General features: G+C 46.5%; 1 protein-coding gene and 1 long non-coding RNA gene across 2 annotated transcripts; one reads left to right on the top strand and one right to left on the bottom strand.

Moving 5' to 3' along the window:
- Positions 1-15,655: 15,655 nt before the first annotated feature.
- On the top strand, positions 15,656-23,646 carry LOC134966975 (uncharacterized). Its single transcript, XR_010188755.1, has 3 exons — positions 15,656-15,695; positions 18,535-18,603; positions 23,610-23,646. It is a non-coding gene; the product is annotated as an uncharacterized LOC134966975 (long non-coding RNA).
- A 3,522-nt stretch (positions 23,647-27,168) lies between these two features.
- Positions 27,169-124,598, bottom strand: LOC134966974 (free fatty acid receptor 2-like). Its single transcript, XM_063943983.1, has 2 exons — positions 124,408-124,598; positions 27,169-29,398 (listed from the first exon to the last, which is right to left on the bottom strand). The coding sequence occupies exon 2, from the start codon at positions 29,380-29,382 to the stop codon at positions 28,423-28,425; it is 960 nt and encodes a 319-aa protein (XP_063800053.1). The 5' UTR covers positions 29,383-29,398; positions 124,408-124,598; the 3' UTR covers positions 27,169-28,422.
- Between the last annotated feature and the right edge of the window lie 19,581 nt (positions 124,599-144,179).

The raw sequence follows: 144,179 nt of genomic DNA, 5'->3' as shown, positions 1-144,179 counted from the left end.
AAGCAATCTAGTCAGATTGCTTAGAATATCGCTCCGTGAGTATCCCCCTTTAGATTTAAAGTGGGCGTGTTATAAGGAGGACACATCCATGTCCTATAACTATGTAAATAAGCTTAAAGGTTTATTGACTGCTGACTAGTGCATGAACCCAATACAGACAACTCTGAGATACTTTCACCATCAGATTCTTTTAAAAACATTTTACCCTTTGTTACCGTAGTTTTCTTGAGTGGCTCAAATTGCCCCAAATCCTCAATCCTGTGTGTAGGCTATATGGCCCCATAGAGTGGCTTAGAACTTTTATGGTGCGTCTTTGTACGCAAGCGGTTTCGATCTAGTCGTCTCTATACAAATATCAAAGGCTGTGACATTTGCATATTTTCGCATATCCACTAGGTACAGCATCGTAGTCGTGGCAGGATTTGCATCTGATTGAGGCCCAGTAATGTTACAGTATATTCTCAGGGACTTTGTTTGTCTTTAAACAGAAATGGCTGCAATCTGCCTGCATTTTACAGCAATGCCGAAATTGTCCAGTGCTGTGATAATGCCGATTTATAACCTTATAACATTCAGTATATGTGGTGTCAAAGTCAGAAAAATATCACGCTGCACGTTGCCATATATGCACCTCATGCGCGTGCCTGCTGCATGTGCACATTCTCTCCCGTGCGTGCGGATACACGCAGCCGCGTGATGGCGCCTCGGCCATGCGCTCGAGCGCGTGGTATGTACATTTACGGTAGACTTTGTGTGCGTCTAGCGGGCGACTCAATCGTTTAATAATAGAACCAAATAGCTCGTTTTATAGATAATGTTCCCCTTAATGATAACTGTAAGTTTGGTTAATGTGACTTGTTCACGGACTTGGGAATCCCTCTTTACGTGGTACAAAGGGTCTGATTAAGGCTGAACAGCTGTGTCTGGTACCTAACTGAAGAGTATTTTAATAGCAATAATCCGGTGTTGGTTAGGTAAAGATTAATCGCTCCTGCGTGTAGTTATGACCATTAGTAGTTTCTGGACATATTCTATATTTGCAGTTCATTATCCATGCGGCGGGAATCCGGAGATTCCCACCCACCTGAGCTGTTTGTAATAGTCACAGCCCACCTGTTCAAACTAACCTTTGACCTTTTGATATGATGCGAGGAGACATTCCTGTGTCCAATGAACAATGAGATTGTAGGTCCCTTTGTAGTATACTGTACTCAGTGTATATAAGGTCAGCCAGCCTGAACAGCTCTCCCACTCTCTCCACAAACGGTTTTCATATTGATTAACTCGGGGCTGGTACCAGGCTGCGCTGCGATCGTTCCCAGTGTGTGTGTAAGTAATTCTCTGTAATCATCTCGCTCTTTGTATTGTATTGGCCGCATTTTCTCTCTCTCTCTCTGTTTAGTTTAAGATTGTAACGTTATTGTATATTTCTGTCTAGATATTCTGTTAGAATTATATGTTAGTATGTAGTGTATGACTTGTAAACTGTTTTACCCCTTTTCAATATAACTATAAGCTTGTTAGTAAAGGTGTTGGATCCTTAGCACGGTATCGTGTGTTCATTACATTGCAGAGAGTAATAGGAGCGTCTCGATCGCTCAAACAGCTTTAGTGTTCACAAGGTTAAGCAGCGTTGTATCGCTACAGTGTTTCAGTACATAGGTTTACTGTATAAGAATATCCTTTCTGTGTGTTACATTCAAGGTTTACTGATTGTCATCTTGTGAGCGTCAGCGCCGCTCGTGATCTCCTCGTGGTCTCGAGCGTCCGCTACGCTGATAGCGTAGCATTACGGTTGTCGCTCGCCTATAGCGTGCTCGACACCACGCATTAAGCTGTGAGCGAGCGTGCCGCATGTGCGTCTCGATCACGGCCTAGCGTATGCTACGCTAAATACGTGCCCTTACGGTACCCCATACGCCAATTGCGTACTGTGTCTCTTACCCATTATTGTAAAGTTATAAGGTAATCTAAATCAGCATTATCAGTGGGTAAGAGACTCAGTACGCAATTGGCGTATGGGGTACCGTAAGGGTATGCACTTAGCGTAGCAGACGCTTAGCCGTGGTCGAGACGCACATGCGGCACGCTCGCTCACAGCTTAATGCTTGGTGTCGAGCACGCTATAGGCGGCCGACTACCGTAATGCTACGCTACCAGCGTAGTGGACGCTCGTGACCACGAGGGGAACATGAGCGGTGCAGACGCTCACGGGATGACACTCAGTAAACCTTGTATGCAATACACTGAAAGATTGAGTTTGTACTGTAAACCGTACTACTGAAATACTGTAGCGATATAACGCTGCTTGACCTTGTTAATGTGAAAGCTGTTTGAGCGATTGAGACGCTCCAAATACCCTCAGTAATGTAATAAACACACAATACCTTGCTAAGGTTCCAACACCTTTTCTAACAATATTTAGCTATGTAAAAAGGGGAAAACAGTTAACAGTTCATACACTACAGACTAACATCAATATCTAAGCAGAATAACTACACATAAATATACAATAGCGGCACAATCGCAAACAATAACATACAATGAGAGAGAGAAAGAGAACGTGGCAAAATACAGTCAGAGAATAAGTTGGTTACAGAGAATAAATTACACACCGGGGAATGATCGCTGCGCAGTCCTGGTACCAGCTCTCTAGTTAGTCAATGATGAAAACCGTTGTGGAGAGAAGACTGAGCTGGCCAGGCTGGCTGTTCTTATATACACTGCGTACAGTACACTACAAAGGGACCTATAATCTCATTGTTCATTGGACACAGGAATGTCTCCCTGCATTATAACAAAAGGTCATAGGTTAGTTTGAACAGGTGGGCTGTGACTATATCGAACTGCTCAGGTGGGAGGGAATCTCAGGATTCCCGCCGCATGGATAATGAACCGCAAATATAGTAAATGTCCAGAAACAACTAATAGACATAACTATACGCAGGAACGATTAATCTTTACCTAACCAGCACCGGATTGTTTCTAATAAAATGTTCTTTAGTTAGGTACCAAACACCACTGCTCAAACCCTGTCTGACCCTTCGTATCATGCAAAGAGGAATTCCTCTGTCCAGGGACCAGTTACAATAGACAAACTTACAGTTATCATCAAGGGGAACATTATCTATAAAACATACTATTTGGATTTACTATGTAACGATTGAGTCACCCGCTAGACGCACACAAACTCTACCGTAAATGCACATACCACGCGCTCAAGCGCATGGCCGTGGAGGCGCCGTCACGCAACTGCGAATATGCGCACGCACGGGAGAAAATGTGCACGTGCAGCGGGCAAGCGCATGGGTTGAATATATGGCAACGTGTAGCATGATATTTTTCCGACTTTGACAGCCCACCCTTTGGCAGTCATCAATAACTGCCACTTCCTAAAACAGTTCAAAAAAAGAAAAATATATGTCATCATGTAAATACCTTTTTATGATTGGGTAAAGGGAGGAGAGGAGAAGGTGGGGAAAAAGGTATGACCTAGTGAGATAGTAGAAGCATGTATGTATGAATCCATGTTTGGGGGGTCATGTATCATCGTGCCGTACGTGTTTTAAATCAAGCTTCGAGGTATTGCGAAGTATACATTTGAATCCTTCTTATCCCGTATTAAGGGTCTGTGGATGGGCTGTCAAACTTTACCGAGCTCTTTTCGGCTTTTGGTTACAACAAATGGGGGAGCACATTTAGTTGATGATACATGAATGGGGGGATATGTGAGTGCTGATATCTGTGTCTATATTCCCTGTCGACTATGTGTGTCATTACCTGAAGGTTGTAGAGATGAAGATAAGAAACAATCGTTATAAATGCAGTCGTAAACTATGTGAGTTTAATATGCATTCGCCGATTGAGGTCTTGTCTGATGTCTTGTCTTGATGTACATGTTGTCTGATGTCTCTCGGTGCTTTTGCTATAAATGGTGACAAAAGCTTTTCCATTGTCCAGAAAATTACAGTCACTAAAATATTTGGGCTTTCGTAAAAAGTTAAAGTCACTAGGGATATTGGGGGCTTGTAGCATTAGTTCATCAATGGTCTGTATAAAAGAGGTTGTCAAATTCTTCTTCCAAGCGGATGTCTTTGTACCTTGGAGGAAAACAAAGGAGAAACGGGTGAAAGAAACGGACCGTGGAATCACATTTTCATCACAACATTGTCTCTATCGTTGGGTCATAAATCAAATTTGTTGTTGTTGTTACAGTGTCCTCGCTCCTCAGACTCATCACTCTGGTACTACCTTTACACTTCGTTAAAGTTCGAACGCATCTAAATATCAGGCCAACCAATATGACGACTCCCAGAATACACAAGAAAAATTTCCCTACGTCCATTATAATACCTTGGGTCCATTCTCCTAAACCAAAGAACCAATTTCGTGGGTTCAACCATGACACCCAACTGGTCAGCTCATTACCCACAGCGGCGAGAGTGAGATTATGCCTCCTTCGGAACTCCCACTTCAATTGTAAAATGTCATCCATCTTTTGGTCTATGACCTCGGCCGGGTCCTCAGTGCTGTTTGTAATATACGTGCAGCACTTTACACCATATTGAGTTGCTAGGGTAACACAATACCCGCCTGTCACAGCTGTGAGGTAATCATCCTATGCTGAACCAGTTCTGTTTTGTAGGCTTGTAACTCTTTCCCAGTGTACCTGAACGTGTCGTCATACATTTTGGTGATATTGTCTAACAAATTTGCTAGCGCAGATATATATCTATAATTTATCACTCCTCTGGCGGTACGAGTGATATCTAATGCGAGTAGGAATTGAATCCCGGTGGATTCATGGATCACATCAGAGGCCGGATGCTCTGTCCTCTCTATCAGGTGCCGTTTAACGACGTGCTCGTACTGAGTGTGAGTATAAGGAGCTTGGGCACTGCGGTGAATATCTTTCATTTTGTTATGGGTTACAGTCATTACTTCAGGCAGTACTTTTCCAATATAACACAATCCCTCTGAGTTTGGGGCAAGCCACTTATACGCCTTCCTCCCGCATATGAAATATGCATCATCGGGGAGAACATATGGGACTGAGTATGACATTACCATGTTACAAACTTTCCATGTGAAACCTCCTAACCCTAATTCTCCCATCTGTTTAGTACACGTATCTGTTTGTACGATATGTGCACAGTATCCTGGTGATACTTCTCCAACTCGCATGGTCCTACTTCCTAAAGTGTACCTATACCGGAAAAATCTTCCATGGTCGGCTATCTGGCGTATAAGTTCTGTGTCTATGGGCATTCTGTCGGCTCTGTATGAAAAGGTCATGGTTTGATTACTCCATGACACTTCCCAATTTCCCGGCTTTCGGGGATTGGAAATGTTAAAGCATACTAAAGACCTATCCACATGATACTGGTGGAGCTTCAAACTAGGAGGACTAGAGATATTAAACCTCTTGTCCACCGGCCTCCCACCACTTAACTCAAGTACCTCTCCTACAGTTAAAGGGAATGGTACTAGTCCTGATTTGCTATGACCTTGAGGTACTTGAGAGCATACCCAACAGTCTGTCTGGTTTAACACTTTACCCACTAAGGAGTGATAGTCACTCAATGGATGCCGGTCCATGTGGATATTAAAACTGGACTGACATTTCTTGATGCACCCATCCTCAACTATATTGTCACAGTGCCTACAGATGCAGTTCTCTTCAGCTAACAATCCTTCACAATTCCTTCTATTGTCAATGCTACCAGATCATTTTCTGATACTCGCCTTTACTCGGAGATTATGTTGCTCTTGGAAAACTACGCCTCTGTCTCTGTCATCAGAACCCATTCCAGATCCTTTCTCGACCTCCATGGTACTCTCGCCGAAACAGACTGCTCTGGTCAACATCATGGTCAACAGGAAAATCCGGATCACAGTCTCTTGGGTCAAGTCCATCTTATAGGAGGAAAAGGAGAAATTTGTAATGGGGGTACAAAAAAATAATTGAGGGGAAAGAAAATTGTTACGATGTCTTTTGTCCTCTAGTCTTGTTGTTCTTTTTGCTCTGCTGTCATCTCAAAGGTGCTGTCTCTCAGTCTTCCAAACGAACATTCTGGTGATACAATATTCCTTCCAAATCTGTGATCTTTCTGTAAGGAGCAAAAATCTTGCATTACCATTTGTCTAACTGATGTGTGACATACCATCTTCAAAGCATGAGAACATGAGAGAGAAGAGGAAGAAGAAAAAACAAACGAGAGAGAGAACAATTCATATATATGTTACCTAAAACAACAAACAAAAAAAACATTGTCAGATCTTCCGTTCACCATCAGGCTGTCACACCAACACATCCATTGGTATCTTTGCGCAGTCCCCTCCCCACCAGTATTTCCACACTTCACCCTTTTGTGCCTGGCCAGGACACACCGATGTCGGTAGGTCACACTGGGGTTAGGTAGACTTCTGCAAAGACCAAGTAGCTATGTGATGTTTGAGTTCTGCCGATGAACGTCAGAGATGGGGAAAAAGAAACATTTATAGATAAATTACAACGTTTTACCCGGCCGTTCCTGTGTCTACAAGGAACTGACCTCCCAATATCATTAACTGTACCCTCAGGCTTACCATCAGTCCTAATGATCACCTTCCCTGACTGCATCTTATGGGTGTAGATCAAAATTTTACATATGTGGTACCTGATTACAATTTTGTGTATCCTGACTCTGCTCATGTTCTTGTCTAGGGGGTCTGACTTTATGTGGGCTGTTACAGTTGCTGGCGTAATGCCCTTCCCTTTTACACAAATAACAAACCTTGGGTTTCCTCCAAGTGCCAGTGACCTGGGGTCTTGGTTGATTTGATGCCTCCTCAAACGCTTGGATGCTCATCACCATCAACCGCTTTCCCTGTACTTCCCTGATTCCTTGGATACCATGGTTATGTTGTTGTCTAGGGGGTTGATATGACTTTTGTCTACTTCTTGATCTACAATCTCTTGCAAAATGTCCCTCTTTGTGACAATGGTAACAAACTACCACATTTGAATTTCTCACAGGGGTTTGGGTCTTAAGCTGGTGTGGCTTCGTTGTCAGGGCTTGTCTACTGATTGTCGTTTGCTTACTGCCCTGTGACTCCAGATGTCTTTTGATGTTCCACTCGACAACGGCTGGGAAATATTTTCCTAACTGTCGGTTGATCTGCTTAATACATTCCTGAATGTGTTCCTCCATTTGAGGTACTTCTGTGTCTAATTTACAATCAGTAATAAATTTTGCAGGGTCAACACTGGAGGGCAAACATGCCCTCAGCACTGTCCGCCAACCTTTGTTGGTGGGTTCTGTGGAGTTTCCTAGTTCTTTAATGAACCTCTGACATGCAACTAGATCTGTCCTAGGATCAGGGAATTCAGACATAATTGCTCTCAATTCCATCCGGGACCAGGGACGGTGCATTGCACTGTCCCTGACGGGAATGATTCCCTGAGCGTCAGTCTTCCCATTGGGGACTGTGATCACCCTGACAGGATTAAATTCAATTACATCATCTTGTGTTGGTTCTACAATATGAGGTACATTTGTTTGTGCGTGATATATAACACCGTACGTACCTGTGGACACGACCTCACCTGACCCTCCGTTAGGGGGTTTGATTACTGCCTTTACCGATTTGGTCGCATCCACCTGGATGTCTTGTGTGATGGCTGCTGGAAAAGATGCCGACATCGTGCTGGGCTCGCTTTCTTGCTGGTAATCCTGAGGGAAGTTTAACATGGAGTGCAACTTGCACGGGTTAACAGTTGTACATTTAACAGTTTTACTTTTATCATTGTTACATTTGTTACTTTTATTCTTATCATCAATAATACAGTTGCTAAGTGCATTTTTATCATACACCAGTGTGCCACTCTCTGTAACCACCTTCTCTCTTGTTACCATATTTTTCTTACCACAGTGAGAGTCAGCTGTGTAAGCTAATCCTCCTTGTCTCTCACCTTCCCGTTGCCATAACTGTAAACAATCATAATGTCTGATTCGTCTCTTTGCAGATTTAATGAGACCTATCCTTCTTTTTAGATTTTTCAATACCTCAGGGTTCAAACTGCCTACCCGGGGAGACTGTTCCCCATCATCCTCAGTCATTCATTCCCATTCTTTGACCTGTGTGTGTGATTTTTCACACATTATACCGTGCTGACCCTTTGGGCCAACAAATACCAACGTGAACCCTTGTTGGACGTCCCTTCTTTGAGCAATTGGCCCCCATCGTTTGCAGACATCGATGTCTCAGCGAATTCTTACAAAACAAACCAAGGTTGCCCGCGGTAAGGCGACGGTGAAAGTTCAACTAGTGCCTTCACTCACTTAACGCCCCAATTGGCCAATACGAGTTCCAGCAATGTGCCCACCACTGGTCGTACCCAATTCGCGGGATCTTTTTGTAACCTCTATTTACTGGGGCGTGTGGGAGTATGCTACCCTCCCCAGTAAGTATTGGTCGTTGGAGATTTCCTGAGTGAACAGCGAAACTCCCTTAAAATAACAAAAACCTACACAAATTCACGTTAGAATGTACAAATAGCGTTTTAATGGGTATCAAGGTATCAAGGTATCAAGGTAACAAACTAATGCACACAATTACGTGCGGTCCAGTCGCACTGCGCATAAGTAACTTAATATTTATACGCTGTACGACCAACAGAATCGGTTGTTTAGGCTGCGAAACCTTCAGCCGGAGCTCAATCTATATGGGTACTACGCAAACCCCCCCGGGCTGCGCTTAAACCTTCGCAGTCCTTTTGTCTGCGGATACTACTTGCTCCTTTTTCCTTGTATAATGTTAACGCGGGCAAGCCAGTCCCACGCCACCAAGTGTCCACTCACCTGATGTGGTCTCCGACGGGATCCCGATTTCTGGGTTCACAAAATAATACCTTTATTTACACACTCACTCCTGTTCATTCATATACACTCTACTCTTTCTGTACAGAAATTCCTTTCATACAGGCAGTAGTCCAATCCCAGAGGAGTTGCAACTAGAGAAGGATCTATTATCTTAAAATTTTGGACACTGAGATTGATTTTGCGCTATTATCGCGTTGCCTCCATATCGCCTACTAAAACAATACTATCGTGTGATTTGTATTATGTGGGCGTACCCAGACGCTCCGTTGCGTAATATACGCTCCGTGCGTCGGCCCTTGCGTCGCGTACGCTAGTCCCACCCTTTGTTAGAGACACGTGTACGCAAGCCAGGTATATCCACAGAAATACAACTAACATGTTTATATCAATGTAAATGATCTTTAACTGTAATCATCTACCGAGCACCACACAGATCTTTCCTTGTATCTTTAGGCAAAGCCATGTGCGTGTTTTACAAATTACCCCTTAACGTATTATTTTTACTTTTAACTACCAATAGCAACAAATCTTTCTCAGCACGTTATCAATTATAAATGGCAAACAGGAAGGTGAGATGTGAAAATACACAAATGAAAAGAAATACGTGTGTGTGTGTGCGTGCGTGTGTGCGTACGCAATGTGTATCAAACAGAAATAAAACAGTTTTAAAAGACAATAGCGTACTGTTCTTACCTTCCGGTTCCGGATTCCACCAGCACTCCTACAGCGTAGCGTAACAGACGCTTATCTAGTCAGCACTACTGTATCCCTCACCGCCAATACGGATACGAAGCGATACTGCCTTCCCGCCCTTGCTGACAGATAAAGTCTGTGTTCGCTAGTGCGGATATGTGGAGGACGAACGAGGCCCCAATTGATAATGCCGATTTATTACCTTATAACATTCACTATATGTGGGTAAGAGACTCAGTACGCAATTGGCGTATGGGGTACCGTAAGGGTACGCACTTAGCGTAGCAGACGCTTAGCCGTGGTCGAGACGCACAGGCGGCACGCTCGCTCACAGCTTAACGCTTGGTGTCGAGCATGCTATAGGCGGCCGACTACCGTAATGCTACGCTACCAGCGTAGCGGACGCTCGTGACCACGAGGGGAACACGAGCGGTGCAGACGCTCACGGGATGACACTCAGTAAACCTTGTATGCAACACACTGAAAGATTGAGTTTGTACTCTAAACCTTACTACTGAAATACTGTAGCGATATAACGCTGCTTGACCTTGTTAATGTGAAAGCTGTTTGAGCGATTGAGACGCTCCAAATACCCTCAGTAATGTAATAAACACACAATACCTTGCTAAGGTTCCAACACCTTTACTAACAATATTTAGCTATGTAAAAAGGGGAAAACAGTTAACAGTTCATACACTACAGACTAACATCAATATCTAAGCAGAATAACTACACATAAATATACAATAGCGGCACAATCGCAAACAATAACATACAATGAGAGAGAGAAAGAGAACGTGGCAAAATACAGTCAGAGAATAAGTTGGTTACAGAGAATAACTTACACATCGGGGAATGATCGCTGCGCAGTCCTGGTACCAGCTCTCTAGTTAGTCAATGATGAAAACCGTTGTGGAGAGAAGACTGAGCTGGCCAGGCTGGCTGTTCTTATATACACTGCGTACAGTACACTACAAAGGGACCTATAATCTCATTGTTCATTGGACACAGGAATGTCTCCCCGCATTATAACAAAAGGTCATAGGTTAGTTTGAACAGGTGGGCTCTGACTATATCGAACTGCTCAGGTGGGAGGGAATCTCAGGATTCCCGCCGCATGGATAATGAACCGCAAATATAGTAAATGTCCAGAAACTACTAATAGACATAACTATACGCAGGAGTGATTAATCTTTACCTAACCAGCACCGGATTGTTTCTAATAAAATGTTCTTTAGTTAGATACCAAACACCACTGCTCAAACCCTGTCTGACCCTTCGTATCATGCAAAGAGGAATTCCTCTGTCCAGGGACCAGTTACAATAAACAAACTTACAGTTATCATCAAAGGGAACATTATCTATAAAACATACTATTTGGATTTACTATGTAACGATTGAGTCGCCCGCTAGACGCACACAAACTCTACCGTAAATGCACATACCACGCGCTCAAGCGCATGGCCGTGGAGGCGCCGTCACACAACTGCGAATATGCGCACGCACGGGAGAAAATGTGCACGTGCAGCGGGCAAGCGCATGGGGTGAATATATGGCAACGTGTAGCATGATATTTTACCGACTTTGACAGCTGTCACTAACACATACAAGGGGAGATATATCAAGCTTTGGAGAGACATAAGCTGGAGAAGTGGTCCAAAGCACCTATCAGCTTCTAACTGTCATTTATCTGGCACAGCTTTTGAAATGACAGCTACGTGCTGATTGGATGTCTCTCCAAGGCTTGATACACTGTATCACCCCCAGTGTGAGATAAATTAAACAAAATGCAACTGCAGTTTGGGGGTCATTCCGACCCGTTCGCACGCAGCGGTTCTTCGCTGCGGTGCGAATGGGTCAGAACTGCACATGCACGGCGCCCACAATGCGCACGCGTGTCGTTGCCCAGGCAACGGCCAGAAGAGAGAAGAAAGTGATCGCTAGCGCGATCGCAAGAAGATTGACAGTGGGGAGGCGTTCCGGGGCGTATACTCACCGTTTTCCGGATGTGGAGATCCGAATAGAGGCGTGTCCAGGCGTTTGGAGGGCGGTTGTCTGACGTCAATTCCGGGACCTTTGTCGCTGGATCCATCGCACAGGGTAAGTAACTGCAGGGCTAGTCTTGTTCTGCACAAAACTTTTTTAGCATAGCAAGGCTGCACAAGCGATCGCAGCCCTGCTCTGCTAAAATACACTCCCCCATAGGCGGCGTCTAGTTAATCGCACGAGCAGCAAAAAGTTGCTACGTGCGATCAACTCGGAATGACCCCTTTATAAGGTAATGGGAAAAGCTAAATGCACGACCCTTCATAGCAGCTGTAACAACTTAGATTTAGGTTCAGAGATCTGTAAGAAATTTAATTATACAGTACTCAGTGCTATTTCCCAATGCTGCCTACTGCACGTTCGCTTGGTGTTTTTTTGCTATGACATTTTCAGTGCTTTCATATCTTATTAACTGCAAAATCAATATCATCGCTAATGCGCCCTCAGGCAACTTTATTTACCACAGCAAAATGCATTGATTTTTCACATGTCCTCCTATAAATGTCACTAAATAATATGCCTGTCTTTCTGGCTGTCCTCAGTCTCAGCATGAACTCTGTGGGGGTCATTCAGATTTGATCGCTAGCTGCCGTTGTTCGCAGCGCAGCGATCAGGCTAAAAAGCAGCATTTCTGCGCATGCGTATGCACCGCTATGCGCATGACGTACGGGTACAAAGTCCTTTGCGGTTTTGCACAGGTTCTAGCGACGTATTTATTCGCACTGGCGGCCGCAAGAAGATCGACAGGAATGGGGCGTTTCTGGGTGTCAACTGACCGTTTTCAGGGAGTGCTTCGAAAAATGCAGGCGTGTCGGGGAAAACGCAGGCGTGGCTGGGCGAACGCTGGGCGGGTGTGTGACGTCAAAAGCCAACCCTCCAACGTTAGAATCAACGCACACGAAGAGTGTGTCCAGTGCTGGTCTTGTTTTGCACAAAATGTTTTTGCAGGCGCTCTGCTGCACAGGCGTTTACACTTCTGCTAAGCGAAAATACACTCCCCGGTGGGCGGCTAAAAACTGCTAGCGAGCGGTCAACTCGGAATGACTCCCTGTGTTCTCTAGATAGAGATACGTATTGGGCCTAGGGGGTGATTCCGAGTTGTTCGCTCGCTAGCTGCTTTTAGCAGCATTGCACACGCTAAGCCGCCGCCCTCTGGGAGTCTATCTTAGCTTAGCAGAATTGCGCATAGAAATTTATTAGCAGTTTCTGAGTAGCTCGAGACTTACTCCTACACTGCGATCAGTTCAGTCAGTTTAGTTCCTGGTGTGACGTCACAAACACGCCCTGCGTTCGCCCAACCACTCCCCCGTTTCTCCAGACATTCCCGCGTTTTTCCCTGAAACGCCTGCGTTTTTCCGCACACTCCCATAAAACGTCCAGTTTCCGCCCAGAAACACCCACTTCCTGTCAATCACACTACTATCAGCAGAATGATGTAAAAACTTTGTTACGCCGTGAGTAAAATACCAAACTTTTGAGCTAATTTACTTGGCGCAGGCGCGCTGCGTACATTGCGCATGTACAGTTTGCGACTAATCGCTCCGTAGCAAAAAAAAATAACGAGCGAACAACTCGGAATGACCCCCATTATTCAGTCCTGGTCGCACCAGGCTGTTTTTTGCACTGCTGCGACCAGGTAATCGCCGCCTACAGGGGGAGGGGGTAATCGCTTTGTAGGGGTGCGATCGGCAGTTTCTGCACAGCCCAGGACTTTCTCAGCCGCTGCGATGATCCTGGATGGACCTGGAAACGGTCGGGCACGCCTGTGTTTTCCTGGACACTCCCAGAAAACGGTGAGTTGCCGCCCACGGACGCCTTCTGCCTGTCAATCTTATTGCGATCGCCGGTGCGATCGCTTTCTTAGTTAGATTCGTCGCTTCCCAGCGACCCCCATCGCCGGCCAGCGATGCACCTGCGCATTGCGGACTGCACGCATGTGCTGTTCAGACCCGATCGCAAGGCTGCGAAAAAAGGCAGCATGCGATCGGTTCGGAATGACCCCCCATTGGCCTTACCCTTCTTTGTAATACATGACTATACTTACATTACTATCCCTTTAAACTGGGACACTCATGAATTACACAGGTTCCGTGGCTGGCTGACTTCAAGACTACATTTCACCTGGTTTTAATCAGCCATAGAACCTGTGTAAACCATAAGTGTCCTGATGTAAAGGGATAGTATGGTAAGCCTATATATGACACCTCTGCCCAGTGGGGCCAAGATAATAAGAGAATAAGGTGGACATTTACTAAGCAGTGATAAGAGTGGAGAAGTGAGCCAGTGGAGAAATTTCCCCATCAACCAATCAGCAGCTCTGTATCATTTTATAGTATGCAAATTATAGATGTTACTTCAGTGCTGATTGGTTGCCATGGGCAACTTCTCCACTGACTCACTTCTCCGCTCTTATCACTGCTTAGTAAATGTACCCCTAATACAGACTGAAGGGGGGATGTATCAAGCCTTGGAGAGAAATAAAGGGGAGTAATTGCCCAAAGCAACCAATTCATGTTTGTCATTTCAAAGACTGTGCTAGATAACAGATGACAGAAGAACATATGGTTGCCTTGGGCAACTTCTCCACTTTATCAGTCTCCAAAGCTTGATACATATCCCCCAGAAGCCGGAACCTTATATTCATGTGTTTAGTAAAAGTACCGAGATACAAACTCATACATCCCAATTTTGTAAATGTGTAACTCTGGACATTAAGGGGGTCATTCCGACCGGATCGCTTGCCGCAGTGCGCCTGCGCATGCCAGCCATCATTGCCTAGCGACTGCCTCTAAGGTCGCTGGGCGGGAGGGGGATGGACGGCGGCGTTAAGCTGCCGTTTAGTGGGTGCAGTTCGGCCAACGCAGGCGTTGGTGGACCGTTGAGGGGGGCGGGCCGCGGCAGCTGCGTGACGTCACACACAGCCGCTGCGACCCGGGGCAGCGAAGAGGTTCTCCCGGCCAGCCGCAGGAGGTGCGCTGGTCGGGAGTAACTCCTGAGATGCAAAAGCTGTGTGATGCTTTTGCATTTCTGCGGGAAGGGGAGGGGGGGGGGCTGTGCTGGGCGTCCCCCCTCATGTCTGAGAGCCTGATCGTAGCTGTGCTAAATTTAGCACAGCTACGATCAACTTGGAATGACCCCCTAAGTGTGACCCATGACTGATATATTTGCCACATCTACAGGGTCCTGCATTAGAGTAACAGAAATCCTAGATCAGTGCTTCCCAACCTTAGCCTTCACGACACACTAAAAGTCCAGGTTGTTATGAGCATAGATGGCTATTAATTAAGCCACCTGGGCTCAAATATGGCTATCCTTAAGACTTGGACTATAAAGGTGTGTACACACGGTGAGATACTTGCTATCTCCGATTTTGACTATGCGATTTCCCTTATGGTGTGTACACACGGCGAGATATTTTCTTACGATTTTGATTATATCGTAAGAAAGGTTAGTGCAGATCGCAAGGTGAAAGTCACCTTGCGATCCCGATGCGATGATGATGCGCGGTCCCGCGAGGTCGGCATCGCAAGCCTAGATAGACTGTGCAGGCAAGTCTATTTTGTCTATCTCGTAGAAAAGATAAAATAGACACTTAGCCAAAATCGCACATATATCAGTATCGCAAGAACAGTCATTACATGCTTGCGATGCCGACCTAGCCCCTGTTGCATAGTGAGAATCGGGGTTAGCCCGAATCTCACCGTGTGTATGCACCTTAAAACTCCCCCAGAGCCCAGATAGCACAGATTTTGACTATCTGTACTTTCGATTTTGTCTATGTACGATTTTGACTAAGTGACAATTTTGACTATACTTTGTACTAGATAGTATACTAGTGTAACCCTACCCTCAATACCTTGAACTAGAGCTGTCTATGTATTCTATTAAGGGATGGTTACCTAATATCTGTGCCTCCACCCAAGCTAATTATTTTAGGCTTGCCCGGGTAAGCCCTTTCCGCTTTTAGTAATGAATTTGCATATCAATATGTCTATAAATGTATATGCGTGCACATTCTATACAGTATTATACCTGTTCTTCTGTTTGCTTTCCAGGATCTCCGGATGGAAATTTCAAGTCACATTACATATGGTAAGTATAAGTAAAAGTATTTATTCTTTCTCATAAAGGTTTAGAAGAAATTTAAACACAAAACACATTTCACAAGCATAGTAAAATACATCACTTTTCCAATCCTGTCTCACTAATACCCTCCCTTTTCCTTAACCTATACAGGTTATTTGCATGCAATACAAAAAAATCTCCTTTGTTAAATAACACCGTTAGGTGTTTGAGTGACCCGGGTACTCTTTATAAGATAGTGCACTATCAACCCGATAAAACTTATAGAAGAAACAATAAATGATTCTAAATACTTAACATCACACTTTAGTAATAATATTCCTCTTTCCTTTCTGTTATTTTTCAGTCTGTGAGAGAAAGGTATGTATCTATACAGAATGCTACTGTAACACTTGCTGTCTAATAAGTTGTAATATATTGCCACTTATGTTTCTCTTTTGTCAGTTAGGTGAAAAGTATCCTTTCCTCAGATGTAACTTGTATTAGCAAAAGACTACTTCCTTATCTGCCATACAAGTAATAAAAGTATGGTTGTAGCTGTACAATTCTATACTGAAATCCTTGGAAGTGGGAAAATACTTATTTCTGGCAGCTGTATTCCTTTCACAAGCTATATGTCGTAGTATTGCATGCTCATCATTGTCCTCAATCCTGGTGTGGTGTAGCTTAAATGTAAACTGTCTCTTTAACAAGGAGAAGTCTTGGTTAAAGGCACTTAATGAAATATGCTGTGGTTCTTAGTTAATTTAAATACTCCAATTTTTAAACTGCCAGTCTCTTTGCGATTAACATACAATATGGCTGGGTTTTAGACAATAAACTCTTCAATGTGAGTGACGTAGGGCTAACTGACTTGGCTTTTATCCGCTATATACACACTGTAGGTGTGATATTAGTTTCTGTCTCTAATAATCCTCTGGACGGCTTAATGCTGCCTCTTTCCTTTGCTTAAACAGTACTTTATAGCTGACCACTGACAAAATCATAGTTATTTGAGCATATTATTATACTCCGTTCCACTCTTAGTGACAACCACAGTTATGTTGCTGCTGGTATTTGGTGTAGGTAGCGGGTTAAATACACCAACACCTCTGCTCACTGATGCTGCAGTATAAACTCTCCTGCTCTCCTTCCTTTCTTTCTTAACATGCCAAAGTATAGTTCACCATAGGCGCACTGTATATATGCTCTGCTTAATTAATGCTGCCTAGCACTGTTGTTCATATACTTTGAATATGATTTACTGAATAATTTATAGTTAATTATACTTTGTTGGGCTAGGCTGGGGTGTCAGTGAGGTGCATGATAGTTTTTTCACTCACGCTTTAGTTGTACACTTCTGGTCTCCCTGTATTCTTGTGAGAAAAAGACTCATCTTGCGTCGGTCGTTGCCATGGCACTGGTCAGCTTCTCTGCCTCTTCCGGTCTCCACACCCCCCGTTGCTATGGCGCTGATCAGAGCTTCTCTCAGCCTCTTCCGCCGCTGCTCCCGGCTCCAACAGGCCACTGCATGTACTCTGCCAGACCACGCTGTCCTCCTCTGCCGCCTGGACAACCCAGCAAAACACAGCAGGGAACCGATCTCCCGTTCCTCTCCGCCGCTGCTTCCGGAGGGTGGCTGGCAGGTACCTCTGACTCCGCTCTCCGCTTCTCCGGCCGCTTTGTTTTGGCCGCACTCTCCGTTGCCCTTTGCCGGCTGCACTCCCCTTGCTCTCTGGTCACCGCTCAGCTCTTAGTGGCGCCAGAGGCTCAGGTGCTAGCACTCCAAAGGGGGATCAGCATTCTGACTCTCCGCCAGCGAGGAGCTTTATTTATACTCCTTCAACTCACGGCTCGTGCCTCCCTCCTTCCCGCCTAAGCCACGAGCTATACCCCCCGGTCAGTAGCGCTCGTGAGGCGCTCGTGGCATTCTGGATCGTTCTGCCAGAGCGGTCATTGCCTGACAGATAGACCACTGACAGCCCCACTAAGTCTATACAGCCTCTCTCTATCTCCTATTTCATGCTACGTTAATAAGAGCTGTTCTATAAAAACTCCTGCACCCACAGCACATTTAATAAATAAATTACAAATAGTTAACCCCTTCAAATCCATCTATATACACATATATTTACATATCCATACATACACAAGCAAATATATATATATATATCAATTAACATCACATTTCTCCTTTTAATATAACTTGCGTTAAATATATACATAAATATATATATATATATACCTCAGAAATATAACACTTCACATATTAATAATCCAATAGTTATATTACACTCTCCCCTTGGTGATTCATTTCAAAAAATCCTCAAGCAAATGGATCACCAATTTTTTATTTATTATTAACTCTAAGTTTGTATTGGTAAGTATCCATAGTAAGGCCATATATCTATCATATTTGGATGTATTATTCTGGGTACAATGCTAGGTATTCCCAACTCATCATAAGTAAGCATAGATGGGGGTTGACATACCCTTTTTGGCTTATCCCATATCTGCTTCTTCTCTATTTCACTATAAGGATATAAAACCCTATTAGATTCATCTGATACTCTTGAATTTTCAGCATTACAATATTCCAGATCTCCTTCCCAGATATTGTCATCATTAAACTCTTGAATTTTACCTCCCACATGTTCTAGGGGACCCTCAGTAACATGGTCATCAGTAAATTTGTCAAAATCTAAAGACTCATCTTTATAATAATATCCTTGTATCTCTGGTTCATCATCTATGTCATCTATGATACTCAATTCATTATGTATTACATTTCTATTTCCCGTTCTTTCATTAGTTGTGCTGGTAGTATCGTTTAGTTCAAGCCTTTCTAACCGAACTTCTTTCCCGATAGGCAAAAGATGCTGCCTATGATATGTCAATATCCGGTCATCTCCCGCCTCAAGCTTGATCTTATATACAGGTAAGTTTGAAAGTTTCTCAACAATTACAAAAGGATCTTCCCTCCACCTATTTGAAATTTTAAACTTTCTAGGTGTTCCTAGATGTCTTAATAAGACTCGATCCCCTGGAACTAACTCATGGTCACGGACTTTCCTGTCATATCTAGTTTTATTTTTTAATCCTAATTTCCTGGCTGCACATTCAGCGATATTATAAGCCTCCTGTAATTCTTCTCGCAACTTCCTTATGTATTTTATGTGGGAAATAGCAGGTTTGTCACTAGTGGATATCCCCATACATACATCTATGGGAAGCCTGGCTTCCCGACCAAACATTAAATAATATGGAGAATACCCTGTGGCTTCATTTTGGGTACAATTATATGCATGAACTAACCGGTCAGTATGCCTTTTCCAGTACTTTTTATCAAAGGGGTTCAATGTTCCCAACATATCCAATAAGGTTCTGTTGAACCTCTCAGGTTGAGGGTCACCTTGAGGATGATAGGGAGTTGTCCTAGATTTAGTTATTCCACAGGTTACACAAAGCTCCTTTATTAGTTTACTTTCAAATTCTCTGCCTTGGTCAGAGTGAAGTCTGTTTGGAAAACCATAGTGGATAAAAAATTTGGTCCATAATGTGTTTGCCACTGTTGATGCCTTTTGATTTGGTGTAACATACGCCTGGGCGTATCTGGTGAAATGATCAGTTATCACCAATATGTGGCATTTCTTTCCTGGTTCTACTTCTAGTGTCAAAAAATCCATGCATATCAAATCCATAGGCCCACTACTTTTAAAATTTACCAAAGGGGCAATTTGTTTAATTACAGTTTTCCGAACTATACAATTTCCACAGTTCCTACAATAGGCCTCTACTTCTTCCCTCATTCCAGGCCAATAAAACCTATCCGATATTAGCTTAAAGGTTTTGTCATACCCTAAATGGCCATGGTCATTGTGTAAAGCTTTCATTACTGTACTCCTATGCTTTTTAGGCAGTACTAACTGTTTCCTTTCACCTCCTTCAGATTTCTTAGTTACACGATATAATAACCCATCTGTTAGGAATAACTTGTTCCTCTGTCGCTCCAATAACTTAGCTTCTTTGGTAACTAATGGGGGCCTAGAACTCCAACTCTGTTTCATTTTGTTTATTACATCTCTTATGTCTGGATCTTGATTTTGATCATCCTGTATCTGGCCTCTCCGGAGTCTAGGCAACCCTTCTAACTCTAAATTACTCAGCCAACAATATGATAATGGGATAGCTTCAGAAGTGGCTCCTAGAGGACTCAACATTTCTCCTGGCATCATTTCCCCAATTTGTATTTGATGACATATCCCTTTTACATCTCCCATAGGCACTTCAATCCATTCTTCTTCAACGTCACTACTACCCTGGTTGGGGATCCTAGACAACGAGTCAGCATCAATATTATTTATTCCAGGTCTATATTTTAGAGAGAAGTTATACAAGGCCAATGCTGCAAGCCACCTGTGTCCAGTAGCATCGAGTTTTGCTGTTGTTTGTATATAAGTTAAGGGGTTATTGTCGGTGTGTACCTCAAAAGGTACACCATACAAATAGTCATGGAATTTTTCTACCACACACCACTTTAAAGCCAAAAATTCCAACTTATGGGTAGGATAGTTCTTTTCACTAATGGATAAGCCCCGGCTAGTAAAAGACACAGGTTTCAGTTCACCTTGGTGCTTCTGATATAATACCCCTCCTATTCCTTCTAGTGAAGCATCTGTGTGGAGAACATATGGAAGGGTTGGATCAGCATATGCCAGGACTGGAGCACCCGTCAGTTTTTCTTTTAGAGCTTGAAAAGCCATTTCACATTTAGGATCCCATCTATTTCCAAATGGTTCACTTGGTTTGAACCATTGGTTGGATATTGTTTTAGTGGTTTTCTTTTTATTATTTGGGGGATACCCTTTAGTCAAATCAGTAAGAGGCTTTGAAATTTTAGAATAGTTCGGGACAAAACGGCGGTAATAACCACAGAACCCTAAAAAAGATCTAAGTTCTTTCAATTTAGTCGGACGGGGCCAATTCCTCACTGCATCAACTTTGGCAGGGTCAGTTGACACTCCTTCCCTACTTACAATGTGTCCCAAATATTTCACAGAGGACCTACATAGCTGGCATTTATCGATGGATAGCTTCAATCCTCCCTCTATTAATCTATCCAACACTTTTAATAGACGGGAGTTATGTTCGGCTAGGGAATTTCCGAAAACAATAATATCATCTAGATAGACAATAACTTCTCTGTAATTCATGTCCCCTATAACTTTCTCCATAGTCCTTTGAAAAGTAGCAGGAGCTCCCTTTATACCTTGCGGCATTTTTAAGAATTCGAAGAATCCCAATGGGCAGATAAAGGCTGTTTTTTCTCTGTCTTCTGGGCACATAGGAATCTGATAAAACCCATTTCTTAGATCAAGTACTGAAAACCACCTGCTCCCTTGTAAACAATCTAATGCCTCGTCAATCTTAGGAACTGTGTACTGGTCTGGTACAGTTCGAGAATTTAGTGTCCTATAATCTACACACATACGGATTTTTCCATTTTTTTTTTTTGCTATCACAATTGGAGAGGCATATGGGCTGCGGGACTCAATAATGATTTGGTTCTCCAGTAATCCCTTCAGGTGTAACCGAACGTCCTCAAAATCCGCAGGTGCTATCCTACGGGAACGTTCTCTAAAAGGACTTATATCATTTAACTTTATGCCATGCTCTACTCCTTTTGCTTCTCCTAAGTCCCATTCTCCTGTTGAGAACGCTTGTTTTCTATATTCTAATTCTTTAATTAGAGAAACCTTGTCTTCTTTTACCATGTCACTTTCCTGAAAACAAACATCAAATTCATTCCCACTTTCACTGAGATTGGTTCCTGGTTGTACCAGCAAAGTATGTCCTACATCCATAACTCGTCTATCTTCATCCCGGCACCAATTTGATAGTACATGGTATAATTGAGTGTTAGTCCCCACAATCACAGGGGGCCCATTTCTTTCTCCCTGAATTTTAGGACATATGAGAGCAATAAAGGGTACTTCTAAAGGCTCTTCAGGTGTTTTCCCATCAAATTCAAGGGTTACTTGTACATAACCCAAATAGGGGTACTTTTCAACACTTAATCCCCAGATGACTAGCCCACTAAGTGGTTGTATGGGTACATTTGATATATGATCATTATACCATGTTTCAAAAATTATAGATACTTGGGACCCACTGTCTAAAAGTACTTTACAGTTAACTCCATTAATAGATGCAGAAACTATGGGGGCAGGCCCCAATAGACCCTCTGGCACCGTCCCGTTCCACCATGAATTCCCCATTGCACAGTTGCTGACTTCTAGGGGGACTGTGAGGGGTTCACAGCCCTCCCCTGTTCGTTTCCCTGCCCCGTAGAATTTCCTCTATGTGCGTTATAATTTGTTACCGAAGTTCTTGAAGATGATCCATCATTATTTGCATTACATTCAAACGCTCTGTGTCCCATTCTACCACATCTAAAACATCCTCTTCCTCTATTATTGTAAGAGTTTCCTCTTCCCATGCCTCGATCAGATGAATTGTTATTACTCTTCTGAGAAGAGTTTCCTGAGTTTCTGCTACTTTGAGAGGCTATAAATTGCTCTATTTTCTTATTTTGCTCTTCTATCATTTTAACTACCTTATCTTCAAAAGGATTTACTTCTATAGAGGGTTGAACGACCTTAACCTTTTTTATTGTTTTTTCTCTCATTTCGATTAATACTTCTTCCTGCTTTACTTCTTTTAACAATTCGTTAAAAGTAGGAGTAGGTTCCCTTGTTCCCGAACATCTAATTTTCTGGGCCACAGAATCAGTTGTCATGGCTCCCCTCAATAACTGCTTCATTCTACTTCTATCTACTTCATCCCGGGTAATTCCACCCTTTTCTACTATCTTGTATAAAAGTTTGTCCAATCTTATTAAGTAAGCACTTAACTTTTCTCCAGGTTCCTGGAAAGTATGATGCAACCTAGATGTTAAATCCCCTACATCTTCTAAGGTACCATAGGCATAATCTAACGCCTCAAAATATGTCTCAAGAGTAGCTTGCGGATTACTTCGTCTAGCTGCCTGTATTATTCCCATGGCAGGCCCCCTTAAGCTTTCAACCACTCTTTGCCTTTTTATTTGATCAGGGCATTGCCATTCCTCAGCTTGCTGAACAGCAGCTTCTTTCCAGGACTCGTACATTTCTTCACCTAGTGGTACAGGTACTATCCCCGAAAATATTCGTAATCTTCTATAGCTCCCTTCATAGTGCCAGCGTTCTAACTGGGTAACCACTCTATCTACCATTGTCTCAAACTGTGACCCATCTACATTTGCACCATTCCCTTGTGTATTACTATTTGCATTTTCCCTTTCAGGGGTGTCCACAGAAGTGGATATGTGTGCATTACTGGCTTCCTCATCTTTTCTCTTAGGCCAGATAATATACCACCGCCTCCCAATTTCCTCATTTGCCATTATCATCATTGGGATCATACATGGATCTAACTCCTTTTCAGCTTCTATTAATATAGCTATTTCTTCTCTCCATTTATCCACAATCTTAGGTCTTTTAACCCCATATAATTTGTCTATAATTGTTCTAATGACTTCTTCATCTGAAAATTCAGAGAAATTTCCTCCTATTGCTATACATTTTTTAGGATTTTTCTCTTTTTGCATACACCAAGTGTATATATCCTCTTCTGTTAAATTCTCCATTCTTACTGAACTCATATCTCAGCAGACTTGCCTCCAAATGTAACCCTACCCTCAATACCTTGAACTAGAGCTGTCTATGTATTCTATTAAGGGATGGTTACCTAATATCTGTGCCTCCACCCAAGCTAATTATTTTAGGCTTGCCCGGGTAAGCCCTTTCCGCTTTTAGTAATGAATTTGCATATCAATATGTCTATAAATGTATATGCGTGCACATTCTATACAGTATTATACCTGTTCTTCTGTTTGCTTTCCAGGATCTCCGGATGGAAATTTCAAGTCACATTACATATGGTAAGTATAAGTAAAAGTATTTATTCTTTCTCATAAAGGTTTAGAAGAAATTTAAACACAAAACACATTTCACAAGCATAGTAAAATACATCACTTTTCCAATCCTGTCTCACTAATACCCTCCCTTTTCCTTAACCTATACAGGTTATTTGCATGCAATACAAAAAAATCTCCTTTGTTAAATAACACCGTTAGGTGTTTGAGTGACCCGGGTACTCTTTATAAGATAGTGCACTATCAACCCGATAAAACTTATAGAAGAAACAATAAATGATTCTAAATACTTAACATCACACTTTAGTAATAATATTCCTCTTTCCTTTCTGTTATTTTTCAGTCTGTGAGAGAAAGGTATGTATCTATACAGAATGCTACTGTAACACTTGCTGTCTAATAAGTTGTAATATATTGCCACTTATGTTTCTCTTTTGTCAGTTAGGTGAAAAGTATCCTTTCCTCAGATGTAACTTGTATTAGCAAAAGACTACTTCCTTATCTGCCATACAAGTAATAAAAGTATGGTTGTAGCTGTACAATTCTATACTGAAATCCTTGGAAGTGGGAAAATACTTATTTCTGGCAGCTGTATTCCTTTCACAAGCTATATGTCGTAGTATTGCATGCTCATCATTGTCCTCAATCCTGGTGTGGTGTAGCTTAAATGTAAACTGTCTCTTTAACAAGGAGAAGTCTTGGTTAAAGGCACTTAATGAAATATGCTGTGGTTCTTAGTTAATTTAAATACTCCAATTTTTAAACTGCCAGTCTCTTTGCGATTAACATACAATATGGCTGGGTTTTAGACAATAAACTCTTCAATGTGAGTGACGTAGGGCTAACTGACTTGGCTTTTATCCGCTATATACACACTGTAGGTGTGATATTAGTTTCTGTCTCTAATAATCCTCTGGACGGCTTAATGCTGCCTCTTTCCTTTGCTTAAACAGTACTTTATAGCTGACCACTGACAAAATCATAGTTATTTGAGCATATTATTATACTCCGTTCCACTCTTAGTGACAACCACAGTTATGTTGCTGCTGGTATTTGGTGTAGGTAGCGGGTTAAATACACCAACACCTCTGCTCACTGATGCTGCAGTATAAACTCTCCTGCTCTCCTTCCTTTCTTTCTTAACATGCCAAAGTATAGTTCACCATAGGCGCACTGTATATATGCTCTGCTTAATTAATGCTGCCTAGCACTGTTGTTCATATACTTTGAATATGATTTACTGAATAATTTATAGTTAATTATACTTTGTTGGGCTAGGCTGGGGTGTCAGTGAGGTGCATGATAGTTTTTTCACTCACGCTTTAGTTGTACACTTCTGGTCTCCCTGTATTCTTGTGAGAAAAAGACTCATCTTGCGTCGGTCGTTGCCATGGCACTGGTCAGCTTCTCTGCCTCTTCCGGTCTCCACACCCCCCGTTGCTATGGTGCTGATCAGAGCTTCTCTCAGCCTCTTCCGCCGCTGCTCCCGGCTCCAACAGGCCACTGCATGTACTCTGCCAGACCACGCTGTCCTCCTCTGCCGCCTGGACAACCCAGCAAAACACAGCAGGGAACCGATCTCCCGTTCCTCTCCGCCGCTGCTTCCGGAGGGTGGCTGGCAGGTACCTCTGACTCCGCTCTCCGCTTCTCCGGCCGCTTTGTTTTGGCCGCACTCTCCGTTGCCCTTTGCCGGCTGCACTCCCCTTGCTCTCTGGTCACCGCTCAGCTCTTAGTGGCGCCAGAGGCTCAGGTGCTAGCACTCCAAAGGGGGATCAGCATTCTGACTCTCCGCCAGCGAGGAGCTTTATTTATACTCCTTCAACTCACGGCTCGTGCCTCCCTCCTTCCCGCCTAAGCCACGAGCTATACCCCCCGGTCAGTAGCGCTCGTGAGGCGCTCGTGGCATTCTGGATCGTTCTGCCAGAGCGGTCATTGCCTGACAGATAGACCACTGACAGCCCCACTAAGTCTATACAGCCTCTCTCTATCTCCTATTTCATGCTACGTTAATAAGAGCTGTTCTATAAAAACTCCTGCACCCACAGCACATTTAATAAATAAATTACAAATAGTTAACCCCTTCAAATCCATCTATATACACATATATTTACATATCCATACATACACAAGCAAATATATATATATATATCAATTAACATCACATTTCTCCTTTTAATATAACTTGCGTTAAATATATACATAAATATATATATATATATACCTCAGAAATATAACACTTCACATATTAATAATCCAATAGTTATATTACACTAGATAGTCAAGATTGACTAGCCTTGCGATACCGACCCCACGGGAGCGCGCATCGGGATTGAATCGGTATTGCAAGCTGCCTAACACCTTGAGATGTGCACTAACTTTCCCTAAGATTTTAACTATATAGTCAAAATCTTACAGATTTATCTCACCGTGTGTACACACCTTTAGAGTGCCTTGCGGAACATGATTTGGAACACTTGTCCTAGACCATTTGCAATAGCCCCTCCCCACTGCCTCCCCCCGAACAAACACCTGTTGTGATGTAAGTACGACAGGAAAGGCTCTGCCTCACCTGCCTCACCCCACCGCACGTCACTGACAAAATTCCTGACTGATCATGGGATAACCCCACCATAATTTGGCAAACCAGAATGCTGTAGATATTTGATGGCGGAATACGCAAAGTGTTGCATCAGTCCCTTCCTGTGCAGCCATGATCATACAGTGAGAATTATACATGTTAGACTTGCTGGGCCAAGGCAAAGCTGATGTCAGCCGTTGCCAGGTAAATGTTATGTTTGCATGCGTTGCAGAAATGCTTACTAAATAAACATATAATTAGTCAAGGCTCTGTGCTATCGTTATTAAGGCATATCACTGTTTATATAATTTCTGCCTGAATAGCGCATGACGTGACTGTCAACTCTTCAGCTATACTTTATACTTTTCTTTTTTTACATACAGGATACAAGACACCATGATGTGTCATTAACACGGCTTTCCCAAGGCCCCCCCCCCCCCCCCCCAGTGCAGCTTCTAACTCCGAGATGAGAATACAAGAAAAGTGTTTTGTCACCTCTTGTGTATCCATGACACGGTCACCAAAAAGATGGCTGCTGTAGGCTTACCATACTATCCCTTTAAACTGGGACACACATGAATTACCCAGGTTCTGTGGCTGATTAAAGCCAGGTGACATGCAGGTTTGGCGTCAGCCAGCCACAGAACCTGTGTAATTCATGAGTGTCCCGGTTCAAAGGGATAGAATGGTGAGCCCAGTGGCGCCACAACGTGGGTGCGGGGGGTGCGGGCCGCACCCGGGTGTCACCCTCTGAGGGGTGACACCAAAGTGCCGGCTCCTGCTCAGTGACAGGAGCTGGATGCTGCAACCCGGCTCCTGCCACAGCGCAGAAGCCAGCACTGCAGATTCAGCAGTGTCCGGGTGAAGGCCGTATCCCCCGACCCACAATATGCCGAAAACGGGGGTCGGGCCGGGAAGCGACGCCCCCTGCCGCGAAGCCACCCCCCCCTTTCACCTGCGACCGCACCGGGTGTTATAACAGTAAGTGACGCCTCTGGGTGAGCCTACATATGATGTTTTCACGTTGGAATATCCCTGAGACTTCCCCATTGCACGGGGAGTTTGCAGTAGTCTCTTGATCAGATGGGCAATCACCGTGAAGTGTAAATTAGTCACATTGCAAGGATTAGAAATGACGTATTTATTGAACGTCACTGTTCACATGACACATATCATTTGCGTTTATATTGCATTCTGACTGGACAATCTGTAAAATAAATTAAGGATGTAAAAAATAAAATGTATAATACCTAAATACCTGCGTCCTGCGAGGGGTAGGTGTGACTGTAATGTTTATGTACATAACCATCATTTTGCTATCGTACATGAAACCTTATTTTTCTGCAAGTTTGCATTCATTGATAGCAAAAAATATCCTCAATAGACGTCAGTTGAACTGAACAGCAAATGGTCAGGTACTTGATAGCGTAACATGTCTGCTTTCCAACAAAAGGCTTTCATGAAACATATTTGGTATAAACGTATTTTCCAGTGGAAAATGGTCCATGTGAGGTTAGGTTACTATTCCGCATAGATGATGATGACGTCGCCCCAGCACATGACGGGAAAGGTCTTTTTGGCGAAGCAGATCTAGGCGCTACCAAATCCATAGTACTTGAACTGTGTGAGAGCCATTGGGAAACACAGCAATTCCCTGGCCTCCTGTTAGGTAATATTGTTTAGTTTGGGGTGAAAGTGTTTAATACGTTTTTTTTAATTTACTTTGGGGGGGACATAGGCGGGACATAGTGTCCCACTGTCCTGCCCTTGGGCCGCAGTGTGCAGTGTGGGGGAAGACGTTTGGGGAGCACGGCATCTAAACAGCGCAGGGGGTGAACCTGGGGGAAGTCCTTCATGATGCCACGCCCCTTTCCAGCAACGCAGCACCTATTTCCTGTTTAAGGGCTGGCACAGCGGGTCCTGAAGTCAGGCTCACACAGCAGGGTATGCTAAGATGAGTGCAGCAAAACATACTGTACATTGTCTTCCAAAGAAGTCATATTTAGCTATAATTGTATATTAACTAAGAGTGGTTTGTGTGTTACATTTACAACACAAGTAGACTTTAGACCACTACATCCCATGACTACACCCACTGTAAACAGGACAATGGCACATAGTTACTCTCCGACAGGTCAACATGTTTTGAATACTACAACGTCACAATAGTGGTATCCTCCAACTACATAAATAATAACCCAGTATCAGCACTTTGTGGTGTATATCTGGCTATCGGATATTTCCAGTCTTATGCTCTGCTTTTCCATGATCTTATGCAAAGTCGGGTTGGAGTGGCAAATGTTCAGCCGCATCAAGCAGCACTTGCAAGATTGTTGGACAGCAGTGGAGGAGAAGTAGAAGATGATGGGGTCCAGGCTGGCGTTGAAGGTACTGAGAAGCAACGCTTTCTCCCTCCATTTTAGGTTCTCTTTCTGAGCAAATCCCACCAAATGAGAGACATTGTATGGTGCAAAACATACGGCAAAGACGCCCAGAGTGGTGAGGACCAGCCCGATGGCTCTCTGCTTCTTCTCCCGGTGGATGTGTGGTGAAGACACCAGGATCCTGACAAAGCTGCCATAGCAGAAACAGGTGATGAGGAAAGGGAAACAGAACAAGACTAGTCCCAGCTCTAGACGAAACGGCAGGAGAACCTCCAGTTGCTTCTCTGTGAAGTTATCATAGCAGACTAACCTCCCAGTGGCATTGGAAGCTTGGTGGTACTCCGTGACATAGACAATGCTGCAGTGGGCAAACGAGCAGACCCATAGGAAGCCACTGACGGCGATAGCGTAGCTGGGCTTGCGGTAGAGTTTGTATTTCAGGGGATAGGCCACACCGAGATACCTCTCTACGCTGACAGCGGTGAGGAACAAGGTGCTGGAGTAGATGGTGCTGAAGTAGAAGAGTCCACTGAGCGGACAGAGGAATGAGGGCATTGACCACTGGCCTTGCAAGACCTCTGTTACCTTGAACGGCAGAAAAGCCAGGAAGGAGAGGTCGGATATAGTCAAGTTGAAGAGAAGGATTACATTGGGTGTAGACTTGATCCGTAGCTTCCGAATAAATGCATGGAGGGCAAGGAGGTTGGCTGGAAATCCTGTGATAATCGTTACAGTGTATACGGCCAAGTAAATATATTTCTCTTCTGCTGCTGGTGCCATGGTGCCTTCATATCCTCTAGGAAGAAAAATAGGAGAAATTAGCATTAGTACATTCCACAGAGAACACAAGTCATAGAAGTCTGGCTAGAAAGAAATACGCCATCAGATGTCAGATGTGCACAACCTGTTGGTTAGGTCTCCAAGTGGGGTCCCAAAATGTATTGATATTTTGTCATTTAAAACATCAAAAGTTACCTTTTCACATAGAAGCAAATTAATGCAATATTCACATTCAGTCTAAGTTTCCAATCCGGACCGCTTATTTATAGAACTGAAAGACTATACTGTAAGTGGGTTTAGTTCAATAGGTCTACATTAAAAAGGTTGACAGGGAGATGGTCGACAAACTTTTTTTTTTGTGTGTGTTTTTTCACTTTCGCCCTACTAAAAAATCCCTATTAGCTCGCCGCGCTTCAGACAAGGGTACTGGGGGTCATTCCGAGTTGATCGTAGCTGTGCTAAATTTAGCACACCTACGATCATGTTCCCAGACATGCGGGGGGACGCCCAGCACAGGGCTAGTCCGCCCCGCATGTCAGGGCCGCCCCCCGCACAAGTACAAAAGCATTGCACAGCGGTGATGCTTTTGTACTTGTTGAGTAATTCCCGGCCAGCGCAGCTCCTGCGGCTGTCCGGGAGTTGCTCGTCGCTGCCCGTGGTCGTAGCGGCTGTGTGTGACATCACGCAGCCACTGCGGTCCGCCCCCAGCACTGTCCAACCGCGCCTGCGTTGGCCGTACCGTGCCACCAAAATGGCGGGCAAATGCCGCCGTGCCGCCCCCTCCCGCCCATCGACCGCCTCTGCCTGTCAATCAGACAGATGTGATCGCTAGAGAACGACGGTCTGCTGTGAACAACTGCAGCGAGCGATCGTGTCGGAATGACCCCCCACTATTCCCAATTGTAGCCCATGTGTATGAAAAAAGTTGAAAACAAAAACAAAACTTGTGTCGACAATTGTCCTCACAATCTTTTGAACCTGCTGACCTTTTGTGTTGTCTACCTTTTACATGTTGACCTTTTCACCACGTCAACCTAATGCATATTGAATGTCGACCTTTTTCCTGTCATTTTAAACATCAAAAGTTACCTTTTCACATAGATACCACTGCGAGTCTGGGAGGACCTAGCACCTTCCTCTGACCTGGCCTATCACGCTCCTGTGTTACACTATGTTTCCTGTGCTTCCCAGTTGCAGAGTGATGCAGGATAGAGAAGCCTCGTTTATCCTGACACTTTTTTTGTCCATACTCATGTAGATTTTTTTCTTCCACTGTGGAACACAAACCAGAAGCTGTTATCTGCCCCGGCTTGTGAGAACTTCCCGATGCAGACAACTGAGAGCACTGCAGCTTGGAACGTTGGTGTCTGATGTGACCCTGCCGGAACCGCAGGCCATCACTACACACAGGCTTCTCATTTCTTTTCAGTCCCACATTTTAGGTAAATGGTGCCAATCCCCTACACTGCAATCTGTCAATAGCACACCACCCCAGCCCAGGGACATACACTACCTCTGCAGGCCCACAGAACTAAACTACCTCCCTGACCACTGGGACCTACACTCCCCACCTACCCCATCCTCTTAGACATACACTACCCCCCCCCCCCCCCTGCCCAGGGACATATGCTACCCGCCCTACCACCTCCCGAACACCACGGCACCACAGATATACACTATCTCACCAGGCCCATACACCCAAACTACCCCTCGGCCCAGGAACATGCGCTCCATATCCTACCCCTGGCCCTCTTGACACAGTACCCCCCTAATTCAGGGACATGCACTGCTCACCATACCCCCAGGGACAAACAGTACCAACCCCAGCCCAAATGACATACACTACCTGCCCCCCCTCCAACCCAAGGGATGTAGATCACCCAACCTGACCCCCAGCCCCCAAAATATACCAACATCAACCCAGGGCCATCTTAATGTGTAGGAACACTGGGCAGATGACTAGGGACCTAGGGGACTTCAAGCAGGGGCAGGTGGTGGTCACACAATCAGAAGGCAGAATTCTCTATCTGCCTCCCAGCCTGCAGCTGGCCAATGAATGGCTGTCAGTATGCCGATTGTTAGATGGCTGAGGCTATCCACCAATCAGAGTGCTGGCAGCCAGTCACTGTATGGAGGCATGTGCAGAGACGGCACGGGGCTGCAGGAGGGGCATGTTATATGGTTTTTTTATTGGTTCCCTTGAGTGGGTGGTGTGAAGACACAAGTAAGACTTTCACTGTGCTCAGCCTGCACCTTATGTCGCACAGTGTTAAAAGACACGCAATTACTTTACTATCCCTGCTCCTACCCCTGAACTCCACTAATTTACTGGTAATAAACTGACGCATCATAGGGGTCATTCCGAGTTGGTCGTTAGCTGAATTTGTTCGCAGCGCAGCGATCAGGCTAAAAAATGGCAGTTCTGCGTATGCGTTTGCGGCACAATGCGCACGCCCGACGTACGGGCACAATGAAAAAATAAGAATTTACTTACCGATAATTCTATTTCTCGTAGTCCGTAGTGGATGCTGGGCGCCCATCCCAAGTGCGGATTATCTGCAATACTTGTACATAGTTATTGTTAACAATTCGGGTTATTGTTGTTGTGAGCCATCTGTCCAGAGGCTCCTCTGTTATCATGCTGTTAACTGGGTTCATATCACAAGTTGTACGGTGTGATTGGTGTGGCTGGTATGAGTGTTACCCGGGATTAAAAATCCTTCCTTATTGTGTATGCTCGTCCGGGCACAGTATCCTAACTGAGGCTTGGAGGAGGGTCATAGGGGGAGGAGCCAGTGCACACCAGGTAGTCCTAAAGCTTTTCTTTTGTGCCCAGTCTCCTGCGGAGCCGCTATTCCCCATGGTCCTTACAGAGTTCCCAGCATCTCTGTAAGGACCATGGGGAATAGCGGCTCCGCAGGAGACTGGGCACAAAAGAAAAGCTTTAGGACTACCTGGTGTGCACTGGCTCCTCCCCCTATGACCCTCCTCCAAGCCTCAGTTAGGATACTGTGCCCGGACGAGCATACACAATAAGGAAGGATTTTTAATCCCGGGTAACACTCATACCAGCCACACCAATCACACCGTACAACTTGTGATATGAACCCAGTTAACAGCATGATAACAGAGGAGCCTCTGGACAGATGGCTCACAACAACAATAACCCGAATTGTTAACAATAACTATGTACAAGTATTGCAGATAATCCGCACTTGGGATGGGCGCCCAGCATCCACTACGGACTACGAGAAATAGAATTATCGGTAAGTAAATTCTTATTTTCTCTGACGTCCTAGTGGATGCTGGGAACTCCGTAAGGACCATGGGGATTATACCAAAGCTCCCAAACGGGCAGGAGAGTGCGGATGACTCTGCAGCACCGAATGAGAGAACTCCAGGTCCTCCTCAGCCAGAGTGCCAAATTTGTAAAATTTTACAAATGTATTTGACCCTGACCAAGTAGCAGCTCGGCAAAGTTGTAACGCCGAGACCCCTCGGGCAGCCGCCCAGGATGAGCCCACCTTCCTTGTGGAGTGGGCATTTACAGATTTTGGCTGTGGCAGGCCTGCCACAGAATGCGCAAGCTGAATTGTATTACAGATCCAGCGAGCAATGGTCTGCTTAGAAGCAGGAGCACCCAGCTTGTTGGGTGCGTACAGGATAAACAGCGAGTCAGATTTTCTGACTCCAGCCGTCCTGGAAACATATATTTTCAGGGCCCTGACAACGTCTAGCAATTTGGAGTCCTCCAAGTCCCTAGTAGCCGCAGGCACCACAATAGGCTGGTTCAGGTGAAACGCTGACACCACCTTAGGGAGAAACTGAGGACGAGTCCTCAATTCCGCCCTGTCCGAATGGAAAATCAGATAAGGGCTTTTACAGGATAAAGCCGCCAATTCTGACACACGCCTGGCCGAAGCCAGGGCCAACAGCATGACCACTTTCCATGTGAGATATTTTAAATCCACAGATTTAAGCGGTTCAAACCAATGTGATTTTAGGAACCCCAAAACTACATTGAGATCCCAAGGTGCCACTGGAGGCACAAAAGGAGGCTGTATATGCAGCACCCCCTTGACAAACGTCTGAACTTCAGGAACTGAAGCCAGTTCTTTCTGGAAGAAAATCGACAGGGCCGAAATCTGAACCTTAATGGATCCCAATTTGAGGCCCATAGACACTCCTGTTTGCAGGAAATGCAGGAATCGACCCAGTTGAAATTCCTCCGTTGGGGCCTTCCTGGCCTCGCACCACGCAACATATTTTCGCCAAATGCGGTGATAATGCTTTGCGGTTACATCCTTCCTGGCTTTGATCAGGGTAGGGATGACTTCCTCCGGAATGCCTTTTTCCTTCAGGATCCGGCGTTCAACCGCCATGCCGTCAAACGCAGCCGCGGTAAGTCTTGGAACAGACAGGGTCCTTGCTGGAGCAGGTCCCTTCTTAGAGGTAGAGGCCACGGGTCCTCTGTGAGCATCTCTTGAAGTTCCGGGTACCAAGTCCTTCTTGGCCAATCCGGAGCCACGAGTATAGTTCTTACTCCTCTCCGTCTTATAATTCTCAGTATCTTGGGTATGAGAGGCAGAGGAGGGAACACATACACTGACTGGTACACCCACGGTGTTACCAGAGCGTCCACAGCTATTGCCTGAGGGTCCCTTGACCTGGCGCAATACCTGTCCAGTTTTTTGTTGAGGCGGGACGCCATCATGTCCACCTTTGGTTTTTCCCAACGGTTTACAATCATGTGGAAGACTTCTGGGTGAAGTCCCCACTCTCCCGGGTGGAGGTCGTGCCTGCTGAGGAAGTCTGCTTCCCAGTTGTCCACTCCCGGAATGAACACTGCTGACAGTGCTATCACCTGATTTTCCGCCCAGCGAAGAATCCTTGCAGCTTCTGCCATTGCCCTCCTGCTTCTTGTGCCGCCCTGTCTGTTTACGTGGGCGACTGCCGTGATGTTGTCCGACTGGATCGGCACCGGCTGACCCTGAAGCAGAGGTCTTGCTTGGCTTAGAGCATTGTAAATGGCCCTTAACTCCAGGATATTTATGTGAAGTGATGTCTCCAGGCTTGACCACAAGCCCTGGAAATTTCTTCCCTGTGTGACTACGACCCAGCCTCGCAGGCTGGCATCTGTGGTCACCAGGACCCAGTCCTGAATGCCGAATCTGCGGCCCTCTAGAAGATGAGCACTCTGCAACCACCACAGGAGAGACACCCTTGTCCTTGGTGACAGGGTTATCCGCCGATGCATCTGAAGATGCGATCCGGACCATTTGTCCAGCAGGTCCCACTGGAATGTTCTTGCGTGGAATCTGCCGAATGGGATTGCTTCGTAAGAAGCCACCATTTTTCCCAGGACCCTTGTGCATTGATGCACTGAGACTTGGCCTGGTTTTAGGAGGTTTCTGACTAGCTCGGATAACTCCCTGGCTTTCTCCTCCGGGAGAAACACCTTTTTCTGGACTGTGTCCAGGATCATCCCTAGGAATAGAAAACGTGTCGTTGGGATCAGCTGCGATTTTGGGATATTGAGAATCCAACCGTGCTACCGCAACACTACTTGAGATAGTGCTACCCCGACTACCAACTGTTCCCTGGATCTTGCCCTTATCAGGAGATCGTCCAAGTAAGGGATAATTAAAACTCCTTTCCTTCGGAGGAGTATCATCATTTCGGCCATTACTTTGGTAAAGACCCGGGGTGCCGTGGACAATCCAAACGGCAGCGTCTGAAACTGATAGTGGCAGTTCTGTACCACAAACCTGAGGTACCCTTGGTGAGAAGGGTAAATTGGGACATGGAGCCTTCTTCCAGGTTCGCAATCACCGCTCTGAGTGACTCCATCTTGAATTTGAACCTCTGTATGTAAGTGTTCAAGGATTTCAGATTTAAAATAGGTCTCACCGAGCCGTCCGGCTTCGGTACCACAAACAGCGTGGAATAATACCCCTTTCCCTGTTGCAGGAGGGGTACCTTGATTATCACCTGCTGAGAATACAGCTTGTGAATTGCTTCCAATACCGCCTCCCTGTTGGAGAGAGACGTCGGTAAAGCAGACTTTAGGAAACGGCGAGGGGGAGACGTCTCGAATTCCAATTTGTACCCCTGAGAAACCACCTGAAGGATCCAGGGGTCCACTTGTGAGTGAGCCCACTGCGCGCTGAAATTCTTGAGACGGGCCCCCACCGTGCCTGAGTCCGCTTGTAAAGCCCCAGCGTCATGCTGAGGACTTGGCAGAAGCGGGAGAGGGCTTCTGTTCCTGGGAACTGGCTGTTTGCTGCAGCCTTTTTCCTCTCCCTCTGCCACGGGGCAGAAATGAGGAGCCTTTTGCCCGCTTGCCCTTATGGGGCCGAAAGGACTGCGCCTGATAATACGGCGTCTTCTTATGTTGAGAGGCTACCTGGGGTAAAAATGTGGATTTCCCAGCAGTTGCTGTGGCCACTAGGTCTGATAGACCTACCCCAAATAACTCCTCCCCTTTATAAGGCAATACTTCCATATGCCTTTTGGAATCCGCATCACCTGACCACTGCCGCGTCCATAACCCTCTTCTGGCAGAAATGGACAGCGCACTTACTCTTGATGCCAGTCGGCAAATATCCCTCTGTGCATCACGCATATATATAAAAATGCATCTTTTAAATGCTGTATAGTCAGTAATATACTGTCCCTATCTAGGGTATCAATATTTTCAGTCAGGGAATCCGACCAAGCCACCCCAGCACTGCACATCCAGGCTGAGGCGATTGCTGGTCGCAGAATAACACCCGTGTGAGTGTATATATTTTTTAGGATATTCTCCTGCTTTCTGTCAGCAGGTTCCTTTAGGGCGGCCGTATCAGGAGACGGTAGTGCCACCTGTTTAGACAAGCGTGTGAGCGCTTTATCCACCCTAGGGGGTGTTTCCCAACGTGCCCTATCCTCTGGCGGGAAGGGGTATGATGCCAATAACCTTTTAGGAAATATCAGTTTTTTATCGGGGGAAACCCACGCTTCATCACACACTTCATTTAATTCTTCAGATGCAGGAAAAACTACAGGTAGTTTTTTCTCACCAAACATAATACCCTTTTTAGTGGTACTTGTACTATCAGAAATGTGTAAAACATTTTTCATTGCCTCAATCATGTAACGTGTGGCCCTACTGGAAGTCACATTCGTCTCTTCATCGTCGACACTGGAGTCAGTATCCGTGTCGGCGTCTGTATCTGCCATCTGAGGTAACGGGCGTTTTAGTGCCCCTGATGGTCTTTGAGACGCCTGGACAGGCACAAGCTGAGTAGCCGGCTGTCTCATGTCATCAACCGTCTTTTGTAAAGAGCTGACACTGTCACGTAATTCCTTCCATAAGCCCATCCACTCAGGTGTCGACTCCCTAGGGGGTGACATCTCCATTACAGGCAATTGCTCCGCCTCCACATCATTTTCCTCCTCATACATGTCGACACAATCGTACCGACACACAGCACACACACAGGGAATGCTCTGATAGAGGACAGGACCCCACTAGCCCTTTGGGGAGACAGAGGGAGAGTATGCCAGCACACACCAGAGCGCTATATATACTGGGATAACACTATACAGAGTGTTTTTCCCCTTATAGCTACTGTTTATATTATTACTGCGCCTAATTAGTGCCCCCCCCTCTTGTTTTACCCTTTTCTGTAGTGCAGGACTGCAGGGGAGAGTCAGGGAGACGTCCTTCCAGCGGAGCTGTGAGGGAAAATGGCGCCCGTGTGCTGAGGAGATAGGCTCCGCCCCCTTCCCGGCGGACTTTTCTCCCGCTTTTTTCTGGAATCTGGCAGGGGTTAATATACATCCATATAGCCCTGGGGGTTATATGTGATGTATTTTTGCCAGCCAAGGTGTTTTTATTGCTGCTCAGGGCGCCCCCCCCCAGCGCCCTGCACCCATCAGTGACCGCAGTGTGAGGTGTGCATGAGGAGCAATGGCGCACAGCTGCAGTGCTGTGCGCTACCTTGTTGAAGACTGATGTCTTCTGCCGCCGATTTTCCGGACCTCTTCTTGCTTCTGGCTCTGTAAGGGGGCCGGCGGCGCGGCTCTGGGACCGGACTCCGAGGCTGGGCCTGTGTTCGGTCCCTCTGGAGCTAATGGTGTCCAGTAGCCTAAGAAGCCCAAGCTGGCTGTAAGCAGGCAGGTTCGCTTCTTCTCCCCTTAGTCCCTCGATGCAGTGAGCCTGTTGCCAGCAGGTCTCACTGAAAATAAAAAACCTAAAACTATCTTTTTTCTAAAGAGCTCAGGAGAGCCCCCTAGATTGCACCCTGCTCGGTCGGGCACAAAAATCTAACTGAGGCTTGGAGGAGGGTCATAGGGGGAGGAGCCAGTGCACACCAGGTAGTCCTAAAGCTTTTCTTTTGTGCCCAGTCTCCTGCGGAGCCGCTATTCCCCATGGTCCTTACGGAGTTCCCAGCATCCACTAGGACGTCAGAGAAATTTCGTTTTGCACAGGGTCTAGCGATGCATTTCAGTCGCACTGCTGGCCGCAGAGTGATTGACATGAAGTGGGCGTTTCTGGGTGGCAACTGACCGTTTTCAGGGAGTGTGCGGAAAAAGGCAGGCGTGCCAGGGAAAACGCAGGCGTGGCTGGGCGAACGCTGGGCGAGTGTGTGACGTCAAATCCGGAACTGAATAGGCTGAAGTGATCACAAGCGCTGAGTAGGTTTTGAGCTACTCTGAAAATACAAACATTTTTTGCAGGCGCTCTGCGATACAACCGTTTGCACTTCTGCTAAGCTAAAATACACTCCCAGTGGGGGGCGGCATAGCGTTTGCACGGCTGCTAAAACTAGCTAGCGAGCGATCAACTCGGAATGACCACCTATATATGCAGTGTTACCAGTATAGGCGCTGTCACACACAAGGACATTGGTGTTTTGTATTATTATTATTATTATTATTATTATTTTGTATAGTTACATTTTATCTTTTTACAGTTTAAATATTTATTTATTTATTATCAGTTATTTATATAGTGCACACATATTCCGCAGCGCTTTACAGAGAATATTTCACCATTCACATCAGTCCCTGCCCCAGTGGAGCTTACAATCTATTATTCACTACCACAGCTACATGCACACGCTTACACACTAGGGTTCATTTTGTTGTGAGCCAATTAACCTACCAGTATATATTTTTTGGATTGTGAGAGGAAACCGGAGTACCCAGAGGAAACCCACACAAACACGGAATTTTAAATGAATTATATGTACAATTTATTATTGGTGTCCCATAAACTGAAAGAACAAAGGGGTCATTTCGACCCGATCACACGCTGCGCTTCTTCCGATCAGGTCGGAACTGCGCATGCACGGTGGCCACACTGCGCAGGTGCGTTGTTGCCCGGCGACGCCCGTCGCCAGGCAGTAACGCCGCTAGCAAAGAAAGCGGTCGCTGTGGCGACCGCAAGAATATTGGCAGGAGGAAGGCGGATCCGGGTGGCAACTCGCCGTTTTTGGGGAGTGGTGAGTCCAACACAGGCGTGACCAGGCGTTTGGAGGGCGGATGTCTGATGTCAATTCCAGGACCTTCTTTTACAGGAAACATTTTTTGGCATAGCAGTGCACAAGTGATCGCAGCCCTGCTATGCAGAAATACACTCTCCCATAGGCGGTGTCTAGTTGATCGCACGAGCAGCGAAAAGTTACTACGCAGCGTGCGGTCAACTCGGAATGACCCCCATGGTGTACAATTGCTTTGGCAACTGAGAGGTCCCTACTCACTAATAACAAATTTTAAGCATGGCGTTAAGGATCTGAAACATAATTTCTTCCAAGTTTTATATTGTTTCCTTCCTCCGATTATACAGGATCATGTTCACAGGGAAACCACTCCAGTGAGAAGGGAAACTGGGAACACGTATGAGACCCCCAAGCCAGTAACTTGTGACATCTGCAAACATGCTTACTGGCATGAAAGGACACTTTCATTAACGTTTCCTAGTACTGCTGAAGGACCCAACCCGTGTGTCAGTTGGATCCAGGAGTCTTTGGGGACCCGCAGATTGTCAGGCATGCAGTGTATTCTATTGGAGTCTCAGGACAATGGGATACCTGATTGCAAACTTGCCTACCCTCCCGGAATGGCCGGGAGGCTCCCGAAAATCGGGTGGCCCTCCCGCCCCCCCGGAAAGGTGAGCAAGCCTCCCCGCTTTCCATGCTGCCCCTCCACCACCCTCCTCGGCCGCCCGCAACAGAGAACAAGTGGGCGGTCCGAGGGGGTCCGATGACGCGATTCGCGCTGAATCGCGTCATCGTAGCTCCGCCCCCTCTATACAGAGCCTCTTTTCTCGGCACTGCATAGCAGGAGGCGGAGCCATGATGACACAATCCTGATGCCACGCCCCCGACTGGCCACTACCCTGTTGGCCATGCCCCATAACGCCCATCCTGCTGCCGGCCACGCCCCCATGCACCTACAACGCTGCCTCCTCCCACCTCCTCCAGAGGGGGCAGCAAAGTAGGTAAGTATGCCTGATAGGTGCTCATTGACAGTTGGGGTCCTGATTAACAGAAAAGGACAATGGCAGATGTGGTGGAGGCAATCAATTTGGGGATAAACTGATGTCCATACAAATACAGGGAGTAAGATCTGGAGACATCGCAGCTGCGTACGGCATTGCAGTCCTAACCTCAAACATGCCCCCAAAAAGGTCACGACACACCGGCGTGTTTTTGCTGCCCCGTTACCTCCTCCAAGAGGTTCCTGACTCTCAATCACTTTGCAAACAAAACCTCTCTGTGACCGCTGTGGCAAGACCAATGTATGCCACATGCGGAGTGGTAAAAAATCATTCTCAGGCCCATAGCGCTACAGTATAAATGCAGTTGTCCATTGGCTGCAGTCTGACTGCACGTGCCTCATAGAACGCAGCCAGATCTGTGTGACCTGAACATATATGTCTGCAGCCAAACTGGAAATAAATCTGTTTGCTTGGCGCTCAGGACTTACTGTAGATAGGCCATTCAGTTTTGCCAGTCTGAAATAGAGAACATTATTATTATTACACGTGAGCGGTCTTGTTACATTACTTATTGGATCGCCCTCGTACTCATTTGGTATCTCTGCAATATTTGCAAATTAATTGCTCTCGGTAAGTGCTTTATACTTGCTAACATTTGCCAGGCACCCCCTGATAATGATCACCAGAATGCGTTCTCTATGGTATAATGGCTACTCAGTTGCAACTGATTGCTAGAAAAGTCTCCCGGATTACCAGCATTCCCGGTTGCCATCTCCACTTACAGATACATTACACCTACACAGCAAACGTACTGTATTACCTGATATAAAAAAAACTACTGTGCTAAACTGAAAAACCCCCAAGAGATACGGATACTGATATATGTAAATAGTCGCCCTTATAATTTGCAGGAACCGCACAATGGATTTGACTTTATAAACATGATTTACTCTCAGGGGACGTACAGTAGTATTTTAACAGCTGTCAGAAGAAAGTCTCTTCCTTTAACTGTTCCGCTCTTTGTTGCCGTACAAAAGCCTGAAAATGTGTTACTCAATAATTGGCGGTGGCATTTGGCACAGCTGACACTAATTAGAGCGTGTGGCTGCTTTGTGTTCGGATGATATCGTATTTTTGTCACAGTACCGATTAAAACAACTCAGCTCATTGTAAAAGGTCACAGTGTAACATTGCTGGATGCTGGATGCAATTCATAGACCTGTGCTTATTCTGGATTTATGTACTACTTTTTGGGAACAAAGAATACTTACCTCCTCTCCCGGAATGTCTGGGACATTCCCACATCTTAAGTGGCTCTTCCTGGCGCCCATAAAAATGTAGCCAAGTCTCCCGCAAGTCCTGCACTGCTGCCCATTTCCCAAGTGAAATGAAAAGTTGTTACACTGCATTGCATTACCATGGCCTCCCCCTGGAATTGCAGCTTTGTATAGTGGGGGGGGGAGAGGCTAGAATGATGTAACCTTGGCAACATGCCCCGCTCACCTGGCTGCGCCACTTCCCCACACCTGCCACCACACTGCCCACCTGGCTGCGCCACTCCCCCCACACCTGCAAGGGGTGCACTGCAAATGCATTTATTATTTTGCATGCAGGGTAAATACTGGCTGCTTTTGCATGTAGCCCACACATGATAGGAGCTGCCCCTCTCAAATCTAAACTCTGCAAATTTGGGGGCTGATTGTGTGTCGGACCCAAAGTGGCTGTGTTTGTGACAGCCATATTGTCTATCTTATGCACATGTATGTTTCCGTAGGGCTAAAGCCAGGATCTATGCGACTTCAAGCAGGAAGCAGCTCCGCCCATTGTTTTGCTGTACACGCTATCAGGGGCATTCCATGAAGCCATGCCCCATTCCAGGGAGTCCCTGACCCTGGATTAAAGAGAACTGGGGTTACTCGTGAGATCACACCCTTTTATGAGCCTAATTCAGACCTGATCGCTCCCTAAGGTTTTTTTGCACTGCTGCGAGCAGATAGTCACCGCCTATGGGGGAGTGTATTTTCGCCTTGCAAGCGTGCGATCGCATGTGCAGCCGAGCGCTACAAAAAAACTTTGTGCAGTTTCTGAGTTGCCCAGAACTTACTCAGCTGCTGCGATCACTTCAGCCTTTTTGGTCCCAGAATTGACGTCTCTGCAAACGCCTGGACACGCCTGCATTTTTCCAACCACTCCCAGAAAACGGTCAGTTGACACCCACACACGTCTTCTTCCTGTCAATCTCCTTGCGATCGGCTGTGCGAATGGATTCATCGTAAAAGCCATCGCACAGCAACAATCTGCTTTGTACCTGTGCGACGCACATGCACATTGTGGTGCATGCGCAGTTCTGACCTGATCGCAGTGTTGCAAAAAACGCTAGCGAGCGATCATTTCTGAATGACCGTCCCACACCCCCTTTTTTTTTTTTAAGGGGGGGGGGGAGATATATAGTATGCACTTGGCGTCACCAGCAGACCCAGTGATGCCTCGGACTAGATGCAAGAGATCCGGCTAAAACAAGTACCCAAGACTCGGAATAGCACAGAACTCGTGATTCGTCAATGATACACAAAAATGTGTAAACTTGCTTATGCGCATGCCCTGTATGCTAAATCTCACCGTTTGTGTCCATGAAAAGAGATGCGTCCGACTCAGTATTGACCCTTTATATCCCCCCCCTCGCAGGGCTGCATGATTTTACCAAGGTGCAAAGTTGCTTGCTTTTACTTGGTACGTGGTGTATTTGTAGAGGGTGTGGTATAGAAGGTCGACCACACTTAGGTCGACAGTGTCTAGGTCGACCAGTATTGGTCGACAGTAACTAGGTCAACAGGGATTCTAGGTTGACAGGGTTTCTAGGTCGACAGGTCAAAAGGTCGACATGAGGTTTTTTTTATGTCGTTTTCTCCGTACAGTGACCGGGAACCACAATCAGTGCACTGTGTCCCCTCGCGAACCTTCGGGCAGGTTACTATTCCCAATCGTAGTCCACGTGGATCGTTAAGTATGAAAACGTTTTTTAAAAAGAAATAAATTGTGAAAAACTCATGTCGACCTTTTGACCTGTTGACCTTGAACATGTCGACCTAGAGACCCTGTCAATATAGAAACCCTGTCGAACTAGTTGCTGTCGACCAATAGTGGTCGACCTAGACATTGTCAACCTAAGTGTGATCGACCTAAAGACCGGATACTATTTGTAGAGGCCAATACTTTGTGTGTGGGAATTATACTGCGTCACCCACAGGTCTCCCACACTATTGTGTATTGGGGACAGTGACTAGAGGGGGCTGTGTATTGGGTGAAGTGACTGAAGGGGACTGTGTATTGAGGACAGTGACTGGAGGGCACTGTGTATTTGGGACAGTGACTGGAGGGAGCCGTGTATTGGGGACAGTGATTGGAGAGGACTGTGTATTGAGGACAGTGACTGGAGAGGACGGTGTATTGGGGACAGTGACTGGAGTGGACTGTGGATTGGGGACAGCGAGTGTGAGGCCTGTCGATTGGGGACAGTGAGTGGAGAGGACGGTGTATTGGGGACAGTGAGTGGAGGGGACTGTGTATTGGGGACAGTGAGTGGAGAGGACTGTGTATTGGGGACAGTGAGTGGAGGGGACTGTGTATTGGGGACAGTGAGTGGAGAGGACTGTGTATTGGGGACAGTGAATGGAGGGGTTGTGCATTGGGGACAGTGACTGGAGGGGCTGTGTATTGGGGACAGTGAGTGGAAGAGGCTGTGTATTGGGGACAGTGAGTGGAAGAGGCTGTGTATTGGGGACAGTGAGTGGAGGGGACTGTGTATTGGGGACAGTGAGTGGAGGGGACTGTGTATTGGGGACAGTGAGTGGAGAGGACTGTGTATTGGGGACAGTGAGTGGAGAGGACGGTGTATTGGGGACAGTGAGTGGAGGGGACTGTGTATTGGGGACAGTGAGTGGAGAGGACTGTGTATTGGGGACAGTGAATGGAGGGGTTGTGTATTGGGGAGAGTGACTGGAGGGGCTGTGTATTGGGGACAGTGACTGGAAGAGGCTGTGTATTGGGGACAGTGAGTGGAAGAGGCTGTATATTGGGGACAGTGAGTGGAAGGGACTGTGTATTGGGGACAATGACTGGAGTGGACTGTCGATTGGGGACAGTGAGTGGAGAGGGCTGTGCACTGGGGACAGTAAATGAAGAGGTAATTGTGCACAGTCGGCCCCAGGCATAGTCAAACTAGGCAAATGCCTAGGGTATTTGGAATGCCTAGGGGCACAAGTAGCTTCTGCTGATTAAAATGAAATGTGGCATGCCTATATTCTGTGTGAGACTGCGGCTGTATCTGCATATGAAATGCTACGTTACAGTGTATTCCAGGAAATCACTGTAACGTAGCATTTCATATGCAGATGAAGTCACAGTCGCACACAGAATATAGGCATACCACATATAATTTTAATCAGCAGCAGCTGCTTGTGCATCCTAGTCACTTAGTAATGCAAATAAGACTCATTTTTGGCAAAAAAGGAGATCAACGTTATCAGAGCTGGCCTAAAACTGTCAGCTGACTCATGCCATGCATCTCCTGCTGCATGGTGTATTGAGGCAGGATGTATAAGGGCACATCTGTATCCAAGCAGAGGCAGAGGTCACAGTGTTAGCGGCTGTGTGAGTTCTGTGTGCGGGTGGATTGGTTGTGCAATACTGTTTGGCATATGTGTAAGGGGCATTATATGTGTCATGTGTATAAATGCATTAATAATGTGTGGCATATGTGTATGGGGCACTGTGTGTGTCATTATGTGTATAAGGGCATTAAAAATGTGTGGCATATGTGTAAGGGGCATTATGTGTTTCATTATGTGTATAAGGGCATTAATAATTTGTGGCATATGTGTAAGGGTAAAGGTTGGCATAATGTGTAAGGTGCATTAGGTCTATAAGGACATTAATAATTGTGTGTAATGTGTACAGGGCATTACTGTGTGGTATTATGTGTATAGATGCATTACTAATGTGTGGCATTATGTGTATAAGGTGCTCTACTGTGGCATAATGTATAGAAAGGGCACTACTGTGTGGTCTATTGTGAATAAAGAGCAATATGGTGTGGTGTAATGTGAATAAGGAGCAATTCAGTGTGATGTAATGTGAATACGGGGCTCTACTGCGAGGAGTAACGTATATAAGGTAAAGTGATACTACTGTGTGATGTGAATAAAGGACACTATCGCATGAAAAAATGTGAATAAAATTGCACTACTGTGTGGTGTAATTTGAATTGGGAGTACTACTGTGTGGCCATGCCCCTTCCCAGCAAGAACACGCCCCTTTTTGGGTTGTGCGCTGAATGTGCACACTGATCCTATTTAAAATATAGGGGGTAGGAGCACCAAAATGAGGACTGCTATGGGTGAGAGGCGGAACTAGCGGTGGTTCTAGGGGGCACCAGTCACAATCTTGCCTAGGGCATCATATTGGTTAGAGCCGGCTCTGGGGCTGTGTATTGGGGCAGTGACTGGAGGGGACTGTGGATTGGGGACAGTGAGTGGAGAGGACTGTGTATTTGGGTATAGTAAATGAAGAGGGGCTGTGTATTTTTTTACATGTTTTATACTGTGACTATTATAAGAGGCAGTTTCATATTGGATAAATTGTATTTTTTCGCTGATGTTAAATGATGCAATAAACTGTTTTATTAAGAGGAATGGGATAACAGAGTGAATAGATGGATGATCTGAATTGGCCAAACCTTGGCCCTCATTCCGAGTTGTTCGCTCGCAAGCTGCTTTTAGCAGCTTTGCACATGCTAAGCCGCCGCCTACTGGGAGTGAATCTTAGCTTCTCAAAATTATGAACGAAAGATTAGCAAAATTGCGAATAGACACTTCTTAGCAGTTTCTGAGTAGCTCCGGACTTACTCGGCGTCTGCGATCAGTTCAGTGCTTGGCGTTCCTGGTTTGACGTCACAAACACACCCAGCGTTCGCCCAGGCACTCCCCCGTTTCTCCAGCCACTCCCGCGTTTTTCCCAGAAACGGTAGCGTTTTTTCGCACACACCCATAAAACGGCCAGTTTCCGCCCAGAAACACCCACTTCCTGTCAATCACATTACGATCACCAGAATGCAGAAAAAACCTCGTAATGCCGTGAGTAAAATACCTAACTGCATAGCAAATTTACTTGGCGCAGTCGCAATGCGAACATTGCGCAAGCGCAATTAGCGGAAAATCGCTGCGATGCGAAGAAAATTACAGAGTAAACAACTCGGAATGACCACCCTTGTGAGAAAACCCTATTAGAGAGCGGAAATGAGGGCACTGAACCTGCTGCACAGCGATGGAAATGATACACTGCTGTCATGTGTCTGTGGATATGGGAAGACACTTCAGATCAGTAACTCTACTTCCTAGTGTCCTCCGCTCATGTCCTCAAAGATGAAGTGCTATGAACTATACAAAACTGCTTCAATCCCTCTGTAGATATCAGCCGTGGATAACTCTGCTAGACATATAGGGGGCATTTATCAAAACTCGAATTTCCAATTTGACCGGCACCATGTATAATTTTACACCCGCGTCCCTGTAATGTGCGCAGTGTGCTGCCGGGGCTACAGCACCTGTGCGGTCCCACTGACCACGCATGCATGGCGGCCATTGCCGGACAGAGTCCTGAGGGAACCCTATGCCGGCTAGATCTGCAATGTGTAGCCCATAAGCTGCAACAGGCTTTTGCCATTTCCAGATGTCGTTAGCTGCGTGGACCAATCTTATGAATCCAATGGAGGATGTCGTCAGCGATATCCTCCATCTGCCCTGCATGTCCGACGGAAGACATCGCTAGCGAGGGCCATGCTGCCGAATGCACTGCCTGCATCAGCAACAATACACGTGCCAATGCCAGGTCCCATCGCTGCTGATGTCGCTCGGTACACACGCGTCTTGTGTGTACCCAGCGTAACTGTAACTGCAGCCTAACCGTAACCCTTACTGCAGCCTAATCTTATACATAACGCAGCCTAACCCTAACCACAGCCTAACCATAACCGCAGCCTAACCGTAACCCTAACTGCAGCCTAATCTTATACATAACTGCAGCCTAACCCTAACCACAGCCTAACCATAACCACAGCCTAACCATAACCGCAGCCTAATCTTATACATAACGCAGCCTAACCCTAACCACAGCCTAACTATAACCGCAGCCTAACCGTAACCCTAACTGCAGCCTAATCTTATACATAACTGCAGCCTAACCCTACCCTCAGCCTAACTATAACCGCAGCCTAACTGTAACCCTAACGGCAGCTTAATCTTATATATAACTGCAGCCTAACCCTAACCACAGCCTAACCCTAACCACAGCCTAACCATAACTCTAACTGCAGCCTAATCTTATAAATAACTACAGCCTAACCCTACCCACAGCCTAACTATGACCGCAGCCTAACTGTAACACTAACCGCAGCCTAATCTTATATATAACTGGAGCCTAACCATAACCGCAGCCTAACCATAACTCTAACTGCAGCCTAATCTTATAAATAACTGCAGCCTAACCCTACCCACAGCCTAACTATAACCGCAGCCTAACCGTAACCCTAACGGCAGCATAATCTTATATATAACTGCAGCCTAACCCTAACCACAGCCTAACCCTAACCACAGCCTAACCATAACTCTAACTGCAGCCTAATCTTATAAATAACTACAGCCTAACCCTACCCACAGCCTAACTATGACCGCAGCCTAACTGTAACACTAACCGCAGCCTAATCTTATATATAACTGGAGCCTAACCCTAACCGCAGCCTAACCGTAACCCTTACTGCAGCCTAATCTTATACATAACTGCAGCCTAACCCTAACCACAGCCTAACCGTAACCCTAACTGCAGCCTAATCTTATACATAACTGCAGCCTAACCCTAACCACAGCCTAACCCTAACTGAAGCCTCACTGTAACCCAAACTGCAGCCTAATCTTATACATAACTGCAGCCTAACCCTAACCACAGCCTAACCATAACTGCAGCCTAACTGTAACCCAAACTGCAGCCTAATCTTATACATAACTGCAGCCTAACCCTAACCACAGCCTAACTATAACTGCAGCCTAACCATAACCCTAACTGCAGCCTAATCTTATATATAACAGCAGCCTAACCCTAACCAAAGCCTAACCATAACAGTAGCCTAACCGTACCCTAACTGCAGCCTAATCTTATACATAACTGCAGCCTAACCCTAACCACAGCCTAACCATAACTGCAGCCTAACCATAACCTTAACTGCAGCCTAATCTTATATATAACAGCAGCCTAACCCTAACCAAAGCCTAACCATAACTGCAGCCTAACCATAACCCTAACTGCAGCCTAATCTTATACATAACTGCAGCCTAACCCTAACCACAGCCTAACCCTAACTGAAGCCTCACTGTAACCCAAACTGCAGCCTAATCTTATACATAACTGCAGCCTAACCCTAACCACAGCCTAACTATAACTGCAGCCTAACCATAACCCTAACTGCAGCCTAATCTTATATATAACAGCAGCCTAACCCTAACCAAAGCCTAACCATAACAGTAGCCTAACCGTAACCCTAACTGCAGCCTAATCTTATACATAAGATTAGGATAAAAGAAAGCAAGGTACCTAGTCAGATTTTGGTGGTTGGGGATTCTATTATCAGAAAGACAGATAGGGCAATCTGCTACCGGGACCGTGATCGCCGTACAGTCTGTTGTCTCCCGAGTGCTTGGGTACAGCACATCGTGGACCGGGTAGAAAGACTGTTGGGAGGGGTTGTTAACAACCCGGCGGTCTAGGTGCATGTTGGCACCAATGACAAAGTTAGTGGTAGGTGGCATGTCCTTAAGAAAGATTATAGGGATTTAGGCCAGAAACTAAAGGCAAGGACATCTAAGGTAATAGTCTCCTAAATATTACCTGTGCCATGCTCTAGCTCAGTATGTCTTTACATAAAGCTATTTTTAAAACCTGATACGGGAAGATATTTACGAGGGGACTGTAAATACTGTTGAGACATTATGGGTAGAAATTGCATGCGGGGGAAAGCGAACAAAAAAGATAGTTTTAGGGCTATGCTACAAGCCGCCTGGTATTAATGTGTCTGATGAAGAATTGTTACTGAAACAATTTGAAAAAGCGGCAGGATTAGGAGACATAATAGTGATGGGAGATTTTAACTATCCAGAGATTAATTGGACAAATGATTCATGTGATACTGCTAGGGGTAATACATTTTTAAACACACTAAATGATAACTACTTACTTCAACTACTTGAGGAAACAACTAGGTACAATGCAATCTTAGACCTGGTATTAACAAACAATGGGGAATTGATATCAAATATTATAAAAGGGGAGCCCATGGGAAACATCGACCACAACATGGTCTCATTCAATATCAGTTTTCATAAACAGTCCTATATAGGCTCAACTAGGACTCAAAACTTTAGCAAAGTAAACTTTGACATGATGAGGGAAGCTCCAAGGGACATTGAATGGGAAATTTTGTTTCAAGGAAAAAATACTATGGAGAAATGGGAGGTATTAAAAACACTGCTCGATAATTATACTCGAAAATGTATTCCCATGGGCAGCAAACAAAGGACTAATAATTAAAAACCAATGTGGCTTAACAAAAAGATTAATGAACTAATGGGCAAAAAGAGGCGAGCATTCAAAAAAATTAAATCAGACGGGAAAGCGGAGTCATTCCAGTACTATAAGGGGATGCGGTCAATTTACCTACAATCAAAATCCCGATGGTCAAAATACCAACAACCACTGACCGACGGACAAAATCCTGACAAGGTCAAAATCCCGACATAAATCCCGACAAAATATTAAGGTCAAAATCCCGTCATAATACCAACATTTAAAATGTCGACAGGTCAAAAAGTTGACATGAGTTTTTCATTATTTTTTCATTGAAACTGACTTGTTCATACTTTACCATCCCAGTGGGCCTGGATGGGAAATATAATGCAGCATGGCGAGCACAGCGAGCTATGAGAGGGGATTCGGTACACTTATACGGTGTCCTTGTCGACTTATGTCAACATACACACCAAAAAACAATGAAAAACTCTTGTCCACTTTATGACTTGTTGACAATTTAAATGTCGGTATTTTGACCTTGTTGGTATTTTAAATGTCGGTATTTTGACCTTGTCTGTATTTTGACCATGTTGGGATTTTGACCGTCGGGATATTAATTGTAGGTAAATCATACTGATCCTACTATATGGATTGTAACAAAATTTGCAAAAAAGAAATGAGAGCGGCTAAAATAGAAACTGAAAAGCTAGTAGCAAAGGAAAGTAAATCAAACCCCAAAAAGTTTTTTTAAATACACCAACAGCAAAAGATTAAAGAAGGAGAGTATAGGCCCTTTAAAAGACAAGTTGGGCGTCTTAATCAAAGACGATAATGACATAGCGGAAAAATTAAATGAGTTTTTCTCATCTGTATTCACAAAAGAGGACCAGATGGCAGGATTAACACATAACCTCAGCAACGATAATGTCCCACTGCTAAGTGCTTATTTAAGAGAGGAAGTAGTCTGTGACCGATTAAAAAAAAATTAAGATTAATAAATCACCTGGTCCCAACGGAATTCATCCAAGGGTTCTCATGGAACTACACTCCGAACTAGCAAGATCGCTATTTTTGATCTTCAATGAATCACTTACATCAGGCATGGGTGGTCATTCCGAGTTGATCGCTCGCTAGCAGTTTTTAGCAGCCGTGCAAACGCTATGCCGCCTCCCACTGGGAGTGTATTTTAGCTTAGCAGAAATGCGAACGAAAGGATCGCAGAGCGCCTACAAAGTTTTTTTGTGCAGTTTTAGAGTAGCTCAAAACCTACTCAGCGCTTGCGATGATTTCAGACTGTTCAGTTCCTGTTTTTATGTCACAAACACGCCCTGTGTTCACCCAGCCACGCCTGCGTTTTTCCTGGCACGCCTGTGTTTTTTCGAACACTCCCTGAAAACGGTCAGTTGACACCCAGAAACGCCCACTTCATGTCAATCACTCTGTGGCCAGCAGTGCGACTGAAAAGCTTTGCTAGACCTTGTGTGAAACTACATTGTTTGTTGTAATAGTACACATTGCGACGCATACGCATGCGCAGAAGTGCAGTTTTTTTTGCCTCATCGCTGCACAGCGAACGGATGCAGCTAGCGATCAACTCGGAATGACCATCATAGTTCCCAAAGGCTGGCGTATAGCCGAAGTAGTATCGATATTCAAAAAGGGAAATAAATCTGAACCGAGTAACTATAGACCAGTCAGTCTTACATCTATATTGGGGAAGTACTGGAAGGTATTTTAACGGATAGTATACAAAAGTTCCTTGAAGCCAATAATGTTATTATTAGGAACCAACATGGATTTGTGAAGGATAGATCACGTTAAACAAACTTATCAGGCTTTTATGAAACAGCGCGAACCTAGACCATGGTAAGGATGTGGATGTAATCTTTTTAGACTTTGCTAAAGCTTTCGACACAGTGCCACACATGAGACTTATCTATAAATTACAAGAACTAGGGCTAGGGAGCACAATATGCACTTGGGTCAGAAATTGGTTCCATTTACCACCACTGAGTTGTGGTAAATGGAACTTTTTCAAATTGTACTGAAGTATTATGTGGTGTGCCACAGGGGTCTGTACTTGGACCACTATTGTTCAACATTTTCATAAATGATCTAGCATTAGGTCTAGAGAGCATGGTGTCAATATTTGCAGGCAATACCAAACTGTGTAAGGTTATAAATTCAGAGGGAGATGCTGAGTCTCTTTACAACGATTTATATTATAAACTGGAAGCATGGGCAGCAAAATGGAGAATGAGGTTCAATACATACAAGTGTAAGGTAATGCACTTTGGTAGCAAGAACAAAAATACCACCTACATACTTAATGGGGTAAAATTAGAGGATTCTGTACTGGAAAAAGACTTAGGCGTTCACATAGATAACAAACTTAGAACCAGTACCCAAAGTAGGATTGCAGCAAAGAAGGCAAGCAAGTATTAAGCGGGGAATTGATGCAAGTTATGAGAGTGTCATACTCCCCTATAGAAATCCATAGTGAGGCCACATCTTGAATACTGTGCACACTTTTGGGCACCATACTTCAAAAAGGATATCCTGGAACTAGAAAAGGTTCAGAGGCGGGCGACCAAACTGATCAAGGGAATGGAGATGCTGGAATACGAGGAAAGGCTTGCTAGGTTAGGCATGTTTACACTGGAAAAGAGGATATTAAGAGGGGAAATTATTAACATTTACAAATATATAAGGGGACAATACACAGAGCTTGCGGAAGATCTGTTTTTGATAAGATCGACACAGAGGACACGTGGACATCCACTCAGGTTGGAGGAGAGGAGATTTCGCACACAGAGACGTAAAGGATACTTCACAGTAAAGACAATACGTGTTTGAAAATCCCTGCCTCGGTTATTACTTTTAAGAATGGGCTTGATAAATTCCTAATGGATAAGTATATACAGGTTTATGGTGGGTAGCTCACGCACTATAGTTAAAAAGAAAAAGTTGAATAAACACAACAGCCGACATTCACAGCAGATAAAATTAGCCCTAAAAAAGAGCGTAGGAGACCACAAATAGGTTGAACTCGATGGACAAATTGTCTTTTTTCAACCTCAGAAAGTATGTTACAGGTTGAGTATCCCTTATCTAAAATGCTTGGGACCAGAGGTATTTTGGATATGGGATTTTTCCGTATTTTGGAATAATTGCATACCATAATGATAAATCATGGCAATGGGACCTAAGTCTAAGCACAGAATGCATTTATGTTTTATATATACCTTATACACACAGCCACAATATTTTTTATAACTTTGTGCATTAAACAAAGTGTATCTACATTCACACAATTCATTTATGTTTCATATACACCTTGTACACAGCCTGAAGGTCATTTAATACAATATTTTTAATAACTGTGTGTATTAAACAAAGTTTGTGTACATTGAGCCATCAAAAAACAAAAGTTTCACTATCTCACTCTCACTCAAAAAGTCCGTATTTCGGAATATTCCGTATTTCGGATATTTGGATATGGGATACTCAACCTGTACTATGTTATTATAACTGCAGCCTAACCCCATCTGCTAACTAACTCTACTCTCAAGCCAGTGAATATACTGAACAGCTATTACAACTCTGAAAGCACTATTTTTCATTGGAACAGAACCAGTTAACAATTCCTTTCTTTTGTGAGAACCCAATTTCCAGAGCAAACTTTTTGTGAGATTCCTGTGCGATTTGTTTTCTTTAATATCTCATCAGGATTTAATGAGAGTTTAAATTTACAGAGTTACATGAGATCATTTTGTTTTGGTAAACATTCTGCTTTTAAAGTATATTTGATACACATGATTGTAACAATAAACATATATTTTTTAATTGAATAATTTCTGCTTATTTTGGGAAGTAGAACTATCGTCCACCTTGAAATGAGCCTCTGAAGTCACCATGCATCACTATCGTAGACCCCGGGAACTAGGCTTTCTGCAGGCGCAATCGCCCTGGGACTTGTTTATCTTGTTTGATGCAGCGGAGAAGCATTGCTTTATCAATTATATTCCGAGATAAATTGCTTTTTAGGAAATAAAAGCCCCGAAAAACCTGCAGAAGTTTGCTGCTATTGGGATGATTGAACTGTCGTCTTTCAACCACACTAACAGGCTCCAGTAAAGTCATAGGGGGTCATTCCGAGTTGATCGCTCGCTAGCAGTTTGTAGCAGCCGTGCAAACGCTATGCCGCCTCCCACTGGGAGTGTATTTTAGCTTAGCAGAAGTGCGAACGAAAGGATCGCAGAGCGGCTACAAGGTTTTTTGGTGCAGTTTCAGAGTAGCTCAAAACCTACTCAGCGCTTGCGATCACTTCAGACTATTCAGTTCCTGTTTTGACATCACAAACCCGCCCTGCGTTCGCCCAGCCACGCCTGCGTTTTCCCTGGCACGCCTACGTTTTTCAGAACACTCTCTGAAAATGGTCAGTTGACACCCAGAAACGCCCACTTCATGTCAACCACACTGCGGCAGCCAGTGCGACTGAAATGCATAATTTGTTGTGCCCGTACGCCGCGCGTGTGCATTGCACCGCATACGCATGCGCAGAACTGTCGTTTTTTAGCCTGATCGCTGCGCTGCGAACAAATGCAGCTATCGATCAACTCGGAATGACCCCCATTATCAGCAGCAGCCATCCAAGCAGTGAATTTATTATCCGAGGTGTCCGCAGGGGTATGGGTCATTAAGATTTAGGTCGATAGTTATTAGATCGACCACTATTGGTCGACATGCATTAGGTCGACATGTACTAGGTCGACATGAAAAAAGGTCGACATGATGTTTTTTTTTTTACTTTTTTTGGTGTAATTTTCTTCGTAACCCGAATTAGTGCACCATGTCCCCGCACATGGCTCGCTCCGCTGCCGCTGCGCTCAGCACAGGTTACTATTCCCAATCGTAGTCCACGTGGATCGTAAAGTATGGAAAAGTAGGGAAAAAAATGTGTAAAAAAAACGGGTCGACCTTTTTCCATGTCGACCTAGCACATTTCAACCTACTGACTATGTCAATCTAGTGACCATGTTGACCTAATGTGTGTCGACCAATAGTGGTCGACCTAATGACTATCGACCTAAATCTTGTCGACCTAATGACCGTAAGCCGTCCGCAGTGTTGAAATTCATAATTCTGACCCTGCCATAAGGAAATTATCTAAATTTTGATCAAGAGATATAGCGACCCCCCATACTGGGGTGCGTGGGGGAAGGGGCTTGGTACTGCTCAGATGGCTACCAGTCTTCACAAGCTATGGAAACAGCCACCGGATGTGAGGAATGACAGAGATCCTGGAGATTGGGGGGTTTAGCATAAAATTTTGAGCTAGGGTAATCATGCTTGGGGGATATGTACTAAGCAGTGAAAACAGTGAAGAAGTGAGCCAGTGGAGTTGTCCATGGCAACCAATCAGCTGCTCTGTATAATTTTATAGTATGCAATTTCTAAATGCCACTTGAGTGCTGAAAGGTTGCCATGGGCAACTTCTCCACTGGCTTACTACTCTACTCTTTTCACTGCTAAGTACATCTCCCCCTAAGGTATAGAGGGGTTCATTCCGAGTTGATTGTAGCTGTGCTAACTTTAGCACAGCTACGATCTTCTTCCCTGATATGCGGGGGGGCGCCCAGCACAGGGCTAGTCCGCCCCGCATGTCAGTCCGGCCCCCCCTCGCAGAAATGCAAAGCATCGCACAGCGGCGATGCCTTTGCACTTAAAGAGTAGCTCCCGGCCAGCGCAGCTTTAGCGTGCTGGCCAGGAGCTACTCATCGCTCCCCGGCCCGCAGCGGCTGCGTGTGACGTCACGCAGTCGCTGCAGCCCGCCCCCCTTTCGGTCCAGACACGCCTGCGTTGGCCGGATCAAACCCACGAAACGGCGGCCAAATGCCACCGTTCTGCCCCCACCCGCCCAGCGATCGCCTCTGCCTGTCAATCCGGCAGAGGCGATCGCATCCCTGCTACGGCCGTCGGCCGTCTGGCATGCGCCGGCACATGCGCAGCAGGGACCCATTCGCTCTGCTGCGTTAAAACGCAGCGAGCGAACGGGTCAGAATGACCCCCAGAGACTTCTGAGTGTAGTGATCACCCTGGTATTCTTATCATGTGTACATGCTAATACTTCATTCTCTTTTTCTTTCTTTGTCATTTCTGTATATCAGAGAATACCATGAGCCAAATGCTGAACAGTCGCCTGTTTGCAGAGCGTTTCTTGCATGCTTTCGCACTGCGCCTGTTCTGGAACCTCGTGTTTGCAGGTTGGAGTTGTAGATATACGTATTCGCATCTCTACCTATGGCTGAAGGGGCATCACTGGGCTGTAATGGGGCCTATTCACATAGTGATCCCTCAGAACCAGGCGTCCATCTCCATCCGCACTGTGCGAACAAGCAGGGAAGTTTGCTTACACCCCCCCGACACTACCACAAGTGCGACTGCACAGTTGCCGCCCAGAGACGCCCGTTTCACAGAAAGACTGATCACATCAGACCATCTGCTCTATCATCTGTGGCCAGTTATCGCTCCAATCAGACAATTATTGGCTAATCGTCACGATAATTGGAACAAATTACATTTATCAGTCCCTTATACTGTAAGTCCTTTGATCAGCTGCAACTTATCTGTATACATTTCAGGCTGGGCTGAATATACTCTACGAGCTGTTGTACTATATATACTCTGTATTATATTTTTGCTCTCTGAAAACAGACACAGGTAATGGAAGTGAATGGGCAGCACCAGGGGCGGATCCAGAAGAAAATGATAGGGGGTGCACGGCCCGAGTGCCCCCCCCCTGGATCCGCCACTGGGCTGCGCTGAAATGTTACATTTTAACTAGAGATGAGCGGGTTTGGTTCCTCGAGATCCGAAACCCCCCCGAACTTCAGCCATTTTACACGGGTCCGAGGCAGCCTCGGATCTTCCTGCCTTGTTCGGTTAACCCGAACGCGCCCGAACGTCATCATCCCGCTGTCGGATTCTCGCGAGATTCGTATTCTTTATAAAGAGCCGCGCGTCGCCGCCATTTTCACTCGTGCATTGGAGATTGAACGGAGAGGACGTGGCTGCGTTCTCTCCCTTAAAAGCTCCGTAATCTGTGCTCAGTGTGCTGCAAATATCTGTGCTCAGTGTGCTGCAAATAATCTGTGCTCAGTGTGCTGCAAATATCTGTGCTCAGTGTGCTGCAAATATCTGTGCTGAGTGTGCTGCAAATATCTGTGCTGAGTGTGCTGCATTGTGGGGACTGGGAACCACCAGTATATAATTATACTAATAGTAGTACAGTACAGTAGGCCATTGCTGTATCTTTCAGCTCTGTCACTGCAAGTATCCATTTCATTTTCTTCCAGTGATTTGGACCAATAATACCATTGATTAGAACGAATAATTCAACTGATTTTGTCATTTTCTTCCAGTGATTTGGACCAATACAGGTTGAGTATTCCATATCCAAATATTCCGAAATACGGAATATTCCGAAATACGGACTTTTTTGAATGAGAGTGAGATAGTGAAACCTTTGTTTTTTGATGACTCAATGTACACAAACTTCGTTTAATACACAAAGTTATTAAAAATATTGTATTAAATGACCTTTAGGCTGTGTGTATAAGGTGTATATGAAACATAAATGAATTGTGTGAATGTAGACACACTTTGTTTAATGCGCAAAGTTATAAAAAATATTGGCTAAAATTGCCTTCAGGCTGTGTGTTTAAGGTGTATATGTAATATAAATGCATTCTGTGCTTAGATTTAGGTCCCATCACCATAATATCTCATTATGGTATGCAATTATTCCAAAATACGGAAAAATCCGATATCCAAAATACGTCTGGTCCCAAGCATTTTGGATAAGGGATACTCAACCTGTAATACCATTGATTAGAACAAATAATTCCTGTGATATTGAGGTGTTTGTGTCGCTTAGCTTAGCCGTCCAGCGACCACAGTGCACCTCTTTTTCTCTTTTCTTTGCACCATGTGCTGTTTGGGGCCAATTTTTTTAAGTGCCATCCTGTCTGACACTGCAGTGCCACTCCTAGATGGGTCAGGTGTTTGTGCCGCCCTCTTGGGTCGCTTAGCTTAGTCATCCAGCGACCTCGGTGCAAATTTTAGAACTAAAAATAGTATTGTGAGGTGTGAGGTGTTCAGAATAGACTGGAAATGAGTGGAAATTGTGGTTATTGAGGTTAATAATACTATAGGATCAAAATGACCCCCAAATTCTATGATTGAAGCTGTTTTTGAAAAAAAAAACACCCGAATCCAAAACACGCCCGAATCAGACAAAAAATTTTCAGGGAGGTTTTGCCAAAACGCGTCCGAATCCAAAACACGGCCGCGGAACCGAATCCAAAACCAAAACGCAAAACCCGAAAAATTTCCAGTGCACATCTCTAATTTTAACCCTAATGCTTTTTAAATAATGTTTTTCCTATAGTGTGCTTGTGAAATACCTTCAATCTGTGGGCTGTGTGATGTCTGCATAGTTTTAGGCTGGACCATAAATCTAGATAAATACCGTGATCATGTCTAAACAATGGCTCTGTTTAATGCTCTGCAAAGATTTACCATAGCGGGACACCCATTGTGCTGCAACAGAAGACTGAGACACAGGTCAGCGAGTTTGCTCAGACAATGGCCCTCATTCCGAGTTGATCGGTCGCAAGGCGAATTTAGCAGAGTTACACACGCTAAGCCGCCGCCTACTGGGAGTGAATCTTAGCTTCTTAAAATTGCGACCGATGTATTCGCAATATTGCGATTACTAACTACTTAGCAGTTTCAGAGTAGCTCCAGACTTACTCTGCCTGTGCGATCATTTCAGTGCTTGTCGTTCCTGGTTGACGTCACAAACACACCCAGCGTTCGCCCAGGCACTCCCACCGTTTCCCCGGCCACTCCTGCGTTTTTTCCGGAAACGGTAGCGTTTTCAGCCACACGCCCCTGAAACGCCGTGTTTCCGCCCAGTAACACCCATTTCCTGTCAATCACATTACGTTCGCCGGAGCGAAGAAAAAGCCGTGAGTAAAAATACTTTCTTCATAGTAAAGTTACTTGGCGCAGTCGCAGTGCGAACATTGCGCATGCGTACTAGGCGGATTTTCACTGCGATGCAATGAAAAATACCGAGCGAACAACTCGGAATGAGGGCCAATATACGGAACCCGTAGCGCTGCTCCCTCTGCTCTATCCAGTCTGCAAATGTTACAGCTGAGACCTTGACTTGTGTGTAACAAGGGGGCCGATTCACAGGTAGGCGCTAATGGCATTGCTGATGCGTCTTGTAGGCAGCTGGCTTGGTGGGTATATAAGGAGTGCGATAGGCCGCCTGCACACATATCACTCGTTCCTGTCATGGGTAAAAGGGGCTTCATATCCAAGTTGCAGAAAGAGATGATTTTCAGCTTTCTAGCCGGGGGTGGCGGTATTTCTGACACAGCGCAGTTTGTGACCTGTTCGCGTGCTGCTGCGGTGAAGGTGTATCGTGACTGGACACATGGCACCATTGCGAATTACCGACGCAGAAACTGCGGAGTATCACGTGCCATTGATGTGAGAGGTGAACGTCGGCTACGAAGGTGCGTGAGGGCCGACCGACGCACTACAGTGGAGCAGCTTGTCGTCAAAACGAACCTGGGGACTACCAGACGTGTGTCTAAAACGACAGCTCAGCCGTCTAGCTGCTGTCCGTGCTGCTCACGGCGGTTACTCTGGCTTTTACCTGGTGATAATTATAATGTGACTCAAACGTGTATATTTAGTACATCTCCTTCCTCTAAACATCATTTTTTTTAAATGGATGCAAAATGTAAAGATAAAATGCCTCAGCTGCGCCGGGCACCTCGCACCATATGGCATACGGACAACCAGTGAGGGCACATCTGTACATCATTACAGTATATCACAGTGTATGAAACATCTAAAGGCCACCGTGTGCATTTAGAATATTTTCTGTGACTGAGAAAATGGCGTTTACAAATATCACCCATTGTACACATTCATTACATAATTCTTAAAAAACAAACAGTTTTATATTAATGAGTAGCACTCAGGGCACTTGTCTGTATAATCCAGGCTTAAGTGTTCCTGAGATTTAAAACATTTTGATGGATTGAATACAATCTTTAATAAACCAGGAAATATGCCAAAATCTGACATTCCTGGAGAATGTTCCAATGTTCTACTATTTAACAAGGTCAAAATCTGGAGATAATACAGCCTCAGCAGTAATATTACGCCGGTCACATACTGGCAGGCAGTTTGGTAGAGAAAGGTCGTATTTGGCTAATATTGCATTATATCATATTTGGCATTGTATTTGAAGGATCACGGACCGGCAGAGCTCTGGGGAAAACAGCTGCATAGTGACCTCTAGTGTGGGAAAGGACTCTGGGGCAGATATATTAAGCCTGGAGAAGTGATAATGAAGTGATAAGTGGAAGGTGATAATGCACCATTCAATCATTACAAGTTTGAAAAATGACAGGAGCTGATTGGCTGGTGCGTTATCACCTTCCAATTACCACTTCTTTATCACTTCTCTACCAGATATATCAGACTTCAAAGCCGGGGTCCCCACCCAAGCCTGTTAATTGTACTTCCCGGCCAGCTATCTCCGGTTCTGTGTGACGTAGATTTTTCCTGAGGTTAAACTCCAAAAGCTGGGACACTCCCCATTCGGTGGACAGTGGCAGCTTGTCTCCACTATGCCCAGCACCAGAGATATCAGCCTTCCAGCAGCTGGACCCTGCTCCACCCTTCCCCCGCATATTAAACACCACCTGCCACCCTGGAAGTCATGTACTTGGGCCCCTTGATTCAGCCCAATGTCCCCTTCCACAGTTTAGTGTTCTCCCTCCCGGCCTATCTCCCCCCCCCCCTCCCCATCCTTCTCAATCTGTGCAGTAAAGGAGTAATTACCAGAAATTACTGCTCCAGGTCCTGCATGATGAGCAGAAGATAGAACACCCCCTACCGCCCACGGGAGATCACAACTGCAGACAGCACCCCCCCACCCCCACAGCAGGAGGATGGGTAAAAGGCCCCAGTGCATTTACTGTTAAGACGCCCTTGGGGTGGCATGAAGCTGAAGGTGATTGGGAGGAGGGACATGAGGCTGGAGTGACCCAGGGGACAGAGCTGGCCTTCACCAATTTGATGCCCTAGACATGATTTTGGCCTAGTACTGTCGCTAGTTTCACCTCTGACCCAGCACCCCTCTCCAGGCACAGCAGACATGCTTCCAGCAGCAACCATCATCCAAAGCAATCCTCATTTAACTTTACACCACTTGGTAGTGACCTTTATACACATCACCCCACACTGTAATAGCATTCCCTATATACATGTCATGCATTAGTAATGCCCTCATACACATTAAGCCACACAGTATTTCCCCTTACACATATGCCAATGCCCTCATACACATAATGCCATACAGTAATGGCCCTTACACATATGACCACATTAGTAATGACCTCATACACATAATGCCAAACAGTAATGCCCCACATTAGTAATGCCCTCATACACATAATGCCAAACAGTAATGCCCCACATTAGTACTGCCCTCATATGCATAATGCCACACAGTAATGCCCCTTATACATATGCCCCACATTAGTAATGCCCTCATACACATAATGCCACACTGTAATGGCTCTTACATATATGATCACATTAGTAATGCCCTCATACACATAATGCCACACAGTAACGTGACTTACACATATGCCCCACTTTAGTAATGCCCTCATACACAATGCTACACAGTAATGCCCCTTATACATATGCCCCACATTAGTAATGCACTCATACACATAATGCCACACAGTAATGCCCCTTATACATATGCCCCACATTAGTAATGCTAGTAGCTTTTTTTTTATTATTAAACGTGTTTGCTGGCAGTCGGTATGCACTGTACCTGTTCCTGCAGCTCTGTAAATCCTTGACTGTGTTTTCTGGAGTGGGGATGGAAGGCTGGATGGTGCCATGGCTGCATAGAGACATGTTCATGGGAGGACACTTGGCATGAGGCTAGAGTGGCAGAGGGGGGCATGAGGCTGGAGCGACACAGGAAGTATGAGTCTGGAAGTGACTCAGGGACGTGAGGCTGGAGAGTAGCGGGGAATGAGCCTGGAAGTGGCATGGGGCATAAGACTGGAGTTACACAGGGGGCATAAGGCTGGAGTGACACAGGGGGCGCATGTTTTAGTCTATCCGTTGTGTCGCTTTTTAAGTTTTATGTAAATGTACAGTATTTTCATGTAAAGTATTATTAACTAGTTAATGTGTTTTGTAAGTTATTTCTACTGGAGGTGTATTACAGTAAGTTACAAAATGTATGATAAATGTAATTATAGTGCTGTAGTGCTCTAACGAGACATGCCACTAGTGACGGGATAGAAGCACCTGATCAGTAGTAATGCTCCCCTGATAACCTTTTTTTTTACATTTGGCAACTATGTTAATGGCAATAAAATGATTGCAGGTTCTGTGTCCATTAGACTGTATAATGTCAGATATAAAGTACTGTAGTCTAGACAGATTGTTGACTGCATTGTTTTGCCTTAATAAACCTGAATGATGTAACGTGGTAATGTTCTGCAATAGATTATGTTCAATGTGCCCAAAGCTGAGGCCTATAAAAATCACTTTAATTAATGTCTGAACAGATAAATATTTAATAATCAGCTTTCAAAGCACTTTGTACCTACAATGGCAAATCACAGCATTCATAATATCAATCCGTATCAATGGCTACATAGGGGCTATACATCAAATGTGCGATGCCCCGACACTGATTCAATCTGACAATTAGTGATGGGAAACGCAGATCGGCAAACATTGATAATTATAATCCGTTAAGGAATTGAGCAAAAAACTGCATGTTAAAAATCCCAACTGGCCATTCCCGTTCATGCAGCCGTAAGACCTTTATTGTTGGGAGTTATTCTATCGAGCCTATTTATTATTGGCAGAAAGCAGTGTCTTCACTTTGAATTTTAGACACCATTTATGACACCAACACCTGCTGTGCTTATCTGATTTGGAAGAGCCAAAACTGTTCTCAGTGGAATGAAATTATTTTTATTACCAGTTATTTATATAGTGCACACATATTCCGCAGCGCTGTACAGAGAATATTTGACACACACACACACACACACACACACACACACACACACACACACACACACACACACACACACACACACACACACACATGTGTTCATTTTGTTGGGATTAACCTACCAGTATATTTTTGGATTGTGGGAGGAAACCGGAGTACCCGGAAAAAACCCACACAAGTACGGGGAGAATATACAAACTCCACACAGTTGGGGCCATGGTGGGAATCGAATCCATGACCTCAGTGCTGTGAGGCAGTAATGCTAACCATTACACCATCCGTACTTTATATGAAATAAAGGGCTGTACTGGATAAACACATTTGTCTGATATCTTCACAGCATAAAACTTTGGATAAAACAAAGTCACATTGCCCCATATGAATAGCATGGTCCTTCCCGCTAGGTACCCTAACCAGGGACCTAGCGGCTGCTTCATTGTTCGGCACACTGCCCCAGGATATTAACTGGGGTCATGTGACGCTGCGAAGGGAGCGTGTGAGCAGAAGGACCAATCAGAAGCAGCAATCATGGCTTCAGATTGATCCTCCCTGTTACACCCTCCCCTCCGCAGCTATTTTAGCGTCACAAACTTAAAATGTTCAGCTAGTGCATCTTTACGCATTAATTCACAATAACAAGAAAATCCACAAACACTGAGGGGTAGATTCACGGAAGCTTTACGTAAGTGGTGGTGTTGCCCATAGCAACCAATCAGAGTCTAGCTAAAATTTCCCTTTTGCAATTTAGAAAATGATAGACAGAATGTGATTGGTTGCTGTGAGCAACTCCAGCAATAGTCTGTTTTAGGAGCTTTAGTAAATCTAACCCTAAGGCGGTGTTCCCAAACTTAGGGGTCTACTAATGAAGCAGTGAAAAGAGTGGAGAAGTGAGCCTGCGGAGAAGTTGCCCATGGCAACCAATCAACTACTCCGTACAATTGCATAGTATGCAAATTATAAATGTTACTTCAATACTGATTGGTTGCTATGGGCAACTTCTCCACTAGCTCACTACTTCACCCTTTTCACTGCTTCATACCCCTTGGTCCTCGATGCACTCTAACAGTCCAGGTTTTATAGATATCTGTGCTTATGCCTGGGTGGCTTAATTAGTATCTCAGTCAGTTTGATTATACCATCTGTGCTCAAGCATGGAAAACCTTAACACATATGGTGGGATGCATCAAAGCTAAATCAGCGCCAAACCTCCAAAATGCCATTTTTGGCGGTCTGGATGCTTTTCTCCTATGCACCAAGCTCCGTAATGCGATACACTCCGGGGCTTGAATACGGTGGGCAACGCCATCAACAGATGGTGCTATAGAAGCCTAATGGGCTTCTTTTTGTGCCTCCCCCTGAGAAGGATCCAATCAGATCCCTTTCAACACCCCTAGCATGCGACACTTGACGCATAAGCAGAAGGACTCCTGGGTCCTAAACCCGGAAATCCTTCTGTCACAAAACACAGCTCTTACTGGGAGGGATGTCCTATGCCATGGTGTTTGTAAATGCTGTTATACGTGCAACGAGTGGCGGGATGCCTGCGACGCTTGATGCATCCCACCCCAGGTCTATTAAGTCCATCATGACTAAAGATACTTCAACCATAACATACATTTAGGTGTTTAAAATCATGATATGTCCATTTGGTTCAATGACAGAAGCAGTGTAATTAGTAATCGTCTGCCAGAATCCCAGGTGCCTAAACGTCACTGAATAATTACATCCAGCATGGTCTACTAAAACTCCAAAATCTGTTGTATTCACCCATACCAGGGACGGGTTGGGTATGCTTGGCGGGCGCTGGAAATCCCAGAGGTCAGCATACCGACCGCGGGATCCTTGCAGCAGAATGCCGGCGAGGGAGGAGGTGAACACAATGAAACCCCTTGCGGGCTCGCTGCCCTCGCCATGCTGCAGGCTCGGTGGCGAGTTATGCTCACCACAGGTTCAATTCCCACTCTATGGGTGTCGTGAACACCCAGGGGCATAGGGAGGGCGGTTCCGTCGGAGCGTGAGCTGCAGGAAGCGTGAGGAGAGCGGCGGGTCCCGGAGCTGCAGGAAGCGTGAGGAGAGCGGCGGGTCCCGGAGCTGCAGGAGCGTGAGGAGAGCGGCGGGTCCCAGAGCTGCAGGGAGGGTGAGTAGTGGAGCGGCAGGTGACGTGTCCCGGAGCTGCAGGAGCGTGAGGAGAGCGGCGTGTCCCAGAGCTGCAGGGAGGGTGAGTAGTGGAGCGTCAGGTGACGTGTCCCGGAGCTGCAGGAGCGTGAGGAGAGCGGCGTGTCCCAGAGCTGCAGGGAGGGTGAGTAGTGGAGCGGCAGGTGACGTGTCCCGGAGCTGCAGGAGCGTGAGGAGAGCGGCGTGTCCCAGAGCTGCAGGGAGGGTGAGTAGTGGAGCGGCAGGTGACGTGTCCCAGAGCTGCAGGAGCATGAGGAGACCGGCGGGTTCCGGAGCTGCAGGAGCATGAGGAGAGCGGCGTGTCCCAGAGCTGCAGGGAGGGTGAGTAGTGGAGCGGCAGGTGACGTGTCCCGGAGCTGCAGGAGCGTGAGGAGAGCGGCGTGTCCCAGAGCTGCAGGGAGGGTGACTAGTGGAGCGGCAGGTGACGTGTCCCGGAGCTGCAGGAGCGTGAGGAGTGCGGCGGGTCCCGGAGCTGCAGGAGAGCAGCGGGTCCCAGAGCTGCAGGAGCATGAGGAGAGCGGCGGGGCCCGGAGCTGCAGGAGCGTGAGGAGAGCGGCGGGTCCCAGAGCTGCAGGAGCATGAGGAGAGCGGCGGGGCCCGGAGCTGCAGGAGCGTGAGGAGAGCGGCGGGTCCCGGAGCTGCAGGAGCGTGAGGAGAGCGGCGGGTCCCAGAGCTGCAGGGAGGGTGAGTAGTGGAGCGGCAGGTAACGTGTCCCATAGCTGCAGGGAGTGTAAGACTCTCACTCACACTCTCTCCAGTCCTGGCTACCTGTCGCAGTGTGTTTATGAGGCTACCTGGTGCAGTGTGTTTATGAGGCTACCTGGTGCAGTGTGTTTATGAGGCTACCTGGTGCAGTGTGTTTATGGGGCTACCTGGTGCAGTGTGTTTATGGGGCTACCTGGTGCAGTGTGTTTATGGGGCTACCTGGTGCAGTGTGTATAATGGGCAACCTGGCGCAGTGGGTATATGGGGCTACCTGCCGCAATGTGCATATGGGGCTACCTGCCGCAATGTGTATATGGGGCTACCTGCCGCAATGTGTATATGGGGCTACCTGCCGCAATGTGTATATGGGGCTCTACTGAGGTGTTATGTGTGTAAGAGGCTCTAACTTGGCATAATTCAGGTTTCCGCTGCAGGGAAGGTGATGGAGCTGGGGTCTGAGGAAGGTGATGGGGACTGAAGATGGAGCTGTAGCTGAGGAAGGTGATGGAGCTGGGGTCTGAGGAAGGTGATGGGGGCTGAAGATGGAGCTGTAGCTGGGGAAGAAGAGGGTCTAGGGGCTGAGGAAGGTGATGGGGGCTGTGTCTGAGGAAGGTGATGGGTATGTGTTTGAGTATATATGGGGGGGGGCGCTGCGACATGAGCTTGCCCCGGGTGCCATGGCTACACGCTATGCCTCTGTGAACACCCACGAGTGGGAATAGTCCCTGCTTGTCGGCATGCCGACTGTTGGTATTTAGAGGGTTCAGGATGTAGCCGTCGGTATTGTGACTGGAGGTCTCCTGACCGCTGGTCACATAACTACTGTACATCCCCTAGGGACACATATGCTAATCCTGTGTTTCAGTTCTTAGGGACATATATATATAGTGCTCATTCTGGGGGGAGATTTACAGGATTGAATCTTGGAGAAAGAGAATAAAAGCACCAACCAATCAGCTCCTTTCATTTTTTAAATACAGCCTGTAACATGGCAGTTAGGAGCTGATTGGCTGGTGCTTCATCTCCATCCAAGGCTTAGTCAATAGACTCCAAAGCCTGTAACATGGCAGTTAGAAGCTTAACTGGTGGTCTATCTCTCTCCACTTTATCTCTCTCCAAGCTTTGATAAATATCCCCTGCCTTGGGGTGGCTATAAGTCATTTAATCAGTCTTGGTATTCAAAATATCATGCCATGGAAATGAAGTTAATAGTGTAACATATTCCCAGGGATTTGGAACAATAATAGCGTGCTTCGTGTCAGCCATTCACAATGGGGTAAATTTACTAAGATGGGAGTCCTATTTAAGATGGGATGTTGCCCATAGCAACCAATCAGATTACAGGTATTATCTTCTAGAAGGTGTTAGATAAATGAGAAGTACAATCTGATTGGTTGCTATGGGCAACATCCCATCTTAAATAGAACTCCCATCTTAGTAAATTTACCCCAATGAGTTTGTAGTACCTGGCGCGTTTCATCTATTACGCTGTTTTTCACCTGTAAACAGTCTCAGCATATCTACTTTAAGGAGATATAATGGATTTCTCATTTTCTAATTAAGTAGGACTCAGCTGTATGGGGGACAATCAATGCAACACAATAGAGAAAACATCTTTACAACATACAATTTCATCGTCAAACAAAATATAGCCAATTCTTTGTATATAATATAAACTAGCCGCAGCCTATTCATTAGACATCACCTGTTATTCTTCACGGAGTACATAAAGAATAACAGACTACTCCTATGTCCTTTCAATACTGCAAATATTTTCTATTATGAAAGCAATTACATTGCTAATTTACTTTTACACCACAAGTAATACAGAGCAGATCTGATAAGTTAGCGAAATAAACAAAAAGAATAATACTTATGTTTCTATTCACAGAGCAGTGCCGATTACCAGATTTACTTGCACTTGTGTTATTCAGGCTACATGTTGGATTTAAGGTCCCCAGCAGGGACATGAAGTCATCCAGGTTGGCTGGAAGAAAGCATATTTAATCCCCAGGTTGGAAAGGATTCTTTACTGTAAGAGCACTGACATTGGCTAATACACTCCCAAAAGAACTGGTGCTCATTTTTCTTCTCTTCCCTCTCTTTTTCTTCTGTCACACATTTTGGTATTTGTATTTGATGTACGATATGAGCTTGATATTAAGTGTAAGAAGAAATAACATACATGATGGTTATTTTTGGAAATCATAATTTAATGTATGATATGAGTCCTGTTATTTCTTGCCATGGCAAATAAAAACTAATGAAAAACTACAACAGAACTGGTGTTGTCAGAGACTTTAAAACATTTTAAGTAAGAATTGATTGTACGTTATCATAACAACTTACCCATTTTCCGTTGCCGCAATAATCTGGGTTATTGCTGGGTCTACCCATGTTGTGGCTCAGTGTAAAAGGGTCCTTGAATAATAACCCAGGTCAAGTGACCCAGGAATCCAAGCCTGGTAGCTACAAGGGTCAGGGTGGAGTGTAAACGGCGCGACCTGGGTTATCCAACCCAGGTTATGCTTAAGATGCTGATTGGATGTGTATGCAGAGGTCCGCCTCAGGGGAGTGTCTGTGAGTGACATACAGGATAGACACAGGTTCAGTGTAAATGGAGCTGACCCGGGAATAACCTAAGTCCAAGGTACAGTAAAGGGACTGGGACGGAACCTGCCACGTCGGTGGTGCGGCTGTGGTCGAAAAAGGGGGCAGGGCCTCAGGAGGGGTGGTCAGGGTCTTGGGTGGTGGGGCAGAGCTTAGCGCAGCAACCCCCATTTTTGTCATTTTGGGGGTGCCACCAGTGCTCCCTGAGCAACTGGGCAGTCTCCAGCTAAACAACCCTGCACTGATTTTCAGAGATCACCGGCTGCTTTGCAGAGCAGAGTAGCGGTGATCACTGGCTCTCCCATCTGTCCCCCCCGCCCGTGGGACACTGTGGCCCTCTGGTCGGACAACAGGATGGACAGTTGGGAGGTATGGCTGACCTGTGTTGGAACCAGGGCCCTCATCCCGAGTTGTTCGCTCGCTAGCCGCTTTTCGCAGCAGTGCACAAGCTAAGCCGCCGCCCTCTGGGAGTGAATCTTAGCTTAGCAAAATTGCGAACGAAGTATTCGCAATATTGCGTAAAAGATTTTTCTTTGCAGTTTCTGAGTAGCTCGAGACTTACTCTTCCAGTGCGATCAGTTCAGTGCTTGCCGTTCCTGGTTTGACGTCATAAACACACCCAGCGTTCGCCCAGACACTCCCCCGTTTCTCCAGCCACTCCCGCGTTTTTCCCAGAAAAAGCAGCGTTTTTTCACACACACCCATAAAACGGCCAGTTTCCGCCCAGAAACACCCACTTCCTGTCAATCACACTACGATCAGCAGAACGAAGAAAAAACCTTGTAATGCCGTGAGTAAAATACCTAACTTTTGAGTAAAATAACTAAGCGCATGCGCTCTGTGAACATTGCGCATGCGCAGTAAGCGACTAATCGCAATATAGAGAAAATCGGCAACGAGCGAACAACTCGGAATGACCACCCACGTCCAGAAACACGGATCGGACCTGGGTTTTTGGTGGAAATGTGGTATTAGATGTTTTATTGTTAAGGCTTTATCACATGTGGAACAGGCTACCAACAAGATGACAGTACCAGAAGTTAAAGGGATTGTGAGTCACAGACAAAATCAATGGCAATCTGATACACGTTTGGTTCCGCAAGGAAACTGTGCATCACCATGGGTTTTATTTCTATGGAAAAAAGGTTTTAAAAGAAAAATGATACGGATCTGGTCAGCACAGCAGGAGTTAACCAATTCCGCTTTTACCATGGCTGCAAAGTCCACACAAACAGATTTAACAGGCAATCGTACACTTTATTGTAAACACTGTTCTCATTCCACTCCTTGGGACCTACAGTATACCCTTGTAGTCTGCTCGTTTGTTATCTGCCACACATCAGGCACTCGCTGTAAAGTAAATGGAAGTGTTATGTTTGTGCGTTGTTGCGCATTAACAAACGTCCATGTTTAATGGGCTGGATGCCACGATAGAACGCGTAGGGTTGTTAATGGAAAACACCTTCGCAGTTTAAATTCTTATTCTGCCACAATCTATTTCTTTTATCTTTCAATCCCTCTATCTCTCCAATTTGCAGTTGGTAAACCAAGCGTTCAAACACTCCTCCCGGTAGTTTGGATATTATAGGACCAGAAGGGGTGTGGCCTATTTGAATATGGGTGAGGTTTTGCACCAATAATTATTAACATTATAAACATTTATTAACCACTTATCTGGCTAACATGTCTTTCAAAAATGTCCCCAAAATTGTAGATTATTTTTAATTATCAAATTATGGAAACAGCAGCTATTTAAACCTAATTCAGTAGATACATTTTTTTTTCTTGGTGTGAAATCAACTTTAAATAGCCATTATTTAAATAATGTGATAATTAAAGATGAAATCTACAATTTTGGGCCGGGGTCATTTTTGAGAAAATATAGTTTTATGGTTTGAAAATGAAAAAACGTATAATATGTCGGGAGGGGGAGAACGGACAGGGGGTGATTCGTGACAGAGCAGGGGGCGGAGCTAGTCAGAGTGGAGTTCAGGAAGCTAGCTAGGGGCAGAGCTTGAGGTGGACCATATGCCTTGCCGGTCCCAAAATGTAGACACACACACGCACGCACACACGCACACTTACTTGAACAGCTGCAGGGAAGCTGCTTTGCAATTCTGTACAAATAAAATGCAGCTGTAGGCGCCTGAAGGAGATAGACACCTCGTGCATGCATCTGTGAGGTCCGAGTGTTGCACCTGAGGATGCAGTATCGGATCACCATCGTGATCATCGGTCACGACTCAGTCAGTCTGCGTAGAATATAGACAGCCTGGCACGACTACAAAATCAAGGAGACCCCGCCCCCCTTCATTTTAAAGAACATTGGCGGTTGTGGCCCCCGCTCTAACCCCAAACACTGATGATAGTCAGTAATGTTGTGGCTAAGTGGGGACTGCGAGTGATATCGCAAGACCCGTTATGCAAATAAATCTTAATCAGGCCCTCTGTAGCAGAGCCGGGGATGTGCTCTCTCCTGCAGAGTCAGCTGCACTGGAGCAGACAGGAAGGGCTGCCACTGCCGGACGCAACAGAGAAGCCACAACAATTGGGACGCAACAAAGAAGCCCCGGCCGCTGTTTCATTTGCAGTCATAGCTGGGGGGGTGCCGGCAAGCTGACAGTTCACTGTGGCCAGCACCGATTTGGGGAAACACTAGTGGTGGAGCCAACGTACATGGGTACCGGAAAGTCTCTGTGTTATAGGAGGCTGCTGAAAGATTATCTTCCAGCAGCCGCCCAGTGGGTGTTTCTGACTGGTCTTTCCAGATGTGACCATGTCAATCAAGTGGCTCATGTTTTACCAGCATATTCCATAGTGTTTTACAATTAGGCATGGTTGGAAGGATGTGGGAGGCGTACGGGCAAATTGGGGTGACGATTGCAAGTACAATTATCCCTCTTTGCTCTTGTACACTGCTATCAGCGGTGGTTATATTATTACTCAGCTTCCCTGAGCCTGGTACTGTATATGGGGCATGTCTACAGTTCCCACAGAAACTTACAGGGACTGCTTTTTGCAAGTTTAATAACTGGACAACAGTAGATATCTCCCCCCCCCCCCCCTCTTGTTTAATAGCGCCAATACTCAGCGAAATCGAAATCCTGCCAATAAAGGTAATTTTCTAAGGACTGATTCCATTTTTGGTCTTATAAGGGCCCTTTAGCTTATGTCTTCCCTCTTCCTCTCCTTTTTACAGTGGTTCTCAGCCGCGGCCCTCAAGTACCCCCAACATTTCATGTTTTCCAGGCCTCCTCACAGGATTGCAAGTGAAATAATTTGCTCCACCTGTGGGTCTTTTATAATGTGTCAGTGAGTAATGAATACACCTGTTCAACTGCTAGGTGACCTGGAAAACAGGAACTGTTGGGGGTACTTGAGGACCGAGATTGAGATCCACTGCCGTAGAAGATGAATCCAGTACAAGGAGGAATACAGCCAGCAGTGTCATCACGCTTCAGGGAATTTTACTGCATTGTCTGTGCATAAAGGTATGAAAATCATATTCGTGAACATGAGACTATGTCAGCGCAGCATAGAGGCGTGGCTAAGTGGGTGTGACACCTGACAACCAAGGAGATTGGCTGCAGGACAAGTGCAACACAGACACCTCTGTAATTTTATTGGTGCTTTAAGGTAACATGCTAATGGGATCACAGAGTTCAGCTCCGAGCTCGCTTCACCGGCAGCAGGAGATGTTTTCCAGCTTCTGCCCATTAGCTAAACATGTTTAAGACTTGGCGGGTGATTTATTAAACCTTGAATAAGGACAAGTAGAGGTTTTGCCCATAGCAACCAATCAGATTCCAGGTATGATTTTACATAGTGCACTAGATAAATGATAGCTAGAAGATGATTGGTTGCTATGGGAATCACCCCCACTTGTCCTCTTTAGATGGTTTTATAAGTTTCCCACTCAGCGTGCCGGATATACAGCAACGTTCACTGTCTAAGCAGCAGATGGAGGCTGAGGAAGGATGTCAGTAACATCCCATATTCCATGTAACCCTGACTAACTCACTGCACTGCGTCACTGTCATTGTGAACCAGGCAGCACACAATACCATAGCACCACCGTATGTCATTCAATACTGTATACAGATTACATCAAAGTCAGGTATTGTGGCATGACAGGTGTCTTTCTATTGGATCACGTATAATTGCTAAAATTGTAATTACATTTTATTTACAACTTTCCATTGCATTAGTGCGTTGTGCAGTGGCAGAAACCAGTAAAGTAACTGAGGGGCAGATGTATTAAGCCTGGAGAAGTGATAAAGCAGTGATAATTGTAAGGTGATAACGCACCAGCCAATGAGCTCCTAACTGTCAATTTACATATTGGAGCTGATTGGCTGGTGCATTATCACCTTGCATTTTTCACTGCTTTATCACTTCTCCAGGCTTAATACATCTGCCACTCAATCTCTTATTATGGGGGAGATAAAAAAAAAAATCACAATGAATTGATTGTTCTTGGCCGATCCTATAATGTCAGCGGTGTGAGGTGGAGGTTAGGCATACTTGCCTACTCTCCCGGAATGGCCGGGAGGCTCCCGAAAATCGGGTGACCCTCCCGGCCCCCCGGAAGAGCAGGCAAGTCTCCCGATTCGTGGGGTCCCCCCTGCCCGTCCGCCCACTTAGTGTGTAAAGTGGGCGGTCCGGGCAGTTGATGACGCGATTCTTGCTGAATCGCGTCATCATAGCCACGCCCCCTGCCGTGTATTGCCGGTGATCGCGGCATTACATAGCGGGGGCGTGGCTTAAAAGAGGCATCATCATGACCCCACACTTGCTCCGCCCCCGCTCCGCCCCATCCCGCCTCCGGCCCACCCCCTCCACGACGTCACAGCCTCCCCTGCCCGCCCTCTGGGCTGACCTGGCTGCTCTCTCCTGCAGAGAGCAGCCAAAATGTAGGTAAGTATGAGGTTAGGCCACATGGCAAGCGACATAACCAGGATTGGTTTATGAACTGGCAGAAAGCAGATGCGGAATAATACAGGGTTAAATAGTGTGCAGCCGGTACAGGATGCAGTAACTCCTGGTGCAGCCAGGAATGTATGGGGTTAATGATGGTGGTGTAGTACACAAATAGTACACGTAGCCTGTATATAAATACAGTGATGGCAGCAGGGCGGGTAACACAGTGGTATAGGCCCTCATTCCGAGTTGTTCGCTCGCTAGCTGCTTTTAGCAGCAGTGCAAACGTTAAGCCGCCGCCCTCCTGGGAGTGTATCTTAGCTTAGCAGAAGTGCTAACGAAAGGATCGCAGCGCTGCTACAAAAAAAAAATTGTGCAGTTTCTGAGTAGCTCGAAACTTACTCCTAGCTTGCGATCACTTCAGTCTGTTTAGTTCCTGTTTTGACGTCACAAACACGCCCTGCGTTTGGCCAGCCACGCCTACGTTTCCCCAGCCATGCCTGCGTTTTTATCTGGCACGCCTGCGTTTTTACACACACTCGCCGAAAACGGTCAGTTACCACCCAGACACACCCACTTCCTGTCAATCAATCTGCGGCCAGCAGTGCGACTGAAAAGCGTCGCTGCACCTGGTGTAAAACTGCATCGGGTTTTGTGAAAGTACGACGCACGTGCGCAGTATACGCATGCGCAGAAGTGTCAATTGTTAGCCTGATCACTGCGCTGCGAACAACGGCAGCTAGCGATCAACTCGGAATGAGGGCCATAGTGGGGTGTCTAACCATAATGTACAGTCTGAGTGTAGGGAGACACTCAGGGGCACGTCCTTCACTACAAGACATAGGAGAAAAGAAGTACGGAGAACAGTTCATGTTCAGTAGCACACTTGGGGGTCTATGGGGGTCATTCAGAGGTAATCGCACGTAAATTTTTGCTGCTCGTGTGATCATCTAGACGCCGCCTATGGGGGAGTGTATTTCTGCATAGCAGGGCTGCGATCGCTTGTGCACCCCTGCTATGCTAAAAAAGTTTTGTGTAAAACAAGACTAACCCTAGACATACTTACCTGGTGCGATGATTTCAGCGATGCAGGTCCCGGAATTGACGTCAGATATCCGCCCTCCAAATGCCTGGACACGCCTGCGTTCGCCGAACCACTCCCGGAAAACGGTCAGTTGATGCCCCCGGAACGCCTTCCTCCTGTCAATCTTCTTGCGGTCGCCGCTGCAACCGCTTTCTTCATACGCGTGTCGCTGCCTGGTGACGGGCGTCGCCGGGCAACGACGCGCCTGTGCAATGCGGCCGCCGCACATGCGCAGTTCCGACCCCATCGCACGACTGCGAAGAAGTGCAGCATGCGATCGGGTCGAAATGACCCCCCTAGATACTAAGCCTTGGAGAGAGATAAAGTGGATGGAGATAATGCACCAGCCACTCTGCTCCTAACTACCATGTTACACGCTGTGTTTGAAAAGTGACAGTTAGGAGCTGATTGGTTGGTACTTTATTTCTCTCCAAGGATTAGTACATAGACCCCTTGGTCAGGTCAGGGGTTGCACCTCCAGTAATCCAGGGTCCTAGTGCCCAGAAAGAAAGAGGAGACAGTGTGCAGAATGCTCCTCTCTAACATCAATAACTGGAAGCAATCTGGTCATAGTAATTACAGTAAAGCTGAATGGAAATGTAATGGGAATGCAGTGACATGACATTAAATATGAGCAATGGACCAGCCCAGCCAGCGTTATACTATATCAGGCTGCCATGTTGGTTTGGGAAGAACTATGGGCCTGGTTTAGAGTATTACTCAAACCCAATGGTATACGTACTACTCCGATGGTGGATGTACTGCGTAGAATGGGTCCTGCGTTGTCGCTTGCAGCGCCCCCAAGCTGCAGCTTGTCAATCATACTGCAGCTGTTTGGGAGGCGGAGTGGTGGTGGCAACGGGGAACGTTGGCCAGCGTCTGTGCGTCTTCCAGATTTCCTGGCCAAGTAGAGTGGAAACACCGGCCATCCCACGTAGCCTGAGGGTTACTCAGCTATTTGTTTTTAGCCTATCACTACAAACAAATGGGGGGGGGGGGTCTCAATGTGTTATGTTTTTAAGGCTTCCACCCCTTGTTATAGTTTTGCCTTGTGGTTGTTGTTCTGGTGTGGCTATTTCGGCCATGAAAATACCATCAGTACTGGTGCAAGATTATTCATTTGAGATGCAATCGCCCTTGTTGACTAGTAGTTGGCTATACCATCCTTTAGGGGGCAGCACTAGCGGGTGGATTGATAGTGTAGAAGGTTGAGTACTTTTTTTGTTCTGTTGTTAGCTCGGGGCATATTGTGCACTCATTTTGTTTAAAAACCCCGCATGGCAGGGTTTTTCTTGCAGCTGTGGGGCCTCTCCTATTCAATTGAAGGTGAGAAAATTAGCTGCAATGAAACAGAAATCACTGGTTATTTTTTTCTCGCACCCCCAAAGCAAGTCTGATTTTTCCTAAAATCGTTTTTTTTTAGGAAACAACATCGGAACTTGCTCTGAAACCACTGCCGAAACCCCTTGACTAGTTAAGCAATTGGAAGTTTCCAATTAGCTTAATTAGTCTCTAATTACTTACCTTCCGATGTCGGGATCCGGTCTTCTGCAGCAGCGGTGTTTGTAAGTATATATGAGTGTGTGTGTACCCCGTCAGGTGTGTGAACCCCCGGTCCGGAGGCAGCAGCAGGGAGTACATCTCCCAGCAGCCACTTCCCCTCCCAGCAGCCCCTCCCCAGTGCAAAGAAGAACACCAGGAGTTTCGGAGCCCACCAGACTGGCAGGAACTGTTTTTTTTTTCTTGCACAATGGGGTTTTCATTGCAGAAAACCCTGTGTGCAGTTTTAAAAATTGAATACCGTGGGTAGCGGGAGTGTACATACCCACGGTAAGCCAAAATTGGGCGCAAAGTCCTTAAGGTTTATTTTCGGGCAAAACCTTGCGCCTAATTGGATATTACAGTTAGATATCCTTAATGCATCGCATGCCGTGGTCAGATGTTGCATTGACGGATTGCACTGGTTTATGGCCATCCTTTCCTTGCCACCATACAGATTCTCTGTTATTAATTGTTCTAAATAAATAGCTAAACATTTGTGCCAAGATTTACATCTCTGAGTCTTTATTTCCTAATTTATCTAGTGTTGGTTTACTATGACAATGCATATATCACGCTCATCAGCTAATAGAAGGTTTAAAAGATCCTGTTTGTCACCCGGGTTCCTTTCTGTTACTAATTTATTTTTAGCTGGGATTACTGTGAATAATTATTGTCCCTATATACTGTATGTCACTCCTAATTGGCCGGTTGCCAGGAGACGATGACCTTCAACGTGAGATTAGATACTGTTAGCCAATAACATCGCCAATTATCTGTGAATGTTCCATGCTAACAACATATTATGGCGTGCTACAGGTTCCACTTCATTTAGACATTTGTTCTGTTGCCTATTACATATTCATCATTCATTACCAGAGCTGACTGCCACTGTGTTACCATGGACGCTGCAAATTGCAAACCACTTATGTGATGAAGTGTTAACTTAATGCACAGAGGTATTTGTAAGTAAAGGAAAAAGAGCAACTTTGTATCTGGAACAAACCACATGGGCCTAATTCAGATCTGATCGCTGGGCTGCGTTTTCTGCAGCCCTGCGATCAGATAGTCGCCGCCTACAGGGGGAGTGTATTTTCGCTGTGCAAGTGTGTGTTCCTATGTGTTAATCAGTGTGCGCAGTCTCTGCGCAGCCCAGGACTTACTCTTCCAGTGCAATTGAATCCTGCTGATTGGGGCCGTCGCTGATGTCAGACACCCTCCCTCAAAACACTTGGACACGTATGCCTTTTTCCGGACACTCCCTGTAAATGGTCTATTGCCACCCGTGCGAATGGATCCTTCTCACCATCCCGTCGCTGACTGGTGAAGCCTGTTGTAGCTGTCCGACGCGCCGGCGTATTGTGGCTCAGACGCACGCGCTGTTAGGACCTGATCGCAAGCTGTGCGAAAAGTCACAGCAGTGATCAGATCTGAATGACCCCCCATGTGCACTGCAGGGGGGGGGGGCAGATGTAACACGTGCAGAGAGAATTAGATTTGGGTGGGGTGTGTTCAAACTGAAATCTAAATTGCAGTGTAAAAATAAAGCAGCCAGTATTTACCCTGCACAGAAACAATATAACCCACCCAAATCTAACTCTCTCTCTGCACATGTTACATCTACCCCACCTGCAGTGCACATGGTTTTGCCCATTAGTTAACAAATTTGCTGCTGTGATCAGGTATGAATTAGGCTCCATGTTGCCATGAAAGGGGAGCAAAGACAGCTATATTTTTTCCGTGCAGGATAAATACTGTCTGTTTTTGCATGTAGCCCACAAATGTCAGACAGATCTATTTTTACAATGCAATTAAGATTTCAGTTTGAACACATCCCACCCAAATCTAATTCTCTCTGCACATGTTACATCTGCCCCACCTGCAGTGCAGCCTGGTTTTGACCAGGTGCATGCTTTTTTTTGCTTTACTTACAAACATAAATCAGGCCCAGCCATTCAGCAATCTGTCCGTAGTTACAGTATCATATGGAACCATATTATTGTGTTCTGTTTACTTTGGTCAACCAACAATATTCCGGTCACCATTATCCGGCACACTAGATTATGTACTTGCATGTGAAGCTCACAGTGGGGTGAGAGTTTATTTTATTAGTCTAGTTTTCTCAGAAATATCTGTGTAAAATCATCCTTATGTGGGATAGAAGCCGCCAGAATAGGATGACAGTGTTCCAAAATCTACAGTATAATGATATATAACCTAAGCCAACCCGCAGACTATAATTATTAACACTATTGTTCATTTACATAATACCGCCATATTTACGGAGGATATTTAATCAATCACTTTAGTCCTTGCTTCAAGCAGCTGCATGCAAATATTCTGAGTGGGTCACGGATCAGTCAGTCATCGCCCTTCTCAGTAACCCTTTAGCTACTAATGATAGCAGACGGAAGTAAGAAGCTGGCGCCAGTGAAACAGTGTCCACAGACGTAGGTGCTGGCTGTGACACGCCAATAAAATGGTCACACTACGCCCCCATTTTTCTAACCCCCGCCATTACCACCCACAAACCATCCTTAACTGTTACTCAATCTGTGTCCTAATCCACTTGGCGCAGTAATAAATACATCGTCCAACTACGTAAAAATTGGACTAGGGTTCAACTCTAAATCAGGCCCTGAGATGTCTACCATGCTTGGACAGGGCCACATTAATATTTAGGCACACTGGGCGGCTGCCCAGGGCCCTACAATTTTAGGGGCCTTCGAGCAGGTGCAGGTGGTGGTCACACAATCAGATCGACGAGGCAGCATTCTATACCGGTCTCCCAGCCTGCAGCCGAAGACAGTGAGTGGCTGTCCGCATGCTGATTTGTGGGTGGCTGCAGCTCTCCACCAATCAGAGTACTGACAGCCATTCACTGTATGCAAGGCAAGCATGTGAAGAGATGGCGCAGGACTGCAGGAGGGGGCTTTTAGAGCCTGGTCGGAAACTCACACAATAGTATCTTCAAACTTCACACAGATAGAGCTTTGGTTTCAGCACTGTGATGCAGCAATGCTAACCATAGGGTATCTATAACGAGTACAGGGTGTGCAGCTCACACAAGGCCTTGGGTCCAGCGGGGTCTACACTGCACACCATGCACCCACACCTTATACTTACTTCCTCAGCAGCGGTGCTGCAGAACTGAACTGGCAAAATTGTGGAGCCGCCAATTTCCTGAAGATCTGCACATATATACGCAGTGGAGAACTGACCAGGAACATGGAGCTAGCCACCCATGTTCACAGGACTAAACCAACTTGTAGCCCATCAAAGCATGAGACTACACAGACTTAGATGGTCATGGGGTTAAATCAATCCATGGCCAATCAAAGTATTAGATCTGTTTTACCGTTAAAATGAAGAGTGCTGAAATAGACGTGTAAAACTTTCCAACACGTTAAGCTCTATGCTCATGTTGTAGAACAGTCCTAACTGTCACAGACACTGGTCCCTATTTTGATCCATTCCGGGAGCCAATCGCTACAGCACACCCAATGCTAGACCAATTGCATAACTCCCACCTGTTTCAATCTAGGCAGGACTGCCGTGATATGTGGGTTCTGTCCCGCTCTCTCAATCTTTGGGTGGGACGCAGGGGTTAAAGTGGGGGGGAACGAGGTGGAACTGAGTTCCACCACCTGTAATGGTAGGGGGAACTAGCTCCACCATCTCCATTGCCCTGCACAGTAGTTCCAACAGAAAAGCCCACCCCATCATCTGCGTCAATCGATGATACAGGCGGCACTAGTGTTACTGATGAGCTGCAGCCACCTACTCCTTCCTCAGGTCCTGGTGCCTCCATGGTCCTCCTCCATGAGTTCCACCACCTCACCAGGAACACTTTAAGCCCTGGTGGGACGTATCAAGTAAATGTGATATATCACGCCACTTACCACCCGCATTGCGGTGTAAATAACGCCAGTATCTATGTAGATTTGCTATTAAATCGCAAGAGGATAGCTCTTCCGATAAGAGTTGTCATTTGTCAAGGACTTCCGGGCTTATGACCCAGGAGTCCTGCACATGTGCGAGTCGCGGTGGACACTAGGCGGGATCCTACTGGAACCCTTCGTGGAACTACAGATGGAGCCACGCTAATCGTGGCTCCGTCTGTGCCTAGGCGCGCCCGCCTAGGTGCGTCCATCGCAGCTTCTGGGCCGCGCGCGCATCCGTGACCCGCACTCGCCACATTCAGTACAATGGGAGAGCGTCTCTGTGGACTCCCGTAGCGGGGCTAGGTGTCAGATCGCCTAGTCCCGCCAGGAGTGCACCTTTGCGATGGGCTCCATCTGTATACAAAAAGAAGCCATTAGATTTCTATTAGGCACTGCCATCTATAGATGGCGCTGTCTATTGGGTACAAGCTCTGGAACGGTTTCTTTTCTGCAGATTTGTACATATTGAAAATGCTGTTTTGAATGCATTTTCCCATTAGTACATCCAGCCCTTCGACTCTGTCTCGCTGGTGGAGGTCTGAACATAGCAGAGCAGCAATGAGTGGGTGCACGTGGTAACGAATCTGTGTTTGAAGAGGATGGGAAAACGGACTGACTTCCACACGGCGTTTGTAAATAGAAATGAACAATTATTTTGAAACTAACAATTTAAATAATTTTGGCTCTAGGGATCGTCAGGTTGTTGGTGCACTCTAGAGTCATTATGTTCATAGAGAACATGAGAAAGAGACAGAATACTCTGCGTGGGGCACACTTGTGGTAATGGAAAATGGAAAAGTTAGCTTTTATTATGAGAGTTTAATCTCTTTACTTAGTGTTTTTGTTTGTTTAGATCGTCCTAATTTATTTGAACTATCACAAAAAAAGCGAAATTTTCCATTACCACGAGCATATCCCACAAAGGCTTTCCTGTCTCTTTCTCATACATTCTTTGAAGGGGTAAGGGGCAATCTAATTATTTAAAGGTTCTAACTCCTCCCCAGGGGTGGGACCAGGCTTCCGTGGCATCCTGACAACACCCCCTGTCCTGATTCCCGGTTCTTGAGACCTGGGAGGTACAACATGGGGTCTTGTTCTGCCAGGTATCATTCCCACCAGAAAATATTGTTATTTCTTAATTGATGATAATAGAAAACTAACCCTTAACATGCGCAGTGATTTACATGAATCTGCATAGAGATATAGCGGAGGGCGTATTTACTGCCAGTGCTTTTATTTATGTATTATATATGAATTTAGTATCTGTGGCACACTCCTGGGATCCCATTTATCATTGTTCTCTGAGGTATTCTGCAAAAATTACGTATCCCCTGAATGTATGTAGGAAGGCCAGCAGCAGGCATCCCCAATACCTGCTGCGCTCCCCTCATTCCCCAATATCTGCTGCGCTCCGCTCATTCCCCAATACCTGCTGCGCTCCCCTCATTCCCCAATACCTGCTGCGCTCCTCTCATTCCCCAATGCCTGCTGCGCTCCCCTCATTCCCCAATACCTGCTGCGCTCCCCTCATTCCCCAATACCTGCTGCGCTCCCCTCATTCCCCAATACCTGCTGCATTCCCCTCATTACCTATACCTGCTGCGCTCCCCTCATTCCCCAATAGCTGCTGCGCTGCACTCATTCCTCAATACCTGCTGCACTCCACTCATTCCTCAATACCTGCTGCGCTCCCCTCATTCCCCAATACCTGCTGCACTCCCCTCATTCCCCAATACCTGCTGCGCTCCCCTCATTCCCCAATACCTGCTGCGCTCCCCTCATTCCCCAATACCTGCTGCATTCCCCTCATTCCCCAATACCTGCTGAGCTCCCCTCATTCCCCAATACCTGCTGCATTCCCCTCATTCCAATACCTGCTACGCTCCCCTCATTCCCCAATACCTGCTGCATTCCCCTCATTACCTATACCTGCTGCGCTCCCCTCATTCCCCAATACCTGCTGCGCTCCCCTCATTCCCCAATACCTGCTGCATTCCCCTCATTCCAACACCTGCTCCGCTCATTCCCCAATACCTGCTGCATTCCCCTCATTACCTATACCTGCTGCGCTCCCCTCATTCCCCAATACCTGCTGCACTCCCCTCATTCTCCAATACCTGCTGCGCTCCCCTCATTCCCCAATACCTGCTGGACTCCCCTCATTCCCCAATACCTGCTGGACTCCACTCATTCCCCAATACCTGCTGCGCTCCCCTCTTTCCCCAATATCTGCTGCGCTCCCCTCATTCCCCAATACTAGCTGCGCTCCCCTCATTCCCCAACACCTGCTGCGCTGCCCTCATTCCCCAATACCTGCTGCGCTCCCCTCATTCCTCAATACCTGCTGCGCTCCCCTCATTCCCCAATACCTGCTGCACTCCCCTCATTCCCCAATACCTGCTGTGCTCCCCTCATTCCCCAATACCTGCTGCACTCCCCTCATTCTGCAATACCTGCTGCATTCCCCTCATTACCTATACCTGCTGCACTCCCATCATTCCCCAATAGCTGCTGCGCTCCCCTCATTCCTCAATACCTGCTGCGCTCCCCTCATTCCTCAATACCTGCTGCGCTCCCCTCACTCCCCAATACCTGCTGCATTCCCCTCACTCCCCAATACCTGCTGCGCTCCCCTCATTCCCTAATACCTGCTGCGCTCCCCTCATTCCCCAATACCTGCTGCGCTCCCCTCACTCCCCAATACCTGCTGCATTCCCCTCACTCCCCAATACCTGCTGCGCTCCCCTCATTCCTCAATACCTGCTGCGCTCCCCTCATTCCCCAATACCTGCTGCGCTCCCCTCACTCCCCAATACCTGCTGCGCTCCCCTCACTCCCCAACACCTGCTGCGCTCCCCTCATTCCCCAATACCTGCTGCGCTCCCCTCATTCCCCAATACCTGCTGCACTCCCCTCACTCCCCAATACCTGATGCGCTCCCCTCATTCCCCAATACCTGCTGCGCTCCCCTCATTCCCCAATACCTGCTGCGCTCCCCTCATTCCCCAACAGCTGCTACACTCCCCTCATTCCCTAATACCTGCTGCGCTCCCCTCATTCCCCAATACCTGCTGCGCTCCCCTCACTCCGCAATACCTGATGCGCTCCCCTCATTCCCCAATACTTGCTGCGCTCCCCTCATTCCTGCTGCCAGATTTACCAATTTCCGGAATGTAAAGCATTCCGGAGATTGGATGCCGCAGCTACCTGCTGTGGGCTATGGGTTGGGGAGGGTTTCCCTGGAACTCTCCATGAAAATGGCTGCTGTGCATGTGCAGTCAGCGGGACCAGTACCAGCAGCTCGGAGACTGTGCCCCTTTCGGAACCTCTGCCCAATCATACATCCTGCCGTTATACTCCCATATTGCAATGTGACTGTGGGTGCTAAAATCGTGTCCAGATCGCATTGACTATGAGATTAAGGATAACTAGGCCCCAAAACCTGTCGCTGATGTGGCGTTGCGGCACTGAGACTAACCCCCTTTCTTCTTTCTGGCCCCCTGGCCACCCACTAGGTTGGTATAGACAAGGCAAGAAGTGTCTGGGAACTAAAGAAATGATTATAAATGGAGGATGTACATCAGGAGGATGGTTGGATGGTTCCTCTGCTCCCTCTGTAAGCTGTCATTGATGTGCTCAAGCCTGTAAAAACATGAAGGGAAGGGAACTGTTGCTGTGCATGTCCTTACAGGCGATGGTAAAAACCATCGGGAGGAAGCCATCAATGGTTATGAACTGTCCACAGTCAATGGCCATCCGTAGTTCTTGGCAGTATATCCAGGATTAACGCTATCAGCAGTGAAAGCACCGAGGTGATAGAGATCCAACTGGTGGACACCCTGAAATTCATAAACACACTTTCCTGTTCCAGCTAGACAAAGATGTCTTCTCTAGCGCTGGATACACACAATAAGATTACCTGTCCAATCTTTCTTATTGTCTGATAATGTCTGGGAGCAAATGACAATTGCCCATTTGCTGCCAAACACTGGACAAAAATGGACAGACAAAAATGGACGTTCAGACAAATTGGTTAAATACATTCGATTTAATCAATTTATCCAAACTACCATTTTTGTCCATTTTCCAAGTTTTGAGAGCAAATGGTTGATTGTCATTTGCTCCCAGACATTACCAGATTTTCATTCCAACCAGCAGAGGTGTATCTAGGGGTCCTGGTGCCCCTGGCAAAGTAAGGGACTGGCGCCCTCCCCCTCCATATTTGAAATAGGGAAGGCACATGTACAAAAAAGGGGCATAATCTTGTGGGAAAGGAACATGACTGCACAATAGTACACTCAATTCAAATTACGTTACACAGTAGTAACCCCTTATACACATTATGTCACACACTAGTGCCCCTTACACATCATGCCCACACAGTAATCCTTGTCACACTGTAGAGAAATCAGCAGTGCCTGACGCGGCCAAGGAGGGGTACCACCCAGCGATGCCACCCGCAGCCAGAGGGTATAATCAAATATTAATGTCAGTTAAAAGGTATCTATGCACACTACCTAGTAGTGGTGATGTAGTGAGATAATAAGAATAGCATTGTAGTCGCTTGTTTTGAGTTTCTTCACTGTGGTGCATTGCGGTGCCAAACACCAGCACCAGCTCCTGGCTGCTGTGCGAACCACCAGCCCAGGCACTGCTACTACTAAGTGATTCCACCCCCTTGCCAAGGGTGACACCACCAGGCAGCACCCCTTCTTCAGCCAGTGGTCCTGGTGAGTGCCATACTGGCCAATGGATAGATAACCTCCTGTCTCCAGCACATAGCCAGAGTCCCCACCCCCTCCCAGCACAAAGCGTAGTCCCCATCCCACTTGCAGCACATAGCCGTAGTTTCCACCCCCCTACCAGCACATAGCCATAGTCTCCACCAGCACATAGCCATAGTCTCCATCTCCCTCCCAGGACATAGCCATAGTCTTCCCCCAGCACATAGCCATAGCCCTCATCCCAGCACACAGCCATAGTCCCTATCCCTCTCTCATCACATAGAAGAAGTCCCCCTCCCAGCATATAGCCGTAGTCCCCACCCTCTCCCAGCACATAGCCGTAGTCCCCATACCCCTCCCAGCACATAGCCGTAGTCCCTATACCCCTCCCAGCACATAGCCATAGTCCACATCCACCTCCCAGCACATAGCTGTAGTCTCCATCCCCCTCCCAGGACATAGCCATAGTCTCCCCCAGCACATAGCCATAGCCCCCATCCCAGCACACAGCCATAGTCCCCATCCCCCTCCCAGCACATAGCCGTAGTCCCCCCTTCCAGCACATAGACGTAGTCCCAACCCCCTCCCAGCACATATCCATAGTCCCCATACCCCTCCCAGCACATAGCCGTAGTCCCCATACCCCTCCCAGCACATAGCCATAGCCCCCATACCCCTCCCAGCACATAGCCGTAGTCCCCTTCCACCTCCCAGCACATAGCCGTAGTCCCCTTCCACCTCCCAGCACATAGCCATAGTCCCTATCCCCCTCCCATCACATAGAAGTAGTCCCCATCCCACTCCCAGCACATACCCGTAGTCCCCACCGCCTCCCAGCACATAGTCATAGTCCCCACCCCCTCCCAGCACATAGCCGTAGTCTCCATCCCCCTCCCAGGACATAGCCATAGTCTTCCCCAACACACAGCCATAGTCTCCATCCCCCTCCCAGAACATAGCCATAGTCACCCCCCAGCACATAGCCATAGCCCCCATTCCAGCACATAGCCATAGTCCCCATCCCCCCTCACATCACATAGACGTAGTCCCCATCCCCCTCCCAGCACATAGCCATAGTCTCCTCTCCATCCCCCTCCCAGCACATAGCCATAGTCCCTATCCCCCTCCTGGCACATGATCTCTCCTCTCCCTGCATATAGTCATCTCTCCTCCCTGCACATAGTCTCCCCGTCCCTGCATATAGTTATCCCCGCTCCCAGCACATAGTCTCCCCCCTCGAAGCGCATACTGTATCTGTAATATATAGCAATACCTAGATTGATGAGCTGTGCATCGCCTGGGCTGGAGGATCACACAGTAGGCAGGAACACCATACTTCGGTACCGCACCACACTCCATAAAGAAAGTGAAAGTAAACTTTAGCTTTAATGGCGGAATCTGTCAACACCTTTAAGTATGGGTTAGATAAATTCCTAATGGATAAGGATATCCAGGGGTATGGTGCATAGTCATGCATTATAGTTACTATAAATAGGGATAAAATGCAATGGCTGACAGCAGCATCAGTCAGAAACTTTAGTCAAATCATCATGCATAGGAGACCACAAATAGGTTGAACTCGATGGACAATAGTCTTTTTTCAACCTCAGATACTATGTTACTATGTTAGCTCTTGCTGCAAGGAGCTCCCAGCAGCAAGGGCTGCTGGGAGCTGTAGATTATTTTCACTTCTTCATTGCGGTGCCGAACAGCAGCGCCTGTTCCTGCCTGCTGCGCGATCCTCCAGCCCAGGCAATGCCACTACTAAGTGAGTCCACCCATTGGGGGAGGGTGGCACTGCCGGGCGGCGCCCCCTCCTTGGCTGGCGCCCCTGGCGAGTGCCATCCTGGCCATTGGGTAGATACACCCCTGCCAACCAGAAAGATTGGACAGATAATTATCTTATGGGTGGTCATATCGAGTTGTTCACTCGCTAGCAGTTTTTAGCAGCCGTGCAAATGCTAAGCCACCACCCTCTGGGAGTGTATTTTAGCTTAGCAGAAGTGCGAACGAAAGAATCGCAGAGCGGCTAAAAAAAAAAATTGTGCAGTTTTAGAGTAGCTCCAGACCTACTCCTAGCTTGCGATAACTTCAGTCTGTTCAGTTCCTGTTTTGACGTCACAAACACGCCCTGCGTTCGCCCAGCCACGCCTGCATTTTTTCGAACACTCCCTGAAAACAGTCAGTTGACACCCAGAAACGCCCACTTCCTGTCAATCACTCTGCGGCCAACAGTGCGACTGAAAAGTTTCGCTAGACCCTGTGTAAAACTACATCATTCGCTGTAATAGTACGACGCGCGTGCGCATTGCGCCGCATGCGCAGAAGTGCCTATTTTTTGCCTGAACGCTGCGCAGCAAACGAAAACAGCTAGCGATCAACTCGGAATGACCCCTATAGTGCCCAGCACTTTCCCTTCTTATTCTTATGAGGTACAGTATTGGCGGACGGAGGGTCACGAAGCACACTGAGCTCGGATAGGTGAAATCGCTGGGTGTGGTTCGCCAGTAACTAGTCATTAGGTCAACCACTACTGGTCGACAGTGACTAGGTCGATGCGTGAAATAGGTCGACGTGGTCATTAGTTTAACACGGATAAGGTCGACATTGAAAAAGGTCAACATGAGGCTTTTTAATATTTTTTGGGGTGTGGTTTTCTTCGTAAAGCGATCGGGAACCCCAATTAGTGCACCATGTCCTCTCGCATGGCTCACTTTGCTCGCCATGCTTCGGGCAGATTAATAATTCCCAATTGTAGTCCACGTGGACCGTAAAGTATGAAAACGTTTTTAAAAAAATAATAAAATAAACCCAAAACCTCATGTAGACTTAGTGACCATGTTGACCAAATGCATGTCAACCAATAGTGGTCGACCTAATGAGTCTTCGACTTAAGTGTTGTTGACGTAAAGACCGCATACCGAAAACGGTTTGGTTCAGGGTGGTGAAGCAGACAATCGACAGATGCTGGTACTGTAATGGAAATGTTCTATCACAGCTGAATGATAAAATGTATACATTCTTCTGCTTTTTTTTGCTCTTTTAATTTGTTGATACAATGTTGCGCTATAGTGTGAACTGATGTGTTTGTTTATTTCACATTTGCACAGTTAAAAAATAAATAAATATATATATACAGTATTTGCATAACTTCAGCCAGAAGTATGTCTCTGTAAAGCGTTTATACAATTGTGGAGTGTTCTCAGCGGTTCTCCTAATCTCCACTTGGCAATATACTCTGCTCATTAATTTCTGCTCTGGAACTGATGTCATTATAATATTTATTGCTTACATCCATCTTGCATTTTGAAGGACTGTGTTTCCAAACATTTGCTTTGTATAACTGCGTCTTGCGCAGAAGGATGTGTGTTAGTCATAACTTATCTGGCCATTCTGCTTCATGTTGCCAACTTTTTGTTATACATGTAGCCTGTCCCAGACGTGGCCGCTCCCCCAGTTACGTAATACCCTGTGGCCCAGTGTCATTGCTGATATTGCTGGTCATCTCCATACACACACACAGTCTATTGTAATGCTAGGGGCCCCATACACTTATACGACATGACGTTCCGTCATGTCATGTAAGATATCCTCCAACCTCCCGGCAGCCTCCCTGTTGGCAGGATAGCATTAGATATATTGTATGCAGTTTTTTTTGCATACGATGTATCTTTTACTTTCCCATCCATTTACTGCAGGATCCGACATATAACGAGTGCAGCACTAGTGATATGTCGGATCTAGGGGGATCCGATCCGATACACACGGGAACGCGGATCGGATCGGGGGAAAAGCGCACCAAAAATGCTTGATTTCACCGAATATATCGGGCCAAATGCCCGAATTGGGCTGAAATCGGGTATTATCGGTCTAGTGTATGGGGCCCTTTAGAGGAAGGGAGGCTCCCGAAAATCCGGTCGCTCTTCCGGCTGACCGGAAAAGTGGACAAGTCTCCCGAGCCTAATGCCACCAAATGTATTATATGGGGAATAGAAGAGAAACAAAGGCAACTCTACTGAATGATGAGTCCTGTGCTAGCACCATCAAACATCTCTCAATATTTACATCAGACAAATGCAAAGGAATGATGAAAAAATAATTGGGTCCCTTCACTTTTTTGATTCATAAAAAATATTTTTGCCTTCATTACATGTGACTTGTACACTTTTACTCATTAACATAACATACAGTATAAAGCCCACGTGATTGCCTACTGAGACGTGGTAAACGACTGCCTGGCATTGCACTGCACACCTTCATAGCGGCTTCGGGCCACTGTTCATTATAAGCGACACTTCCGTGCAGGTCGTACATAAACAGCATAAAAATTATTAAATCTTTCTATCAGGAAAGAAACAAAATGTTCCCCTAAGCTGATAATATTCACCCTGTTGTAATCGCGCAATATGACTTAATGACATCACTGCTATTGCTTTTATTAGGTTAGTCACAGCGAGCAATATGTATTAATCCTCGCCTAGGGAGAAGGAATATGGCACAGGGCACTGTAGCAGGAAAAACATAATTCACTCAGACAGGTGCCCTATAATAAAACAATTAAATAAAACAAACCTTATTACATCACCTGTTGATCTCTTACATCTCTCGTTTGTATTAGATAACATATTATCGTTAACAATTGCTTTATATGTATGTAAGAGTTGAGATGAAATGTAGCATCCTTATTGACACGGTCACTTTTTAATCAGAGCAATGATCAAATAAGCCGGGTACTCTCATTTTGGGACATAATTGAAATATTATTAAAAACATGATATATCAAATAAAATGGTAAAATTATGCATGCATAACATTTAGGGGTCTATGGGGGTCATTCCGACCCGTTCGCACGCTGCTGGTTGTTGCAGCGGTGCAAATGGGTCGGGTCTGTGCCTGCGCGGTGGCCGCAATGCGCACACGCGTCGTTGCCCGGCGACGGCCGTCGCCGGGCAACGACCAGAAGACCGAAGAAAGTGATCGCTGGAGCGATCGCAAGAAGATTGACAGCAGGAAGGCGTTTTGGGGCGGCAACTCACCGTTTCCTGGGAGGGGCGAGTCCATCGCAGGCGTGTCCAGGCGTTTGGAGGGCGGATGTCTGACGTCAATTCCAGGACCTGCATCGCTGGATCGATCGCACAGGGTAAGTAACTCTTACCCTGGTCTACTTCTACACAAAACTTTTTTAGCATAGCAGGGCTGCACAAGCGTTCGCAGCCTTGCTATGCAAAAATGCCCTCCCCCATAGGCGGCGTCTAGTTGATCGCACAGGCAGCAAAAAGTTGCTACGTGCGGTCAACTCGGAATGACCCTCTATGTACTAAGCCTTGGAGAGAGATAAAGTGGATGGAGATAACGTAACAACCAATCAGCTGCTAACTCAAACACAGTCTGTAACATGGCAGTTAGGAGCTGATTGGCTGGGACTTTTCCCCCGTCCACTTTAGCTCTCTCCAAGGCTTAGTACATAGACCCTTATTCCATAGCAAGAAATCAAATGCTATATAGATTTTGTTAAGGCATAAGGTTTAATTCAGAGATGTAGGTAAACCCGAACTTTATATATTTTTAGATTTGCACACGGGCAGATGTGAGCAGAACGATGCAGTGCCCCCCAAAAAATGCCATCTGCGCAGCCTCAGGATGCACCAAGCAGTGCTGCACTTTCCAAGTACTGGCGGCCCCGTCCCCTCTGTGACACCATGATGTCATGCGCTGAGGAGTCAGGGCCAGCACAGGGCGATACGGAACCCTGCTATGTACAGCTGACCTGCTGCCAGCGTTCTGAGGCTGCGTCAGGAAGGGTTAGAGTAAAAGAGGGCATGGCGGCTCTGTTTTTTGGTTGTGCCAAGGCCAGTGGCTGCATCCGTTACTAGCCCTGACTGAGTGGTTTAACCAGACCTCCTGCGTAACCTGAGGATGGGAGCATCATGTATTGCTGCCTAATGCAGCTATAAACAGCTTTTTACGGGAACATGGTAAACTACAAAAATAGTGGGACCACAAGCTAAATCAGCTGGGTTGCGGTCAGGATGCCGGCACCGGAATGCCAACACGCAGCCACAGTACCGAAACCGGAACTCCGATAGCGGCCGAAATGCAGATAACTGAATCCTGACACCTGGCATGCCAATCGTACGTATGCCACCCACTGTTAGTATTAGCCCACAGGTGTGTGGGGGTTTAAGCAACCCCGGGGAGGTTTAGGGTTAGGCTGCGGGGGTGGGGTTAGGTTTTAGCACCCCTGGGTAAGGTTAGGGGGTTAGGTCTAGGCTGCGGGGGTGGGAGTGTTAGGATTAGGCTGCGGGGAAGGGAGGTTTACAGTTAGGCTGCGGGTGGGGGGGGGGGGGGGTGGTAGGTTTAAACACCCCTGGGGAGGGTTATGTTTAGGCTATGGGGGAGGGAGTGTTAGGATTAGGCTGCGGGGAAGAGAGGTTTAGGGTTAGGCTGCGGGGAGGGGGGGTAGGTTTAAGCACCCCCAGGGAGGTTTAGGGTTAGGCTGCGGGGAGGGGGGGTAGGTTTAAGCACCCCTTGGGAGAGTTAGGTCTAGGCTACGGGGGAGGGATGTGTTAGGATTAGGCTGCGCGGAAGGGAGGTTTAGGGTTAGGCTGCAGGGAAGGGAGATTTAGGGTTAGGATGCGGGGAGGGGGGGTAGGTTTAAGCACCCCTGGAGAGGGTTTAGGGTTAGGCTGCGGGGAAGGGAGGTTTAGGGTTAGGTTGTGGGGAGGGGGGGGGTAGGTTTAAGCCCCCCCCCCCCAGGGAGTTAGGGTTAGGCTGCAGGAGAGGGAGTGTTAGGTTTAGGCAACAAAAACAGATAGAAAAACACACTGCAGCAGGGTGTGGTTCATGGGGTAGACCACACTTAGGTCAACAGTGTCTAGGTCAACCACTATTGGTTGACAGTGACTAAGTCAACACCCAAGATCGACACAACCATTAGGTCGACATGATTTTACACAAAAAAAAATTGGTGTCGTTTTCTTTGTAGAGTGACCGGGAACCCCAATTAGTGCGCTGTGTCCCCTCGCATAGCTCGCTTCATGCAAGGTGTCCCGGTCCGCTGCCGCTGCGCTCGGCACAGGTTACCGTTCCCACCAGTTGTAGTCCACGTGGATCGTAAAGTATGAAAAAGTAAAAAAAATTTTTAAAAAAAAATTGTGAAAAACTCACGTCGACCTTTTGTCATGTCGACCTAGCACATGGCGACCTAGTGACCACGTCGACATAGAAACCATGTCAACCTAATGCATGTCGACCAGTAGGGGTCGACCTAATTGTGGGCGACCTAGAGAACCAGATACACTGCAGCAAGCTATAAAACACAAACTGTCATTGGTCTGACTAATCTGATTTCTGATTGGTTGCGTTAGTATTAAATAGACTTGTGTGTTGTAGAATAGTTGTCAGTCACAGGACCAGAGGTTTTATTTTAGTCCCCTAAATCCAATAACTGCACAATTGCTGCCAACCTGCTTCCCTCAGCACCAGCTGTGTAACACCCCTCTGCAGATGTCCCTACAAAGTGCTGGAGCTATCCCGGTGACTGGATTATGTTTGTATTGCTGTTGCTTCTGGCTCTGCTCCATGGAGGAAAGGAAATAAATCAGGCAGCCGGCGGAATAGTAAAATAGTGAAAATGTTTTCTGCCTTCGTTTTACAGGAAGCGCTGAGCATAAAACACTTCAGCGGGTTGTCTTGTAGAGGGATTAGGGATGAGGGTTTTATGTATTCATGCATATTTGTCTCATGGTCTGGTCTTTACAAACTTTTGATTTGTTGTATTTATTTCTTTTTCTTACACTGTGTCATTGATTCCCATACATGTGAGGATTCAGTTTTGGAGGACGCTTGGGCAATGCTGAATTTTTCCACTAGGCACGTGAGACAAGTTCCTGGGGGCACCACCAGCTGGGGGCCGCAAAGATGTCCTCCTGCATTAGAACTTTCCAGTGCTCCAATTCAGCAGCAGTTCTTTAGACAAAGAACCAAGACTGCCTCTATATGATGCATCACGGGGAATCCCAGTAGCGGATGCAGGTGCAGTCCAGATATCAAGCTGATGGGTGGTCAGATCCGGACACTGAGTGATGGGTGGTCAGATCCAGACACTGAGTGATGGGTGATCAGATCCAGATACTGAGTGATGGGTGGTGAGATCCAGATACTGAGTGATGGGTGATCAGATCCAGATACTGAGTGATGGGTGGTGAGATCCAGATACTGAGTGATGGGTGATCAGATCCAGATATCGAGCTGATGGGTGGTCAGATCCAGACACTGAGTGATGGGTGGTGAGATCCAGATACTGAGTGATGGGTGGTGAGATCCAGATACTGAGTGATGGGTGGTGAGATCCAGATACTGAGTGATGGGTGGTCAGATCCAGACACTGAGTGATGGGTGGTCAGATCCAGATACTGAGTGATGTGTAGTCAGATCCAGACACTGAGTGATGGGTGGTCAGATCCAGATATCGAGCTGATGGGTGGTCAGATCCAGACACTGAGTGATGGGTGGTCAGATCCAGACACTGAGTGATGGGTGGTGAGATCCAGATACTGAGTGATGGGTGATCAGATCCAGACACTAAAGGTGGGTACACACTAGTAGATATATCTGCAGATCAATTGATCTGCAGATATATCTATGTACGGATCGGGCAGTGTGCTATGCATACACACTGCCCGATCCGTTGGGGGACTGACGTCATGAACTGGGCGGGCGCCCGCCCAGTTCACCTGTCAATCACCGCCGGCCGCCGCAGCATGTGTACGGGCGGTCGGACGACCGCCCCGTACACACACAGCGACGCGCCAATATATCGTTAGATATATTGGCTGTCGGCTGTGCTGCGCGGCCGACGCGATACGTCTGTGAACGACGGAGTTCACAGACGTATCGCCCGTACACACTGGCCGACGGTCCCGCGATGTATCGGCCGTTCAAGAGAACGGCCGATACATTGACCAGTGTGTACGGGCCTTAAGTGATGGGTGGTCAGATCCAGATACTGAGTGATGGGTGGTCAGATCCAGATACTGAGTGATGGGTGGTCAGATCCAGACACTGAGTGATGGGTGGTCAGATCCAGACACTGAGTGATGGGTGGTCAGATCCAGACATTGAGTGATGGGTGGTCAGATCCAGATACTGAGTGATGGGTGGTCAGATCCAGACACTGAGTGATGGGTGGTCAGATCCAGACATTGAGTGATGGGTGGTCAGATCCAGATACTGAGTGATGGGTGGTCAGATCCAGACACTGAGTGATGGGTGGTCAGATCCAGATACTGAGTGATGGGTGGTCAGATCCAGACACTGAGTGATGGGTGGTCAGATCCAGATACTGAGTGATGGGTGGTCAGGTCCAGATACTGAGTGATGGGTGGTCAGATCCAGACACTGAGTGATGGGTGGTCAGGTCCAGATACTGAGTGATGGGTGGTCAGGTCCAGACACTGAGTGATGGGTGGTCAGATCCAGACACTGAGTGATGGGTGGTCAGATCCAGACACTGAGTGTTGGGAGGTCAGATCCAGACACTGAGTGATGGGTGGTCAGATCCAGACACTGAGTGATGGGTGGTCAGATCCAGACACTGAGTGATGGGTGGTCAGATCCAGACATTGAGTGATGGGTGGTCAGATCCAGACACTGAGTGATGGGTGGTCAGATCCAGACACTGAGTGATGGGTGGTCAGATCCAGACACTGAGTGATGGGTGGTCAGATCCAGACACTGAGTGATGGGTGGTCAGATCCAGACACTGAGTGATGGGTGGTCAGATCCAGACACTGAGTGATGGGTGGTCAGATCCAGACACTGAGTGATGGGTGGTCAGATCCAGATACTGAGTGATGGGTGGTCAGATCCAGACACTGAGTGATGGGTGGTCAATGTTTTGTTCATATGTTTGTAAATCCAGTCATCAGGACACAGAGACATGTGAGTTCACTGCTGTGCTGTTTATTCCATCACCAACTCCAGACACACTGCACACTGGACCACCCACTTCCCAGCATCTCCCTGGTCCCAGGGACCATCACTGAAGAGTCAGGTGTACACAGATTAGTAAGGGAGTGTCTATACATATTAAGCATTCTAATACACTAACATCACAGTCAACTCCAGACACTGAGTGTTGGGTGGTCAGATCCAGACACTGAGTGATGGGTGGTCAGATCCAGATACTGAGTGATGGGTGGTCAGACTGAGATACTAAGTGACTGGGGGATGGTGTGGGGGGTGGGGGGGGGGAGGGGGTTCTGGTCCAGAAGTTACTGAGGGGTAAATTTACTAAGGTGGGAGTTTGTTTTAGAACTGGTCATGTTACCCACCCAAAGCAAACAATGAGATATTATCCTCTAGAAGCACCTAGATAAATGTTGAGTAGAATCCCATTGGTTGCTATGAGCAACATCACCAATTCTACAAAAATCCCTCCTTAGTAAATTTACCCCTGAGCGGTATCTCGTCCATATACTGAGAGATGGGGGAAGGGGGGTCAGGTCCAGATACTGAGAGATGGGTTGTCAGGTCCAGATCAGCGTCGTAACTAGACATTTTAGTGCTGTGTGCACGAAACGGCATCGGCGCCCCCCTTTAAATAAAATAGGGGCAGTGTGCACCGTAGGCGTGAGAAAAATATAGGGGCGTGGCTTCATGGGGAAGGGGTGTGGCCACAAAATAATATCGTATATGAAAAATATGAAAGTAATTCAAATTACGGTGCACAGTAGTCTCCATTTATCAAATTAAGCTGCACAGTTGCGCCACTACACCTGGTAGAGCCCCTTTTACACATTACGGCAGACAGATTCCCCTTTTTACACATTACGGAAGACAGCGTTCCCCTTTTACACACTACGGCAGCCAGAGTCCCCTTTTTTACACATTACGGCAAACAGAGTCCCCTTTTTTACACATTACGGTGGACAGATTCCCCTTTTTACACTTTACGTCAGACAGAGTCCCCCTTTTACACATTACGGCAGACAGCGTCCCCTTTTTACACATTAGGTAAACAGCGTTCCCTATTTTACACATTACGGCAGACAGTCCTCCTTTTTACACATTACGGCAGACAGCGTCCCCTTTTTACACATTACGGCAGACAGAGTCCCCTTTTTACACATTAGGTAGACAGCGTCCTCTTTTTTACACATTACGGCAGACAGTCCTTTTTACACATTACGGCAGACAGCGTCCCCTTTTTACACATTACGGCAGACAGCGTCCCCTTTTTACACATTACGGCAGACAGCGTCCCCCTTCTTACACATTACGGCAGACAGCGTCCCCCTTATTACACATTACGGCAGACAGCGTCCCCCTTCTTACACATTACGGCAGACAGTGTCCCCCTTATTACACATTATGGCAGACAGCGTCTCCTTTTTACACATTATGGCATACAGTGTCCCCTTTTTACACATTACGGCAGACAGCGTCCCCCTTCTTACACATTACGGCAGACATCGTCCCCCTTATTACACATTACGGCAGACAGCGTCCCCCTTATTACACATTACGGCAGACATCGTCCCCCTTATTACACATTACGGTAGACAGCGTCCCCCTTCTTACACATTACGGCAGACAGTGTACCCCTTTTTATACATTACGGCAGAGTCCCCTTTTTACACATTACGGCAGACAGTGTCCCCCTTATTACACATTACGGTATACAGTGTCTCCTTTTTACACATTACGGCAGACAGCGTCCCCCTTCTTACACATTACGGCAGACAGCGTCCCCCTTTTTACACATTATGGCAGACAGTGTCTCCTTTTTACACATTACGGCATACAGTGTCCCCTTTTTACACATTATGGCAGCCAGCGTCCCCTTTTTACACATTACGGCAGACAGTCCCCCTTTTTACACATTGCGACAGACAGTCCCCCTTTTTACACATTACGGCCAGCCTATGTGGAAGGAGAGGGACAGCTGCAGCAGCGCCGCCACCAATTACATAGCGCTGCTGAGGCTCCCGAGTCCCCCTCTCTCCTCCTCCTCCCTGCCCCCCAGAGCTGCTCCTCTCCTCACTCAGTTTGACTCATTACAGTGCCACTGATTAAAGTCATGGGGATGCGGCCAGTTGCGCCCTCAGGGCGACTGCGCTGTGTGCCAGGCACACCTGACACACACGTAGTTACGGCCATGGTCCAGTTACTGAGTGATGGGTGGTCAGGTCTAGAAACTCATACCTCCCAACTGTCCTGATTTTCGCAGGACAGTCCCGTTTTCTGGGGACTGTCCCGCTGTTCCACCCGCCGGCCGCAGTGTCCCGCGGTGGGGTGGGGGCAGTTGGGAGGCTCCTGCACCTTGAGAAATGTGGGAAGAAGGGGAGAGAGATAAGAAGGGGGGAGCCCATGCAGATCAGCTAGCAACCTGTACCGTAACTCCGTTCCAGGGTCCAGGCTTAAGATTATTCAAATAGTTTTAAAATGTGGCACACAGAATTCCCCTACAGCACAAATATTAGACACAAACAGTACCCAGTGGTTAATGTGAACCCTTTAACACATTATTAGGAGAAGATGTACGAAGCAGTGAAAAGAGTGTAGAAGTGAACCAGTGGAGAAGTTGTCCATGGCAACCAACCAGCATTGAAGTAACATTTATAATTTGCATACTGTAAAATTATACAGAACAGCTGATTGGTTGCCATGGGCAACTTCTCCACTGGCTCACTTCTCTACTCTTATCACTGCTTAGTACATGTCCCCTTTAATCACTGTGGAAACAGATAGTCACTTAGGAATGCCTCTGATCATCCACTGACTGTATGTCAGACTACACCACGTAAATCACTAATAGGCTTTCACTGTAGCGGGAAAATCGCATTATATGACTACATGAAATTCAGCCTCCATTAGGTATGGCCCATATTCCACTTACTTTCTGGAACTCACAGCATCCAGTTTCTCGTTAATGAGATTTTGCTTGTGTAAATAATGACTGCATGTTTTGTTGCTGTGTCTACTGCAGATGACAGCGCTGTGATCTAATGTGACAATTGGTTACCTTTGTACAATATAACGCTCTGAATGGCTACCAGTTGGTCTGGCCTAGAAAACTGTCTAATGCCATACATGCCCACTCACCAGGAATTTCTGGAAGACACCTGAATTTGGGGAAGAGTCTTGTGGTTCCCGGAGATGTGGGAAACACCCCCAAGTCCCATCACTTCTTAGATGAAGGGGGTGGGAAAAGTGGTGCGATGACCCAATATGCTATGAGTCGCGTCATTATGTCTCAGCCAATATAATACAGTTAAGTTGCAGGGATATTCAGGAAAATGAAACAAGTGCATTTACAGAGGAGAAGGTCCTAACAGAATTCTCAAAGTTGAAAGTGGACAAATCTACGGGGCCAGATAGATCCAAGGATACTAAAAGAACTTAAAGAGGTGCTGGTAGCACCATTGACAGAATTATTCAACCAGTCATTAGCTACAGGAGTAATTCCAGAGGACTGGAAAAGAGCAAACGTAGTCCCACTGCACAAAAGTGGAAGCAGAAAGAGTCAAACAACTACAGACCAGTGAGTCTTACATCAGTAGTAGGGAAATTGATGGAAACACTCTTAAAAGAAAGAGTTGTAGATTATCTCAAATCCGGCAATTTACAGGATCCCAAATAGCATGGATTCACTGTGGGGAATTCATGTCAAACAAATCTTATTGACTTTTTTGACTGTGTGACTAAAGTGATGGATAAAGGTGGAGCCATGGATATAGCTTATCTAGACTTTAGTAACGCTTTTGACACTGTTCCACGTCGCAGACTGCTAAATTAACTTGAAAGTTTGGGATTGGATATTAGGATTATTGAGTGGATAAGATCTTGGTTGAAGGATAGAAAACAGAGAGTTGTAGTAAATGGAGTGCATTCACAGGAGGGAAATGTTACCAGTGGAGTGCCCCAGGGATCTCTACTTGGACCAGTGCTTTTTAATATCTTCATTGGTGACATTGCAAATGGCATTAAAGGGAAAGTATGCCTTTTTGCAGATGACACAAAGGTATGCAACAGGGTAGACACACCAGGTGGAGTAAAACAAATGACTGACGATCTAGGTAGACTAGAGGAATTGTCAAGAGTGTGGCAATTACAGTTTAATGCCAACAAATGCAAAATCACACACTTGGGTCTCAAAAATCCAAATGCTAAATATAGTATTAATGGCACTATACTGGAAACTACTGAGGAGGAAAGGGATCTAGGAGTCACTATTTCAGGTGACTTAAAGGCAGGTAAGCAATGTAACAAAGTAATGAGGAAGGCTAGTCAGATGCTTGGCTGCATTGGGAGAGGAATCAGCAGCAGAAAGAAAGAAGTAATAATGCCATTGTATAGATCATTGGTACAGCCTCATCTAGAATACTGTGTTCAATTCTGGAGGCCATATCTTCAAAAGGATATTAATACATTAGAGACTGTACAAAGAAGGGCAACTAAAATGGTGCATAGCCTACATCACAAAACCAACCCAGAAAGACTAAGAAATCTCAATATGTGTAGTTTGGAGCAGAGAAGGGAAAGGGGGGACATGATAGAAACTTTCAGATATATAAAGGGTTTTAACAAAGTCCAGGAGGGAAACATTCTCCAAATGAAGAGAAGCAATAGGACACAAGGACATGCACTGAGACTGGAGGGGAAAGGGGAAATTTAAGGAAAAATTACTTCACAGAAAGGGTAGTGGACAAGTGGAATAGCCTCCCATCAGAGGTGGTAGAGGCTAAACAGTGGGGCAATTTAAGCATGCATGGGATAGACATAAGGATATCCTTACAAAGAAATAAGGATCAAACAAGGTAAGAGAAAAAAAGAATGTAAAAAAATAAATAAAAAAATAAGATTTTAAACCTACTGGTAAATCTTTTTCTCGTAGTTCATAGAGGATGCTGGGACTCCGTAAGGACCATGGGGATAGACGGGCTCCGCAGGAGACATAGGCACTTTAAGAAAGACTTTGGATCTGGGTGTGCACTGGCTCCTCCCTCTATGCCCCTCCTCCAGACCTCAGTTAGAGAAACTGTGCCCAGAGGAGACGGACAGTACGAGGAAAGGATTTTTGTTAATCTAAGGGCAAGATTCATACCAGCCACACCAATCACACCGTATAACTTGTGATATACTATCTAGTTAACAGTATGAAAAACAACATATCATCGGTCCAAAACCGATGAAACTAAACATAACCCTTATGTAAGCAATAACTATATACAAGTCTTGCAGAAGTAGTCCGCACTTGGGACGGGCGCCCAGCATCCTCTACGGACTACGAGAAAAAGATTTACCGGTAGGTTTAAAATCTTATTTTCTCTAACGTCCTAGAGGATGCTAGGACTCCGTAAGGACCATGGGGATTATACCAAAGCTCCCAAACGGGCGGGAGAGTGCGGATGACTCTGCAGCACCGATTGAGCAAACAGGAGGTCCTCCTCAGCCAGGGTATCAAACTTATAGAACTTTGCAAAGGTGTTTGACCCCGACCAAGTAGCAGCTCTGAACAGCTGTAGTGCCGAGACCCCTCGGGCAGCCGCCCAAGACGAGCCCACCTTCAAAGTGGAATGGGCCTTAACCGATTTTGGTAACGGCAATCCTGCCGTAGAATGCGCCTGCTGAATCGTGTTACAGATCCAGCGAGCAATAGTCTGCTTTGAAGCAGGGCCGCCAACCTTGTTGGCTGCATACAGGACAAACAGTGCTTCTGTTTTTCTGATCCTAGCCGTTCTGGCCACGTAAATTTTCAAAGCCCTGACCACATCAAGGGACTCGGAATCCTCCAAGTCACGTGTAGCCACAGGCACGACAATAGGTTGGTTCATATGAAAGGATGAGACCACCTTAGGTAGGAATTGAGGACGGGTCCGCAATTCCGCTCTATCCATATGGAAAACCAGATAGGGGCTTTTATGTGATAAAGCCGCTAATTCCGAAACTCGCCTAGCCGAAGCTAAGGCTAACAACATGACCACCTTCCAAGTGAGATATTTCAACTCCACTGTTTTAAGTGGTTCAAACCAATGTGACTTAAGGAAACTTAACACCACGTTAAGGTCCCAAGGCGCCACCGGAGGTACAAAAGGAGGCTGAATATGCAGTACTCCCTTCACAAAAGTCTGTACTTCAGGTAGAGAGGCCAATTCCTTTTGAAAGAAAATGGATAAGGCCGAAATCTGAACTTTAATGGAGCCTAATTTTAGGCCCAAATTCACTCCAGTTTTTAGGAAGTGAAGAAAACGGCCTAGATGGAATTCTTCCGTAGGAGCATTCCTGGCCTCACACCAAGAAACATATTTTCTCCATATTCAGTGATAATGTTTAGATGTCACGTCCTTCCTAGCCTTTATTAGCGTAGGAATGACCTCATCCGGAATACCTATTTCCGCTAGGATCCGGCGTTCAACCGCCATGCCGTCAAACGCAGCCGCGGTAAGTCTTGGAACAGACAGGGACCCTGTTGCAACAGGTCCTGTCTTAGAGGAAGAGGCCACGGATCTTCTGTGAGCATTTCCTGCAGATCCGGATACCAGGTCCTTCGTGGCCAATCTGGAACAATGAGTATTGTTCTCTAGAGATGAGCGCCGGAAATTTTTCGGGTTTTGTGTTTTGGTTTTGGGTTCGGTTCCGCGGCCGTGTTTTGGGTTCGACCGCGTTTTGGCAAAACCTCACCGAATTTTTTTTGTCGGATTCGGGTGTGTTTTGGATTCGGGTGTTTTTTTAAAAAAACCCTAAAAAACAGCTTAAATCATAGAATTTGGGGGTAATTTTGATCCCAAAGTATTATTAACCTCAAAAAACATAATTTACACTCATTTTCAGCCTATTCTGAACACATCACACCTCACAATATTATTTTTAGTCCTAAAATTTGCACCGAGGTCGCTGTGTGAGTAAGATAAGCGACCCTAGTGGCCGACACAAACACCGGGCCCATCTAGGAGTGGCACTGCAGTGTCACGCAGGATGGCCCTTCCAAAAAACCCTCCCCAAACAGCACATGACGCAAAGAAAAAAAGAGGCGCAATGAGGTAGCTGACTGTGTGAGTAAGATTAGCGACCCTAGTGGCCGACACAAACACCGGGCACATCTAGGAGTGGCACTGCAGTGTCACGCAGGATGTCCCTTCCAAAAAACCCTCCCCAAACAGCACATGACGCAAAGAAAAAAAGAGGCGCAATGAGGTAGCTGTGTGAGTAAGATTAGCGACCCTAGTGGCCGACACAAACACCGGGCCCATCTAGGAGTGGCACTGCAGTGTCACGCAGGATGTCCCTTCCAAAAAACCCTCCCCAATCAGCACATGATGCAAAGAAAAAGAAAAGAAAAAAGAGGTGCAAGATGGAATTATCCTTGGGCCCTCCCACCCACCCTTATGTTGTATAAACAAAACAGGACATGCACACTTTAACCAACCCATCATTTCAGTGACAGGGTCTGCCACACGACTGTGACTGATATGACGGGTTGGTTTGGACCCCCCCCAAAAAAGAAGCAATTAATCTCTCCTTGCACAAACTGGCTCTACAGAGGCAAGATGTCCACCTCATCTTCACCCTCCGATATATCACCGTGTACATCCCCCTCCTCACAGATTATCAATTCGTCCCCACTGGAATCCACCATCTCAGCTCCCTGTGTACTTTGTGGAGGCAATTGCTGCTGGTCAATGTCTCCGCGGAGGAATTGATTATAATTCATTTTAATGAACATCATCTTCTCCACATTTTCTGGATGTAACCTCGTACGCCGATTGCTGACAAGGTGAGCGGCGGCACTAAACACTCTTTCGGAGTACACACTTGTGGGAGGGCAACTTAGGTAGAATAAAGCCAGTTTGTGCAAGGGCCTCCAAATTGCCTCTTTTTCCTGCCAGTATAAGTACGGACTGTGTGACGTGCCTACTTGGATGCGGTCACTCATATAATCCTCCACCATTCTATCAATGTTGAGAGAATCATATGCAGTGACAGTAGACGACATGTCCGTAATCGTTGTCAGGTCCTTCAGTCCGGACCAGATGTCAGCATCAGCAGTCGCTCCAGACTGCCCTGCATCACCGCCAGCGGGTGGGCTCGGAATTCTGAGCCTTTTCCTCGCACCCCCAGTTGCGGGAGAATGTGAAGGAGGAGATGTTGACAGGTCGCGTTCCGCTTGACTTGACAATTTTGTCACCAGCAGGTCTTTCAACCCCAGCAGACCTGTGTCTGCCGGAAAGAGAGATCCAAGGTAGGCTTTAAATCTAGGATCGAGCACGGTGGCCAAAATGTAGTGCTCTGATTTCAACAGATTGACCACCCGTGAATCCTTGTTAAGCGAATTAAGGGCTGCATCCACAAGTCCCACATGCCTAGCGGAATCGCTCCGTGTTAGCTCCTTCTTCAATGCCTCCAGCTTCTTCTGCAAAAGCCTGATGAGGGGAATGACCTGACTCAGGCTGGCAGTGTCTGAACTGACTTCACGTGTGGCAAGTTCAAAGGGCATCAGAACCTTGCACAACGTTGAAATCATTCTCCACTGCACTTGAGACAGGTGCATTCCATCTCCTATATCGTGCTCAATTGTATAGGCTTGAATGGCCTTTTGCTGCTCCTCCAACCTCTGAAGCATATAGAGGGTTGAATTCCACCTCGTTACCACTTCTTGCTTCAGATGATGGCAGGGCAGGTTCAGTAGTTTTTGGTGGTGCTCCAGTCTTCTGTACGTGGTGCCTGTACGCCGAAAGTGTCCCGCAATTTTTCTGGCCACCGACAGCATCTCTTGCACGCCCCTGTCGTTTTTTAAAAAATTCTGCACCACCAAATTCAAGGTATGTGCAAAACATGGGACGTGCTGGAATTTGCCCATATTTAATGCACACACAATATTGCTGGCGTTGTCCGATGCCACAAATCCACAGGAGAGTCCAATTGGGGTAAGCCATTCCGCGATGATCTTCCTCAGTTGCCGTAAGAGGTTTTCAGCTGTGTGCGTATTCTGGAAAGCGGTGATACAAAGCGTAGCCTGCCTAGGAAAGAGTTGGCGTTTGCGAGATGCTGCTACTGGTGCCGCCGCTGCTGTTCTTGCGGCGGGAGTCCATACATCTACCCAGTGGGCTGTCACAGTCATATAGTCCTGACCCTGCCCTGCTCCACTTGTCCACATGTCCGTGGTTAAGTGGACATTGGGTACAACTGCATTTTTTAGGACACTGGTGAGTCTTTTTCTGACGTCCGTGTACATTCTCGGTATCGCCTGCCTAGAGAAGTGGAACCTAGATGGTATTTGGTAACGGGGGCACACTGCCTCAATAAATTGTCTAGTTCCCTGTGAACTAACGGCGGATACCGGACGCACGTCTAACACCAACATAGTTGTCAAGGACTCAGTTATCCGCTTTGCAGTAGGATGACTGCTGTGATATTTCATCTTCCTCGCAAAGGACTGTTGAACAGTCAATTGCTTACTGGAAGTAGTACAAGTGGGCTTACGACTTCCCCTCTGGGATGACCATCGACTCCCAGCGGCAACAACAGCAGCGCCAGCAGCAGTAGGCGTTACACGCAAGGATGCATCGGAGGAATCCCAGGCAGGAGAGGACTCGTCAGACTTGCCAGTGACATGGCCTGCAGGACTATTGGCATTCCTGGGGAAGGAGGAAATTGACACTGAGGGAGTTGGTGGGGTGGTTTGCGTGAGCTTGGTTACAAGAGGAAGGGATTTACTGGTCAGTGGACTGCTTCCGCTGTCACCCAAAGTTTTTGAACTTGTCACTGACTTATTATGAATGCGCTGCAGGTGACGTATAAGGGAGGATGTTCCGAGGTGGTTAACGTCCTTACCCCTACTTATTACAGCTTGACAAAGGGAACACACGGCTTGACACCTGTTGTCCGCATTTCTGGTGAAATACCTCCACACCGAAGAGCTGATTTTTTTGGTATTTTCACCTGGCATGTCAACGGCCATATTCCTCCCACGGACAACAGGTGTCTCCCCGGGTGCCTGACTTAAACAAACCACCTCACCATCAGAATCCTCCTGGTCAATTTCCTCCCCAGCGCCAGCAACACCCATATCCTCCTCATCCTGGTGTACTTCAACACTGACATCTTCAATCTGACTATCAGGAACTGGACTGCGGGTGCTCCTTCCAGCACTTGCAGGGGGCATGCAAATAGTGGAAGGCGCATGCTCTTCACGTCCAGTGTTGGGAAGGTCAGGCATCGCAAACGACACAATTGGACTCTCCTTGTGGATTTGGGATTTCAAAGAACGCACAGTTCTTTGCGGTGCTTTTGCCAGCTTGAGTCTTTTCAGTTTTCTAGCGAGAGGCTGAGTGCTTCCATCCTCATGTGAAGCTGAACCACTAGCCATGAACATAGGCCAGGGCCTCAGCCGTTCCTTGCCACTCCGTGTGGTAAATGGCATATTGGCAAGTTTACGCTTCTCCTCCGACAATTTTATTTTAGGTTTTGGAGTCCTTTTTTTTCTGATATTTGGTGTTTTGGATTTGACATGCTCTGTACTATGACATTGGGCATCGGCCTTGGCAGACGACGTTGCTGGCATTTCATCGTCTCGGCCATGACTAGTGGCAGCAGCTTCAGCACGAGGTGGAAGTGGATCTTGATCTTTCCCTAATTTTGGAACCTCAACTTTTTTGTTCTCCATATTTTATAGGCAGAACTAAAAGGCACCTCAGGTAAACAATGGAGATGGATGGATTGGATACTAGTATACAATTATGGACGGACTGCCACGGTTAGGTGGTATAAAAAAACCACGGTTAGGTGGTATATATTATAATAATAATACAATTATGGATGGACGGACTGCCTGCCGACTGCCGACACAGAGGTAGCCACAGCCGTGAACTACCGCACTGTACACTGGTTGATAAAGAGATAGTAGTATACTCGTAACAACTAGTATGACACTATGACGACGGTATAAAGAATGAAAAAAAAACCACGGTTAGGTGGTATATATTATAATAATAATACAATTATGGATGGACGGACTGCCTGCCGACTGCCGACACAGAGGTAGCCACAGCCGTGAACTACCGCACTGTACACTGGTTGATAAAGAGATAGTAGTATACTCGTAACAACTAGTATGACACTATGACGACGGTATAAAGAATGAAAAAAAAACCACGGTTAGGTGGTATATATTATAATAATAATACAATTATGGATGGACGGACTGCCTGCCGACTGCCGACACAGAGGTAGCCACAGCCGTGAACTACCGCACTGTACACTGGTTGATAAAGAGATAGTAGTATACTCGTAACAACTAGTATGACACTATGACGACGGTATAAAGAATGAAAAAAAAACCACGGTTAGGTGGTATATATTATAATAATAATACAATTATGGATGGACGGACTGCCTGCCGACTGCCGACACAGAGGTAGCCACAGCCGTGAACTACCGCACTGTACACTGGTTGATAAAGAGATAGTAGTATACTCGTAACAACTAGTATGACACTATGACGACGGTATAAAGAATGAAAAAAAAACCACGGTTAGGTGGTATATATTATAATAATAATACAATTATGGATGGACGGACTGCCTGCCGACTGCCGACACAGAGGTAGCCACAGCCGTGAACTACCGCACTGTACACTGGTTGATAAAGAGATAGTAGTATACTCGTAACAACTAGTATGACACTATGACGGTATAAAGAATGAAAAAAAAACCACGGTTAGGTGGTATATATTATAATAATAATACAATTATGGATGGACGGACTGCCTGCCGACTGCCGACACAGAGGTAGCCACAGCCGTGAACTACCGCACTGTACACTGGTTGATAAAGAGATAGTAGTATACTCGTAACAATTAGGATGACACTATGACGGTATAAAGAATGAAAAAAAAACCACGGTTAGGTGGTAGGTATATAATAATAAATAATACAATTCTGGTCGGACGGACTGCCTGCCGTGTGCCGACACAGAGGTAGCCACAGCCGTGAACTACCGCACTGTACACTGGTTGATAAAGAGATAGTAGTATACTCGTAACAATTAGGATGACACTATGACGGTATAAAGAATGAAAAAAAAACCACGGTTAGGTGGTAGGTATATAATAATAAATAATACAATTCTGGTCGGACGGACTGCCTGCCGTGTGCCGACACAGAGGTAGCCACAGCCGTGAACTACCGCACTGTACACTGGTTGATAAAGAGATAGTAGTATACTCGTAACAATTAGGATGACACTATGACGGTATAAAGAATGAAAAAAAAACCACGGTTAGGTGGTAGGTATATAATAATAAATAATACAATTCTGGTCGGACGGACTGCCTGCCGTGTGCCGACACAGAGGTAGCCACAGCCTTGAACTACCGCACTGTACACTGGTTGATAAAGAGATAGTAGTATACTCGTAACAATTAGGATGACACTATGACGGTATAAAGAATGAAAAAAAAACCACGGTTAGGTGGTAGGTATATAATAATAAATAATACAATTCTGGTCGGACGGACTGCCTGCCGTGTGCCGACACAGAGGTAGCCACAGCCGTGAACTACCGCACTGTACACTGGTTGATAAAGAGATAGTAGTATACTCGTAACAATTAGGATGACACTATGACGGTATAAAGAATGAAAAAAAAACCACGGTTAGGTGGTAGGTATATAATAATAAATAATACAATTCTGGTCGGACGGACTGCCTGCCGTGTGCCGACACAGAGGTAGCCACAGCCGTGAACTACCGCACTGTACTGTGTCTGCTGCTAATATAGACTGGTTGATATTTAAAGAGATATTAGTAGTATACAACAATACTATACTGGTGGTCAGGCACTGGTCACCACTCCTGCAGCAAAAGTGTGCACTGTTAATTAATATAATTGTACTCCTGGCTCCTGCTAACAACCTGCAGTGCTCCCCAGTCTCCCCCACAATTAATTATAAGCTTTTAATTTATACATTGATGACTGTGCAGCACACTGGGCTGAGCTGAGTGCACACAGACTGAGTCACACTGTGTGACTGACTGTGCTGTGTATCGTTTTTTTTTCCAGGCAGAGAACGGATATAGCAGAGAGAAGTGAACGGATATATTATATTAAATAAAAGTTAACTAGCTGCTGCACTGGTCACTGACTGTGGTAAACTAACTCTGTCTGCGACTCTGCACAATCTCTCTCTATCTAATCTATCTATCTCTATTCTAATGGAGAGGACGCCAGACACGTCCTCTCCCTATCAATCTCAATGCACGAGTGAAAATGGCGGCGACGCGCGGCTCCTTATATAGAATCCGAGTCTCGCGATAGAATCCGAGCCTCGCGAGAATCCGACAGCGTCATGATGACGTTCGGGCGCGCTCGGGTTAACCGAGCAAGGCGGGAAGATCCGAGTCGCTCGGACCCGTGGAAAAAAAAGTGAAGTTCGTGCGGGTTCGGATTCAAAGAAACCGAACCCGCTCATCTCTATTGTTCTCACTCCTCTTTTTCTTATTATTCTCAACACCTTGGGTATGAGAGGAAGAGGAGGAAATACATAGACCGACTGGAACACCCACGGTGTCACTAGGGCATCCACAGCTACCGCCTGAGGGTCTCTTGACCTGGCGCAATACCTTTGTAGCTTTTTGTTGAGACGGGATGCCATCATGTCTATTTGGGGCAGTCCCCACCGACTTGAAATCTGTGCGAAGACTTCCTGATGAAGTCCCCACTCTCCCGGATGCAGGTCGTGTCTGCTGAGGAAGTCTGCTTCCCAGTTGTCCACTCCCGGAATGAACACTGCTGACAGTGCGCTTACATGATTCTCCGCCCAGCAAAGAATCCTGGTGGCTTCCGCCATTGCCACTCTGATCCTTGTGCCGCCTTGGCGGTTTACATGAGCTACTGCGGTGACATTGTCTGACTGTATCAGAACCGGTTGGTCGGGAAGTAAGGTCTCCGCTTGACGTAGGGCGTTGTATATGGCCCTTAGTTCCAAGATGTTGATGTGAAGACAAGTCTCTTGACTTGACCAAAGACCTTGGAAATTTCTTCCCTGTGTGACTGCTCCCCAACCTCGGAGGCTCGCGTCCGTGGTCACCAGGATCCAGTCCTGAATGCCGAACCTGCGGCCCTCTAGAAGGTGAGCACTCTGCAGCCACCACAGGAGAGATACCCTGGCCCTGGGGGATAGGGTGATCAACTGATGAATCTGTAGATGTGATCCGGACTACTTGTCCAGTAGGTCCCATTGGAAAGTCCTGGCATGGAACCTGCCGAAGGGAATGGCTTCGTATGATGCCACCATCTTTCCCAAGACTCGAGTGCAGTGATGCACTGAGACCTGTCTTGGTTTCAATAGGTTCCTGACCAGAGTCATGAGTTCCTGGGCCTTTTCTATCGGGAGATAAACCCTTTTCTGGTCCGTGTCCAGAATCATGCCCAAGAAAGTCAGACGAGTCGTAGGAACCAACTGCGACTTCGGGATATTGAGAATCCAGCCGTGTTGCTGTAACACTTTCAGTGAAAGTGATACGTTGTTTAGCAACTGCTCTCTTGATCTCGCCTTTATGAGGAGATCGTCCAAGTACGGGATAATTGTGACACCTTGCTTCCGCAGGAGCACCATCATTTCCGCCATTACCTTGGTGAAAATTCTCGGGCCCGTGGAAAGACCAAACGGCAACGTCTGAAATTGGTAATGACAATCCTGTACCGCAAATCTCAGGTACGCCTGATGAGGTGGATAAATGGGAACATGAAGGTATGCATCCTTTATGTCCAGAGATACCATAAAATCCCCCCCTTCCAGGCTGGCGATGAACGGTGTTAGCGATTCCATCTTGAACTTGAACCTTTTCAAGTATAGGTTCAGGGATTTTAGATTTAATATGGGTCTGACCGAACCGTCCGGTTTCGGGACTACAAACAGGGTCGAGTAATATCCCCTTCCTTGTTGGATCAGGGGTACTTTGACCACCACCTGTTGAAGACACAATTTGTGAATTGCATTTAACACTGTCTCCCTTTCCTGGGGAGAAGATTGTAGGGCCGATTTGAAAAACCGGCGAGGAGGCACCTCTTCGAATTCCAGCTTGTAACCCTGAGAAACAAGTTCTATTGCCCAGGGATCCACCTGTGAGTGAATCCAGATATGGATGAAAACTCGAAGACGTGCCCCCACTGGGGCGGACTCCTCCAGTGGAGCCCCAGCGTCATGCGGTGGATTTTGTAGAGGCCGGGGAGGACTCCTGTTCCTGTGAACTAGCTGAGTTGTGCAGCTTCTTTCCTCTGCCCCTACCTCTGGCAAGAAAGGACGCACCTCGCACTTTCTTGTTTTTGTGAGATCGAAAGGACTGCATTTGATAATGCGGTGCTCTCTTAGGCTGTGAGGGAATATAAGGCAAAAAATTTGATTTACCAGCTGTAGCTGTGGAGACCAGGTCCGAGAGACCGTCCCCAAACAATTCCTCACCCCTGCAAGGTAAAACCTCCATATGCCTTTTTGAGTCGGCATCTTCTAGCAGAAATCGACATAGCGTTTATTCTAGACTAATGTCTCTTTGAGCATCTCTCATATATAGGACAGCATCTTTTATATGCCCCAGGGTCAATAAAACAGTATCCTTATCCAGGGTATCAATATCCTCTGATAAGGTATCTGTCCATGCCACTACCGCACTACAGACCCAGGCCGACGCGATTGCCGGTCTGAGTAAGGTACCTGAATGTGTGTAAATGTACTTCAGGGTAACCTCCTGCTTGCGGTCAGCAGAATCCTTGAGGGTAGCCGTATCCTGGGATGGCAGTGCTACCTTCTTGGATAAGCGTGTTAATGCTTTGTCCACCCTAGGGGAGGATTCCCATCGTACCCTGTCCGTTGGCGCGAAAGGATACGCCATAAGAATTCTTTTGGAAATCTGCAGTTTTTTGTCTGGAGATTCCCAAGCTTTTTCACATAACTCGTTCAGCTCGTGTGAGGGGGGAAAGGTTACCTCAGGTTTCTTTTCCTTATACATATGCACCTTCTTGTCAGGGACAGGGGGTTGCTCTGTGATGTGCAAAACATCTTTTATTGCCATAATCATATATCGAATAGATTTAGCCAATTTTGGCTGTATCTTTGCATCATCGTAGTCGACACTGGAGTCAGAATCCGTGTCGGTATCTGTGTCAACTATTTGGGATAGTGGGCGCTTTTGAGACCCCGACGGTCCCTGCGCCATAGGATCAGACATGGGTTGACACCCTGACTGTCCCATAGCTTCAGCTTTGTCTAATCTTTTGTGCAATGAGTTTACACTAGCATTTAAAACATTCCACATATCCATCCAGTCAGGTGTCGTCGCTGTCGACGGCGACACCACATTCATTTGCTCCTGCTCCTCTCTAATATAGCCTTCTCCCTCAGACATGTTGACACACACGTACCGACACGCCACACACTCAGGGAATGCTCTTTCTGAAGGCAGCTCCCCCACAAGGCCCTTTGGAGAGACAGAGAGAGAGTATGCCAGCACACACCCCAGCGCTACATGACCCAGGAAGAAACACAATAATTTAATGTTTACCCAGTAGCGCTGTTGTATAGTATCTGCGCCGAATTATGTGCCCCCCCTCTCGTTTCAAACCCTCTTGTCTACCGTGGTATAAGCAGGGGAGAGTCCGGGGAGCTTCCTCTCAGCGGTGCTGTGGAGAAAAACTGGCGCTGGTGAGTGCTGAGGGAGAAGCCCCCCCCCCTCGGCGGCGGGCTTCTGTCCCGCTCAAATAGTGTAAAATTGGCGGGGGCTCTTACATATATACAGTGTCCAGCTGTATATATGTCCTTTTTTGCCAAATAAGAGGTTTACCTGCTGCCCAGGGTGCCCCCCTGCACCCTTACAGTGACTGCCGTATGTGAGGTGTATGGGATCATTGGCGCACAGCTGCAATGCTGTGCGTTACCTCAGTGAAAATCAAGGAGTCTTCTGCCGCCTCTGAAGTCTTCTTTTCTTCTCATACTCACCCGGCTTCTATCTTCCGGCTCTGCGAGGGGGACGGCGGCGCGGCTCTGGAACGGACGGCGAGGGTGAGATCCTGCGTACCAATCCCTCTGGAGCTAATGGTGTCCAGTAGCCTAAGAAGCAGAGCCTTTCAACTCACAGAAGTAGGTCTGCTTCTCTCCCCTCACTCCCTCGATGCAGGGAGTCTGTTGCCAGCAGGCTCCCTGAAAATAAAAAACCTAACAAATATACTTTCTGTCTGGAAGCTCAGGAGTGCTCCTTGAAAAGCACCCAGTCTCCTCTGGGCACAGTAGTAAACTGAGGTCTGGAGGAGGGGCATAGAGGGAGGAGCCAGTGCACACCCAGATCCAAAGTCTTTCTTAAAGTGCCCATGTCTCTTGCGGAGCCCGTCTATCCCCATGGTCCTTACGGAGTCCCAGCATCCTCTAGGACGTTAGAGAAAAGGGGCAGACTAGATGGGCCAAGTGGTTCTTATCTGCCGTCAAATTCTATGTTTCTATGTTTCTAATGCTGGAAATCATAGCAAAATATTGCTGCGATGACGTAATTCTTGGCGTCACGACTCCTCGCAGCCCGTCTGGGCCTCTGCGTTTTCAGGTTCTTGGTGAACCGCATCATGCTAGCCCCGATCCCTGTGCATGTTGTTACGATTCGCGCCCTTTATCGCAGTGGGTGGAACGTAATGACAAGGTGACAAAAATCCTAGTTTAGGCCCTGCAGAATATAATGTGTAGTTATGCGCATGTGGCTTATTGCCTACCCAGCCCGGAACAGCCGAGAGGCTCATAAAAATCGGATGGTACTCCCAGCCTCCCACAAAGATGGGCAAGTCTCCCACATTCCTAACCAGCTGCTGGCAGCTCCCTGCTCCCCACCTTGGCCGCCTACTTACAGAGCACAAGTGGGCAGTCTGAGGGGACTCAATGCTGCGATTCGTGCTGAATCGCGTCAGTATAACTCCGCCCCAGCTATACAATGTCCGTTTTTATCTGCACCCTATAGCATGAGGCGGAGCCATGATGACGCGATATTGCCGCCCTACACAGACCACCTTCATGGCCGCCACATCCCCTATTTCCTCTCCCAGAGGAGGGGGCAGCAAAGTAGGTAAGTACAGTGTATAGACTGTAACCTCGCCTACGTGTGCGGCATGCATAGTTACCATTGTCACATTTTATTTTTTCTAGGACTTTTTCCTCATCCTATAAGTGACAATTACATCGACATTTTTATAGGTTTTTTTTTGCCTTCATAAGATCATTGATGTGCATTATAAATTGTAATACCATTAAATATTATTTAAGGTACCCTGGCAGACTTTTTTCTATATTATTGTTAGGCAATACAAAGAAGCCTGTCACTGGAACATTACGCTAACGGCAAAGGCAATTTACAGGATCGCACGCAGCACAAGGTTAGTGTCCGCTGCAGTGGTGTATTTCCTAATAGGCAACGAGGCACATGGCTAGGGGCACCACTTTCTAGGGAGGGGGGCGACACTCAGAAGTTTGTTTTATTGCTGTCAGCCCAAAGCATTTATAGCAAGCCCCTGTAATCTGCCCTACTTAATAAATATGTGTACTTAATTAGAAATATGGTATGCTTTATAATTATATTATACTTGTAATAACTAAATTAGGGTTCAATACAGACAAAAGCAAAGTTCAATACAGACAAATGCAAGGTTATGCATTTTGGGACTAAAAACAAACTCGCATCCTACATATTAAATGGGGAACGCCTAGGGAAAACAGAGTTGGAAAAAGATTTGGGGGTGCTCATTGATAGTAGCCTTAATAACCGTACACAATGTCAAAATGCAGTAAAGAAGGCAAGTAAGGTGCTAGTGTGCATAAAAAGGGGAATTGAGACAAGGGACTCGGATGTAATCATGCCGCTGTATAAGGCATTGGTACGTCCGCACCTGGAATATTGTGTTCAGTTTTGGGCACCATTGTATAAAAAAGTCATCAGTGAACTCGAAAGTGTTCAAAGGCGAGCTACTAAATAGAGATGAGCGCCTGAAATTTTTCGGGTTTTGTGTTTTGGTTTTGGGTTCGGTTCCGCGGCCGTGTTTTGGGTTCGAACGCGTTTTGGCAAAACCTCACCGAATTTTTTTTGTCGGATTCGGGTGTGTTTTGGATTCGGGTGTTTTTTTCAAAAAACACTAAAAAACAGCTTAAATCATAGAATTTGGGGGTCATTTTGATCCCAAAGTATTATTAACCTCAAAAACCATAATTTACACTCATTTTCAGTCTATTCTGAATACCTCACACCTCACAATATTATTTTTAGTCCTAAAATTTGCACCGAGGTCGCTGTGTGAGTAAGATAAGCGACCCTAGTGGCCGACACAAACACCGGGCCCATCTAGGAGTGGCACTGCAGTGTCACGCAGGATGTCCCTTCCAAAAAACCCTCCCCAAACAGCACATGACGCAAAGAAAAAAAGAGGCGCAATGAGGTAGCTGTGTGAGTAAGATTAGCGACCCTAGTGGCCGACACAAACACCGGGCCCATCTAGGAGTGGCACTGCAGTGTCACGCAGGATGGCCCTTCCAAAAAACCCTCCCCAAACAGCACATGACGCAAAGAAAAAAAGAGGCGCAATGAGGTAGCTGTGTGAGTAAGATTAGCGACCCTAGTGGCCGACACAAACACCGGGCCCATCTAGGAGTGGCACTGCAGTGTCACGCAGGATGTCCCTTCCAAAAAACCCTCCCCAAACAGCACATGACGCAAAGAAAAAAAGAGGCGCAATGAGGTAGCTGTGTGAGTAAGATTAGCGACCCTAGTGGCCGACACAAACACCGGGCCCATCTAGGAGTGGCACTGCAGTGTCACGCAGGATGTCCCTTCCAAAAAACCCTCCCCAAACAGCACATGACGCAAAGAAAAAAAGAGGCGCAATGAGGTAGCTGACTGTGTGAGTAAGATTAGCGACCCTAGTGGCCGACACAAACACCGGGCCCATCTAGGAGTGGCACTGCAGTGTCACGCAGGATGTCCCTTCCAAAAAACCCTCCCCAATCAGCACATGATAAAAAGAAAAGAAAAAAGAGGTGCAAGATGGAATTGTCCTTGGGCCCTCCCACCCACCCTTATGTTGTATAAACAAAACAGGACATGCACACTTTAACCAACCCATCATTTCAGTGACAGGGTCTGCCACACGACTGTGACTGATATGACGGGTTGGTTTGGACCCCCCCCAAAAAAGAAGCAATTAATCTCTCCTTGCACAAACTGGCTCTACAGAGGCAAGATGTCCACCTCATCTTCACCCTCCGATATATCACCGTGTACATCCCCCTCCTCACAGATTATCAATTCGTCCCCACTGGAATCCACCATCTCAGCTCCCTGTGTACTTTGTGGAGGCAATTGCTGCTGGTCAATGTCTCCGCGGAGGAATTGATTATAATTCATTTTAATGAACATCATCTTCTCCACATTTTCTGGATGTAACCTCGTACGCCGATTGCTGACAAGGTGAGCGGCGGCACTAAACACTCTTTCGGAGTACACACTTGTGGGAGGGCAACTTAGGTAGAATAAAGCCAGTTTGTGCAAGGGCCTCCAAATTGCCTCTTTTTCCTGCCAGTATAAGTACGGACTGTGTGACGTGCCTACTTGGATGCGGTCACTCATATAATCCTCCACCATTCTATCAATGTTGAGAGAATCATATGCAGTGACAGTAGACGACATGTCCGTAATCGTTGTCAGGTCCTTCAGTCCGGACCAGATGTCAGCATCAGCAGTCGCTCCAGACTGCCCTGCATCACCGCCAGCGGGTGGGCTCGGAATTCTGAGCCTTTTCCTCGCACCCCCAGTTGCGGGAGAATGTGAAGGAGGAGATGTTGACAGGTCGCGTTCCGCTTGACTTGACAATTTTGTCACCAGCAGGTCTTTCAACCCCAGCAGACCTGTGTCTGCCGGAAAGAGAGATCCAAGGTAGGCTTTAAATCTAGGATCGAGCACGGTGGCCAAAATGTAGTGCTCTGATTTCAACAGATTGACCACCCGTGAATCCTTGTTAAGCGAATTAAGGGCTGCATCCACAAGTCCCACATGCCTAGCGGAATCGCTCCCTTTTAGCTCCTTCTTCAATGCCTCCAGCTTCTTCTGCAAAAGCCTGATGAGGGGAATGACCTGACTCAGGCTGGCAGTGTCTGAACTGACTTCACGTGTGGCAAGTTCAAAGGGCATCAGAACCTTGCACAACGTTGAAATCATTCTCCACTGCGCCTGAGACAGGTGCATTCCACCTACTATATCGTGCTCAATTGTATAGGCTTGAATGGCCTTTTGCTGCTCCTCCAACCTCTGAAGCATATAGAGGGTTGAATTCCACCTCGTTACCACTTCTTGCTTCAGATGATGGCAGGGCAGGTTCAGTAGTTTTTGGTGGTGCTCCAGTCTTCTGTACGTGGTGCCTGTACGCCGAAAGTGTCCCGCAATTCTTCTGGCCACCGACAGCATCTCTTGCACGCCCCTGTCGTTTTTTAAAAAATTCTGCACCACCAAATTCAAGGTATGTGCAAAACATGGGACGTGCTGGAATTTGCCCATATTTAATGCACACACAATATTGCTGGCGTTGTCCGATGCCACAAATCCACAGGAGAGTCCAATTGGGGTAAGCCATTCCGCGATGATCTTCCTCAGTTGCCGTAAGAGGTTTTCAGCTGTGTGCGTATTCTGGAAAGCGGTGATACAAAGCGTAGCCTGCCTAGGAAAGAGTTGACGTTTGCGAGATGCTGCTACTGGTGCCGCCGCTGCTGTTCTTGCGGCGGGAGTCCATACATCTACCCAGTGGGCTGTCACAGTCATATAGTCCTGACCCTGCCCTGCTCCACTTGTCCACATGTCCGTGGTTAAGTGGACATTGGGTACAACTGCATTTTTTAGGACACTGGTGAGTCTTTTTCTGACGTCCGTGTACATTCTCGGTATCGCCTGCCTAGAGAAGTGGAACCTAGATGGTATTTGGTAACGGGGGCACACTGCCTCAATAAATTGTCTAGTTCCCTGTGAACTAACGGCGGATACCGGACGCACGTCTAACACCAACATAGTTGTCAAGGACTCAGTTATCCGCTTTGCAGTAGGATGACTGCTGTGATATTTCATCTTCCTCGCAAAGGACTGTTGAACAGTCAATTGCTTACTGGAAGTAGTACAAGTGGGCTTACGACTTCCCCTCTGGGATGACCATCGACTCCCAGCGGCAACAACAGCAGCGCCAGCAGCAGTAGGCGTTACACGCAAGGATGCATCGGAGGAATCCCAGGCAGGAGAGGACTCGTCAGAATTGCCAGTGACATGGCCTGCAGGACTATTGGCATTCCTGGGGAAGGAGGAAATTGACACTGAGGGAGTTGGTGGGGTGGTTTGCGTGAGCTTGGTTACAAGAGGAAGGGATTTACTGGTCAGTGGACTGCTTCCGCTGTCACCCAAAGTTTTTGAACTTGTCACTGACTTATTATGAATGCGCTGCAGGTGACGTATAAGGGAGGATGTTCCGAGGTAGTTAACGTCCTTACCCCTACTTATTACAGCTTGACAAAGGGAACACACGGCTTGACACCTGTTGTCCGCATTTCTGGTGAAATACCTCCACACCGAAGAGCTGATTTTTTTGGTATTTTCACCTGGCATGTCAACGGCCATATTCCTCCCACGGACAACAGGTGTCTCCCCGGGTGCCTGACTTAAACAAACCACCTCACCATCAGAATCCTCCTGGTCAATTTCCTCCCCAGCGCCAGCAACACCCATATCCTCCTCATCCTGGTGTACTTCAACACTGACATCTTCAATCTGACTATCAGGAACTGGACTGCGGGTGCTCCTTCCAGCACTTGCAGGGGGCGTGCAAATGGTGGAAGGCGCATGCTCTTCACGTCCAGTGTTGGGAAGGTCAGGCATCGCAACCGACACAATTGGACTCTCCTTGTGGATTTGGGATTTCGAAGAATGTACAGTTCTTTGCTGTGCTGCTTTTGCCAGCTTGAGTCTTTTCATTTTTCTAGCGAGAGGCTGAGTGCTTCCATCCTCATGTGAAGCTGAACCACTAGCCATGAACATAGGCCAGGGCCTCAGCCGTTCCTTGCCACTCCGTGTGGTAAATGGCATATTGGCAAGTTTACGCTTCTCCTCCGACAATTTTATTTTAGGTTTTGGAGTCCTTTTTTTACTGATATTTGGTGTTTTGGATTTGACATGCTCTGTACTATGACATTGGGCATCGGCCTTGGCAGACGACGTTGCTGGCATTTCATCGTCTCGGCCATGACTAGTGGCAGCAGCTTCAGCACGAGGTGGAAGTGGATCTTGATCTTTCCCTAATTTTGGAACCTCAACATTTTTGTTCTCCATATTTTAATAGGCACAACTAAAAGGCACCTCAGGTAAACAATGGAGATGGATGGATTGGATACTAGTATACAATTATGGACGGGCTGCCGAGTGCCGACACAGAGGTAGCCACAGCCGTGAACTACCGCACTGTACTGTGTCTGCTGCTAATATATAGACTGGTTGATAAAGAGATAGTATACTCGTAACTAGTATGTATGTATAAAGAAAGAAAAAAAAACCACGGTTAGGTGGTATATACAATTATGGACGGGCTGCCGAGTGCCGACACAGAGGTAGCCACAGCCGTGAACTACCGCACTGTACTGTGTCTGCTGCTAATATATAGACTGGTTGATAAAGAGATAGTATACTCGTAACTAGTATGTATGTATAAAGAAAGAAAAAAAAAAACACGGTTAGGTGGTATATACAATTATGGACGGGCTGCCGAGTGCCGACACAGAGGTAGCCACAGCCGTGAACTACCGCACTGTACTGTGTCTGCTGCTAATATAGACTGGTTGATAAAGAGATAGTATACTCGTAACTAGTATGTATGTATAAAGAAAGAAAAAAAAAACCACGGTTAGGTGGTATATACAATTATGGACGGGCTGCCGAGTGCCGACACAGAGGTAGCCACAGCCGTGAACTACCGCACTGTACTGTGTCTGCTGCTAATATATAGACTGGTTGATAAAGAGATAGTATACTCGTAACTAGTATGTATGTATAAAGAAAGAAAAAAAAAACACGGTTAGGTGGTATATACAATTATGGACGGGCTGCCGAGTGCCGACACAGAGGTAGCCACAGCCGTGAACTACCGCACTGTACTGTGTCTGCTGCTAATATATAGACTGGTTGATAAAGAGATAGTATACTCGTAACTAGTATGTATGTATAAAGAAAGAAAAAAAAACCACGGTTAGGTGGTATATACAATTATGGACGGGCTGCCGAGTGCCGACACAGAGGTAGCCACAGCCGTGAACTACCGCACTGTACTGTGTCTGCTGCTAATATATAGACTGGTTGATAAAGAGATAGTATACTCGTAACTAGTATGTATGTATAAAGAAAGAAAAAAAAACCACGGTTAGGTGGTATATACAATTATGGACGGGCTGCCGAGTGCCGACACAGAGGTAGCCACAGCCGTGAACTACCGCACTGTACTGTGTCTGCTGCTAATATATAGACTGGTTGATAAAGAGATAGTATACTCGTAACTAGTATGTATGTATGTATAAAGAAAGAAAAAAAAACCACGGTTAGGTGGTATATACAATTATGGACGGGCTGCCGAGTGCCGACACAGAGGTAGCCACAGCCGTGAACTACCGCACTGTACTGTGTCTGCTGCTAATATAGACTGGTTGATAAAGAGATAGTATACTCGTAACTAGTATGTATGTATAAAGAAAGAAAAAAAACCCACGGTTAGGTGGTATATACAATTATGGACGGGCTGCCGAGTGCCGACACAGAGGTAGCCACAGCCGTGAACTACCGCACTGTACTGTGTCTGCTGCTAATATATAGACTGGTTGATAAAGAGATAGTATACTCGTAACTAGTATGTATGTATAAAGAAAGAAAAAAAAACCACGGTTAGGTGGTATATACAATTATGGACGGGCTGCCGAGTGCCGACACAGAGGTAGCCACAGCCGTGAACTACCGCACTGTACTGTGTCTGCTGCTAATATATAGACTGGTTGATAAAGAGATAGTATACTACTAATATTATATATACTGGTGGTCAGGTCACTGGTCACTAGTCACACTGGCAGTGGCACTCCTGCAGCAAAAGTGTGCACTGTTTAATTTTAATATAATATTATGTACTCCTGGCTCCTGCTATAACCTATAACTGGCACTGCAGTAGTGCTCCCCAGTCTCCCCCACAATTATAAGCTGTGTGAGCTGAGCAGTCAGACAGATATATAATATATATAGATGATGCAGCACACTGGCCTGAGCCTGAGCAGTGCACACAGATATGGTATGTGACTGACTGAGTCACTGTGTGTATCGCTTTTTTCAGGCAGAGAACGGATATATTAAATAAACTGCACTGTGTGTCTGGTGGTCACTCACTATATAATATATTATGTACTCCTGGCTCCTGCTATAACCTATAACTGGCACTGCAGTAGTGCTCCCCAGTCTCCCCCACAATTATAAGCTGTGTGAGCTGAGCAGTCAGACAGATATATATAATATTATATATAGATAATAGATGATGCAGCACACTGGCCTGAGCCTGAGCAGTGCACACAGATATGGTATGTGACTGAGTCACTGTGTGCTGTGTATCGCTTTTTTCAGGCAGAGAACGGATTATAAATAAAACTGGTGGTCACTGGTCACTATCAGCAAAACTCTGCACTGTACTGAGTACTCCTAATGCTCCCCAAAATTAGTAAATCAAGTGTCTCTCTAATCTATTCTAAACGGAGAGGACGCCAGCCACGTCCTCTCCCTATCAATCTCAATGCACGTGTGAAAATGGCGGCGACGCGCGGCTCCTTATATAGAATCCGAGTCTCGCGATAGAATCCGAGCCTCGCGAGAATCCGACAGCGTCATGATGACGTTCGGGCGCGCTCGGGTTAACCGAGCAAGGCGGGAAGATCCGAGTCGCTCGGACCCGTGAAAAAAAACATGAAGTTCTGGCGGGTTCGGATTCAGAGAAACCGAACCCGCTCATCTCTACTACTAAATTGATTAAAGGCCTAGAAGGACTGGACTATAAGGAAAGACTTACTAGGCTGAATATGTATACACTAGAAAAGAGACGTCTAAGAGGAGATATTATTAATATCTTCAAATATGTAAAGGGACATCGCAAAGAGTTATCAGAGGAATTATTTATTAAAAGAACACAGTTTAGGACACGTGGGCACTCGCTGCGACTGGAGGAGAGAAAAATCCGAACGCAACAGAGGAAAGGGTTCTTCACTGTTAGGGCAATCAGGATGTGGAATTCCCTGCCAGGGAAGGTGGTAATGGCGGGCTCTGTAATTGGATTTAAAAAAGGAATGGATACATTTCTGAATGAAAAAGCTATCCAAGGTTATAATACTTAAAATATCAACGTGGTTAATCCGGAGGTAACATGAGTTATAGTAGCTAACTAGTCATAAAACATTATTCAGCAAGTAATTATGTACAATCATCACAACTTAAAACAGGTTGAACACAATGGGCAATTGCCTCTATTCAACCTCAAATACTTTGTTACTATGTTACTATAATCTCATAATGAAATGAACAAAATAGGGGTTGGGTCGCAGCCATTAATTTTAGTTTAGCGGAGGTTTGACCTGTAAATCTGACTCTGCTTCTTTGACAAATTGCAGCGTTACTACATTCTGGATCGCTGCTGTATGCTGAGGTACAGTATGCTGTGCACAGCTGCAAAGAAAAGGAAGATGAATGAATAGACCTCTATATATGCATATATGCAGCCTGGACAAAAGCAGCTGCAGAGTGAGCAGCTTAGAGGGGACCAACTGAACAGATACCCCCCATGCTGAGCCTGCAGCTTTGGTATAAACATGCACTGCTTGTCGCCATGCATACAATAGGAAAATAGTAGGGTACCGATGGTGCCATCGGTGTTTAGCATCGATGTCATGAAACCAGTACAGGATGGCAGGGCTTGTTAATGGACTGCAGAAAGTTCTCCTTTCCCCTGAATAATCTAAGCAACATATTTACAGCACTGGCATCACAAGTGTGTAGAGAGAGGATGGATTGCGATGCATGAAAATCTGGGAGCTCCCCAGCACAGGGGGCTCCGAGGAATGCCTGTAAGCACTGATGGCATTGCTGTGTGCGGCTCACCCATCTGGCAGCCGGTAGGTGACATTTCTGGACTGGTCATGTGACCTGTTTTTGTGGAAACCATCCACACGCAAACTTGCTACAGAATCACTTAGTGGCACTGTGTAAATGTTTCCCTTGGCACGGATTGCGGCTATCTGTATAGAATGAACTGTGAGAAGCATCCTGTACACGACAAACTTCCTCGTCCTCTTATCTACTGGCTGCTCCACGTCTTAGGTGCAAATGCCAACCTATAATAACTAACAATACTGAGATGCATAATACGAAGTGGAGCTGTTGCTGCTGGATTTAAAGGGGCAATAATAATAATGATAAATGCCCTTTTAAATCTAGCGGTCAAAGCAGCTGTTTAATAAAGCAGGGCCGGATTAACAATGGGGCAGATGGACCTACAGCTCCAGGCCTCCATATAAAAATAGGCCCATCATCATGACAGCAGAATAATAAACCAGCTGGCCATGCGGGGCAGACGGGTAGCAGTTGATTCACCGACGGACACAACGCCCACAGTCATAATCCCGACAGCCATTGACCGTCAGTCAAAATACCGACACGGTCAAAATACAGACATTCATTATGCCGACATGTTCAAAATCCCGTCATAATCAGAATACCGACATTTGAAATGCCGACGTGTCAAAATGCCGATATGCATTTTTAATTAAAAATTAGACTTGTTCATACTTTACCATCCCAGTGGAGCTGGAGGCGGAATATAATAGTGCGCCGAGTGTAGCGAGGCACTGTACCTGGAGCATGGCGAGCGCAACGCTCCACGCGAGGGGACGTGGCACCCTTAGACGGTGTCCATATCGAGCTATGTCGACATTGACAATGAAAAAAACAAAAAACTCATGTCGGTATTTTGACATATCAGCATTTCAAATCTTGGTATCCTTAACATGTCGGCATAACCTTTTTGCCATAATGAATGTCGGTATTTTGACCGTGTCAGTATTTTGACTGTATGTCAATGGCTGTCGGTATTATGACCGTCGGTGTTCTGTCCGTCGGTAAATCATACTGAACCCTTTAGGAAAATCGTACTTATATACTATACACATAGGTCCTAATTCATGTTTGCGCGCAAATGCAGTTGCGATTTTCTAAGTTACGGCACTGTTAACGTTAGCAAGTGACGCTGCCGCCCTGAAATGGAAAGAGACGTTGCAAACACATTTGCAACTGCGTACACATTCGTGACCTATACGCAGAACCAATTAACATCAGGGATAAGGGTTGGTCTATGGCTACGCAGACTGGACATGGCAGGAGTGACTCAGGCGCCATGTTTTTGCGTGTACGAGCTGGCAGCCATCACCAGATATATGCCCCCGAAATTGACCATGACACGCCAACCGCTCCCCAGAAACTCCTCATTAATACCTCCAAACAGCCGCTTCCTGTACAATTGCCTCTCCATGAAATCCTCATTGCGAGCGGAATCGCAGCAGCAGCTTCCCACAATGCTCACTGTGATCGCAGCACCGATAATCACTCCGCTGCGTGATAATCACCCATTGTGCACAAACATGACTTAGGGGTCTATTTACTAAGCCTTGGATGGAGATAAAGTCAACTGAGATAAAGTAGAAGCCAATCAGCTCCTAACTGCTATGTCACGGGCTGTGTTTGAAAAATGACAGTTAGGAGCTGATTGGCTGGTACTTTATCTCCGTCCAAGGCTTTTTGTAAATAGACCCCTTAGACCAATAGTACATGTATGTAAGTCGGACTCGGTGTCTCGCTGAGTTCGCCACAGGATCTATTCCCACTCTATGGGTGCCGTGGATACCCACGAGTGGGAATAGCCCTGTTGCGGCGGTATTCCTGCTGTTGGCATTGTCGGCTGTCGGGATTCCGGCGTTGGTATCTGCTCGCCAGCCGGAAAATGAACCGCATCTCCTTTGGATAACAACACTCTAATGTTAAATGTGAGACGTGCGGCCCGTGGTACCTCATCCTAATGCACCGCAAATTATTATTCACGTGAATCTCACTGCGGGGCAGATTTATTAAGCTCGGTGAAGTGATAAAGTGGAAGGTGATAAAGGACCAGCCAATCAGCTCCTAACTGTCATTTTTCAAACCCAGCCTGTGACATGGAAGTTAAAATCTGATTGGCTGGTCCTTAATCACCTTCCACTTTACCACTTCACCAAGCTTAATAAATCTGCCCCTGAATCCCAATTTGCAGATTGTGCAATTTGAGGCCAACTGAGATAATACACAGATGTACATAACACACACAGGCATTAATCAAAACACATACATAGTGCTTTTTTGTGGGGTCCCGAAGGGGTACATAGTATAAGAACTTTTTTTTTTTAGGAGGGGGGTCTTACACACACATAAAGGGGGTTTCCGAGATTACGGAAACGGTGTGATTCCTGCATGTTTGTCACTAAATTTAAAGTGCCAATCAGCTATAATAAAAGGAAGATTGGTGACGGATTGAAACTTTCTCACCAAAATCACGCCAGTTCTGTAATCTTTGAACATATTACTTAACCCCCGAAGCTTGCAATCTAGGAGTGTATCCGTATCACCCAGGTATGCCTCACAGGACTGTGCCTCCAGCATGGCACTGCATACTTGTCTACCTGACCCTCTCCATGAGGGAGAAAATGCTCTGTTCCTGGACTTTCCTGGTAATGTATGATTGCCATCACCTGTGGTGAGCTAGTTAATTGATAAGAAAGGTGTTTCACCACAGGTGATGGCAATCATACATTACCAGGAAAGTCCAGGAACAGAGCATTTTCTCCCTCATGGAGAGGGTCAGGTAGGCAAGTATGAATTACAGGTCAGTAAACACACAGGAGAAAACTCTTATAAGTGCAAGTAACTTACGGTATGCTGGTTTGGCTGTTCCTGCTGATGAGTGATTAGGATTTGAGCAGTCTCCCTGTGTGCGCTAACACTGCACTCTCAGGATAACTGGAGATCCCCCCGATGTCACCTTGGAAGTGCAGCTGCTGTCTGTCTGGATGTGGGACACAATGTGCTGGTCCCCGGCTGATGGCTCGGTGTAAGCTGCATGTCACTGGCTGGAGTCTTCTGCACAGTGTGATGGGAGGGCTATACACCCAGCTCATCCATTAACCTCTTGCAGGATGGATAATGGCATTACTAACTATGCACTACAGTACTTCCCCACTGTAGGACTACAACTCCCAGCATCATGTTTTTAATTACAGTACATGTTACTTTGTAGTATTTGGTTTGCATCAGTCTTCTTTTTTTTTTTTTTTCATGGGCAGCAGACATCTTTATATCGTTAGAGTAATGAGGATGCTTTCCCATCATACTTAACTTCAGTACTTAATGGGATAATATTTTTTTTTTTAAAACAGCTCAGAAATTCACTGGTTTTTTTTTAAATAATTGAATTAAATAAAGAATGCTTATTTAAGACTTACACAACATTATTTTATTAAAAGTTTTATATATATATAGCTATATATATATATATATATATATATATATATACACACACACATACATACAAGGTCTAGTCACAATATTATGCCCACCTCCTACATGTGATATCGGCAGCGCATAGTCCATGAAGTACGTCACATGTCGTGCGCTGGCTTGGTGGGTATATAAGGTGTGCGATAGGACGTCTGCACACATATCACTCGTTGCTGTCATGGGTAAAAGGGGCGATTTATCCGAGTTGCAGAAAGGGATGATTATCTGCTTTCGGGCCAAGGGTGGCGATATTTCTGACACAGCGCAGGTTGTGAACTGTTCGCGTGCTGCTGCGGTGAAGGCGTATCATGACTGGATAAATGACACCATTGCGAATAACTGACGTGGAAACTGCGGAGCACCACATGTCATTGATGTGAGAGGTGAACATCGGCTATGAAGGTGTGTGAGGGCCGACCGACACACTACAGTGGAGCAGCTCACCATCAAGACTAACCTGGGGGCAACCAGACATGTATCTAAAATGACAGCGCAGCCCGTCTAGCTGCTGTCGGTGCTGCACACGGCGGTTTCTCTGGCTATTACCTGGCGGTCATAATAATGAGTCGACCGTGATTATATATTATGGATTATTTTTTCTCAAACATCGGCTACCAATATTTCTGCCAAATCGATCACTGGAACATTGCGACTCTGCATTTTCCAGGCTACTGTACCTCTCTGCCGCCGCCAGGTATACATCGAGAGCAATGACGTATCTATTATGGGGGCAAGGTGTGGGGACACACTGACCCACACTGCACACCCTGCACCCATTTTTTTAATACCCCTCTGGAGTCCAGCGCCAGTATTTTGCAAATCAGAGGCCATTGCCACCCCCTCCCCCAAATGGCTACAGACTGTCAATCAACTGACATCTCCAGCCTTACTACACCCGAGGTCACAGGACCAGTACTGCACATGGGCAGTGTGTGTCTGGGGCATGCGCAATATATAGATACAGAATATCGGTACACTGCGTGATTCCTCACCGTGCCACCGGACCTGAATCAGGACCATTATTAACTGTTCTGAAGAGAAGTAAACACTATAAACAATCCTATCATTTGCTGCGTACGCTATAAAGGAGAGTTACCCGCAAAGTGCATCAATAGCACACACTGCAATGGATTTAATGAAGGTTCCCTCAGTGGCAAACGCAGGATTTCTAGAGGGGGGTTTCCAAATGCAATCCACTCTATGGAACATTGGAGCAAGTGCGGGAGTCTGGGGGAGAAGTAGAAGAACCTAGTAACAACCCTGGACATTAATGTAAACAATTGACATTTTATAAACTGGATACTGTATGTAATTCAGTATTAATATTTAACACTATAGATGGTCTATAGTATAGTGTCAAAAATGTAAATAATATAAATAAATGGGTCAGGAAAAGGTTAAACATCCCGTAATAAATAAATTCACAAATATAATAGAACCAGTACTGAAATTTCAAAGCACACATTCTCCCACGTTATGGTAAGGCTCCTGTCTCTTCTTCCTGGGAGCTACTCTCTGGTCCAGTGCACTGGCTGAGTGCTCAGATCCACACACACAGCAAATTTGCTATTGTTGTCATAATTTGAGTCACTTGCCAAGAGGAGGGGGGTTTCCAGGCAACCAGAAACCCTCCCTGCATGTCCCTGTAACTAAGGACACAGAAGTAAGCTATATGCAGGCGCAGATATACAGAGAGAGTGACAATTCCTATTGTAGCGGAGTCAGGCTCTGACATCACGTCCTGGCTGATGAGCATCTGAAATCAGTTCACGGCATATTTAACGTATCTGGAAGAAAGCGTCTAATCTCTCCAGATAGCGCAGACGGGTGGAACGCAGCCAACTTCCTCCACAGATATCATCTATTTAACAGGACAAAATTCCAAATCGCTTTCTGAAATTAATATAACAGAGATGTTGAGGATGGGATGAGCTGCTGTATAGCATAATTATGTATTACTGAATATTGTAATGGTGTAATGAAGTCCGAGTTCCTCGACCCTGCGGCCAAACGTAGACTTTTTTTTAAAGGGGCAATCATTTATAAGGCTAAACCAATCATTGTAAATGATTGCCCCTTTAAAAAAATGTGTGGGTTAGAACGGCATCCCGCGCGGCCGCTGAACTCGGACTTCATAACATCCCGGCCAATGGGGGTCATTCTGACCCGTTCACACGCAGCGGTTTAATCGCTGCGGTGTGGATGGGTTGGAACTGCGCATGTGCGGCAGCGGCTAGAAGAAAGTGATCGCTAGCGCAATCGCAAGAAGATTGACAGCGAGGAGGCGTTCCGGGACGGATACTTACCATTTTCCGGCCTTGGAGATCCGAACGCAGGCGTGTCCAGGCGTATGGAGGGCGGATGTCTGACGTCAATCCCGGGATTTTCGTCGCTGGATCCGTCGCACAGGGTTAGTAGGTCTGACCCTGGTCTTGTTTTGCAGGAAACTTTTTTAGCACAGCAGGGCTGCACAAGCGATCGCAGCCCTGCTATGCTAAAATACACTCCCCCATAGGCGGCGTCTAGTTGATCGCACGAGCAGCAAAAAGTTGCTACGTGCGATCAACTCGGAATGAGCACCAATATGTGCTCACAGACGCGTGCCTCTGGTCATGAAGGACAGAGTTATAGCAGAGTTAAATTATATGACAGCATTGACCGTCATTGCTCAAGTGGTAGAAGCCACCCCATGGATGTCAGCTATGTTTGCTGCTCGTACTAAACATGGGCATCTATTTACTAAGCCTTGGATGGAGATAAAGTGGTAAGAGGTAAAGCACCAGCCAATCAGCTTCTAACTGTCATGTCACAGGCTGGGTTTGAAAAATGACAGTTAGGAGCTGTTAAGATATTCACCACTCTGGATGGCAGATCACATTGAACTTGGAATCATCCATGTCCTCCCCCACATTCATGATACCTGTGGGCAGGTACACCTTCCTCCAAGAGTGGCATATGCAGTGGCAGTGGAGTATTCCAACGTAGCATAGACTATCTCTTCGGGTGAAGGGGGGGATACACTTTTGATATAATTGTGGATAACATCCTCGTTTGGGTTCGCACCATGAAAAAACAAGACATGCGTCGCAAGGTCTTTCAAAGAATCCATGAAATCAACATGCTGTTAAACCCTAACAAGTAGGGGTTAAAGTGAGCCTTAATGGGGTGGAACTGCGTTCCGTCAGTTCCATTTGGAGACGGAACCAGTTCCACCTCCTCCGGCTCACCTAACCCAGGGAAATGCCCAGTGCGCAGGGAGATGCCGGGCGCTCGTTGAGATTTTGGCACCAGCCGGAGGCAGGAGTGCACTCCTGAGGTTCGGCTTTTGGCTCTGGCAGTGTGCTCTGTGGGAAAGATGTAATCATGTCTCTCCCATAGTTCCAAGGAGCGGGCGGCCATACGGATGGCAGCGGTCGACGCAGGAGCGGGGCTTATGGTGAGTATTGTGGGTTTTTTTTTTGTGTGTGTAAGGGGCACTACTACAGGAGGCACTATCAAAGCGATATTAATACTTGGGGCACTACTACTGGGGGCACTGTATGCGGGGCATCACTCCTGGGGGCATAAGGGGCACCACTACTATGGGCATTGCATAAGGGGCACTACCACTTCAGTGGGCATTTCATAAAGGGCACTACTGCTGTGGGCATTATGTGTATTAGTGGCACTACTAACGTGGCCATTGTGTTAAAGGGGCACTACTGTGTGTCATGACATGAATAAGGGACACTACTATGTGGTGTGATATGAATAAGACTGTGCTACTGTGTGGCGTAATGTGAATTGGGGATACTATTGTGTGACCATGCCCCTTTCTTTTTGAGACCACACCTCTTTTTGTGCCACGCTCCTGTGGCGCAGTACCTTTATTTAGTAGGTGCTGGGGAGGACGGGTTGAGTTCCACCACCTCTCTAGGACCACTTTAAGCACTACTGACTAACATAATTTCAGAGTTCCTGATGTCCTGTATTTTGGTCATCGCCTAACTACAGAGAGTGCTAACCCTTGATCCTAACACTCTCTCCAACTACTGATCCATCTCTCTCTTTTCTTTTGCCTCCAAACTCCTTGAGCATATTGAATACAACTGCCATATTTCCCTTCTTTCTTTCCACTCTCCCAGGGCCGGATTAAGGGTGATGGGGGCCCAGGGCAACATAGATTGTGGGGCCCCCACCTATGATTTCTGGTAAAGTCTCGCCCCCCATGCCCCCGGGGCCGTGCGCACACACACACAAACACACACACACATACATACACATACATGCATACACTCACGCACACACATACACACGCGCGCACACACCTTCACTTAGGGTGCAGCAGGGAGCGCAGGCTGTCCGGTGGCTTGCAGTCACTGTCTCACAGGATTTCCCTGTCCCGCGAGACTGACTGTACAGGAGCTCCTCGGCGGCCGCTGTTACTGAAAAGCAGAGCCGCCGATGGAAGACTCCTACAAAATGTAGGGTGTGGGGACCCTAATGTGTGGGTGCCCCGGTACAGCCGCCCCTCTCGCCCCTGCCTTAATCCGGCTCTGCACTCTCCGCTTGATCCATTTCAGTTTGGCTTCCATCTTCTCCACTCCACTGAAACTGCCCTCACAAAAGTCTGCAATGATCTTCATGCCGCCAAATCCAAGGGCCACCACTCTCTGCTTATCCTCCTTGACCTCTCTGCTGCTTTTAACACTGTTAACCACCCTCTCCTCCTGCAAATCTTTCACTCCAATTGTCTGTGTGGTACTGCCCTCTCCTGGCTGTCCTCCTACATCTCTGACTGCTCCTTCTGTGTCTCCTCTAATGACTCCACCTCCCCCACACTTTCTCTAACAGTAGGTGTATCTAAAGGTTGTATTCTTGGACCTCTCCACCTTTCTACAAAACTTCAAACAGGCTCTCAAGACCCATCAAACTCAGCCGTCTCTCATCCTAACCCTCTGTTCCACACTCACTGTCTACCCCACCTGTGTCACCCCTGTCTGTCCCTCCCCTTTAGAATGTAAGCTCTCACGAGCAGGGCCCTCTCCCCTCATGTGCTTTTCCATCTCTTCCTTACCATAGACTATCTTCTACTCCATACTCCCTACGATGCAGAAATATTTACCATACCATGTACTTGTCCTACATTGTATTGTACTGTAAGTCGCTACTTTCTTGTTGTGCTCATTTGTTTATGTACTTTGTTAGGCGCCGCAGAACCCTTGTGGCACCATATAAGTAGGATAATAATAGTAATAATAATATTAAACATTTAGCTCTAATGCACCTAAAAATGTCATTTTATTTCATATAACTCGTCAGAAAAATATTCTATTGTACAATGTTTGACTTGCTCAGGGCGGGCATTAAATATAGCAATAATATAATAGTTTTGTCTCATCTCTGTGTTGTGTAGTCTTCTCTCGTTCTTTTTACAGGAATATAAAACTTCTTTGGGGAAAGAAAAGGAAGGCAGCGCAGAATTCCTGCAGAGCATTGCTGCTGGTATAAGGCACAACTGGAAAACTTACAGTGCAAATTCAATTTAATCCATAGGCTTGTAGATCCTGGGCAGGGCCATAGAGATCTGGGGGATGCCCGGATGACCATGCCCCCTTAGAATTTTTTTTTAGAAAAAACAAGTATTTGCAGTGCTGAAAGTGCGGCATCATGAGCCCATCAGCCTGGGGCAAATTCAAGGGTGGTGAGCGATCAGCGGGGCATACTTAAAACCGGAGCAAATCTGCATTGTTCCAGTGTGTGAACAATACTGAATTGTCCTTCCCGTAGGAAGAAGCGGGGCTCAGATAACAAGTGCCATCTGAAGATGGTGTTTGCTCTCACAGGCAAACTCCGAAAACGTTTCCTTAAGTTTTCGGAAATTACTGAATATTAGTTGGTTCTAACAGACACCTTTTGAAGAATGGCCGGTTACATAAAACTAGCGTGTCTGCTTGTGCAGTGCCGTAACTAGACATTTTAGCGCTGTGTGCAAGAAACAGCATCCCCCTCCCCCCCCACACACACACACCATATACGAAATAGGGCCAATGCGCGCCATAGGCACGTGCAAAAATATAGGGGCATGGCTTTATGGGGAAGGGGCATGGCCACAGTGCACCCTTTTACACATTACAGCAAGAAGAGCTCCCTTTTACACAGCACGGCAGGTAGAGTCCCCCTTTTACACAGCACGGCAGGTAGAGTCCCCCTTTTACACAGCACGGCAGGTAGAGTCCCCCTTTTACACAGCACGGCAGGTAGAGTCCCCCTTTTACACAGCATGGCAGGTAGAGCCCCCTTTTACACAGCACGGCAGACAGAGTCTCCCTTTTAAACACATTAGGCAGGCAGAGTCCCCCTTTTCACACATTAGCCAGGCAGAGTCTCCCTTTTTTACACATTGGACAGCAAGCCACATTTTTTACATATTACAGCAACAGAGACCCCTTTTTTTACACATTAGGCAGAGTCAGAGTGAGTGAGTGAGTTTGTGTGTGTGTGTGTTTTTTGTGATTGTCACCTGTGGGGGCGATCCGGCTTTCAGGCACTGACACTCCTATCTGGGAGCTACAGGCTGCAGTAGCGCTCCCTCCCCATTACAGAGCCGGTGGCTGGACTCACAGATGGGGATGTGTTTGCTGCGGCACCACTCCCCGTTCCTTCCACAAGCGGCGGTGGCGGGACTCACAGGCGGGATACAGGGAGAGGTGCGCTACCACATGGCAGCTGCAGCACCACTCCCCGTCCCTTGCCCTGGCTGCGGTGGCGGGACTCACAGACCGGATAACGGCACGCAGGTGTATGCTACCACATGGCAGCTGCAGAGGCGGCGGCGGTGGTAAACAGGTGCCGGCGGCAGGCGGAACTTACCCTAGTGCCTCAATGGGTAGAGCGCCCATGTGTGTGTGTGGGGGGGAAGGGGGTGTGTTCTGCCAGATGGTGCGCCCGTAGTGCATTTGTGCTGTGGGCATGGCACCATTGGCACACATCTAGCCCTGTGCATGTGTAACGGTCCATTTAGTGATGATGAATAGGCCTCTATGTGATTGTAACAGATGAAAAAATAGGATTTTAATACCTACCGGTAAATCCTTTTCTCTTAGTCCGTAGAGGATGCTGGGGATGCATCAAGAACCATGGGGTATAGACGGGATCCGCAGGAGACATGGGCACACTATAAGACTTTGAATGGGTGTGAACTGGCTCCTCCCTCTATGCCCCTCCTCCAGACTCCAGTTATAGGAACTGTGCCCAGGAAGACGGACATTTCGAGGAAAAGGATTTATTTAATCATTTTAAACTAAGGTGAGATACATACCAGCTCACACCACTAACACGCCATTCAACATGGCATTCAACAACAATGCATGCAACTGCATGACCAACAACAGTCACAGACTGACTGAACTCAACGCAACATGAGTGTAACTATAACCAACTGCAGATACAGCCCGCACTGGGACGGGCGCCCAGCATCCTCTACGGACTAAGAGAAAAGGATTTACCGGTAGGTATTAAAATCTTATTTTCTCTACGTCCTAGAGGATGCTGGGGATGCTTCAAGAACCATGGGGTTTATACCAAAGCTCTAGAACGGGCGGGGGAGTGCAGATGACTCTGCAGCACCGAATGACCAAACAAGAGGTCCTCCTCAGCCAGGGTATCAAACTTGTAAAACTTCGCAAAGGTGTTTGAACCCGACCAAGTAGCAGCTCAGCAAAGTTGTAACGCCGAGACTCCCCGGGCAGCCGCCCAGGATAAGCCCACCTTTCTGGTAGAATGGGCTTTCACCGATTTCGGTAGTGGCAATCCTGCCGTAGAATGAGCCTGCTGAATCGTATTACAAATCCAGCGCGCAATAGTCTGCTTAGAAGCAGGAGCCCCAATCTTGTTGGGAGCCCACAGGACAAACAGAGCCTCTGTTTTCCTAATCTGCGCCGTTCTGGCGACATAGATCTTCAACGCTCTGACCACATCGAGAGACTTTGACTCCGCCAAGGCGTCAGTAGCCACTGGCACCACAATAAGCTGGTTCACATGAAATGATGAAACCACTTTTGGCAGAAATTGCTGACGAGTTCTCAACTCCGCTCTATCAGCATGGAAAATCAAATATGGGCTTTTGTGAGACAAAGCCGCCAACTCCGACACTTGCCTTGCAGACGCCAAGGCCAACAACATGACCACTTTCCAAGTAAGGAATTTTAACTCAACCTTGCGCAAAGGTTCAAACCAATGTGATTGCAAGAATTGCAACACCACATTAAGGTCCCATGCTGCCACTGGGGGCACAAAGGGAGGTTGGATGTGCAGCACGCCTTTTACGAAAGTCTGAACTTCTGGAAGGGAGGCCAATTCTTTTTGAAAAAAGATCAACAAGGCCGAAATCTGTACTTTAATAGAGCCTAACTTTAGGCCAGCATCCACACCTGCTTGTAGGAAATGGAGCAAACGCCCCAGGTGAAATTCTTCCGTAGGAGCCTTCTTGGATTCACACCAAGACACATATTTTCTCCAAATACGGTGGTAATGCTTTGCCGTTACCTCTTTTCTAGCCTGAAGAAGTGTAGGAATGACTTCACTGGGAATACCCTTTCGGGCTAGGATTTGGCGTTCAACCACCACGCCGTCAAACGCAGCCGCGGTAAGTCCTGATACACGCACGGCCCCTGTTGTAACAGGTCCTCCCGAAGAGGAAGAGGCCAGGGATCTTCTATGAGCAACACCTGAAGATCTGGATACCAGGCCCTTTTTGGCCAATCCGGAACAATGAGGATCGCCTGAACCCTTGTTCTTCTTATAATTTTTATCACCTTTGGAATGAGTGGAAGTGGATGGAACACATATACCGACTGAAACACCCACGGTGTCACTAGGGTGTCCACCACTATCGCTTGAGGGTCTCTTAACCTGGAACAATATCTCTGAAGTTTCTTGTTGAGGCGGGACATCATCATGTCCACTTGAGGAACTCCCCAACGACTTGTCACTTCTGCAAAGACCTCTTGATGAAGACCCCACTCTCCTGGATGGAGATCGTGTCTGCTGAGGAAGTCTGCTTCCCAGTTGTCCACTCCTGGAATGAAGACCGCTGACAGAGCGCTGGCATGTCTTTCCACCCAGCGAAAAATCTTCGTGGCCTCGGCCATCACCGCTCTGCTCTTTGTTCCGCCTTGGCGGTTTATGTATGCCACTGCTGTCACGTTGTCTGACTGAATCAAGATCGGCAGACCTCGAAGAAGATGTTCTACTTGCAGTATGCCGTTGTAGATGGCTCTTAATTCCAGAATGTTTATGTGTGGACAAGCTTCCTTGCTTGACCACTTTCCCTGAAAGTTTCTTCCCTGTGTGACTGCTCCCCAGCCTCGGAGGCTTGCATCTGTGGTCACCAGGATCCAATCCTGAATCCCGAACCTGCGTCCTTCCAGAAGGTGAGAACTGTGCAGCCACCACAGAAGGGAAATTCTGGTCCTGGGAGATAGAATTATTTTCTGGTGCATGTCCAGGTGAGACCCGGACCCCTGGTCCAGCAGGTTCTATTGAAACACGCTGGCATGGATCCTGCCATACGGAATGGCCTCGTAAGCCGCCACCATCTTCCCCAGCAACCGAGTGCAGTGAAGAACTGACACCTTTGCCGGTTTCAGAATCTGTTTTACCATGTTCTGTATTTCCAGAGCTTTTCCCACTGGAAGAAAAACTCTATGCAATTCTGTATCCAGAATCATACCCAGGAACGACAGCCGTGTTGTTGGATCTAACTGTGATTTTGGCAAATTTAGGAGCCAACCGTGTTGTTGCAGAATCGTCCGTGAAAGGCCAACATTCTTCAACAATTGCTCCTTGGACCTCGCCTTTATGAGGAGATCGTCCAAGTACGGGATAATTGTGATTCCCTGCTTGCGCAGGAGAACCATCATTTCCGCCATTACTTTGGTGAAAATCCTCGGAGCCGTGGACAGACCAAACGGCAACAACTGAAATTGGTAATGACAATCCTGCACAGCAAATCTCAGGTAAGCCTGATGTGGAGGATATATGGGGATATGTAAGTAGGCATCTTTTATGTCGACCGACACTATAAAATCCTCCTCCTCCAGAGTGGAGATCACTGCTCGTAGAGACTCCATCTTCAACTTGAATTTTTTCAGAAAGAAATTGAGGGATTTTAGGTTTAGAATCGGTCTGACTGAGCCATCCGGCTTCGGGACCACGAACAGACTCGAATAAAAACCTTCCACCTGTTGAGACGGGGGTACCGTGACAATCACTTGATTTTGACACAACTTTAGTATCGCAGCGCTTACTATCTCCCTTTCTGGAAGAGAAGCTGGCAAGGACGATTTTAAAAATCGGTGAGGGGGCACGTCTTGAAACTCTAACTTGTACCCCTGGGTTACTATGTCTACTATCCAAGGATCCAGGTCCGAGTGCACCCAGACCTGACTGAAGAGTTTGAGACGTGCCCCCACTGGTGCGGACTCCCGCAGAGGAGCCCCAGCGTCATGCGGTGGATTTGGAAGAAGCCGGAGAGGACTTCTGCTCCTGGGAACTTGCCACCTGTGACCTTTTTCCCTTTCCTCTCCCCCTCGCAGCAAGGAAGGAGGACCCACGTCCTTTTTTGAATTTATTGGGCTGAAAGGACTGCATCTGATAGTGAGTCGATTTCTTCTGCTGTGCAGGAACATAAGGTAAAAATGAAGACTTACCCGCGGTGGCCGTAGACACCAGGTCAGTGAGGCCGTCACCAAACAAGCCCTTACCGTTAAATGGTAGAGACTCCATCGCCTTCTTAGAGTCAGCATCAGCATTCCATTGATGAATCCACAACGCTCTCCTTGCTGAGACTGCCATGGCATTGGCCCTTGATCCCAAAAGGCCAATATCCCTTACAGCTTCTTTTAAATATGCTGCAGCGTCCCTGATGTGACCCAAAGTCAAAAGCACATTATCCCTGTCTATGGTATCTACCTCAGATGACAAGTTATCTGCCCACTTTTCAATAGCGCTACTCACCCATGCCGAAGCAACGGCAGGCCTGAGTAGCGATCCTGTAGTGACATAAATGGAGTAAAGGGTATTTTCCTGCTTACGATCCGCAGGATCCTTTAGGGCTGCCGTGTCAGGGAACGGAAGCGCCACCTTTTTGGATAGACGCGATAAAGCTTTGTCTACCATGGGGATTGACTCCCACCTTTCTCTGTCCCCAGAGGGGAACGGATGTGCCACTGGAATTCTTTTGGGAACATGTATCTTTTTGTCAGGATTTTCCCAAGCCTTTCAAAAAAGTGCGTTCAGTTCATGAGAGGGAGGAAATGTTACCTCAGGTTTCTTTCCTTTATACATACAGACCCTAGTATCAGGAACAGCGGGGTCCTCAGTGATATATAAAACATGTACACAATCATGTACTGAATACTCTTAGCCAGTTTTGGATGTAATCTGGCATCACTATAGTCGACACTGGAATCAGAGTCCGTGTCGGTATCTGTATCTGCTATCTGGGTAAATGCACGTTTCTGTGACCCCGAAGGGGTCTGGGCCTGTGACAAAGCATTTTCCATGGATTTCCTCCATGTCTGGTTCTTAGACTCAGATTTATCAAATCTCTTAGTCAACTTAGTCACATTTGCGTTTAAAACACTCAACATATTCACCCAATCATCCGTTGGCGGTGCCGACACGGTCACTCTCACAGTATTTTCTGTCCCCACTCCAGCCTCCTCCTGGGAAGAGCATTCAGCCTCAGACATGTCGACACACACGTTCCGACACCCACAACCACACTGGGCTATAGGAGACAGACCCACAATAAAGCCTGCAAGAGAAACAGAGAGAGTTCTGCCAGCTCACACCCAGCGCCTATCCCGGTACCGAGGCCAGTAAAATAACTGCCCAGACCTGTTAGGGCTTTATATATATTAACAAATCAGCACCAAATGATTTGTCCCCCCCCCCCCCCCCCCCGTTTTGCACCCTGTTACTTGTACAGCAGTGTGGAGGACAGGGCCAGCGTCTCTGCAGCTTCTGAGGAGAGAAAATGGCGCTGGTCAGAGTTGTGTGGGCTAAGCCCCGCCCACTACATGGCGCGCTTCAGTCCCGCTTAAAAATATGTTTATACTGGCGGGAGTCCCTTAACTAGTGCCCGGTGCACTGTTATAACTCATGCCAGTCTGATTTGAGGTGTTCATGCTGCCCAGGGCGCCCCCCCTGCACCCTGCAGTGCTGTGTTATGTGTGGGAGCATGGCGCGCAGAGCGGCCACTGCACGGTACCTCTTCTGCCGTCACTGAAGTCTTCTGATCTTCTCATACTCACCCGGCTTCTATCTTCTGGCTTTGTGAGGGGGGTGATGGCGCGGCTCCGGGAACAAGCAGCTAGGCGTACCGTAGTGATCGAACCCTCTGGAGCTAATGAGGTCCAGTAGCCTAAGAAGCAGAGCCCTTGAACTCTTAAAAAGTAGGTCTGCTTCTCTCCCCTCAGTCCCACGATGCAGGGAGCCTGTAGCCAGCAGGTCTCCCTGAAAATAAAAAACCTAATAAAGTCTTTTTCAGAGAAACTCTGGAGAGCTCCTCAGTGTGCATCCAGTCTCTCTGGGCACAGAATCTAACTGGAGTCTGGAGGAGGGGCATAGAGGGAGGAGCCAGTTCACACCCATTCAAAGTCTTATAGTGTGCCCATGTCTCCTGCAGATCCCGTCTATACCCCATGGTTCTTGAAGCATCCCCAGCATCCTCTAGGACGTATGAGAAATACCAGCTGAATTACACATATATGATTACGGAGAATTGAAAGCTAAAACCTTATACTGTTAAACTAGCAGAAACTGCTTTACCTTTTCCTTCATGGGCAGAAAAGCTCTGAGGTTAATATATTTAGTCACCATTGTAACACTTAACAATTTTATCAGAAATCACTGCATGTTCACCACCGACGGAACGTTGTCCTGATGGTAAAGAAATGACCCATGAATGACATAATGAGAATACAGGCATGTTACTATAAACTGCAATATGTGTAACTTCCTGTTACACTCTTATCACTATACTGTTTTATTCCATCTGCCGATGCTAGCCACGTATCACTGTGCAGCCAGCTACAATCCACCAGGGTTAGATGAGGACATTGATTAACAATGCAATGTACGGGACCAAATCCATATAAATATAGGACGTTTGCAGCAAACCACCGCACCAACAGCTCAATAGCCATTTATACCAACCTTTATGAAGATTTAATTACAGGTTGAGTATCCCATATCCAAATATTCCGAAATACGTAATATTCCGAAATACGGAATTTTTGGAGTGAGAGTGAGATAGTGAAACCTTTGTTTTCTGATGGCTCAATGTACACAAACTTTGTTTAGTACACAAGGTTATTAAAAATATTGTATTAAAATAATCTTCAGGCTGTGTGTACAAGGTGTATATGTAACATATATGTAACATAAATGCATTCTGTGCTTATACTTGGGCCCCATCGCCATGATATCTCATTATGGTATGCAATTATTCCAAAATACGGAAAAATCCGATATCCAAAATACTTCTGGTCCCAAGCATTTTGGATATGGGATACTCAACTTGTATTATTTTTTTTACAGATTATTAGAGGTTATTTTATTTGTTTTTATGTTATTTTGTTTTTTTTATGTTAGATCTAGAAAAAGTCCAGAAACACCTAAAATCTTGTCTACATTGCCAAATAAGAAAATTCTGTTTAACCACTTAACTGACAATTTTTTTTCCGCAAAACGCCGCTTAGAAATTGTCATTTTTTTAAATAAGTGAATTAGGTGTTTTTAATGTTATCCAAAATTATTTTAGAACAATTTTTTTTTTAATTTGGAAAATAACCTCCCCCCCCCCCCCCCTCCAGCAGCCATCAGGCACTCAGGGGGGGGGGGGGGGGACTTGGGGGGGTTAATTTACACTTCCCCAGCGGCTGCTATTGTCTGCAGCTACTGGGTGGGGGTGGGGGGGGGGGAAATCCTGCTGTGCTGCAGTGATCGGCAGTGCGGCAAACACTGGGGGAGGGTGTGGAAAGGTAGAGTGCAGCAGCGGAGGGAAGTTTCTCTTCCCCGCCGCTGATAACACTCTCTATCTGACTGGTCACATCCTGTGCCACCAGGTCAGGTAAAGCACTTGCAGGCATGGTCGCATCTGATGCGGCCATGCCAGGCAAGTGGTTAAGCAACTATCCCGGAGTACAAGCAATTGTCCCGGAGTAAAAGCAACTATCCTGGAGTGCTGTTGCCCTTATATTCCTTTAATACTATTGATACAGATTCCCTGACACACTTTTATTAGCCTCTACATGTGCAAGTACTGATTAGCCTGAAATAGGCCTTTTGGATGGAGCCCACCCTCAATCTCCATCCAGAACCCCAAGAACCCATAACCAGCTTTTACTAAAGTCTAAAAATCTTACCAAGGCCAATATTTACTAAGAATTCGAGTTTGTCCGATTTGTGGTTTTTTTTCTAAGTCCCAATCCGGGAATTCACTAAGCACCAATCTCGGCAGTGTTTGGACTATTCGTAATGGTTTGATTTGCAAAGTTCCGAAATACGAATGAATAGACCATCGGTCAAACACGGCTGTTATTTCATACAATACGAGCATTCACTATTCATTCGTATTTGGGTGTTAGTTTCTGAGTGCTCAAGTGCGGGTGTATTTTTTTCCGATTCGTTAAAAAAAGCAGCAAAAAAATAGACCTGCTTTTTCCAGTCGAGTTTGGATAACCATGCACGGATCAGTGAGATATGTGCATGGTTATCTATGGGAAAGGGTCTGTTTAGTGTAAAAACTGAAAAAAAAAAAAATTGCGTGGGGTCACCCCTCCTAAGCATAACCAGCCTCGGGCTCTTTGAGCCGGTCCTAGTTGAAAAAATATGGGGGAAAAAATGACATCGGTTCCCCCATATTTCATCAACCAGCACCGGGCTCTGCGCCTGGTCCTGGTTCCAAAAATACGGGGGACAAAAAGTGTAGGAGTCCCCCGTATTTTTGAAACCAGCACCGCGCTCCACTAGCCAGGTACATAATGCCACAGCCGGGGGACACTTTTATACTGGTCCCTGCGGCCCTGGCATTACATACCCAACTAGTCACCCCTGGCCGGGGTACCCTGGAGGAGTGAGAACCCCTTAAATCAAGGGGTCCCCCCCTCCAGCCACCCAAGGGCCAGGGGTGAAGCCCAAGGCTGTCCCCCCCATCCAAGGGTAGCGGATGGGGGGCTGATAGCCTTTTTAAAAAAATTGAATATTGTTTTTAGTAGCAGTACTACAAGTCCCAGCAAGCCTCCCCCGCAAGCTGGTACTTGGAGAACCACAAGTACCAGCATGCGGTGGAAAACCGGGCCCGCTGGTACCTGTAGTACTACTACTAAAAAAATACCCCCCAAAAAACAGAACACACACACCGTGAAAGCATACGTTTATTACATACATGCACACCTCCATACATACATACTTACCTATGTTCCCACGAGGCTTGGTCCTCTTCTCCATGTAGAATCCTTGGGGTACCTGTGAAAAAAATTATACTCACATAATCCAGTGTAGAATCAGACCTTTGTATAATCCACATACTTGGCAAAATAATAAAACGGAAACCCGACCACGCACTGAAAGGGGCCCCATGTTTACACATGGGACCCCTTTCCCCGACTGCCAGGACCCCCCCTGACTCCTGTCAAAGAGGGTCCCTTCAGCCAATCAGGGAGCGCCACGTTGTGGCACTCTCCTGATTGGCTGTGTGCTCCTGTAGTGTCTGTCAGGCTGCACACGGCAGAGATACAATGTAGCGCCTATGCGCTCCATTGTATCCAATGGTGGGAACTTTGCGGTCAGCGGTTGACCGAAAGTAACCTCACCGCTGACCGCAAAGTTCCCACCATTAGCTACAATGGAGCGCATAGGCGCTACATTGTATCTGTGCCTTGTGCTGCCTCACAGACACTACAGGAGCACACAGCCAATCAGGAGAGTGCCACAACGTGGCACTCCCTTATTGACTGAAGGGACCCTCTTTGACAGGAGTGAGGGGGGGTCCTGGCAGTCGGGGAAAGGGGTCCCATGTGTAAACATGGGACCCCTTTCAGTGCGTGGTCGGGTTTCCGTTTTATTATTTTGCCAAGTACGTGATTATACAAAGGTCTGATTCTACACTGGATTATGTGAGTATAATTTTTTTCACAGGTACCCCAAGGATTCTACAGGGACAAGAGGACAGAGCCTCGTGTGAACATAGGTAAGTATGTATGTTTGGAGGTGTGCATATATGTAATAAAATTATACTTTCACAGTGTGTGTGTCCTGTTTTTTGGGGGGTATTTTTTTAGTAGTAGTACTACAGGTACCAGCGGGCCCGGTTTTCCACCGCATGCTGGTACTTGTGGTTCTCCAAGTACCAGCTTGCGGGGGAGGCTTGCTGGGACTTGTAGTACTGCTACTAAAAACAATATTCACATTTTTTAAAAAGGCTATCAGCCCCCCATCCGCCGCCCTTGGATGGGGGACAGCCTCGGGCTTCACCCCTGGCCCTTGGGTGGCTGGAGGGGGGGGGGAGACCCCTTGATTTAAGGGGTTCCCACTCCTCCAGGGTACCCCGGCCAGGGGTGACTAGTTGGGTATGTAATGCCAGAGCCGCAGGGACCAGTATAAAAGTGTCCCCCGGCTGTGGCATTATGTACCTGGCTAGTGGAGCGCGGTGCTGGTTTCAAAAATACGGGGGACCCCTACGCTTTTTGTCCCCCGTATTTTTGGAACCAGGACCAGGCACAGAGCCCGGTGCTGGTTGATTACATATGGGGGAACCCCTGTAATTCCCCCCCCCATATTTTTTCAACCAGGACCGGCTCAAAGAGCCCGAGGCTGGTTGTGCTTAGGAGGGGGGACCCCACGCAATTTTTTTCAGATTTTTTAAGACTTTAATCAACTTTTTAAGGTACACAATGAAGCCCTGCACGGATCTCACAGATCCGTCCGGGATTCCTTGTGTTTTGTCAGGCAGTGTTTTACTCATCACTCCCGTAAAACACTGCCTGATATTACGAATCACATCGACATCGGAAAAAACGATTGTGCAAAACTCAGCAGCCTAGTGAATGATCGTATCAGGATTCAAAAAGTTGCAGTAAAATACACCCAATACCATTCGAGTTCAAACACCCTTCAAAACGGCCAAAACACGAATCTTTGTAAATATACCCCCAAGTCTGTTTTGCAGGAACAGGCATTTTCCTGAGGTTTTAAAACATATAGGTCAGAAACCTTGGACAAATACAGCATATCTCCCTGTGCACAAACTTACCAGTGCTTTCAGCACATTATATGTAATTATGGAAGCACACAAATACATTGAGTTCTCCCAGCTGACTGTAGAGCTCTGTACAGTACTAATTAAACATCTTCTTTTATGCAAACACAATGTGTGGGAATAGAGCAATCTGTGCACTGGGAAATTACCAATTTATCCTTAATTCACACAAAACACTGGGAAATCCAATATGTGCTGCAATATGTTATTTCATTTCTAATTTATTTTTATTTGCATAATTATTAAATGACTCAAGTTGGTCTTTTAAAACTACTGAATAAAGTATAACAAATATGGATTGCAGTGGTTGCTAAATACAACAGCGCACCCTGGTGGTAATAGTGCACAGAAATGTTGTAAAAATAACCTTTAATAAAGTATATAATATATGAAAATACCCCTCCTGCCCTTCTTATTTGCTGTTTTGTCAGTCTCCGGAGACCATAAAGCATAGATTATCTGTTATTGGTCATATTGTAAATGTCACAAACTATTCTATAGAGGATAAATAGGAAAAAGCCTGAAATCTCCGTCCATCTCTGCTGTGAACAATAATATTACCTAGAATACATTGCAAGTATTGTCTGGTCAAATCTCAGACTATATGGCAGTCCTGGCAACCTACCTATGCTGAGTCCTACAGTATGTGAGATATATATGCTGTGGCAATAAGAACAGTGTGCTGCAGAGTTAAAAAATGTGTGTCTTACCTGTTTGTTAATTTCAGTGTGTTTCTCCCTGCAAACTAGCACAGCTGAAGGCATGAGACTGATCAAAACAGAGCAGCTGTTCAGCTGTAAAAGTGACTACTTTTAAATGCAAGGTAGGAGTGTTGTTTCCCTGTCAGTTCTGGAGGAAGAGTTTAGGGTATACAAGGTCTGTCTGGGCCATTTGTCTGTATGACTGATGCCAGGAATGCTGGTCTGTGACTAGGCCGGAGTATGTCTCTATTAGTGAGTGACAGGGCTGTGAACATTTATTCTGCAATGGTTACTAGTTTGCGGTCATCCTGATGTAATAAAACCATGGTGAAGAATTCCAGACTCAGTGTATGCTTCCACTACACAGCTTCTTTATCACAATACATACTTACCTACTTTTAAAAAGTAGTTTTAGGGAGATTACTGTAGAGTCAATATGGCACATTGAGGGGCACGTCATGCTCTGTCTAAAGGTCGTGTCTGGCTGCACCTATCTATTGCCACTCATGGGTGTGTCCACTCCACCTACTTGGCCTGGATCAAAGACATGTCATCGCCCCAACCCCATCTCAACTGAGTTTGTGCATGTGCTGTCTGGATTTGCGATGGGGCAGTGTGGAATCCATGAGTTTTGTGTAACTTTCCGAGGAAGTGGAAGACTCTGCAGTGAACCAGAAATCACAGGCAGGATGTGGAAGTATAGGCAACCCTGGTTAATTTATAAATTAGATTCTGTACTCTATAATGAGCTAGCTGCAAGTGTATGAGCAATTTAGTATGTACATTCCTCAGGAAATATAATGCATTCTAAAATAAAAGCAAATAGACACAGATAAGTGGGGAAGATTGGGAGGGGAAGCCCAGAAAGAGAGAAGACAAGTGTAAAGTTATACTAGTAACAGTGGCTGATCCAGGGGAGGGCGAGCAGGGTGATCACCCCCCCTCCCAGTAACATAGGGACAGCCACACCCACTCAGTAACTTTCTGATACTCCAGGTAGGGGGTGAGCGGTGGCCAGTCAGCCAGTCACATACAGTCAGCGCTGTCAGCTGGAGGCACCCGATCAGTCGGAGCAGGTGCTGGTGGCCAGAGTTGTAGTTTGTTTCACAGCATATTGTCCTGTACAAAGATGGTAGCCG

This window comes from Pseudophryne corroboree, chromosome 10 (assembly GCF_028390025.1).
Source record: "Pseudophryne corroboree isolate aPseCor3 chromosome 10, aPseCor3.hap2, whole genome shotgun sequence".
In the NCBI taxonomy this organism is placed as follows: Eukaryota; Metazoa; Chordata; class Amphibia; order Anura; family Myobatrachidae; genus Pseudophryne; species Pseudophryne corroboree.
This window is presented reverse-complemented; position numbering and strand designations above follow the sequence as displayed.

Coding starts and splice junctions, on each gene's coding strand:
- LOC134966974 (XM_063943983.1), bottom strand. CDS start 29,382: ATGGCACCAGCAGCAGAAGAGAAATATATTTACTTGGCCGTATACACT.